This window comes from Cuculus canorus, chromosome 3, assembly GCF_017976375.1.
Source record: "Cuculus canorus isolate bCucCan1 chromosome 3, bCucCan1.pri, whole genome shotgun sequence".
Lineage (NCBI taxonomy): Eukaryota > Metazoa > Chordata > Aves > Cuculiformes > Cuculidae > Cuculus > Cuculus canorus.
The window spans coordinates 92,014,221-92,158,399 of NC_071403.1; the positions used below are offsets into that span (position 1 = coordinate 92,014,221).

Here is a 144,179-nt window from a genome sequence, read left to right on the forward strand (position 1 = left end):
AAGCAGAAGAATCACAATTTTCTAAACAAATCCTGTAATTACTCCAGCAGGAAATATGGATGCAATGATGACTCACACAGAAAGAGTCTGATTCACCTTTATTCTTTTATTTGGACATTTGCTACTTTTTATCCTTTTATGCAAACACATTCTGTGGCAAATTACTCTTGAAAAGATTTCAAAGGAATAGATCAAGATTCAGAGACAGACGCATACCAGTAAATAACCCAAGTTCATGCTGAAGCTGAGACTAGACTGTGATGAAGCTACTCCCACACAATGCCTGGCCAACTTAGGGGTGTGTCATTGTTTTTTTAGTGCCTTGACAGAGATAGTCACTGCTCTTGCACTTTCCTAAGCAGGTCTTTGCTTGGTATAAAACCTTCTCACTCTGCCCATTTGTCTCTGGAAATGCAGCTTACAGTTCCTGATCTCTGTGGTCATTTTTTGCTGAATGAGTTTCCTATACACTTATATTTTCTCTTAGGTTGAGCAGTGGTTGAACATCAAGAAATGTTTGAACACAGTTTTTCTTCTGCTGAGATCTACTTTACCTCAAAGGACCATTGAAGCTGTATTCTCTTGTCAGTTTGCCACTACCTGGCAGTAAATAAAAGGCCAAGCGGAAGTGAGAAACACAGCTAAAAACTTCTGCAAAAGGCATCTTCCTTCCTATTAGCTGATAGAGAGTGTGGGCACATGAGGCGCTGAGGTTTCTCGTTAGGACACTTGCACAGGTGGACCAGATCATACTACAAATATGTATTTTCTTATATCTGGAGAGAGTATTGTTAAGGCTGAAAACAGTTGAGATGATTAGCTATTTCTTTTCCTCAGATTTTTTCCTCAATAGCAAAATAGGAACATGAAAACCTGATATTTTTATCTTGTTTCTTAAGTACCAAAGAAAGAAGACGATGATTGTTTTCACTTGGGTGATTTTTTTGCTGTATGCTGGAGGCATGGGAGTGATGGCATTGCTCTGAAGAGAGCACATTCTCCATTGGAAAAAAAAAAAAAAAAAAAGCTACAAAGAGCACAACTTCATTCAATGCTCTGTTTTGATTATTCTGCAGACTCAAGTAGATGTCACCATATTAATTCGATACAGTTCATGGTTTCAAACATTCCTTTACAGTCAGGAACACTGGAAACTTGCTTTCATGTTTCCAATGAAAACTGATATACTAATCTAACTGTTTGACCCCAACAACCCAGAGTGTGAATGACTGAATTCTGCCCTCAAGCTGACCTATGAGTGCACAGCATTTCTGATTGAAGAGTATAAGGTAAATATACTTACCTGTTCTCTCAGAAGTCAAAGATATCTCAACAAAGTCTGATGAAACTTTGCAGATAAATTTATCTCTGGGCTGAATTCCAATATCAAAAAGCTCAGCCTGAAAACAATTTGAGAAAGTTATAAGCAACTGAAAAGGATAGCTTCCCCCCAGCTATAGCCACATAATATACCCATGCAATAAATACAGCACGAGAACCGAATCCAGCATTAAAGAATGCTATTGTCGGTATTGTTGAATAAGATAAAAATGACAGCAACACCTTGTAAAATATACACATTTAAGTGATAATAAGATCAATTTCCTTCTTAAGGAAAATTATCATACTCTTCAATTTTACAGATTTCAAATATAAACCCAGAAGTATTATATAGATGCTTTTATGTAGGCTCTAGTGGCAACACTTTACAAACTTACATGCTTTGTGTGAAGTCACCAGTAAAATGGCAAACCGAGCCCAATTATTCTAAGCTGAATGACTTTAAAGGCTGGTTTGTTCCCTGTTGAAATAGTTGTGCTGAAGTAAAGCTAAAGTAAGATGGCTCGGAATAAGACAAGTCAGTTCAACTCAGTTACATCCAGAGGTCATTTCTTGCATTCAGCAACACAAGTTTCAGAAGCAACCTGCTATGGCTGGGGTTACCCAGAAGTGAAACAGCCTCTGAAATTTCCTTTTTCCTTGCTGAGGGCCATACAGTAAGACTGCTAAGAATATAAGTAGTGAAGCTGTCCAAAAAGTGCAAACACACTTAGCAAATGAAGGGAGAGGCTTATGAATGCAGAAAAAAAAAATATTAACAAGGCAGTCCCATGCAAATTTTAAAAAGGTCTTAAAGTTTCTATGCACCACCTTAATCTATGCAGGCACAGAAATTGATAAAGCGTGAATTGATACATTTCTTTCTTGCTAGGGGTATTCCTATTTGCAGATGTGCAGATAAGGAGTTCCATATCTGCAACTTGTGACACGTATTTTTACATATATATATATATATTCATCAGCTTCCGAGTATACATTTCCCCCAGTATGAGTGAGAGTCACTGATTACTCCAACACTGCTTTCAAGATGGATGGAGGCTTGATCAGTGAGCTAATTGCTTGAATGAGTCTACAAGTGTATTGTAGAGGCTAAGACAAAATATTTTTACATTTTTTACATGGATACTCTACTACTGAGAGTGTGTTTCAGGTCCTGCTTTGTGCTCAGCCTGCAGAGCACCTGGTTTGTTACAGCAGTGCTTTAAGTGACTTGGCACCACAGAAACCCAGGGTTTTAAGGCTGGAGATCTCTTCCTCCCTCCTTGGTATATTCACTCAGATTTCAACTACCTGATAATCACCATCCTCTACCAAAAGCAGTGGATGAGCTTTTAATACTAAAATAAGAGACAAGGGACCAGGAGAGCAGTCAGGGGTGCTTAGCTACAGGAAAAGTTAATTAAGATTTTGTTAACAGCTCATTTAAATTACTTATCCTGAGTGATAATGATCTCAAAATGTATTGGTGACTCAATTATTCCTAGGTAGATTCCTACCTCTCCAGAGGTGCCCCTAGTTCAAGACAAAGAATGAGAAAGGGGAATAGCCCTTTGTGCTATGGAAGCAGAGCCAAGTCCAAAGCAGAAAGTACAACAAAAAACAGTCCAGTTTCCTGCGGCTTTATGTAGGGCCCATACTTTATGCTGACAGAAACCTTCTGTTGCGTTCCTCTTTCCTTCTCCACTTTCTGTGACCCAAGAATTGGCTGTATTTGACACTCGAGATCTGCAGTGATTCACCTCCTGTGCTATCCATCATATCTGGATATCAATGTGAAAAAAATAAAGCCAGCTCATATTTTTATTTACAGTCTTTTGGCTGTTTTGTAATAGAGTGTTTTATAGAAGAAGCAGAGGAAACAATATATTTCAGAATATCTCGGAGTCTAGCTTTCCCTCCCAAATGTCCACAAATTGATCCAGACCACCTCTTTGAGAACAGGTTACACACTGCAGAGGAATGCATAACTTGTCCATGAACTGCTGCATATTTTGTCCTTTGTATTTACATTTTTCCAAAGAAAAAAAAGCATTTTTTCCGGATAAAAATATTTCTGCTTTTGATGGATGAAATTAGTCTGCATATCCTTGGAGACTGCCAACAAGCTTACACTAGGAACTGGAATGAAGCCATCGATTTGTTTCAGATGAGTTCCATCAGATGGTAAAAATCCCCGACCATCACACAGTCCCATAATGCTGGTCTTTTAATTACTGAAGAATGAGTTGACCTATGGTGTGGTCAACTGGGTTCTCTGGGAACCTGATGTGCAGGGACACCTTGGCAGTCTTTGACTGGCATTACTATGGGTAGCAATTAGATTTATACAACTTTGGGCTTGAGAAAAAAAAAAAAGAACAACAGGCTATTCTGTGAGACCTGCATCTGGCATGCTCAGAGCTATTCAAGTGCAAGAGCTTCTGGCATCTTAAGCTGTAAATCTTATACACCTCAGCAGTGAATTTGGTTATTAAAATTTGGTTACAAACCAGTTGCAGGGACTGGACCTAGGTGAATTTTGTAGAAGTGGTTCAGCTTTGAACACTATTCAGAGCCTCAAACACTCAATTTTCAACGTTGGTAAAATCTGGACTCTCGTGTTAACAGTTTGGTTTGATCCATCTCTAATTATCTGGATGAAACAATATGTAAGAACGTCTTTCTGAGCCTCACAGTGTACTTCACCAAACAAAGAGAGGTTCAGGTCCCATTTTCCATTTGTATCTTCCTTGTTGTTCTTCTTTTGGTAAATGTTTTTGGTATGAGTTGCGTGGATCTTTTAATTAGGACCTACCTACGGGCAAACAGTGCCGAGACACAGAGATCACTGACCCTTCCTGCATTCGTGCCATCATCTTGGTTTGGCACTAAACCACTCAATTCAAGGGAAATATTTGTTTCTTGGACCACGATATGTTTGAAGAAAAGTCTATACCCTAGGGGTTCTGTATCAGATTCCAGCAGGTTACTTCATTAAATGAGCATAGCAAATTTGATTGGAAGTTCTCATCAGCTTTCGGTTCCATTTAATTTTATTTTTATACAGATGAAGAAATTACTGTTACACCCATACCTACTGACAAGCCAACTACATTACTTCACATCTACTTTATAACCACATATAATTACATAACCTCTTGGTTTATTTTCTTCCAGAACTCATGGCTCCTCATAGAATCTGTTCAGTCTGATCTAAGAGGCAGATTTTGGCTTAGACAACAGTTTTCAAGACATTTACATGGTTTGGGGTTTTTTCCTATATTGAATATTCCACATTTATTAACCACAATTTGATTCAAGCAGAGCAGCAAGGGCTTCACTGATACAGTCTGGAGAGGCTGTTTTAGAGAAAGGAGAATGCCAAGTCCAGCATCAAAATATTCTACATAAATCTCATCATCGTGGGGGAGCTTCTGTCATTTCAGCTCCATGCTATAAAATCCCACTTAGCACACTGTGTTCCCTCCACTTTGTTCCTCTTTAGTTAAAGGCACCACAACCACTTTCCTATCTAAAATTTCCAATCAGGCTATCTCCTCAAACCCTCCTGTTCTTCTCTAATTTCAGAAATATAGCGGACAGTATTGCAAAGTATTTTCACCTCACTGTGTGAGGGCTACCTTAGATAAGAATGGGGCTGGCAGCTTATATTAATGTCAAAGGACAAAGCTGGGTAGCTAAAAATAGTTAGAATGCAAATTACTGTCCGGCAGTTTTTGCAGGACCAGAGTTATAGGCTAATATAAACTCACTGAAATCAATTAAGGCAGATCACTGTAAGGCTGGAGCATAACTGCGGTGAAATGTCCACTAAGATTGTTATTAATGCTCATCCCAAATTGCATTCTTAAACATATATTCACAGACCACAGGATCTATTTGTTCAAATTTATCACAACACTAGACACTGGCGTAAACATTCTTTCATTCATGCCAAGAAATGCTATGCAGCCCTTAGATCCCAGAGAAGGCACCAGGAAGAGAACATGTTCACTCCTCCTTGTTATCAGTCCCTGGTCTGGAACTATTTTCTTATCTGATTTTATCATTTTTAAAAGTAATGATTCAATCCTGCGGCCCTTCCTCCCATCAGTTCTATTTAAGTGACTATAGAGCTGCAAAAGGTCTGATAAAGTAAACCTGCAATACCAGGCTCTTTAATTCTTATTTGCTTAGATAATGGAATTGTATATTGCAGAATGCATGGAGGGATACTTAAAACAAACCAGGGAATCCTATTTTCTGTCAAAAAATATATAGCATACATAGCAACCCACTTCCCTGTTGCTATATGACTGCTGCTGACAAACTGAAACAGCTGAGCACCAGTGTCTCTTGTGCTCTTTCAGCCAGTGACAGAAATAGTTCTTAGCTTGGACCACAACTGTTCATAGATTTACGGGGGTGCGCAGTAGTCTGTGGGGGTCTCGAGCCCAACCTCCAGTTCAGAGCAGGCATAGTGGGAGCAGCCTGACCGGAGGCTTGCCCAGTTGATTTTGAGCATCTCCAAGGATGTTGTGCCTTCTCTGGGCAACCTGTTCCAGGGCTTGGCAACCTTCACTGAACAAAATATTTTCCTTGCACAAAGCCAGAATTTGCTGCGTTCCAACGTGTGTCTGTTGACTCTCCTCCAATGCTCCATCACCCCATTGTAGACTATTTTGTATGGTGTACAAAACCAACAGTTTCACTGAGCTTTACTGGAGGACATGATGGCTTAGGACCATGTACTGTATGGGTCTCACGAATAGATCACATTCTCACCTCCTACAGCATATATAGAAATGAGAAAGAAACTACTCTGAGACCATCTCCCAGAGGAAAGCCACAAAAAGTGTTGCCTGCAGTAACAGGACTTGCCAGGGTATGGGTCTGGTGAGGGATCAGGCACAACTGGGCTGTGGGCTAACACCACTCCTGCCCAAAGCAGTACCTGCTCTGTACACACATGGCACAGCGCTGCTGCTCAGAGCAGTCAGCCAGAAGCCACATATCTATAAGCTAAGATATGTACTGCAGTGCCTGAGGGAAAAGCAATCTTCAGAGCAGACATGATCCATGCTCACCCTGAATGGCTGTTAAATCACCTCAGCCTGCACTGGACTGCATCAAGGTAACACGCACTAAAATCACACATTTATTTGGGTTTTGCAGGGATTAAGCTGAGCCAGAGCTGAGAATTGCCTACACCAGAACACCTACGCCATATGAAAGCAACACCAGCACATAATTGAAATAATTTATTTACCACTAGAGCACCACAGACATACAATGTGTTAAAATACAGAGTAATCGATCACCAAAGTACAACACAGCTTTCCTTTAAGTTCCTTTTTTTTTTTCTCCTTTAAACCACGCCAATCATACAATTGTATTGATGCTAAACACATAAAAAATGCTGTCCTATCCCACCCAGTTAAGTGCTAAGATTCCCACTCAGCCCCAGTCAACCCCTTGGGTCTGATCTTTCAAGGTGCTGAACACTTCCCACTGGTTCTCAGGGACATTGCTCAGTCAGTGGCAATTACCTCGTTGTGATAAAGCCTCTGGCACGAAGTCCTTCAGCTGTTGCAGACCCATCTAAACATCATTCGGAAGGGATTTACATCAGACCTGAGCAGTGCTTAGGACTCACATTACACCCCATTCTTATAGAGGGGAATTTCACCCATGAGTTCTGCACGTATAGGATCAGGCCTAACATCCTTGGTAATTAATGGGAAATACATGCCTACTAAACAAAAAAACAAACAAACAAATTGTAGGAGCTCTATAAAAGAGTATTTCAAATACTATCAGTGCATTTTGAGGAAAATAAAAAGAAAAAAAAAAAAAGGATTTGATCTTGGGGTCACAACTTAATAAGTTTTTATACTTAAATTTAGAGAAAAAATCCAAATACAACCCAAAACTTTCAGCTGCATCCAGCACATAGTGAGTGTGGTTGGACAAGTATGCTATCTCCTATTCCCCTTTTTCAAAGCTTCAAAAGCAGTTTTGAGCTGCATTTCCACAGCAGAGAATTGCAAAAATGTTAGTTTTTTAAAAAGTGTTCATCCTGTCTCCTTCCCTGACCAACAAAAATACAGTTCTTATACTGAACCTGATAAAACTAATTTTGCTGCCGTATACAATACAATCCAGAGTATTTACTACCCTGAGGAGTTTCACTGAGTTCAGTGCATCTTCTCACTGGAGTAGGTCTGGCTCAAGCAAGTGTTAGCAGGACAGGTTTTTCACTTGTTCATCTCAACTCACTAAATAAACCAGAAGTCTAACACACCTCCCCCTCTGTGCTGAGTCAACAGGTGAGATTAGATCGTCTGTGGGGTTACATTTCCACCTAGACAATAAGCACAGGCTCTACTAAAGTCCTGAGGAGCTATGTGTACAAGCTGCTGCGGTACTTCAGTTTTGCATCAGGTGTTCTGCTGAAGCCAAAGAAATTGCAGTTCTTAAAACTGAAGCTGACAACATCCAAGTTCAGGAGCGTCCTCCCGACATCGCTTGGGTCAATGCCAGAAAATGTCCTTGTCATCAAAGTAGTATGTTTCTAACACAGTTTTCCAGCTTTGCCATGCAAAACCATTCATCATATGAAGTGAACTGAACGCTCCTTCACGATTTTTTCACTAATGTAGGTTGGGGCTTTTTTAAAATTAAATACATGATGGGGAAATTAATTCTTTCTTTTTTTACTCCCTCTATAATAGTTAAACATGTAACAACAGTGAAATCCTAGGAACCGCATGTTCCTTTTTGCTTTTTTATTTTTCAAAATAAAACTCAATTGAAAGAAAATATTCGTAAACTCACAAAAATCAAGGGTCTGATCCTGCAAGTTCTTACACACACATCAATAGCCTAAAGGAGCCTGCCATGCCACTGAGAAATTTAAAGGCAAACCTCTGTTACCTGTAGCAGGATCAGTCTCATGGACTAACGGTGGGGACAAGCCCCCACAGCGTTCAAGACTGACACCTGACATCTGATCTCAAAGTGATCTCAGGCACGCCTCACTTGGGGCACTGCCATGGCAGATGCTTCCTACCAGCCTTCTGCATAGTGGTGAATGTCATTCTCTGCAAGGGTTTGCCTCAGCCAGGCTGGGACAACTCTTCTTGCAACAACTTGCTCCCTGCCCATCTGTTTAAATGTTTACAGCCCAAAGCACAAAAAGGTCTAGGAATCCAAACCACATTGCGATTCAAGCATTACAAACAGAGGTGACCGAGGGGGGAGGAGGCAGGGAGTTCATTTTGATTTATCCTTTTTATAAAACAGAAATACAAATGGAGTCAGGTAGCTTATGTCATAATGATGAACAATATACAAAGCACATGTATAGCAAATATGACAAAACATGTATTTGTAGTGCAAGTCAAAATATAGGGACTCTATTCATACTGGCCAGCTAGAGGGAAACACATGATTCTGAGTGATCAAAGAGCCCCAAATTCAAATTCAAACTCATGAGAGCTGACAGTATTACAGAGTACAAAAATATGGTGAAAATTTACATATTAAAGTACTTATTTTTTTTAATAGTTTACAAATAGAAATCTACAGATATGTTTCCAATTAAGCTGGCTTTTACTACCCACCTATTTTAATACTCTAGGTATGGTTACATATACCAAAAGAACAAAAAAAATCCCATAGCATAGCTATACAGCAACATATTAAGGTCTGAAGATTAGACCAGTACATGTTAAATATTTCACTGGTTTACTAAACTGACATTTTAAATCATTTACAGTAAAAAAAAAAAAAATCTTATAGACTTGTCTTTGAGACTGAAACAGAGTGTCCTTTATTAGTAAATTATTCAGTATTTAAAACAAGGGTTTGAGACCTTACAAGAAGCCTCTCTAGGCAGCTGGCATGAAAAATAAGGTATTTTAAAGGCAGAGTTTCTCAATAATGTAATAACTGATTTCTATTTTAATCAAACTAAACTAATCATTACTTTTCTGATTCTTTTGAGCTTGTCTTCCTTCAGGTTTTATATGTATTTCTGGCAGCTTATTTGGTCTCCACTTTGTCCACATTGGCTGTTTTTCTTTTTTCCAATGGCAATACAGAAATGTTCATTTGATAGTTTTCACACACAAATAAATAATGCACTGTTAACTCTACAACTAAGAGGAATGGGTAGGATGCCTATTGCATAACAATACAGAGAGATCAAGTAAGGCACCGGACAGTTACAGCAACTCCACTTCATGGGATTTTCCTGTTTCTTTCCTTTCACATAGTAACACTAACAAATTTCTTCCAGTGTTTATTTTTTAAAAGGCTTTTTTTTCCTTTAACTTTGCTTCTTGTCTATCTCACACTACGTTTAGGTGAAATGTAGGATAAAGGCCTTCAATGTTTTGCTTCAGATGCCAGTTTAAAAAAAAAAACAAAACAAACCAAACTTTCAAACAGTTCAGGCTAGTACCACTTTTCTTTTTTTCTTTTTTATTCTTTTAACACTGATGAACCTGGATTTTCAGTTTTCTTTCTTTCCTTCTCACTCTCTCTTTGTTTTTTTCCTTGTTTATTTTTTTTAATAGACACATGTCATGATGTTTCAGGGGTATCCTTTAGCTGCACTTGCAAGACTTTACAATCATGTTGGACAGCTGTTCAATTTTGGGTGTTTTGCCAATGTAGTAGAGGATGGTGAGGGGTTCCAAATCCTGGGACACGCAGCATGGAGAAGCAGAAGCTTCTGGATTTATGGTGTTATACAAGCTGAGTACCTAGAAGGAGAAAGGAAAAAAGGGAGATTAAGTCAGCTACCTCTGCCTTCCTGCCATTGCAGAGCAAATTCCTTTCTGCATCGCTTCCTCCCACAGCGCCTGAGAGAAAGCCCACTAAAAGCAGTATGAAGATTCCTGGATTTTAATATTTTTTATGCTTCTCCAGTTCAATCTCGTGACACGATCTGCCTGAGTTCCTTAAGGTTTTATCCACACAGTCTCGCATCTCAAAACAGATAGTTGCCTGTAGCCTGCCTTGAAAGCATAGCCCTTTAAATCAACGTGCGCCCTGTATTGATATGGAAAGAAGAAATGGAAAGGTTTTGATCTATGTGGTCAGATTGTCATTTGCTGTTACAGGATTTTGGCTTTACACGTGCACCAAAGGGAGAAAACAGTCTTTCAGTGCATGAACACTCTTCTGCCTTTCCTCCCTCGCTACATTTTACTAAGTCCATTAATGCCACCCTGCAAGCACCAGGACTCAAGCAGCAGCTACTCCTGTTGAGAATCAGCTGCGGTGAAGTTAGCAGCACTGATGTTTTATGTCACATTGGATTCATATGCATGGTTCTCTGCAAGGGAAGTATGTAGGGCTACCCACTGATGATGCATAGGTATTTCTGAGGATGCCATTAATGTGTTAGCCAAACACCAAGTGACCTTTTCCTAGAACTTCAACACAACATTTGCAGCTCAGAGACACAGACGATCTGTTCAGGACAGCAACACTAACTACTTTATTAAGCAACTTCTGACTCCTTGGGCAACTATCCAAACCACATATTTGTGACCATGACAGTTATTCTTCCTTTCCTTTAAAAACAAGTGCTGTTCCAAACTGTGTACACTACTACTCCATACCAGCATGGAAACACACTTACCTTATTTATATCTCTGCCTGCTGACATTGCTAATAGTACAACGCCACAGCCAGTGACAACTGTGAAGAATATCTATACCTGGGTCTGTAAGTTCAGGAAGAATACGCTATCATGGCTTTACAGAGCAAAGGCAAAGCAAGCTTCCCCCTGGATATGAATAATTCTCCTTGCTGGCTGATGTCTATCTGGTATATCTGGTATTTTAAGGGAGGCTTGAAAAAGGAGAGACATCATTCTCAGTATGGACCTGAGGGTGAAATTCTTACTTCATGACAACTGCGATGCAAATGCCTGCCTCTTGCATTTACTGTCTAGATATCCTTATTGACAGCTGAGAGAAATAAGTACTTCACAACAGACTACTACTCATCCTAAGGCAGTCGGCTATAATGCCACAACTAATCTCTAAAATAAAAAGTGCCATCTCAGATAACTATCAGTTCTTCGGCCCTCCAGACACAAGGTTCCTCCTTCACACATAAATTTTCAAAGTACCAAGAATAAATGAATCTTTTGGAAAGAAGCACATCTATCAGTACATTTTCATGAAATTCAGCATGGTAGTGTATCAGTATCAACGAAAAATGGCAGATCACAGAAGTAGGTGATAATTAGGTGGTATGACTCAGGCCTTTTGTTACTCTGATAGTGCCTCTCTCAGTGCCTTTGCTGACTGACCATGCCATCTCTCACTCATGCTCTATAATGAAAGGTCCCTTCCAGGCAGCCTCCCAAAGCTACATCACTCTCATACTCACCATGAGCATTTGATCCATCCATCCATCCATCTGTCATACTGAGGAACACATTAAAAAAAAATCTCTGGGCCAATACATTCCTACTCCTTCAACACTACTTTAAGACCATGTGCGAGTCCCTCTATAGGGCCACATTTCATCATCTTTAGTTATTGAGATAATTATTAGAAGCTTTAGGCATTGGTATTGATGTCGGCCCCAGAAACATATTTCACCCTGCAGTTATAAAATACAAGCTGAAAATTAGCAAGATCATTACTTACTCTGCTGTGCTGAGTATCTGAGCTCCATAAATATGGGCAGGCTCCTGCACAGAAATTAGCATGATATCCTTTAGGTTCATGAATCCATTTCCAGCCAAGATCCCTCTTGAAGTCAATATAAAGTGGACGCAGACAGCAATTATCCTGCACATTTCTGGGAAACAGAATACAGATGACACACTGGTTATAATAAAGACAAAACAGGGAATAAAAATAATCCATCTGCTTGCTCCCTGAATGATGCTTTACAGGGAGGAAGGTCTGAGTCCCAAAAATTCACAACCAAATCACATCACCAATAGATTATACTGTAACTGAAATTAGGTGCTTAGACATGGCAGGACCTGTTTATACAGACAAAGCTAACAGTTTCCCTGGAGGCCGAGTAAGTATTTTCTCCAGATCCTACTGAGTGGCATCTCTGAGTAGATAAGCAAAGTGGAAGAGATAATTTTGCTGTAATTATGGGGCTGATGGGTTTGGGAATCATCCCAAATGGAACTCAGCCTCTGCTTTCTAAGGCCACAGCCTTCCTCATCTGTCACTGTCTCTGCGGGATTGGAGACTGCTGGGCAGATAACTACTGCACACAGACCCCATGGGTCTGCAAATGAGGGTCTGTGTGCTGTGTAAATGCCAGCTGTGAAGAAATATGATAAGCAACTGCATTACACCTCATAGACAGGTACTACTATGTAAGTATACTAAATGTAGATGCATAATTACCTAAAACAATAGGCAGCATCTAGAGCACGCTTCTTCCGCCGACTGGGCTGTTGCGACTCAAGTCTGTAGGAGGGTAATAACATTAGCAGAAGATGTGGGGTCTTCCCACCGTATTTTTTCCTATTGGACTTTAAAGCTTTCACATCACCACTGGAATATGTGTAGTCATCAATACCTTTAAAAAATACATTTTGGTGATAAACATTGTGTTGTTTTTTCTTCACAAATTAAATAAACCATCTCTTTAAAAAAAAATCTCTCAGAAACTGAGGAATGACAGTGTCAGCTGAGCATGTATACTGAGGAAGTGGGGGCAAATTTCAACCCCAAATCCCTAAGATATTCACCGCTCTCATGTTATCTATTTTATCAAGCCTCCCCTTGCCCCTTTCACAGCCATTTATGTCATTTCAGTACATTTACTGGAACTGTTGAAATGAGTAACAGAAAAGATTGCTTCAGCCACTGCATCTGCATGCTTACTTTCAAATGCCCCAAGCAGTGACGCTTTTTTCACTTCTCTTAGGGCAGTATTCACATCTTTTAACGGTTATGAACATTTGAAAACCTTGTAAGACTATTAAAGCTGCTCTGGATACTTCACCTGCATTTCTACTCCTTGCTTCCATTTCATGAGTTTTCTCTATCACATTTATCTCTTTTGACATTTATAAGTTCTCTATCTCCCATTGCCAACATATCTGCTAATTTTTCCCAGAAAGTCAGTTATTCTAGTTCCTGCTTTTTCATGCCAAAGGCATTGATTAAAATATTTCTTATTTACGTGGCACTCAATGACCTCACATTTGGTATTTTCTCTTGAAACACTAACTCCCTTAATAGCTTTTTATCATAGCAATAGCACAGGCAAAAGACTTAGGACTCCTTTCCTAGGAGTCCAAACAGCTCATGTTATGCCTGTTTCTAAGATCCTTTTGAAAATTAACCTCCTGAACCAGATAATACCACCTAAAAAGATACACTTTTCTTTTTGTAACATTTGCAATTGCAGTGATCAAATATCATACCAACATTTTTTTAAATACACACAATGACGCTAGTCATATATACTACATGTATAGTATATATATTTTACTTACAGAAAAAATTATAAAGCAGTGAAACAATGGTTAAAGAAACTTAATACTTAACAAGGAATATAGCCAAATCCTTGGAAAACAAAGGAACCAAATAATGATACACTTTAATAAATGAGAATTGTATAAACAGAATTTGTGTTTGTTCTAATATAGCCATAGTCTTATATATACCGGTGGCTAATAACTATACCATAGTCAATTAAATAACATTATCCTTTTTGAAACACAAACTTGAATGGCTTAAAACCACAATGGAGCTTACGTGGCCTTGATACATTTACTCTGTATCACCTTGCCTGCTGTCCATAAGCACATATATATATAACTCTAACTACAAAGTTTATTTTTTAATGCCCATTTAATCTAATCTTTAAGTTTTTACCAAGCTGTCAGCATAAAAAGTACTTTGTGTAACTGATATACAAATATATTACAATAAATTCTACATGCCAGTGTGTGTGTGTATGTATATATTGATAATCAACGTTAACCAATATAGCTCTGTTGACCTCATCTGAGAATCAGACTTCCACTGCTGGAAGTAGAAACATATAGACAGGCACACCACTCCTGTTTCTTCACCCCACAATGTACTGGCAGCAAAACACTGTAGGACATTTATACAAGTCTGGCACCTATTGCTCAGCTCTTCCCAAAGCAAATGGTACCATTACTTAGAGTAATTCAAAATATTACTGATATGACCAGGAAAAAAATTAAAAAAGGAGCTGGAGCTATTTCATGTGCCTGAAGAGCTGGAAGTATGCGGGCAGGTACTTACAAAGACTGGGTCCCCCTTCACTCAGTGAGGACAAAGGACTGTGCTTCTGTAAGCAAAGCGGCCAACTGTTACCTTACCTGTACTTTGGAAATTTTCTGTGACTATTGTTTAACACTCATAAAATGTACCATGCTCACATGCAAGCAGTTTTCATGTGAGCCAAACATCATCCTAATTTGACCTTCCAGCAGTGGCCTTTTCTACTGAGCCTGAACCATTGCAGTGCTACAATGGACAGCAGTCAAAGGGTTTATTTTGAAAACATTCAGCAAGTTTTCTCATGACTATTAAACTATCGATGGTCTACTGTGCATCAGTCTTTCCCACATCCAAATTTGTATGTATATCTCATGGTGCAAATTGTAACACAGACACTTAAGGGCATCAGAGCTGCATGCTGGAATAAAGACAGCTTATTCATGCCATATAGTGCTGGAATAATTTGGCTGATACAGTTTTACCCTTGTGTCTTCAATACCATTTCCTATCATCTGAGAATCTAGATTCTCAAATGAGCAAGTTTTCAATCAGCTGAATGCTGATAAGTACCAATATATTTTTAGAAGTTTTTTTCTTTCATTACCTGCAAATCTTGCTTCAAGCTCCTCACTTTTATTTGGGATGATATAATTATTGGAAGGCACAAAGGTGCAGCACGGACAATGTAAGCTTATCTTAAATCCAAGGTTCCTGTCTGAAAAACATAGAAGTGGAGTTGAATTTTACACGTGGAACGACCCTGAAATACTGCTGAGTTAATGGAGGAGCAGCTGGGGCAGGACTGAAGGCAAAGGGCACTTGTTGTCACCTCTGTGATGGAGCCACTCATGTACAGCCTCAGTGACATCAAAAGACAACCATTCTCCTTCAGCTCTTGTTTTAACTACTTTGCTGTCAATGTAGCGCTGTCCTGGTGATGATAATTCTTTAGATTTTAGAACCTACAAGAAATAAAAAATATGATTGCCTACAAGTTAACATTTACCTGTTTTTTTACTAAAATGGGACATCAACATTACAAAAGAGCAGAAGGAACTATCACAGCTCAAACTTCGATGCAGCAGATGTATATTTAAGTATATTTTCAGAAAGAATTTTTTTAAGGTGTGCAGGGAGAGGAAGGCAATACAAAAACACCCTAATGAAATCAGCTTATGCTCCCAAGCAAAACATGCCATCACATAGTTCTTCCTAAGAGAAATCACGCAGAAAAACAACCCAAAAAATTTGTACTGCAACACAAGTGGTCAAGAGATCAGAATAACCTGAATATCAAAAAAAGGCTATTTTATCTTCTTCAGTAATACTTACACTGGTAGATAAGATGCTAAATTAAAGCCTGTAAAATATAGTCTGTCCACTGAAGATATACTGCTCACCCATAACTAATCTTTATGATATTGCCTTATTAATGCTTGCAGCTTTCCCTCTGACTTCAGGAAATGGATGTACATTAAACAGAAAAAATGTTATTGTCCATACAGGTAACCTGCAGGCATGTAGAGACAGCTAGATGCGAAACGTGGCCACACACGAATTTGTGCAAGAGGTGATGCTGCTTCCATCCAATCTCTAACGCCAGCTGTATTTGTATTTGTGTCAAAAGTTCCAGCAAAGCTTGCTACTGGACATGCAATAAAAAAATACCTGTACAAGAGGAACTCTAGACCCTCCCTTTCAAGACACAGCAGCACATGCCCAGAATTTCAAGTGCCCACAGTCTTCCTCTTATCTAAACAATTCAATGACCGCCTTCCCACACAAGCATAGCTTGCTACAATTTACCCTAACTCTAGGATGAAAACAACCAGACTTCTGGCTGCTAATAGGTTTCTGGTTTCCTGGTTATTACTATGCTGATAGTTTTGTGACTCAGGAAGCTGGAATACCATGCAACATTAAGACAACCCCAATCAATATACCACAACACAGCACCATTTTGCAACTTTTGGCAGGGCAGCAGTGTGACTTCATATATTGTTTTGGTTTCTTCCTCTATTTAACCATCCAAGTCCATTTCCAAATGAATAACTGACAACATCCCATTGTTTCCTCCTGTTTTCTCAGCCCAGACCAACCTGACATTTAGCAAACACTGCCGGAATAAAACTAAAGTGACACTGCATAATACATGTCAAGAAAAATGTTTCAAAAGAGGTATGAAATTATATCATGATAAAATCAGGCTTTTCATAATTAAACAGAAAAGTAGGCTTGAAAAGGCCACATTCTGTCCATTATGTAGAGTCTCCCTATTTATTTCAAGGGAGTGATGGACCTTTCTAAGGCCAACAGTGCAGTTTCCACAATAACATTTGTCTTATGTGAAGAACAGCAGCATGACTCTTTGCTTTCTTTCTGATCAACATATTTAGTAAAAAATGACACGAGAAAATGTTGGTCCAGGTCCAGAAAACTACCATGCACCCCTAGCAGGCGATGCTGAGTTCTCCAGTAGAAAGCGAGGGCACTCAAATATTCAACATTAGGATCCCTTTTTAGAATGCAACCTTCAAACAAAGTGTTTGAACAGCTGTTTACAGAGAGTCTGGCAGCAGCAAGGGGACTACCATTGCTCAGAAGTGTCAGAGGGATGAGAGAATCAGTAATCAATGCTGGGAAAGTCCCAGAGACGTATAACTTTGCCTTCCCTTTGGTCTTTATCAGGTCAACTCAAGTGTTTCTGAGGATGTAATGCAGCTGTCATTCTGCAAAGATGCACTGGGGTGGGGGTAGGGGAGAAGCAAATGGGATACAAGAACTTGGCTCATTTCTCTTCCTTTCTGCACACTCATGTCTTTCCAAAGACTGCATACTTCAGTTTTGGCAGTGATGTAAAGATCTAAAAGTGAGAAATGTGCCCAAAGCAATCTCCTGATATTAACTATAATTGGTCTTAGATGTGTTCTGAAGCCTCAGCTGTGCCTTGGTATCCAAAATAAAATGTCTTTATCCCAACCCTATTGCTACCGAAAGATAAACCTGAGGGTTGGCAATGTGTACCTGGCATGAAAGGCATTTGTAAAAGTAAAAGAAATCATCACTGCATGTATCCAATGGTACAAAGAACATCCATGATCAATGATGAACTGAATGACAAGAAAAGGTTGATTGAAAGGTAGGACAAGAAAAGGTTTCAAAACTGTAGGACACCGTGGGACATGATGGACACCAGATCAGAAGAGCTAGATATTAGCCATACCATCTCTCATATCTGAAACCTACAGCTTCTCTCCCTGTTGTTTATGCTGCATCAGGAGGAAAATTACAAAGAATGACCTAAAAAGTCACCAACGAAGTACGGCATGATTTTCACAACTGATATAATGGGCAGTAATGGTTCTTCAGTGAAAGGCTTTTAAGTGATAAGCACGTCTGATTCAATCTCCTTCTCGTAGGTGAAGTATCTTCATAGTATTAGGGTGATGTATAATCTCAACAACCGGCTTGTTTGTCAGCATAAACGATCTTCTAGTGCCACCATTTCCAGTTTTCCCTTTTTGTTTTGGTTACATCATTGATGTGTGGAAAGCTGATGGATGATAAAACCCTGTGGGCTGAATCCTCAGCCTACTTCCTCCCACAAAATAACCCGATGAAGGACTCTTCTTTTCCTACACTGCATGGTGTTTCCATCCACACTGAAGCCATTCCGCTCCACACGGTGGTAAACAAAGTGGCTTCTTTGTAGGAATCAATCAGAAATTTTTACAGCTACAATATGTTTTCAAATGAGTCTTCCAGATATTATAACAAGAGACAAGCATTTTAGGGTTTCTCTGCCACTTTCCCCCTTTGGTTTGCTTCTTTGCACTATAGTTCCAGTCTAACCTTCCTCATGAGGAACATAGCTTTTTCTTCCACCCTCAAGCCTACATTCCCATTGAAAAACTTCTCTCAGTACTTCCTACGCTTTCTTCCTCCTAGATCAACTAGTTCTGTTGCAAAAAGAAGAAAAGCCTTTTTGGGGCCTTGCAGCTTTTGTGCTTGAAAGCTTTTCTACTTCTTCCAACTATACTGATTGGTCTTAGAAGAAATATTACACCTCAACCTATAAACGTTGCCTTGCCTTGCCTATAAGCACTGTCTTACCTTTATACTTAGCCCATTGCAACCACATCAAACACAGTTATCAGAAATGTTAACTGCACAACTTGTATCTGCAGGACCTTAATGCAGGCCTTAAAAGTAGAAGGCCTTTGTGCATAAGAGTTTTCAGTGCACTAGAATTACTAACAGAAGACAAGAAAATTAAAAATGAGAGAAGGAAGATTAATTTAAACTTCCCCTTTAATCCTTTCTAATTTCCTTCTGGCACCTTGTCCAGATGCTCCCTTTTAAAGAGGCAGACAGATTTTGGTATGTCAATGGGTCATGACATGGATGGCTAGAGCTTTCGCAGTGGGGGAGTGCTGTACATCACCACCTGCATGTAGAGATGACAGGTTCAATCATTTGCATGAGTAGAAGACAGTTTCCACCCACACAACCTCATTCACTCACCAGTGACACATTTAAACACCTGCACGCACAAGTAGCTGACAATGCACAACTGCATGCATGCAGGTGTGAGCACGCACGTCTTCACATACACATGAGTGAAAGCTCAAAATCAAAAATCTCAAAAATCAGGTTGTGCAAAATCTCTGCAGGTTCTAAACATGGGAATGTTCTTCAAGACATATCTGTTTATTTGGTCTCACTTTCAAGAGAGTGATAATAAAATACTGCCTTTTCTAATAAGGTATTACATTACATGGGGAACAAATGCACATGGCCACATAATGTGGGGATGAGCTGAATAGGCAGAAGTCACGGGAGAGTAAACAGTTAAAACGCTTGTAAATCCCTTGTTGACAAAGTATCTTGCACATTTGAGCCCTGCCTTCTAGCTATCATTTTCCAAGGGCACTGCTAACCTTCCCCTCGTCCGATTTTCTTCTATTCTGACTCTTCTCATAAACACCTGGGGAATAAATTATCTTACAACTACCCATGATGGATCTCTAGATATCACATACATGCAGCTACTGCCAGCAGACTAAGGCAAAACAAACACATGAATATACGAATATTGCAGTTAATTGCAGGAAAGGGCTCATGAAGCAGACAGATGCAAACAAAGCATTGTTCTTGCTTGCACAGCTACACATGTTTAGGAAGCCGACTTGGGGTTCCCTGGGATGACAACACTCACATGCCAGCCTCATCAGGCCTGCCAGATTTCTGCTGTTTTATAAATCCTGTTGAAGCCTGCCCTTTTGCAAAGACATTCTGCTCAGACTTCAGGGAGAGACCCTATGCTCTGCTGGCAGGGATTTGTCCTCCACTTGTGTTAGAGGAAGCTGGACCACGATGCAGTCTTGGAAGCCTATCTCAAACCACCATGCATTCAGCAGTGAAAAGGTTTAGTTTTGTCACAAACTGGTTTCAGAAGAATGGACAAGAGAGTTTCCAGAAAACAATGATCTCTAAACCGCTTCCTCCACCTGCTATGCTTGTTTTTCAGATCAAATGGAGAGTATCAACTGATATATATTTTTTTTTAAGATTTAAGTATCAAGTAGCCAAAATCTTCATTAATGTACTGGAGAATGAAACTGTTTATTTCTATGCACGTGTTTATGCTCCCAAGTAACTAATATACAGTTTTGAGTATAAAAATAAAGACAAGGATTGTCTTAGCATGTATTTTATGAACTGTGAAGTGCAGTTTGAACACTATATAATTCATGGTAACAAACAAAGCAGAATGTTTGCATAACTAGCAGAAACATGGCTTCCTTAAAAAACACGGCATATCAGAGGCTGATACAAGCACAGCAGCAGCATTCACCATCAGTGTAATTATACTGCTCCAAAACCAAAAAACCTCTAAACCCCAAGATTCTGTTAATAGAAACATAACTATTTTGCTCAAATTTTCCTTTGCCTACTCTCTGTCTCATATATAAAGGCAGCTAAAGCAAGGAATAACTGAATGAACACGTTGGTGTATATATTCTAGACAATAACCACTGAGACTAGACGCCAGAACAGCCTGACTTCATGACTCATGACAAACATGAAAAGAAAAAAACTAACAGAAAGACACACTGGTTCTTACAAATAATGAGAGCTCCAGACCAACAACTTGCTTAGTGTATTTCAGATTTGATGGTCTGGACAATAACTACTTCTAGTCTCCTATAATTACTACAGTTATATGCAGAAGAATAAGGAAATTACAATTAAGTGCAATTTACAGTGGAACAGTTTTGGCTAATAAATTCATCACCTCCCCAGCAAGCAAACACACAAATAAAAAACTCAATGTGGTTCGGCAGTGATGATACACAGGCTGATGCATCAATGACATACATCTACCACAGCGAAGAAAACCCTAGGCACACATCAAAGGCCAAACAACAAGGGCATTTTATAGCTGGATTTGAGAATTACAGTCAACAACTGCTAGGAAATATTTCTGGCAACTTACAGTTTCTTAAAACAAGTTGATGAATTTTCAAAACATAATAATAAGATCAGGCTGAGAGAGTTGGGGTTGTTCACCCTGGAGAAGGCTCCTGGTAGAACCTATAGTGACCTTCCAGTACCTGAAGGGGCTACTAAGAAAGCTGGGGAAGGACTTTTGACAAAGGCATGTAGTGATAGGACTAGGGGGAATTGCTATAAATTGGAGAGGGGAAGATTCAGACTGGACATAAGGAGAAAATTCTTTGAAGTGAGAGTGGTGAGGCACTGGAACAGGTTGCTCAGGGAAGCCTGTAGATGCCCCATCTCTGGAAGTGTTCAAGGCCAGGTCGACTGGGGCCTTGAGCAGCTTGATGTAGTGGGAAGTGTTCTTGCCCATGGCAGGGGGTTTGAAATTATATAATCTTTAAGGTCCCTTCCAGCTCAAACCATTCTATGATTCTATGGCCACTTTAAAAATATCTATCCTTTCTGCTGCACTGCCCTGGAATTTGGGATGGTCACTGCTGTCAACCAACATGGGTTCTGCAGTTGCTGAATAGCAGTAAATATGGAATTACCTTGTGAAAAACTGCTATTAATGCGTTTTTCCTCTCCACTTGTTCTGGACTGTCTGATCTCCCTGACACCTACTTCCTTCCCTGCTCTGTCATGTCGGACTCCTGCGATGTTCTTCTGTATTACATCTTGGCAGGCTCAGTAATCTTTCTCTTACTTATCAGTCATTATCAATGGTTTCCACTGGAACTTCAAGGGACTTTTAAAATAATGGAAATAACTTGACATGTATTTGTAAGCTCAAAGTAAATAAGCCAAAACAATTAGATCCAGTGGTAAATGATATGCTAATGCTGGTTAACATCAGAGCAGAGATAAATTCAGATATGCACAACAACATGGCTGAAAACTGTCGTTTGGGATAACCTCTTCTGAACCTGCAGGGGACTCCAGCCTAACCTTCTGCAGTGGAATAACCAGATACACAAGGTCTGCATATGCAGCCACATGGTGGTTCCCAAGTTCTTACGTACTATTCACCCTACTAAAAGATTCACTTGCCTCCTGGTTGCAGATTTCAAAGGTCTCCTCAGACAGCTCTCAGGGACTTCATCTAGCACTCTCTGAAGCTTAAAGATAAAAAATGACCATGCTAATTCTCAATCTTTTCTCACTTCCTGGTTGAGTTTGAGGTCTTTGATCTTGCCTTGGACACGAAGATAAGCAAACCCTTAATTCTACTGCAAACCTTTCCAGTTTCTTACTCATTATATGTGGAAACATATGTTGTAAAGTGCATAGCCTTCATACAGTACCTTTTGCCAGATAGTTGGGAATTTACTGGCAAGTACAGTCTTAGCTTCTTATCACCACTAGTGCAAGAGACTGACTGTATTTTTTCAAAAATTATCAGTGAGAATTTTAAAGCTCTTCTTGCAGCCCCTTCTGCAAAAGAGTGATTCAGATTCTGCCTTCAGTCCTAAAGAGTTAAAAGGGCTTTACAGCCCCCCTGCTAACCAATGGAAGTCTTTCCATTACTTGCAAAGGTCTCTGAATCAGGCTCAAACCAAGGGCAAAATCTTTAGAGACTATTATATGAGATGCAGAGTTCCTGCCAAAATACAAAGGTATGGAGTACTTGCCAAAGTTTTAAAAAACCCCATAGCTCTCTGATCCATCTGCTCAGAACTTGCCAGACACGTTCTTCATGCAAACTTGCAAATAAAAATAACATATTGCACACATATCCCAACTCCTTTTATATCTCGACGGGCTACAGCTGCAGTAGAATTCTCTTTACAGTGTTGGCTGCTACTCACTTAAAGGTAAAAGAAGGTGAAGCGTGAGGAGGGTAAAGACACAAGCAACTAAAGGAGCTCAAAAATGAAGGCTAAGTCAAATATGTCATGGAGTAACTGTGAGTGCCTCATTGCATCAGCCTGTGGCGAGGGATGAGCTCTGGGGAGAGAATGGATCCTGAGAAGGGATCTCCTCTCCATTTGTTCCCCAAGCAGAGTCTTCCTCCTGCCACTGAAGATAGATGTGCAGTGCAAGTTTGGGATACAGCCCTGAGGCCTTCCAGTGTTATTTATGCTTCAGCAGGCAGGAAGACTCTGCAGTGTATAAGCAATAAATAAGAATGGAGGGTCTGGGGTCCTTCTGGAAGATTCTGAAATATTGAGTGCAATTTCCTGCTGTTTAAGAGATTTTAAGATATCTCCAAAGAAAGATTTTATATAAAATGAAGCAAAACAAAAAAATCCTGTAAACTTATCTACCATTTAGCTTTAACTTGCCAGAGGCACATCATGTTTTATTAAAATATCAACAAAGAAGAGCCAAAGTCAACAAAAACAGAGTGGGTTCTCCCATCGTCCATCCAAATCCCCTAGATTCTCTAGGGTACTCCTGTGTTCATCTCCCTTTTAAATGAAAGTCTCCCAAGCCCTTCCTCTTCCTCGGTTCTGTCTCTGACAGCCATCTCTTATGTTCACATGTGTTTTAGTGCAAGTTTTTTGGATGCAACTTTCTTTACTATTTGAACATTTGGACCAGTACTGCTGCTTCTAAGATGCTGTTTTCTTCTTCAAGTCACTTCTCTTTCTTCCCTTCCTCTTGCCTGCACTGTTCTCTGGAAGTCACAATTCTCCTTGCTGTTTTCTTTTCCGACCACCTCTAAGGCTTCCACTCATACCACCCCTGTCCTCCTCCATTTTCTTCCATCATCTGCTCTCCTTTGTGTCGGCTTCTCTCCAACAGAGTTTCACTTTGCTTCTCACACCTCCCCAAAACAGCAATGTTACTTTCCCCTTTCCATTGGTCTCTCTAACATAAGACCTGCAAGTGAACTTGATGTTCCTCAGCCCAGCAACTACCATGCTGCAGTGCTTAGTTAAAACTTGCTCGTGTCTCAGTGTAATGTAGGCTTGACTACCCCACCAGACTGCAGCTCAAAAAGCAGGAACCCAAATCCAGCAGCTGTTTTCTGACCCATGACCTGCATTCATATGCTACCCATAATGTACAGGCACTGCATATGACAACATATCTACTAGCTCAGCGCTCCACATTTCTACACACAGTAGTCTCAAGCTGGGAATACACACGCCAGTAGCTAACAGTGATATTATATACTTCAAGTCCTCTTTGATAACTGCTCTGTTCCTGGCAAGAGGTGGCTGTATCTGAGATAAGCTCTCAAACTGCAGTGAATATGACGCAGCGATAAACACTTCCTTTCACCCACACTCACAGATTATTTGCCAAAGATACTCTATATACGGTCTCCAGCATACTGACTTTTTTTCTTTTTTTGTAGGAGATACAGTATTTAGAACAAAAAAAGGGGATATCAGAACAAGGAGAAAACAGCAATTCAACTGAAAAATACTTCGATTCACTGCCTCTGGTCCTGAGCTGTTGCTGAGCGGGGCAGAGCAAGAAGAGGAGGTTGGTAGAGTAGAAAGTTACTAGGTCCACACTTTAAATTGAGTTTGGCACTTCAAAGAGTTATGCCATTTAACATAACCTTGTAACCTTTCAGATCACAAGAGTTTGGTTTCAGGACAGCAATACATAAACTGTGAGATCCAAATACACTACTTTAGATGTAGGTCACAGCAACGGAAGTCAATTAAAATCAAATGCCTCAGGTGATATCTGTAATACAGACATCCTGTGCCAGCTCACAGTCACAAATCCTGTTTCCTGGTGTTTTCTTCCACGATATTAAAGAAGACACTTTTTAGAAAGAAAAGAGAGCAAGGCCCCTCTGCTCCTGATTATATGGCTATCAGTCTGGAGTAGCTCTGCTGCAGTCAGTGTAAATTGCCTCAGATTTGCACTGTGGAGATTTGGCCCAAATCTATAGTAATTTTCTCTAAATGTATTCCCTAACTGAAAAACAAGACAAAACACTGTCTGAATTGGAAGTACTTGAACAACCGACTATGGTTTAAATTTAAATCTGACTCATAATGGGGTAATATGTTCCACAGCATCTTCCTCCTCATAAGTCCAACGGGGGTTTCCACTGTCTGGAGGGCAGATGATTCTTTCTAGACCCCAAGCAAGCCTCACAGTAGACCCTGGCATGGACCAGACACCCCCTGACATGGAAAGGCAAAGGTCTGCTCTGCTTGTGTTAACTTCACCACAATCTGATGTCACCCTCAGGCTTTTATCTGTCACTGTTCATTTGCTCCAATCCAGTGCTCTGGTATGTCCCATAGTATATTCCCTCCAACCACAGCCTCTCAGGTACCTACACCCATGGCAGCCTTGGATAATGTTGACAATAAAAAACAGTGCTTCAGTCGCATTTTTTGTGATGCTTTATGATGTGTTAACAAAACACAGCGCTGCTTCCATAGGAAGTAATTACTAATTGTTATTGTTTGACCGTCTGTGCATAATATAAACACCTTAAAAACAATACCACAATGCTCTCTGAATGACAGCTTTTCACCCTGTGAGGGTTTCCAGTCATGCAGCTTTGCGGTGGTGTCTATTTATTTTTTGGAATGCTTATTCATAAAAGATCCTTTTTTTTTGAAGGGTGCAGGGACTTTATTCATAAATACAGAAGCACCTTAATAAAAGAAAGATGTGATGAAGTCTTAAAAGCAGGCAAGAAAACTGATGAACAAAGACATTCCCATAACAACTGAGCTTTATCTGATCAAATTCCAATAAAGCCTGCATTTGGCATAAATCTTTAAAAACATAGCAAGGACCACTGGAGGATGCTAAAACTTGTTTATTTAATATTATTCCTCCTCCTTTCCCCAAAAGTACTTTATCCCTTAATATTTTCTGAAGTCTCAGAGCATGTTGAGACGCGCATCCAGTGAGTGCAGTGCAGTGCAAAGACAGGAGAAGCAGTGCAGGAGTGTGTTTGCTATATCTGAGGTCATGCCCCTTCCTTCCTTCCTTCCTTCCTGCCTTCCTGCCTTCCTTCCTTCCTGCCTTCCTGCCTTCCTTCCCTCCTGCCTTTCTTTCTTTCTCTCTGGCTTCCCACTCTCCAATGTGTTGAAAATCAGCAGCACCACCGAGAGATTAATCCTCACTTTTGGGCAGAAGAAACAATAGAAAAGATAGTGCCTTTAAAGAATTTAATTCTCTGTGGCTTCACTTAACCAGAGCCAAGAATAGACAGAAGCTTTTATACCAGCCTTATAGAAAAAACTTAATTCTTACTTCTCTGATTTTTATTATTTTTCTGCCCTAAGACTACTTAGTATGTGAACTGCATTTCCCATCTGTGCAGGAACACACATATGTGGCTAACTAATGCTTAAATACCAAGAAAAACATTCTGGGTGAACACAGACAATAAAGAAACTGTTCCTACTCTCGTGGATTACCACTTGCCCCCTGGTTTTGTTGATGCATCCAGGGCACCTCCATGAGAATTAATGTCCAGGTCTTACCACCCAGAAAAACACAGGGGCAGCACCCCCGACACACATATCCACAATCACTCGCTCCCAGTATAAATACGACGGGGTGCTCTCTGCTCTGACCATACCTGTGAGGTAGAGTCCTGCTTCTGCTCTACCAGAGGCTGAGAGCGAGCAGCCACAGCACTGGCCTGCCACACCAACAGCCCCAGACTGCCTTCCTTGAGTCAGAGCAAACAAGGGCTGCAGGAAAACACAAAGTCCTTTTCTGATGTGGTTTGGAAAAGTGAGCCAAGTATAGCCTGAGGAAAGCTTAGCCTAAAAGGTGCAGTCTTACACTTCTTTTTTTCATTTTAAGGGGTAGCTCTGTAAAGTCAGAGGACCACACAAAGAAAGAATCAGGAGGAGAAACAAAATATTTATATTCTGCATGCTTAATTTTTCCATTTACCCTGCACACCTGTCTAGTTGTTCCTAGAATAGTTCTTCAGGGTAACATTGTCCCTTCTGCACCAGTGGTGTATACATTACTACTACTAAACTGCCACTGGACTAAATCAGAGAGCTCTAGAAGAGCAGTTAGGAGACTTGTATGTCTTCAGAGGTTTCTACTTTCCCCGTGAACCACAAAAAGGAGATCTTTGACTCTTTCCAGAAGATGTCTGCCCTTTTTTTCCTGCTTGAGTGAGAAACATGAGGGGACACAGGAACAACCATTCCCTAAAAATATAGGTATGAGAGTAATTTCAAAAACTCTCTTTAAGAAGACATCCTCAACAAAGCAAAATGCTAGACAACCCAAAACTTGGTGGGAGGAAAAAATCCCCTAATAATTAAATGTTGCTTATGCAAGACAAAAACCTACATTGTTCCTTCTGGGCACAACAGCCCTGGCAAGCCCAGCACATATCTCACAAGACAGGAAGCAGTGCTTATGCAGTGAGGAGCAGCAGCAGCTGCATGTGCCAGCTCTACCAGCAATCTGCTCTGCGAGACTCTCTCTCCATGTGTGGCTTTGCATACTGGAAGCAAAGATACGTGAGAAAGTTTTCAGCCCTTACAGAAAGTATCTGCCTCTCCCACTTCCACGGAAAACAAGCATCTTCCTCATTCTCCTCTTGTACCTCCAGTGTTTGTCCCTTCCTCCACTGATAAACAGCCCAATCAGTTTTTCATTATGCAGCCCTGAAGCTCCTCTCTAGCATCACTCCGGCATCAATGCCTCTTACCCAAGCCTCCTCACCTTCAGCTCCTTAGATTGTCCTCTTTCTACGCTTTAAAATTAATATTCTAAGTTTTAGGTTGTTTTCTATAATACTGTCCTATATTACATCCTCCTCTTCAACCTCACTCCGCTCTTGCTTCTCCTGTTAAACACTACATGTTAGTCATGAACTCCCATCGACATTAGATGCAGCAGTATTTAGGGACTTAGATGCTCCTGCCGTAGAGCTGCTGGTAAGGAACCCATGCAGTTCAGATTGACCATCACAAAGCTAAGATAATACCTGCATACAAGGTTTTGGGGAGAGCTGCATACAAGACTGCAACAAGTAAACATGACCAAAACAAGGGAAAAACAACAGGCAGAAGAAGGGAAGGCTACATGAGCTTGTAAGAAGTAAAACAGAGAGAGGAACTAACAGGCGGCTTTTATCACCTTAGTAGGTGCTTTGATAGCAAAATGCTCAGAAGACAGCTTGTCTCTCCACAGGCAAAGGAGCAAAGTAACATGCCTAAAATATGCCTGGCACGAACACACATTCAAGAGCTCACTGTGTTTGGCTTGCCTGATACTTGGTGGAGAAACGACCTAATCCAACAATAACCTGCACTCATTACTCACCTAACACTTCACTGAGTATGCTCCACCCAGCCTAAAAGAGAAATTGCCTTAGTCACCAGCTATATATTTCCCTAAAAGACCCAAGTACCTGCCCTAGATGCAGGTATCACTCATATCCATGGGCACAAGCCTGCTGGAGTCAGGCTCTCTCAAATAAGCTCCAGCTGTTTCTCATCACAGGGCGAATTCCCAGCCTAGCAAAAGCCCTTTCTTCCCTACCTCCACTGAACCCTTTGTGCCCCACATTCCTCAAACACAGCAAGGCAATGAGCCGAGTTCAGACAACCGCAGCTGTACTCCTTTCAGGTGGCTGACTAACAGCACGCAAAAGTAGAACAGAAAGCCCAGAGATGTCATCAACTCCTTTTAGGATGTCTGAGAGAAGGGTCAAGCTAGAACATATAACTGTTTCAGTGGACTGGTGTGGCAGTGTCAGAGGGACATCGTATAAGTCTCTGTGATGGCTGTTGTATATAGATGACATCAGCAACTCTCGTTAAAGATTCCTACTAGCTTTCTCTTTTAACAAATGACACATTATTTATTCAACTTTTCTGCCAGGCTGTTCTTGGGCAGGAAGGCAGCCAGGTTGCAGTCGTGAAGCCAAGCACCTAGTGATCACCTGTGGACCTGAACCATGTTGAACTGGGAATCATGCTTCTCCTACATTTAAGCAATATCTAAACAGCCCACTGCACCTCTGTCTCATAAGGCTGGCTCATACTGTCACATGAGCAAGCATGTGAACCCAAATTCTCTCCTCTCAGCTCCGAGTTTGGCTTGCATTTGACCAGATCAGGAAGGAAAATGTGAATGCTGAAAGTGATAGAGAAAACTAACATTTGCATCCACTGGATCCTAACTGGACTCTACAGTGCTGCAAACTCTACACTCTACAGTGCTCAGGTACAGCTAATGAGAGTGCAAGATAAAAGCCAAAGAGGGGCTCAACACACCTTGTTTTAAAACATGTTATCCTATCTTGAAGAGTTTTCAGCAAAATGATTCCCGAGCTGCTGCAAACAACCGCGAGTTTTACTCAGTATAATACTGCTGGGAGTTGAGCCTCCTTTTTGTTGCTTTATTTTTCAGCAAAGTGAACTATACATGAAATATGCTCTAGAAAATATTTGCACAAATGTATAGACCCTATGCAAGTGATTTAATGGCCTCAGAGTCTTTAAAGATTAAATAATATCAATCTTATCAACACTCAGGAGTGAGAGAGTCATGGGGTCATTTTCTTTTTCACTCCTCGATCTCCAAATTGTCCACTCCCTCACCTCAATCCGTAGGCCACTATACAGAAGCCCAGCCCCAAACTGCTAAACTTTGAAACTCAATTATTAACAATGCCATTTATGCAAGGAAAAGTTTAAAGGCTTCTCCCAAATACAGGCCAGAGAGAGCAGTTTGACTTCTACCTAAACTATGCTACAGGCCAGGTGCTGGGAGACAGATATCCTAGGGATGATGTCTTGTTCTGTCACGTATCGTTATACGGTGAAACTTTGGAGTCCTGAGGCACAATTGCTAGAAAAAGTTTGCACATTTCAGCTTTATGTGATTTTGAATAACGTCCTTTCTAGGAGGTTACTCTGGAGGGATGAGACTCAACCGCTTCTTCCTGTGGTTTGTTTCATTTGCTAGGTGGATATAAGGTGGGTTTGCTGTGGAGAGATGGGGAGGTGACACGTGCAAGGTGCCACTGTACCTGATATAGCTCTATCCGCTGCTCTGAGACCCGCGCCTTCGAGTTCTGTAGGCGGAAGACCCTGAACTCGGCCTTCACCAAGTTGGAGGCGTTCTTCTCCATTGCTGAGACATCAAATCTGACGATTCGGAAGTAAAGGCTGTAATAGCTCGGTGGGATGGCATCTGCAAGAAGGCAGTGTGATTTTATTATTTTTTTAATGATAAAACACGTCGCTCCTTTGAACAGTGTAATACAAGATAGCCTCAGTAGGGGAAATATCTGTAGCATGATTCAGTTTGCAACGGCCAATTTAATATTATTAATAATTCAATAAGAGAAACCTACAACACAACCCCACGTGTTTGATTAAAGGAATACCATATTAATAGAGATTTACAACAATTTCCAACTCTATTTCAGGTCATGCATTTAAACCTCCCCTCTTTCAACATACTGGTGGAAAATCCCAGATGCTTATAAATTGGGAAAGAATCATAAGAGTTGGTATCTTGCAAACGCTTTCTGACTTGCACGAGTTCACAGCGATCTGCTAAGACAAGTAACAGCAACTCATCTGATCTGTACATTCTCTGAAGCCCATTTCCCCCTAGAATACGGAGCATAAATTAGCCAAGTTCAGATTTTGTTTTCTATTCAGTTATTAAAGGATTTCATTGGAACAAAATATTCATTCTGTTTATAGTGACAAGGGCAAGAAGAGAAGAGGAAGAAGGGAGGGAAAAGGCAAGCAGACAGTAGACATTATAAACAGAATTACATTAAATTTGACCACTTGGAAGCAGTAAAAGGCATAAAACTATCCATCCCCTCACTATATATCCAGGGAAAGCAGAAAAAAACCCAGAAAAACAGACTCAATTCTTCAATAACTGTGTTAAATATACCAGTGCAGGTTTCAAAACAACCTCTTTCTCCCTTCCAGCTGAGGCTGAGCAGCAGAGCACTTTTGCACAACCTGCATTCCCCTGAAGGGTTCAGCAACCACCTGAGGCTCTTCCAGCTCATCCTGGCATGAGAAGAAACTCATGCACAGTGCAGCACCCGGACCACCCTCCAGGAGAGAGACTATCTCTTCACCCCGCTGCCTGGCAAGACCCTCTTCAGCATTAGCACCAAACTCACAAAGGAGTCAAAACAACTCGAACGACCTGATAAAAGCCTCTGTTCAAGCCAAGGGAAAGGTTTCCTTTTCTCTTACAGTGCAAAACCTGAAGTGTATAAAGAAAAAGAAGATGGAGGAAAACTGCATTGGGAGGTGGGGGAGAGGGACAATTTTCAGCTGTGGAAGCCCAAGTCACAGGCCTTCTTGGGGCCACATCAGCATAATGATTACAAAACACCAAGTTTTCCCACTAGTCACGTAGCCTGGGATTTGCCATGCATTCTCAACGTTAGGGAGGGAGGCAGTCCAGCCTCCATGAAAAGAGCCAGGTCTGGTCCAAATCTTCAGCCAGGTGTCCTGCTCCACGGCCTCCTTCAGCTACCTAGACCATTAATCTAGGCATCTACCGATGGAAAAAGTACCTTCTTCTGGAAGATATCTAATCCTTGATAGCTACAATATATGCAAGTTATCATTTCTATGTGAAGAGATGGGAGAAGCCAAGCCAAGTACATTTACCTTTATTTCTAACTATGAATGATTAAAGGTACTCAGAGTAAATCCTTAAAAATACTCACTCATCTCAATAAGACATGTTAAGAACCTAAAGACTTTCTTCTAAGTATTCACTGGTTCTAGACTGGCCGCTATCACCAGAACTTCTAACCAATGCAGCAGCTCCTGGCTACATGAGGTAACACCACTCGCAGTTATACATTTAATAACTCAGTTGCTAGATTCTAAGCAACTAGAATTCTAAAAAACTAGATTTCTAAAAAATTCTAAGTTCAAACTGACTACAGAATAAATACCAAGTATGAGCCAGTCACAAGTGGAATAAAGCAAATTTATCCTGTCTTCACAATATTCACAAACATGCTTCCTCTACATAATTGCACCAAAATCTCTTTTTTAAATATTCAGAGGTGAAAATTCATGAAACTAATCCTAGCTATGATAAAATCTTTGACAATAAAGGAAGAATCTCGGCCTCAACTGTAGATGCATTACAGAAGACAGATGACGAGTTCTCAAAATGCTTTGAAAGCCTCTGAAAGAGCATTTCTCAAAAGAGGCCCTCAGTATAGTTGATGGGTGAATATGTATAAATACAAACAGGATGCCTCAGGCTTCCTTAAGATCTCTTTAATTAAAGAAATTAAAAAAAGTTTCTCAAATTTTTACATCTGCAGTAATCTGAAATAACCCCCAATGCATCATAATTGGTAGTCTTGCCTGGCAGGCTTATTGTTAAAAAACCTGCTGCAATCTAGTAGTGAGAACTCAAAGAAAAAGATATGCCAACTACCCCCACATCAGAAATGCTCCTCTCTCCCATAAACAACACATTAGTTCTGGTCTCTCTCAAAATACCAAATCAAGGTCTTCTGAGAACAGCCTAATCTAATTCCATTACGATCTTAATTTTGATACGTTTTGCAAATTCTTAGAAAAACTGCTTGGTTCAGAGACAATATCCTCATTTAAGAGAGAATTGCTGTCTTCAACTTATTTTTCTACGACAGGAAAGTCCCATACTTGTTTTTCAGCCAAATCTATAGGAAGATGATTTTGTATAATAGTATGTATACATAAGATTGATGCTACCAGGATGAGCTGTAAGTTGTCCTTCCCTTAATTTATTTAAGGCATCAATCTACTATTTTATTCTCCAATGAAAAGCCAAACTAGCAGCCAGCTATTTGCCCTGGCACAGACTAACTCTGTCCATCCTGACTTTATTTCAGATTGAGAAGTCCTATTTGACTGTGTGTTTGATTTACATTTAGCTTTTAACTCATTCTGAGAACGCTGTTGGTTTATATTTGTAGTCTTTCTTTTCTTTTTCTGTTTAGATACTGTATATTACAAAGCTGTGAGTATGTATGTAAACAGATTTTCCTAAGCCATCTCCACATTGACACTTTTTCATATATAAAGAAGACAGACAGAGAAGGAATACTCTTTCATTGTGCATTTTTTTTGTTTGCACATCTGCATTTGCATACACAGCAAATGAGCATTTACTTTCCAACCAATGAATGAATATGAATGAATTCTTACAGAATTTCCATTTCTCTTACAAACAGTTTTATATCTTGCAAAAACTCACATAAGCAATTTGATTGCATTATTCTATCATTCATGACAGTATCCATGGGAAGTCAATTCAGAAAAAGCATTACTCGTGGACAGCAAAAAAACCCCAGATTTTTTTACTAGCTGGAACTCTTCCACTGAATAAGAATGGCTGAGAGCAGAATTCGGATTTCTGTGAAAATTAATCAACATTAAGACTGATAGTTGAGACTTGCAACTCTCTTTACGGGAATGGAAAGAACCCCATGGAGTCTACAAGATTTTGAATTAGTCTTTAAGTGATCTCAGATGTCGCAATTTATCTCTCTTTCTGACTCCACCTTAACCTGACAGTTGTATCGATTCAGTCTCAGTTGGATACCTCTGGATTCCCCTCTGGTTTCAGCTCAATGACTCCAGTAGACTCCAGGATGACTCTGATCAAGTCAGTCTGGAAGCACAGTTACGCTGCTGCAGATTTGACTCCGTAAGTATTCTTGAACCATTATCATTAATGAGTGGAATTAAATCAATGTTTCCTGCAGCTAGCAAAACACTGTGTTTTTCTCTTCTGGAGAGAGGGAATAGTAAACACAATGAAAGATTATGTTTTTATCATATTTAAATTATTCGTTAATTCAATGCTCAAAGAACTGAAGACTTACAGCTGTAATAATCATAATCACAAACATCATAATACAGTTCAGACAAGTTGGAGAAAGTGAAGGAATTATGCCTTCTCCTCCACTTAACCTGCAGAACACTGAGCATCATAAGCATAGCTTTTTCATTCTTTTTGGTTTGTTTTGTTTGTTTTTTCCTTGAATGAGCTGAAACTTCATCAGCTGCTTTATGCAGGACAGTCCAAACTACCAGGTTAATATGCACTCTTATATGTGAATAAGTGCATAAGGACACTCTGGTTTCTGTGCTTTTTACTAACTTCATTCAACATGCAGCATCCTCTAAGCTCCTGTGCCAGCAACTAGGACAGAAAGCAGCCCTGCTCTGACAGAGCAGGAAAGCACTGATGGGAAGGGGTGCAGGAGACCTGTACCAGATTACTCAACAGTTTGCAGGATTGCTTCAGGTTGGAGCACTGTCAACAGGACAGATTGAACACACCCTCTGACCAACTGCCCAAAACAGCACATAGACACCCAGGCACGGGTCCTTGGAAGAGAGCCAGATGGAGCCAAGGTTCCTTAAATCAGAAGTGGGAATGGAAGGTGTTTGTCTCATGATGGAGGTATTCCCCAAGTCAGGAATCTCCTGCATAAAAGGATGACACTTCTGCCTTCCATAGTTGTGTTCGATGAACTAAACTCTGCATTTCTAAAGCTTTCCTCACAAGTACTGCGTGTACTGACATTTCAGGAGGAAAAAAAAAAAACCAACATGCTGTTTGTCACAGCTCTTCTGAGTTGGGGTTTCTTTCTGGCAAGGAAAAAAGACTTAAATTCAATAGTACCCAAACAAGGCTTTCTCCCCACCTCCCTAACCCCCGCCTCCCCCAACTTTCATTTCTGCTGTTGAAACAAAAAAAAAACCCCAATTATATGCACAGACCAACTTAGGAAATGTAAACAACTTTTCTTTTCTTGTTGGAAGAGGCCAGACACACCGACTTCACACATACGCCCACACTGGAAAGGCTGAGAGCTTCAATCTAATCCTTCCATCAATGGCTTGTAATAAATGCTCCAAAGATTTATTTTTATTCCCTTTTGTGTTTATTAAACTTTGGAGGGTTTCTTTTCCTTTTTCTTTTCTTTCTGGTACTTTGCCCATTCTTTATTATTGCAGCTACAAAACGTGGAGTGCCCTTTTCTTCTTGCCCTTTTTTTTCCCCTCTTCCTCGTCTTTCCAACTGCAGCAGATGAATGGCGAACTAGTAGGCTTTGAAGCAGGACATGCAAATATTTATAAGAGTAGCTTGATTGTTATTAAATGCAGTGGTTATGTTTTCCACACTCTGACAAGCTTCCCTAACCCCTCTAATTATCAGGACAATTTAGGCTGTTTAGATTTCAGCTCACTGATAGCAAATTCTATGGGTTTCTTTTTTTTGTAACAAGCAGCAGCCATCCTGCATTATGTGACACTGTTTTCCTTTGTGTGAATTTTACTCTCTGCTCAACATACAGGTCCCTGTCACGAGCCAGGCCAGGCTGCCTTTAAAGACATCCAGACTGCTGGAAGGACAGGCAGCTCATCAGCTATAAAGGCACATCATTCCAGCAGGATCTCACCCTTCCCATCAGACACACTCGGGTCACAAATCCTCCCCTCTTTTCCAGGGAAAGTCTCTCCAAGAAATTACAAATTTGTCTAATGCATCTGGGCTCCCAAACTCCGTTGATGATTACTCTGCTCACCTCTTCTGACCCTGACATGACTGCAGAATCCTGCTGGAAAATGCCCCTCTGCAATGAAAGGGAGAGAAGGCTACAGGTTGTATTTGGGAACTGGGATTGATCCTTAGAGGCAAATCAGTTGCACATCAGCTTTCCCTTAGCTCTGAAACTCTATTCTGCTGTGACACTGTTATGAGCCCACCCAAAAACTAATCAGTGCTCTTGGATAGAAACACTTCCGCGTCTCTCACATCACTTTCAGCCTCTTGTGGCAAGGCTTCAAAAGTCCGACAGTACAAAAGCAGCATAAGAAACTTACTCCAGTATTAAAGTTTTCATTTATACAACTACCAATGAGTTATTACCTTTATCTGCCATTAGCCATTTGAAATTGAGGAGGGACACTGCACTGAAAGTCAGAATAAAACTCTTGGGAACACAGTGGCTAAGGGTTTCAGCTGAGGTTCAATGGCTCTAGAGCAGCTTTTCTTGCAGAACAGGGTAGTGCAGCGTGATGTAAGACACGACGCATGAATTCTGTAATTACATCTGTGTTTTGTGAAGAACCCATGCCAGAAACTGTCAGCAAAGCATCTTCCACTGAACAATCCCTAGATACATAATTTATCCATGTCAAAGGGGAGCAGATGGTTCACAACTCCACTATCCCTGATACCTTCAATCTTCATATTTACTGTGCACAGAAATACTGACACTTAGCAAGACAGACAGAGAGACATGCACAAAGGAAGACAGAGGTTTCTTCATCAGACAGCCAGAAAAAGAACAGTATGGGCATCTAATTGCTGGATTTCCCCTTAGAACAACTGAGGACTGAAACCACTTCCCCCTTTTACCATCAACACTGACCCCTGGACCCGTCTCTGCAGTCACTTGGGGAAATGTCAATACCGCTTCACTAACACAAGGATTTTAGAGTTCTGACGTGATCCACTTTGGAGAATAAATAAAAACCTCCCTCCTATAAGGACTCTGGCTGCAGCTCTTTAAACACGACTTTCATTGGGGGTGCTGGTTGACAGCCGACTGAACATGAGCCAGCAGTGTGCCCAGGTGGCCAAGAAGGCCAACGGCATCTTGGCTTGTATCAGAAATGGGGTCACCAGCAGGTCCAGGGAGGTTATTCTCCCTCTGTACTCGGCACTGGTGAGACCGCACCTCAAATACTGTGTTCAGTTCTGGACCCCTCACCACAAGAAGGATGTTGAGGCTCTGGAGCGTGTCCAGAGAAGAGCAATGAAGCTGGTGAAGGGGCTGGAGAACAAGTCTTACGAGGAGCGGCTGAGAGAGCTGGGGTTGTTTAGCCTGGAGAAGAGGAGGCTGAGGGGAGACCTTATTACTCTCTACAACTACCTGAAAGGAGGTTGTGGAGAGGAGGGAGCTGGCCTCTTCTCCCAAGTGACAGGGGACAGGACAAGAGGGAATGGCCTGAAGCTCCGTCAGGGGAGGTTCAGGTTGGATATCAGAAAAAAATTCTTCACAGTAAGAGTCAGTGGGTACTGGAACAGGCTGCCCAGGGAGGTGGTGGAGTCGCCTTCCCTGGAGGTGTTTAAGGAACGGGTGGATGAAGTGCTTAGGGACATGGTTTAGGGAGTGTTAGGAATGGTTGGACTCGATGATCCAATGGGTCCTTTCCAACCTTGTGATTCTGTGATTCTGTGATTCACTAGTTACACTAACAGAAGCCAATCCTGAAGATGTTTTCTTATTTCAGTAACTTCTTCCTATATTAGCTAACTTTTTCTTTGTAACGTAGAAACCTACAGAGCTCCTGACACGCAACAGGGAATCCATATATGTAATTATTATGCCATAAGCTGGTTACGGAGATTCAAGAGCAGACTCTAGAGTGCTCAGAGCAAAGACACTTGACAGTGCTCACATGCCACAAATGCAGGGTTTATTTTTTTCTGCCTATGCTGCCTCTGTCAACCTATGCATGTCCAAAAAATATACACCACTGAAGGTCTAGGTGGACATGAGTTTGTAACAGAACAGGAACCAGATTTTGTGACATATTTCCCACTGTTGAACCACTTGCTATTCCTCTTTTAAAACACACTAAGATCTATAACAAGATTTAAGAGGTAAACAACCCCAGGATGTTCTCCAGATTGAAAAGTTAGGTACAGTGAGGCAAAGGAGGAATTTTCTGATGTTTATGAAAGTATATATGTCTAACCAAAAATCTGACAAGAGGCTTCTGGTTCTGCTGCTACTTTCTCATTGCTTCGCCAAGTCTGACTCAAAAGATTACTGGGCAAAGCTATGACCTCAACAGCACAGCAACCTGGTTGCCTGGTTTCCAGTTACCCATACAATTAATTCCTCCAAGGTACTCCTACTGCCCTGCAGTCTGACAGACTTCAACACTCTTACAAAACTGTCTGTTGATTTCTACAATAGTGAAAAATACCCTGCAGTTCTCCTTGGGCCAAAATGCAAGTGGCATAGTAAGGACACTAGGACAGCGTAATTAGCCAGTGGAGAATCAGAGTTACGTTAAGGTTTAGGTTAAGCTTTCACAAAGACAAGCAGTAAAATAAAACTCAAATCACTGGTGGTGTCCTAGCAAGGTTGCTCCATGGGATTCTTGGTACAAAATAGTTAAATCCTGGCTTGGTGGGTCATTTTAAAGATGGAAAGAGAGGGACATCTTGATACATGCTCCTTAATTTGTGTCACTTCATCTGCACTAGCACACTGGAGCTGGATATGAGTCCTACAGTGAAAATCAAACCCTTCCAAGAAAAGCTACCATTGCCTTTTTAAGGCTGTAACAATATAAGCCATTTTAGACTTACGTATTTTTTCGTAATTGTTCTCTCTGGGACAAATATTTATGGAAGCTTTCCACAGGGTGCAAGAGCGCTCAGTCCTTGTAGGTAGAATATCAGGCAGGAAAGGGAAAAGACCGGCATGGCTGAGTCCAGACCTGCTGGTTAAACTGAAAAAGAAGAAGGAACCGCACAGGCAGTGCAAGCAGGGACAGGTAACCTGGGATGTGTATAGAGACGCTGCCCGGTCGTGTAGGGATAAAGTCAGGAGAGCCAAGGCACAGCTGGAGCTGAACTTGGCAAGGTAAGTAAAGACCAACAAGAAGGGCTTTTACAGGTACATCAGTCAAAAGAGGAAGAACAAAGAGAGTGTATCCCCACTGATGACTGGAAATGGGGATCACGTATCAACAGATGAGAAAAAGGCTAAGGTACTCAACAACTTTTTTGCCTCAGTCTTCACCAATAACTGCTCTCATCACCCCTCCTGGTTCATGGGACAGCAAGATGGTGACAGGGGGTACAGCCCCCCCACAGCAGAGGAGGATCAGGTTCGCAAACATCTGAGGAACCTAAACATATATAAGTCCATGGGGCTCGATGAGATGCATCCCAGAGTCCTGAGGGAATTGGCAGATGTGGTTGCCAAGCTACTCTCCATGATATTTGAAAAGTCATGGCAATCAGGAGAAGTTCCTGGTGACTGGAAGAAGGGTAATGTTGTGCCCATTTTTAAAAGAGTAGAAAAGACGACTCTGAGAACTACCGACTTGTCAGCCTCACCTCTGTGCCTGGGAAGATGATGAAACAGATCCTCCTAGAAGCTATGCTAAAGCACATGGAGGGCAGGGAGATGATTAATGGCAACCAACACAGCTTCACCAGGAGCAAGTCCTGTCTGACCAACTTGGTGGCTTTCTATGAGGTAACTGCAGCAGTAGACACGGGTAAACCAATGGATGTGATCTATCTAGACTTCTGTAAAGCCTTTGACACAGTCCCACACAATATCCTTTTCTCTAAATTAGAGAGATATAGATTTGATGGGTGGACAGCAAGGTGGATAAGAAACTGGTTGGATGGTTTTATTCAGACTGTAGCGGTCAATGGCTCAAAGTCCAAATGAAGATCCATGACAAGTGCTGTCCCTCAGGGTCCGTACTGGGACCGGTGCTGTTTAATATCTTTATCAATGATATTGAAAGTGAGACTGAGTGCACCCTCAGCAAGTCTGCAGATGACACCAAGCTGAGTGGTGCAGTTGCCACACTGGAAAGATGGGATGTCATCCAGAGGGACCTGGACAGACTGGAGAAGTGGGCCTGCGAGAAACTCATGAGGTTCAACAAAGCCAAGTGTAAGGTCTTGCACCTGGGTCTGGGAAATCCCCGTTTTCAGTACACGATGGGGGATGACATGCTTGAGAGCTGCTCTGCAGTGAAGGACTTGGGGTGCTGGTCGATGAGAAGCTTGACATGGGCTGGCAGTGTGCGCTCACAGCCCAGAAGGCCAACTGTGTCCTGGGCTGCACCAAAAGAAGCGTGGCCAGCAGGTCAAGGGAGGTGATTCTGCCCCGCTATTCTTCTCTTGTGGGACCTCCTCTGGAATACTGTGTCCAGTTCTGGAATCTTCAACGTAAGAAGGATATGGAGCTGTTGGAACAGGTCCAGAGGAGGGCTACAAAGATGATCAGAGGACTGGTGCACCTCCCATACGAGGACAGGCTAAGAGAGTTGGGCTTGTTCAGCGTGGAGAAGAGAAGCGTCAGAGGAGATCTTATAGCGACCTTCCAGTACCTGAAGGGGCCTACAGGAAAGCTGGAGAGGGGCTACTCATAAAGGCTTGTGGGGATAGGATGAAGGGGAATGGGTATAAACTGGAGAGGGGCAGATTTAGGCTAGACATTAGGAAGAATTTCTTCACCATGAGAATGGTGAGACATTAGCACAGGTTGCCCAGAGAGGTTGTGGATGCCTCATCCCTGGAGGTGTTCAAGGCCAAGTTGGATGGGGCCTTGGGCAGCCTGATCTAGTGGGATGTCCCTGCCTGTGGCAGGAAGGTTGGAACTGGATGATCTTTAAGGTCCCTTCCAATCCAAACTATACTATGGTACTATGATACTATGTTACAAGTTCAATCGTATTTACGTGCTACAGTTAAAAATAATTTTGGATGCTCCTTAATTTGTTCTGAAGCCTACTGTAAAAAGAGCCATAACTTTCCTGTGCCACTGGACTATCTGATTTAACTGAATCTTATTAGCCAGAGAGCCCTCATTCAAATCCTTTTTCTCCACTGGACTTTATCTGCCACTCTTTCATAATTATTCTCATAAAGCTAACAGTCTTTGTAGGCTCAGTCTGAAACGTCGTTCAGCCTGAAAAATTCTATACGACTTATCCAAGCTGGAAGGACGGAGGACAACATATGTACTTTTGACAATTACCTGTGGCTTCTTTTTTTCTCTCCTACCTCTCCTACAGGTACAATATGAAGAAAAACTACTGGGCCAACATCCCATTGTTTGTCCACCTCCTTTGAGGTGCACCTCAAGGTCAAAACAGTCAAAAACAGTCTGGGCTATTACAAATCCTACAAATGAACCCATCTTGAAATAGGTTCACAGCTATTCCATGACCCAAAATGCCAAGAGGAGTCAAATTTAATACCAAAAACTGCAGAAGCACTCTGCTTTATCTGAGATGACAACCAAAACTGATAGAGTCCACCCGATCGTTCTGCAAGGAATGACACTGAGGCATTGCTACTTCACACACTGCTTCTGCAAAAGGAAAAATGAGTTAACATGGGTACAGGCTTACACAAAAAGACCTGGCTTCCTTTCCCAGACCCCAGACTGTGCCACTAATGCTAACGTACATGAATCAGAAAGAGATTAACCCCTTTTGTGCTTTTAGTCAGGCTCTAAAGAGTAGACCAGATTTTTAAGTGTAAGCACCCAGTATTTTGAGGTTTGTTTTTTTTTTAAATCTTTTCCAGAAGTTCCTAGAATTAAATCCTCCAACTGGATGTTTCTGGCCTGATTTTCAAAGAGCCTAACTATTTTTGTGATCTTCTGAAAATCAGGTTTGGGTTTTGGCACTGAAATGGATCTGGACCTCCCTTGGCCAGCTAGCCCCAGCCTTGGGTGTTGAGACATAACGTGAAACCTTGTCTCCTCCATGGCCCACTTTGCCTCAAAACCTAAAGCAAAAATTCTCTGTCAGTCTCTGAGCAGGAGTGTAGCCACATATATAGAAAATAATAAAGATTTTAAAAAATTACAAAATGTATCTGCAACAGAGGCCAAACCACTGGGCTACCTAGGAAAAAAAAATACCAAAAAAAAGCTGACAAGTCAGAAAAATCCCCTGCGCATCTTTCCTCTCCCTTCCTTTCCATATAGTATTTCATTTAACTCGTCCATACAGTAGCGGTCCACTGGTTCATGCTGGGTGTCAGTGTGATCAGCTCCTATGTTTTCCTTGACCTGACCATTAAAGAGCAAAGAACTCACCAAAGTGACATGATACCAGAGGACAACTAGCAAGAAGGAACCAGTCTGTTGGAAGAGACATTGTGCGATTAAAAAAAAGATGATGCTCATAGAATAACCTTTTTCAGAGTCAGGATGTAAGTGCTGTAGCGTAGTGTATTCCCAGACAGATGCAACTCTTAACTTCCTCTTTTTGCCTCCTCTGTCCCTCAACGCTGCTCATTTGCAAAGATTAGAAAATCTGAAGGCGTTTTGGGATTGGGAAATACTTAGGAGTAACACCAACCTCAGTGCGTAGTACATACAAACTACACAACTTATTTTGAAGGAAATCAGTTACCTGTGTAGGCTGTCCTGAACAAAAAAGAAACACCTGTGGAACATACAGGAATACACATAAAAATAAGGATTATAGACGGTGTGCGTGAGGTTACATCTTCAAATGCATGCTAAGATAAAACAGCACAGGGACTGCAAAATATTGTGTTATTACTATTTCATAGTCACAGGGCAGTCACAAGGCAATTACAAAACACAGTTCTGGTCCATTACAAACTTTCCTGTCCTAAGAGTGCGTTCTGTTGAATAAGACTGAATTCTTCTAAGAAAGTGCACTTTTCTTCTACAACTCTGAAGACGGTGAGAACTGCCCAGAAGACTGCTTCTGCTATAAAACAAAACTGTCTGAATATTAACTTATGGAAGAGTCAGACTGAGCACTGAGCCTCGAATCAATTGCCTGGATCCAAACCTCTGCAGCTGGAGGAGGATCAAAAACCACTTGAAATTGCTGAAACCTCTGGCTAAAATGAAAGGGGAAACAGTCCAGTCCCTTTCAGGAAAACAAAAACAAAACTCCAACCCAGGCAGACTTGGTGTGACCACTGCCAAATATTCCTATGTCTTAAATAGCAGTATGGACTCCCTCCCAGGGGATGGCCCCTCTTGGGACAAAGCAGCACACGTAGCACAACCCAAGGCCTGATTTTTCTCTCCCAGAAAGAAAGGCTATTTGCCTATTTGCAAAAGCTGGAGTAGCTGCAAACAGGAGAAAACTAGCACCTCACATGGCATGTATGGTGCTCAGTGGACACTTCATGCCCCTGTCTTTGAGACTGCTTGAAAATGACCTTCCTGGAGAAAAATTCCCTCATGTTAAGATTCTATTTGCCTTTAAAGCTTTCCAGGCTGTTAGCTTGTTTTCTCTCATCCATGCTGAAATGCACGGGCTGGGTAATCCCAGCAACCATAATGCATCATGAGAGCTACTTGCAGGTCTAAATTTTGAGCCATTGAGCAATGCTTAACTGGAGTAACTTAATTACTGAAGAGCATTCTGCAGAGCAGCAAATGCTGTTTTTTCCATTCTGGACCATCTTTCAGCAAATACAGACCTCCAGGCATTTTAGAAAGTCTGAAAGGCTTGACCTCAATTCTCCTCTCCTCAAGGTCCTATTTACATGTTGCCTGTCATGCAAGGAGCCAAGAGGCAATGTAAACACAAAACATACTGCTATCTTTGTTGCTCAAAACAGAAATTTTAATCTTGTGGCAGTTTAAAACATATGGGGGGATAAAGAAACAGCACAACAGCTTGTTCTCTCAAATATAACCCCCCTATTATCTCACCACCGCTTATGGAACACTACGTTTTAAATAGTGAGAGAGAAAAACACATCCTCAGATGTCTCCCTCATGGCTGGGTCAGATGCCATTGTAGCACATGCATTCCCAACAGGAGCTGACGGATTCTTTTCTGCAGGGAAGATGTGCAACAAGCTAACACAAAAGCTGCTGTGTCCATCAACAGGCATTACAACAAGTATTAGAGTTACCAAAGCCTTTCTGAAACCTGAGATTTTGGTCCCACTGAAGTCACCGAAGAAAACATTCCCATGGCTTTCAAAAAAGCACGGAATTTACCCCCACACTTGTAAGCAGTGAGAGGATTTTCAGCACAAGAAAACTGTCTCCAGCCTTTCTGCCTCCTCTTCTCTGTGGATTTCAGTTGCCAACAAAAGGTCTTTTAGCTTTCAGCAGTTATTTTGTGACTATTCAGGGAAGAACTCCTTTCAAATCCCCATCAGGATCCTTTGAATGAAATCCCAGGTTATCACGCATCACCACTGAAATCAAATATGTAAATAGATGTGTGTTGTGTTTGGAAGCTTCTCAGGTATGTACTTTGCTATTATGCTTACACTGGAATGTAAGAAAAATACTCCTAGTGTCTTTCATCTCTCTCCATGAAGGGCTGCTCCTCATTCAACTAGGAATCATAAGCAAGAAATGCAAGTACAATCTCCTACCTCTTCTAAGAAAAAAAAAAAGAGGGGGAAAAAAACCAGTCAAAAAGAAAAAATCTCACCAGGAAATACAAGCCAACCTTTTTCAGTGGGAAAGTGAGCCCTGACTTTCTGGCACTGTTCAGCTGAGTTTTTACAGCAGTAATGGCCTCAGTGACCTAAGATCAGATTAACCTTCCACCATCCAGAAGACTGACCAACAGTTTTCCTCATAACAAAGTCCTTATTTCTCTTTCATTTTCCAGCTCCTTCTGCTTGCATGTTACTGAAGTGATATCTTGCGAAACAATTTGTAAGAAGAGATGTCTCCATCAGCAGGATGAAGAGGCAGACATGATCACAAGGCCAGCTGCGTTACCTGTATATTGTATTGCTTTACATAGAGACATTGGGATGCTAACTGGAGCACGTAAAAAAACCCTAAGCAGTCATCATAGCTCCTGAACCCAAGTAACCTTGAATAACTTTTATCTAAGAAAATATCTTCCCTTCTCAATAGCAGATTAGGTGTAAGGTTGGGGGGGGGAGCGGGTGTGTGTGTGGGGGGGTGTGTGTGTGTGTGTGTGTCTGTGTGTGCGTGTGTGTCTGTGTGTTTGAGAAAGTCTGTTTTTTAAAAAAATTCTTCCTGGCACCTTTCTCATGAATTTCACTTGCAATGACAGCCCAACCAGCAGGATTCAGACTGGCTTCACAGTGTTATCTTGGTGCCAATTTACTAATGAGCTATATTTAAAAAAATATATTGTGCAGACATTTTTATTGAATCCATCAGAGTCGCCCAAAAAATTACTTCTGTTATAAATCTATTCTCCCCATCAGCATACAAGAGGAGCTTGGCAGGCCTGCACACAGCAGCGCATGCTCCGCATCTCTCCCTCCTCCCAGCTCCAGGGTTTCCACCAAAATTGAGGCAGCAGGTGGGACAGAGCCATCCTGCAGCCCAAGCGAGACCTGCCACCCATAGGCAGGGTGACTCTTCACCCAAGGCTGCTGTGCAAGTCAGGTGAAGAAAGCGCTGCCCCTCCAGCAACTACAAATGTGGAGAAAGCATACAGCCTGCAGAGTCAGGGCACTCACAAGAGTCACAGGACAGTGCTCCTGCAAGGACAACCTGGGTCAGGTCCTCCCAGACCTGGGAAGACCAGGGCTGTCTTTTTGGAATCCCAGAAGGCAGCTCCGGTGAGGAGGATCGAGATTAAGCCTCACCCTTGGACAGAAAGACAAATACATTTTCAGTGTTAGAAGGCAGGTTAGTACATCTTTAAGGCTAACCTCTCCATGAAAACAGACTTAATACTTCTTCTAAGGTAAGCTGCGTTTACTTGTCATATGTCTATATCTGTAAAATTAGGCAATCCACTAAACGTCAGTTCACTACGGCTTGCACTCTGATGGCAAACACACTCATCACAGGCTCTGACTTGTGCCTCTCAGTGCTGGACGACTTGATCTGTATTTTAAGCCCATGAATACACATCCACATTTTAATTTTCTATGTCGAAGGGCTTCTAACGCAAGTATTGTTACAAAATCCAAGAGGATAGCTGGAAATCCCTTGGATATATCCTAAGGATTATAAACTGCCATGGTGACGCAACGCTATATTAAAATCTACATTACAAAAAATGTACCACTGCAGAACAAAGCTGTGCTGGAGAGAAAAAAAAACCAAAAACTGGAAAACATTTTGAATTATTTAAAGAGCTACTAAGAAAACTTTCCCCAAATCCAATTTTCTCCAACAGTGTCACAACAACCACAAAGCCGTCATACATGACAAACTCAGTGGTGTTGAAATCAAGGAAATGGCAGCAAAAAGACATTCTCAGGCTATTTCACAAGTCAGTTTAAGCTGTTCATACTGCTGTGTTTATGTGTCTCTTTACCTTAGCACAGAATAATCCAAATATATTTTTCTTGTTTTCAAGTCAAATGTTTCATTTCCCCTCTCTCTATCTGCAGGGTGGTTCAACCGACTGGAAGTGAATGTATGTGACATAAGTGGTAAGATCAGTCTGACTATTTAGTAGAATAGCAGGGAAAGAAGCCTACCACTTCGCTTCAGAGGAAGAGCGTAGGCAACTGGCTTCACTTTAAACAGTCATGCTGAAGTCATCCTATGAGCTTTCCTCTGCAGCCATATGCTTAGAAGCTTTCCTGATTCAAAGCCCATAGCAGTGAGGGAGAATGAGGTGAATCCAGTCTTCATGAAGCTCCAAGCTCCTCAGACTAAGGAGAGCTCAAAGGACCAAATCCGTTATGCACTTCACACCTGCAATGTGAATTTTGTCACTGTTTTTCCAACCTACCCAAACCCTGCGTTTTGATGAGGCCTTCTCTGTGCAGGAACAATAACGGGTGATAGCTTTCATGACTGTGCTGTTAGTCACCTTCCAGTTCAAACTTCTAGTGAGGGAGATGGAAATGAGCGTCAGCTTCCTGTGAGCAGGCATAGATTTACCTTTTAGGCTGAGGTCATTCCATTCATCCAAAGCTGGTCAATAGACAGCCACCTGCTACCAATGTTCTCCAAGCCTCCTCAGCCTAGATTAAATTCCTGTCTAGACAGAGCCATCCAGTCTCACAAAATATTTTTATTCTTTTAAATAGGAAGACAGTACAGTTGTAACTGACAGAAGTTAGTTAATGTAGATCACTTGCACAGAGATCACATTAAATACTGCATCCCACAAAACTCAGTAGGGCAGCAGACTTTGGTCTGTCGTGAATTGGCTATACTGAATAAGAGTATACTATAAACCATGTCCTAAGTTACTTTTCCTGTTAACATTAACCTAGAAGGGGGAATGTCCTAATGCCATAGGTTTGGAGCACAAAGTACTGTCTATTACCTATGGCTGCAGACCACTTCACGAGGCAATGTACCTTTGAACAGCTGTCTTCTGAACAAACCATGAACTATTCCTTCCCTCTGCATACTTATACAGCCTCATGACCACAATTTTTAAGTGCACATCTGTCATTCATCGCAGTTGGTGGTAGCTCTTTTAATTTTGGTGCCTCATCCCACTTGGAGCTCTCCCATCATTTCATTCCTTTAAACCACTGAGCCATTTCCTCTCTTCAGTTAGTCCCTTAAAACTTTCTTTCCTCTTTAAGCTTACGATTATTCTTTCATTAGAGCATCTTGTAGTGCCCTCTAAGGAAAACTAAATGAAATAAATAAGAACAAACCAACACATTACGCTATCATGTTCTGTACAGTGGAATAATATACATCTTGTAAGAAATAGAGCCAATGCACAGACTGATAACGAAGGTAACACCATCAAGTTTTGCTCTCTTCTGGAAGAGAGTAGAATTAAATATACACTTATAAAATATATAAAATTAAATAGGCCTCTGCAAATGAAACTTGCCTGTGAAAATACTTCCCAGATGTGTGGCTTTAATTACTATATAAATAAATAGAAAACCAGATTAAGGGATTTACACAATTGTTATGCATCATATTTGGAATTGTAGCATTTTTGTCAGCTACAATAGCATGAAGGCATAATCCAGTAAGTCCAACTGAACTGGATCAAGCTTTTCCCTGATATTCGTGTTAGGTAGATAACAATCTGAAATCAATCCAGCAGCACTCACCTGGGACTGTAACATGCAAGATATTTGGATTTTATGATATGTTCAGATTAAAAATGCTTAGGCGCTCCAGTCATTCAGCTTTACTCATTTACCAGCTCTATTTGTAAACAAATTTTCAAGCACCTACTACAATCTCCTCTGAGGAGACAAACCCATTTGTGTACAAAAGCAAAGCGTGCATAGCAGCAAAAGTGTTAAAACTGCTTGTGCCCTTGTAAAAATCAATTCATGTTTGCAAACACAGAAGTCTAGGGCTTATCATCCACAGCTAGAGTAGATCTTTATATTTTTTCTTCCTTCCTTTTTCTATTATTCTTTTACTGCTACGCACATTGATTTTAGCCTGAACAAACTGCTCACAAGTGACCTTCTTTACACAATTTAATGTAAGTAAATTACCGAGGAAGAATTTAGCACACTGTACCAGCTCATTCAAGCTTTTCCTCCTTAGGCTTAAAATCTCTCTAACTCCTCTCTCCTTCACAGGCCTGCTCTTCATCTCCAGCTGGACTGCAACGCCGTAATCTTACACTTACAAGGTAACAAGCCTGGAATGTGAAGCATCTAGAGCTCAGCAGAGTCTCTCCTTGGCACCTCAACTCACATACTTTGTTGCCTAGTGCCAAACAGTATTCAGCTCACTTTAGTCAATTCAAATGAAGGTATGAAATCCCAGGATTGTAGAAACATCATTTACCAATCAAAACCATAGTTAAAAGAAATGCCTTCCTAAGAGAAGAAACAAATGCTACTTGACTTTTAAGAGGCCTCAAAAAGCACAGTGTCTCAAATAAACATTTCAATCTGCAATAAATGTTTATGGTTTTGCTATCAACCTTCATATATGAAAGACAAGAGAAAGAAAATAAAGATTGGTTTGTCGTGCTTTGCTGTCCTATGGAAGCCTTTCCTGTGACATTATCATCCACACAACAGCAAGGACCAACACGTGCAAACCACTGACATTTTATAAGAGGCTTTACAGAATAGCACCAAGAGGCAGCTCAAGTCTTTTCCTAGATGGAGGGTCTGGCACACATTTGACCACTGCCCTGCTCATACATACTTAACCCTATCACTGAATGAATTAGGGATGCCAAACCAAAGGCATCTGCCCAAACCTATCTTCCACAGCTATGAAGGCAGAAGGCGATCCATGTACATGGCCTTTTCCTTACATACAAAAGATACTGCTGATATCATAGACTAAGAACAGAGTCATAAAGGAATGATTAAGTTCAAATTCTCTTTACAGTCAAATATTATTGAATGGTACCACAAGCATGGCTTGGGAAAGAAAACAACTAAGCATTTCTCACCCGCTAACCTAGGTGAGGTCCATACAGGCTCAGTCTTGACAAATGCCTGCTTCCAAGTGTTCTCTGTTCAGAACTGCAAGACCACCCGAGGCTGGAAGAGCTCTTCTGAATTTAATGTTTGGTCCTATTAACTAAACTGCATAGATTAGATGCTTAATGTCCAGCTCGACAAGTTAGGAAGAGACAGGATTCTCAGCTTAAAAACTTCCCTCCCATGTGAACACAACAGCTGGCTATGCCTAGATACTAATGTGTATTTAGCTCTGAATGGTATAGCTGCCTACATTGTAAAGCCACCTTGAAGTGAGATGCACTGACTTGTTCAAAAAGCATTTATAGATCAGGATGCAGAAAAATGATACAACAGTGTGTAGAATTCAAAACACAGGTAAGAAATAAATCCCTCTTTCTCACCCTTCCACAGCAGTCAGTGGTCACAGAACCTTCTCAGAAGCACTGTAACTAAGAGTAAATGGATTTTCCTTACAAATTATTGCAAATTATTCCACCTAAATTGTTTACCTGGCTGATGCTGTAACACTGTTGAACAGTAGTGCCTGTGAAAGGAGCAAAGCAGACTCAACTAAGATGTCTCCATGACAAGTAGAAAGTAGAGGTATCCGTACTTTCTCCAAGAGGTGGTGTTAATAACAAAAGTCATCTTACTCAGTGACAGAAAGTTTACCTCAATTATGACTTTACTAATCTACGTATAAACTATATGGTGATCGCATACCTTGAGGCAGAATATTATGCCTTGCTAACCTATTCCTCAGAAGCATGAAAGACCACTCTCCTCCTCACATAGGAGAGGTGCATTTCTCTACTGAAGCTCAGGAAGGAGAACTACTCCATCATGAGCTTCCTGTAGGACAGCTGTAGTAAGGCTAAACATAATACAAAAAACCCCCAAACCTCCATACATTAAACCATCATCTGAAGGTTCCTTTTACCATTAAAAAAGGGTCATCTAAATGACTCCACAAGTAATGAGACCCTACCAGCAGGTGGAGATTGCCACACACGCAGGGGATAGTATCTTATATGGTCTGCCACAGCCACCATCAGGGAATGGCAAAAATATTCCCACCTTCTCCTGCTGTAAAGGAGAGATGGCCAAGGCAACAGATGGATCTCAGCTCAATATTAGACATTAGAGAAAGGTAGAATATTGCTAACTAATGGCTCCACTTCAGTCTCTCCTTGTTGATACCAGATCTGGAACTGAGTTGCCCTGAACTGAAATGCAGGTTATACATCTCAAAGTACAAACTAAAAACAAGAAAAGTCCCTTTCAATCTGAAAAGACATCTATACTCAGCATAGATATTTAAGCAAGAATCTCTGACTAGTGGCAGGATGTGGGAAGACCACTGCTTCTCAAACCCTGTTGCTCCATTTGAACATTTTTTAAACCAATACTAGAAATGTTCTAGATTCTGATGGCCAGTTCTATTCCAATAGTCTACTTTTTACTCAAAATAGCCTTTTAGTGCCTGGTCTAAATTGTGTTCTCCAACTTTTACTGGTCCAAGCACACCAGGAGTGATGAGATAATGCCCTTGTGAGCAAGTGAGAGCCTCCTCAGATTGCTCTAGAGCAGTGATACAATTAAAAAAAAATGAAAAATTATTCCCAAGAAGACTATAGGCTAACATGGTAAGATGTCCTAGACAGCTTTCCAAGTCTTAAAACCACCCTATTTCCAATAATGGTTAATGTAAATCTGGAAAGGTGTTGCCTTGTCTGGAGTAAAATCACCTACAAATTGAAAACAGATTAAGATTTTTGTTACAACATATGCACTTTTCATATTTTAATCTTCTAGTGTCTGGAATGGAAGAAGAGAGTTAGGGAATAAGGAGAACAAAGAATGGCACAGTTCACTGTCACGGCTGATGCTGCAGGTATGTACTGTACTCTCTTTCCACAATACCTAAGGTAATACAGGGCATTAATGACATTCTACTGTTAGTTTATAGTGTGGCCCCTCCTTGTGACAGGTGAACACATGAGGAAATGGCATCAGCTCATACCATAGTGGGCGCTCTATGTGTGTGCTATTCATAGCTGAGTGTTCAGGTTTACAAGGCTAGACTAGTTTTCCTGTACGCAAGAAATTAGCTAGATGGACCCAGCTGGATTTTCCAAAGCATAAGATAAATGTCTTTCTCTCAGACACTACAAATATCAATTGCTCTGAGTGTGGCCGCCTGCTTCAAATTCATCTCCAGAGGATTTGTTTTTAGATCTACATGACCAAGACTGAGTTTCTGATTCCTTTTTATTGCTGAATTTTATGACACACCAGCAGAGACATCATGATAACGAAACTGCGCTGCAGGACGGCTCTGCATCAGAGGTATTTCAGTGACAGAGGCATGGACACACAGCGAGATTGGAATGACAATGCCTAGACAATGGAATTACACTCAAGCTTAACCAAAGATGACATTTTCCCTGCTATTTTTAACGGCAATTTTTGCTAAATTAATTTCAACCCTTTACCTGCACCTGAAGTTTCACCTATTTTTTTTTTACAATTTCTACAGTAATTGCAAAAATAATATGGCTTCATATGGCAAGGAACTTACCTCCACAAAAAGAAACCAAAAACGTAAAAGAATATGTATTTCAGACTAAGAAGATGATATCCAACTAAATATTAGAAAAAGATGTTCTGAACATTTATGATTCAGAAGGATCCAAAACTAATGCAGACTCCAGACAGAGATCACATTCAATGAAAAAGCTCCACAAATTGCATCATACAACACCATGACTGCAACAATGAATATGGATAGCAATTACAGAGTCAATGTCTGCCTTTCTTAAAGATCAGAACTGACTATGAATGCATCAGTGGCTCCTTCGAATATCCTAGAATGATTCGAAAACACATCCGTTCAAAAGACCATGAAAACTACGGTGGCTCTCCACAGCAAGTTTTAAATTTTCTGCTCTATATGCATTATTAGTCATACTTCTTACCAGTGGGCCTCTGCAGGTGTTCAGCTAACTGTGCCTACAGAAGTTAGGCTCCGATATTTAATGCTTTGGTCATATGACACTGACATATGACCAAATTAGACAGGATGGTTAAGCTTCCCAAGAACCACATTCAGAGACATTACACTAGAAAGTAGGGGAACTGTTCAGAGAGTTTGTCGTTGCATTGGATGTTTTGTTTGAAGTACTGGTTACATACCCTAGAGGCAGAGTCCTTCTAAATGCTGATACAAAAAAACATGTGACAGGGAAATACAGTACATATGTACACAGAACACAGTATGCTTCAGAAGTACTCTGCCCTACCCAACCCAAGGCTGACCCACTGTAAAAAAGGAAAAGCTCCATGTTTCAGAGGTAGAACTTCAGAAATCACAACAAAGGAGTCTTCAAAATGTACACACAAATTACATCTATAATGAGAAGACAATGCCTTTTTCCTTGTTTTTATATATTGATACGTACATATCATAAAACTATAGGATTATATCTTGAAATGACAAGTATGGGACACCAACTAACCACACTACTGTCATGCTAAGTGAAAAAGGACAAATACACTTTCAAATGTACACAACAATGACAACAGGTTGTTTTACACACACACAAATTTTACTGGGACCTATAAGGTGTAAATCCATAGTAAGAAGTAATCACATACATTAAAATTACTGAGAAAATAATCCAATATACTGGTTCAATTGCAAGTATATTGCAAAACAAGGGTTGATAGTGCATGGCAGACAAATGTGTTCTCACTGCAACACTGCAGCAAAAATAATGTGCTCTCAGACTAAAAGTAAAGGAGAAAATAAGTCTTTTACTGCAGAAATTAACTAGGATCAAACACACACAATAAATCTTCCTTTCAGTGCTGGACATCGATTTTCACTAGGATAGTGTCAAAATGGAGAGAAGTCAGAGCTAAACAAGGAGATCTAACGGCTCCAGAGTCTGATAAAAGACAACAAAGAATGAATACGTATATGAAAAGTAATAGAATGGGTCAAAACTCAATCATGCAGAGACATCTGAAGCATGTCATCATCATCAGAAAGTGACAGCAATTCTTATGGCAGGAATATCATTACCTTGGAGTCACTACGAGAAGTCATGAAACTGCTACATTGCTTCTTAGGCAATCCTGACCTCAGAAAGATAAAAATTGGGAAGACAATTGAGCCAACCAGAAAAAGTAAAGTGAAGAACTAAAAAAACCACACCCACATACAAAAGAAAAAAAAATAGCATCTTTTTAGACTGTGATATCCACTGTAGTTTTCATATTTCACCTAACAGCAGCTGGCAGTTAAGTGTCTATTTTATACCAATAATCTGTGTGGTCTCTAAATGTAGTACAGAAGGCAACTTCCAAAAACTTGTACACTTGACCTTTAAACGCAAACTAAATGAAAAAAGACATACCAGCAATGGCAGGGAAACAGACCACTTGCTAAGCAGATCCTTTGTGACCTCATCTTCTACCCCTTGCCAATAGCTGAGCTCCTAACTCTACTGTCTACAAGGAAGGAGTACCAGTGACTTCACACACAGAAACACCAAGTTTGGGGGAGATTAAATATGGCACACCTACCTTCCAGACTTGCCAACTGCAAAGCTTTATTTTTTATAAGTGGCTTCAAACAGGAATTGAAATAAATACAACCCATGCACATTACAAGCTGGAATAAATCATGCCAGTTCTGCCTCCAGTGGACAGGACTGCTTGAACTTTCGGCAGCTAAGGATCCAATTCATGAACATATAGATCATTTTGAAAATAAGTTACCGAAGTGCTAATCTAACAACTAAGTCAACAGCACCTACTTATGATAAAACACACCTCCAGTTAAACTGTGACATCAGTCGCCTAAACCACTGCAAACACATAATGCCCCCTTCTCTCTCACCAGCTGCTCCAAGGGCGGAGAGGACACTTGGCTACAGCATGGGAGCCACTGAGCCTTTAAGCAAAAGGGAAGGGAGAGGAAAAGTTAAAAAATAGGAGCTCATGTGCAAAGTAACATAATCCATAGCATCAAATATAGGCCACTGGAGAAAATGATGTTCGGAAACCACTAATAATTGCAGCAGATGAAGCAGCACTGTCCCAGAGATGTGGGCCAGGTACTGTGTTGGCATGAAACTTGAGTAGTCCCTGTCCAAAGAAACAAAGCCCAAAGAACCTATGTTTCTCATAAATATCAGCAGTACGCTTTGGAATAGCAAACCTATTCAATGTTGTACATTCAGTCAGAAAGATGATATGGCTTTGTTTTCATTTCTTGAAAAGAGTATGAAAAAGTTACATTCTTAATTCATTTAGTTATTTCAAAATAAAGGCCTGAGAGAACATGCTTAGAAGTTACTTCTCCATTCTTTTTATAGCTTCCATTTTTTGAAAAGCCATAAAATTCTAATTCAATCTGAAAAAAGGAACATCAATAACAGTAGATGGAGGAGTCAGAGTTGAGGTCTGTCCTTCTCCTTTTATAGCCTCCTGTAGGCATCTGTGGAGACCCCTGGGTAAAAGATACTACAAAATGCTGAACATTACCTCTCACGTTGATTTTTAAAACAAAAAACGTATGATTGTGACACTGTTTGAATTTGACAAGTGACTTTCACACACAGCCAGAACTTAGTTTGCAGTTTGCAACCTATTTCCAGAAAAGGGACTACCAAGGTCTGCCTCACTTCTCCAAGCACACAACAAGCTACAAACCAATCCACTGACCAGCTGGTGAACAAGGACCACAGCACAATGTAAAAAAAATCCCAGACAAAGACTATGATTACAGGCAGAGACGGAGGCACAGGTACATTCAGTCTCTCTCCATTCTTCTACCCTTCTAATACAAGCAATGCAGGTCTAATGCACAGCCTTGGATGCAAAGGACCGTGGACACCTGCATATTTTTCAACACCTACCTAAACTTTTTTAAGAGATCTGCCACAAACGAATGCATTACTCCTTGTTTATTTTACTCTCTTATTGCTTCTAGCAGCAATTACACGAACACATAAGAAAAGATAGTTTTAAATATAGTATCAAGTATGTAGTACCAGAAGGTTGGAATAGAGCCACCTATACAATCTATTTAAAGAAAAGGGGTGGGAGAAATAAGAAGTAGTGAGGAATTAAAGACAGAACAAGAGCGGAAAAACATTAAAAGAAACTATTTATTAGCACCTGGAAGAAAACAAGGAGTTGAGTAACAGCTCACATGGACTTGTCAGAAGCAATTAGTGTCCAAACAACCTGAAGTGCCTTCAGGACTGGATAACAAGCTTTGCAAATAGACGAGAAACCACAGATGACATTTATCTTGACTTCAGGAAGTTTGGACACTGACACGCCCATTAGCAAATAAGAGAAATATGGTCTAGACAAAAAAATACAGTAAGTAGGCAGCAGGACTGGAAAAATGCACTGAGAAAGCAGTTATCAGTGGTTCCTAATCAAAACAGAAGCATCTACCCAACTAGGCACTGCAGAGCAATGAGACTACAGAGCTATTAAATACAGACTAAAAAGTAAATTTGGGTTGCTTGGCTAAAAGAGACTACTGAAGGTGTTACATAAAAACAGCCTTCATCTATGTAAACAGCTGCCACAAAAAGCAGGGGAACAATCCATTTTCCATGTCTATGATGGATAAATCATGAGTAATTCTGAGGCGCAGGAATGGAAGGTTTGTGCTAGGGATCGTGAAAACTTTTAGACAACAAGGATAATGAATCACCAGAATAGGTTGCACGGGGAGGCTGTGGTGGTCACTGGAATTCTTCAAGAACAGGTTACACAAATACCTATCTGGAATATCACCTCTACAGTCTACTACCTCTTCTAATGCCGGACCAACAGAGCAGCATCTTGAAGTCCCTCCATCTCCATGTTTCATTCATGATAATTGGCTGTCGGCAAACAGCTTCTGTTCCTGAACAAACTTTGGTGAATACATTTATTGATACCTATATGTGTCAGATATAATTTACACCAACTAATTCTGGAACATATGTCATCAGGTCAGGTACCAGAGGGTGTATATCAATACATGAACTCTGCTAACACCAATACATCTGCCTCCAGCCAGTCACAGCCATGCCCAGTATGTAGGAGCAAGGTAGTAACAGCTGGGAGCACAGTGTTGAAGCTGCCATGCACAGAAGGCTTCCACTGCAGCCAAAGTGAGCGACAGGCTTCTAAACCTCTTTATGTGGGAAAAATTTGATCACGGTAATTATTAGATATATAGACAGAGTAACTTAAAAATTTAACAGTGCTTCTTTACAGCATCCTCCTTTCTGGGTAATGCAGTTGGAAGTCTCCTGCAATTGGCTAATAAACCTTAACAGTTCCTTAAGTTAAACAGATAGCTTTCATGTTAAAGGAATTTAGAGCAGGATATTTGAAATGTACAACAATGCAAGTATATGGAGTAAACTCTCTGTGGTATTAATATCAGGTTCACGCTTAAAACAACACAGCGAATACTTATAACTGATACTCTATCCCCTGGTCTTGAATTCCTCAAACTAGGATGCTATATTATACCGTGCTTTCCTTCACTGGTAATTCGTTATCTTGGGACTGTTTGTGATATCACTTGAAAAGCTATATTCAGTGTGAAAAGTGATGGCAAAGTTTTAGTAAAACTATTATGATACGATTTTTTTTCTTAGTCTTTGGCATTATTTCATCCTAAACTTTGAACTAGCTGCTTTTGCCGATGTGCATTTCAAGTTTAAAGTGAAACAGTCCAATAGCTGAAGCCAAAAGTTTGACCTCCATTATAAATGTTGTAATCTTCTGGGAAAATATCCTCTTGACTCTAATTTCTCTTTTCAGACTCACCATGCTGCTGATGAGAAATAATAGTTATTGGAGCTGTAAGGCCAAGATTAATGTCTGGCCCTGTAAAAAAAACCCAAAACCAAACAACCTCAAAAACAAACAAAAAACCCACCAGCAACACTGAATGACAGATGAAGTTTCTCCATTTCTCATACATGCTGGGCTAGTACAGCCATAAGACGAACACTATCACATGAAGAAATATTGAAGCATCAAAGTCTCTGGTTTTGAGCACACACGCCTTTTGCAGTGTAACTGATTATACCACAGAGCATCATTATCTGACTTGTCAGTCTAGACAGGAAGGTCCATAAGGCTACTGCAAAGATCAACAGTGCCTCACACAACAGGGTCCTGATCTCTCACTGGGGCTTGAGCAACTACTTTAATACAAATATTGCAGCATTCTTCACTTTGCCTCAATTGGATAGTGTTGTTAGATGGATGCAGCATGTTACTATCAAGAAATATTTGGCCACACTTCTACTGGAGTGAAATGATCCCTGTAAATACATGGACAAATTGTGGTTGGCCCTTGGCTCCACACATCAGAAAACATCTCTGTCAGCAACTGCTGTACAGGGTGAAAGTTGGCTGATGCACTAGCAGGAACAGAATAGGAGCAAAGAAAAGGATGTCTGTTACAGGAGCTGTGGAGAGCCCTGACTCACTAAACGTGGGCAATAGCAGCCTCCCCAGCTGGACTGTTCCCACCCAAGGACACTTTACTTAGCACCTCTCAATAAGACAAAGGGAAAAAAAGGGAATATCCAGAGTGAACTTCTTGCTCTTTTTTAAATTTTTTTTCCAGCCCAGACGGTAGATTTTTTCCTTTGGTGACACCAATAAAAGTTTAAACTTCCTTGTCAAAAGACATCAAAAAATTACAAACAGCCAGAATAGCTGCCAATGCCCTTGAACTAAGAGTGCTCATGCCTAGCTTCTTAGCTGTGAGTACACAGAAATGGCACCACTGCTTCATAACGCTAAAGGCAAGATTGGTATTTTGGTATTTTACTTAGGGTTAACAAGGTCTCTAAGGCAGAAGGATCCCAGGCTGTCACAGACTTTCCAACCTTCAGGTGGAAACATGAATTCTTACCAGAAAGACTCTGTATGAGTAAATGTCTTTTGCACGTGGTGTATTTGCTCTTGGCAGTACTGGCCACTTTTAGCCAAGTCAGCCACTGGCAATTTTTGTGTCAAACCTGAGGATCATGAATTGCAACAATCCAAACTAGAAGTTTGTCAAGCTCATCTCCCCATATCCAAACTTTCCCAAAAGTGGATAAAACAAAGCTTCTTCCATATGTCAAACAAATTGTTTCTTCTACTTTGCAAAACTGCATGGGAGTATGATACAAGTCTAATCATGACACTGAGACTTCATACTGCTCTGAAGTTTCCCATCACTGCTGATGCAAGTGTAGCCATCAGCTCCTCAGTTACCTTTTGTCACCAGTGGTTCTGACAGTTGTGACCTTAGGTCAAGCCAGGAATCCCTTATTGTTTGCTGACTTCACTCAAGATTCATGGTGAAAGCTTAACTAGTACAGAGAAATACAGCACTTATGAAGGTGGCGTGAGAATCCATGGCATCCCCAGATATGTCTGAAATGCCTTAAGAAGAAAGTAAGAGAATACTGACAGATTTAGGCATGTCATGACTTGGAGGCAAATAACAGAAAGCCTTCTCCATGGGATTAATTTTAACACTGGGACCTCTTCAGAAATATGACTAAGATGATACCATTGAAGTGGATAGTACGCTTACAAACTTCTTCTTGAAGGCTTAGAAGTCTCTCACTCCTGTATTTTTGATAAAGGCCCCAAAGACAGATACCAAAGAATTAAGTTTAATTAGGTTTTATCAGGAAACCTGCAAAATTTCATTTCAAAGAATACTCCATGAAGTAAAGTATTTGCAGTGTTGCTGATAGCAACTTGCCTGCAGGTCCCCTGAAGCCAGAATGCAATGCTGAAGCATTCCTCCTGCCCAACACTTCACCTCGGTAACACAGCTCAGGTACTCTACAATGCCTGGGGCTCCAAAACCAAACCCAAAAATCCAAACATCCCCAGAACTTTGAAAAAGAGAAAAGAAAAGATATAGAAGTCAGAACATCACAGTGTGCATTCAACCCTAAGTATGCCAAAAATGACAGAATAGGATAAACTACAGACCTAGATCCTATTCTTTACAGAAGAATCATTATGTGGATGATTATACAAAATGGGGATTCACACAAGGTGATAGCAGTGGTGGTCAGGCACGTAGGAGCACCCATCTTCTCTTACTGAGTAATCAAAATCGCACATAGAAACTTGTGCTGGTTGCCCAGCACAGATTAGTATTTTATTGTTATTTATAAAATATATTTATATTAATTATATTTATATTGTTATTTATAAAAGCAAGTTTCTCTCTCCTGTTAAGTTTTTTTTTTTTTTCTTTAACAACTGGGCCTCTACTCAGCTATTCTAACTGGAAGATTTAAAAGTGGTCAGGAAATTTCAGGGCTGCCTGGAGGAGATGAAAGCAAGTCCCACGGCACAGGCTCTGTTCCTCTCGCCCCACCTCTGCCAGGAAGCGCTCCTGTTCTCCTGGCAAGCAGCATAGCTGGCTGCCTCCTCCTGCTCAGCCAAGGGTCCAGAGAACAGCCCTTCCAAACTATTCCCTGGCTGAAGGAGGAAATGAAAGCAAGTCATTTTCAAGAAAAGCAAGTTGGATTGTCCAACCCTTTCACTCTAGGGAGGGGGAAAAAAAAAAAAAGAAAGAAAAAAACGGAATTATACAAGAAGTAAAAGTGTAATGGAGAACGAAAAGCAAAAGAAAACTAGATTTCTTTTGTGTTGCAGAGAGGTCAATATTCACAGATTCAAAGCACAAGCAACACATCTTTAAATGATTAAGATAAAACCAGCGAGTAATAGATGAACGTTAGAGACAGAGGGAAGTGAGTTTTTAACCACATTAAAACCATGCAATCTTTCCTGCTTCAAAACAGTAATTACAATTAAAATAATTTACACTCTGCTGTAGTGTAAATTAGGAACAGAAAAGCACAGAGACTGTAAATCTCTCTTAGAGAAAACGAAGTAGCCAGTAGAAGTTAGTGCCGCTAGCTGCCTGCATGCAAGAAATGCACACCTGCTTGCCCATAGGGAGGTGCTCAGCTTTCAACTCCTTTCTCTACTTTTCACCTTGACTGGCCTAGGAAGCTCCCAGGCAGCTTGATTACGAACATCCCTAAAAAACTTCATGGACTGCATAGCAAATGTGGCTGCTCACTATGCTCAGATACTACTAAGGAGATGGACATGGAAGGATTAGGAGTTGCAGAACAGACAGTACAGCTAAGCTTGGAGAGGTTCACCTGCAGAGCTTTATGTACGACTAGCCCCAAATCACACTAGCAAATTGTGGCTATCAGAGAGAAGAATTATGCTGAATATTGAGTCATTTTCTTTTATACAGTAATTTGTCAAAACCAGATTGTATCCTGAAAATACTTGCTAGAGTTAGCTCCAGTTTAGTGTTAAGAAGATGGACTCAATTAGAGTATAAACTCTAATTATCTAAGATATTCCTAATTCCAAGGTCCTCTTACTAAGTCCCAGTTACTAGGATGAGTTATGATCCATTGTGACCTCTACACTATTTTTAACACGCGTGAAATGTCTTTATAGGTTAAGGGCTCAGACCTCTGGGTGGGGCAGAAACATCTCTACTAACTACATTGCAACATGGAGTCACCAACTAAGACAGAGACCTTGAGGTCTCCCATGTCTTGGGTTACTGAATGTGGAAAAGAAACCCCAAAACATTATTTGCTTTCCAAAGTTATGATTCTGGCAACAGAATTAATATCACAGCTGTGGTGTCTGCCCCCTTGCTTCTCTGAACAAAGAGTTGCCAACTGTATGAGCAACCCATCACCACCTACTTCCTCCTCTGTAGTTTGAAGCTGTGGATGGCACTGCTCCTGCCAGGACAAGGGCAATCAACTCCATCAGGCCACACCTTTACAACTGGTTCCTAATCAGTTGGCTTCTAGAAACTGCTTATTTCAGACGCCTCGTACTTCAACAATTAAGTACCTTCAAGGAGACAGATGTAGGCACCAGTTTACTTTGAAGGTCAAACTCGAGTGTTCTGGTTACCCAGATGTAACAGGAAAGATTCATAGCTTAGGTAGGAGTGATCACCTCATGTTCTGCACAAAAACAAGAAGTCCCAAAGAAACTGAACACGATCAGGTTTAGTATTATGAAGGAGACAGCCATACAAAGATGAACACAATTATCTGAATCAATATATACAGAACACACTGAAAAGGATAATACTCTTAGTTTGCCAGACAGGTAGAAATGACAGTTCCATAATCAACAAATAAGTCCACTCAGGTCAGAAAACTGTCTGTGACAGAAATGCATGCAATCATAAGAAGATCAAATTTAAGAATGCAACTATGGATTAAGTTGCATTTAAGTTGCATTAAGTTCATTATTAAAGAAAAGTAAAAGTAATAGCTGCTGAGAACTACTCTACATCAGAGAATAAGAACTGCAGAAAACAAATGAAAGTAAATGAATCAGACATGCATTTCCATGAGACACAAAATACAATGGTAGACAGGAAACCATTATTGAGCAACAAGCTTCTAACAAGGTCCCATAAGGCTCCTTTTACTGTACTCTACTATCTAATAGTAGAAGGAAGGAAACTAAACCATTACTAACCAACTGCAGATGAAATGGTGATATGGCTGTGACAAATAATGAGAAAATGCACCACAAATACAGTGGCCTGAATCTTGGATTATCAAGATGTAAATGGCACTAGAATCAGTTTGAAAATAAAATTCTAGGTCAGAGAAACTAGACCATACCTACAGAGAAGGGGACTCCATCCTGAGAGCCAGCAGCTCTGAAATGGACCAGGGGCTGGGGTGACCCTGGTGGGTAATTACCGAAGTACCAATTTTTACTTCTCCTTGCTGGGTAAAGTAGCCCATGCTGAGTTCCTGGCTGCCCCACAGCAGGGTCTTCCAACAGCCACGCCGGCTTGCTCTCCGCCAGATCAGGTCCTGTCTCTGTAATTTCTTTGTCCTGTGGGTGCCTATGCAATGCCCCCAGACTTGATAATGGGTCTTCAAAAATAACAAATGAAGGTTTAAACCAGATTCAAAAGCTAGAACTTGAAGCTAAACAACCTAAAGCATAAAGATGTTTCTTTCTAGTGAATGTAATTAATCACTGGAACAATTCACCATGAGTGGTGTGAACTCCCTTTCAAAAAAGAATTAATTCAGCAAAGCTCAATGGCCTGGAAAATGCAGGTAGGAAGACCAGAAGACCATCATGATGGCTTCCAGGTTTTATAATCTCTAAGTGTCTGTTCTACTATCACTCAAAGCCTCCTAGAGCAAAGTCACTCTCAGCCTTCCTAAAGTGCAGCGTGATATATCAATTAGTCATTAGCGATCAGTTTGAAGAGACCTGCAGTGTTACAACCTGAGAACATCCCATTCCCACTGAGATAAGTGTATTCTTCATACGTAAGGCAACATCCATGTTCCACCACAAACCCACTTGCAGGTCTGCCTGTCATTACATTAAGGCACTTTATACTCTGCGACATTAATATTGCCTCAGATTAAACAAGAACCAAGCCCTTTGATTTCATATCCTGCATGAAATGGCTTGAGATCAAAGCTCATCCCACAGGATATAGGAAGTACCTCAGAGATAAAATACAAACCAAGCTTTTTTTACCTTTCTGTTTTATAAGACACATGAACCCCCCAAAACCTGTGGTGGAAGGATGTTGATTCCTCCCAGACTTTGGAAAGTATATAGTAGTAATACAAATATGATACAAGACAACATCCAGGACATTTCTCATCAGCAAAGCAGATTTACCTGACATAGGCTCCATCTGAATGAAAGGCTGGGATTCTTTAAGGCTACAAAGGAACCACTCGTTTAGATGCTGCTTAAAACCACCGCCACCATGACTGTTCTGCTTGCCCAAACAATCACTGAACAGACTCCAGTTTCACCACCACCAGGAAAAATCTGGAGAGGCTTTACTGACTCAAATTAAATTGCTCCAACTTTTCATCTATGCAAAAATATACCTCAAAAGTTAACTCATTATTTCGTGAGCCACTTTGAGACATACCAAGTCAGAGAGGCTTTACATAAAACCACATGCACCTTCATGCTATAAGCACAGCTCCTGTTTCCAAACTGTTTGGCTTTCCAGCTTGTAAACTCAGCATATATCATGCAGCAAATTGACTTTCAGAAGTTGTTCTCCTGACTTCAGCTCTATTCAGAACTGACTTTTAAGATTTTTACTGACAATATAAAACCACCTTTTTAGCTTAGCCCTGACCTTTTTTTACAGTCCACTGCATAGGGATTTGCCACATTCTTATCCACAGCCTTTAGATTCTTCCTGGCTTTGGGTGCTGAGGTCTGGTGTTGCACGTGTTTGTGAGAAGCCTCTGGATGTGGACTGACGAGCTTCTAGAAAAAAGACTCGCTGTAAGGAGGATGATAGAGATATATTATAGTTTGTTTATTTGCCTACACCTTTGCCATCAGATGGTCATTTATTTTAGACAGGGGGAGGTGTGGGATATCTAAAAAGTACAGGACATGAACTCATGCCTCCTTTTCTGCACTATGCAATTCTTGCCATATTGCTGCCATATGCTGTTCCCAGATGACATCTCCCATCACATGCTTCTATCAATAAGCTACTAAGGTGTTTATTTTTAAAAGCTGGTTTTATTTTTTTTTTTGCAAAACCTCACACAGAATAACACCTCCAATGGCAACTCAATAAAAATGAAAGCATCACATACAATATGTCCCAATAGATTTTGAAGATGTAGCCATTCTCTGAAACAAAGAAATGACACTTAATACCTGATCTAAAGACTTTTGCAGTAAAAGGAAAGACTTCCAGTGTTTTCAGCAGGCTTTGGACCAGGTCCCTTAATCTGGGGAACACACCCTCAGAAAGCAGAAAACTAAAAAGGTTTGACTGTATCACATGTATAGCTGGCCTTGTAGCAAGTGTGCATGAGGCAGATTCCTTTCCAGACTCTACCTCAACAAATACACTTATAGCCAGAGAAAATGAAGTCCCCTAAAGAAGTGGATAAAGAATAGGACTCCAACTTGGAAGGAGGTAAATTCCTTCAGACACTTGATATTGTTGTAACTCAGTCTCTGACCACTTCTTTTTCTAGATCCTTTTGGGGCTCTTTTCTTCCCTAATGAGCAAGGGGAATGTGAAATTTCCAAATACATGGCTCATCGGGGAGAAGTGCAAGCTGGGATCAGGAAATCCAGATTCAAGGAGGGAAAGCAAGCTCAGACCCCCAACAACCTGTTCAGAGTCCATCCTAACTGGGATGAAGCTGCTTGCTTAGCTCTCTTCCTTTCCAAACTGTATATTCTGGCAGAGAGCCCCTCAATTCCTATCACACCATCAGATCAGAACAACAGATTTATTTTCAAGAAAGTTGGAACTTGTTCCTCACTCACAAACCTAAAGATGTATGTATGTCTGCTGCAATAGCCTGCCATTATATGCTAAGCAAACATGCAACAAGCACAACCAATGAAACATAGACATCTTTCAGCATACCTCAATGTTGAAATGTGGCTACTTCACTTCCAAAGCGTGCATCAGGAAAAATTTGAGTATAAAACAGCGATTGGCACAAGAAACATACAGCCCTCGCTCTGCCAGGGAGGCCCAGAGCCAAATACAACAGCCAAGAAAACTGGGCTGGATCTCTCAGAGATTGGGCGAGAATGAGAACACCAAGGATCTGTATGGATCCAAAACATCCCCAGGCAGTTTAAAATGTCCTATCATGCTGGAGAACACAATATATCACTATCTTTCCCTGAGGACAAACATCCCCTATACCAAACATCCCTTGTAGGCATTTGGATGAAGAAATGAACAGTCTTTCCATTGCCTGCAAAAGTCTTTGGATCAGGTATTAAGCGCCATTCCTTTGTTTCAGTGGACCTAATCCCTAGTAGCCATAAATTTTGCTTACTGGGTATTCATTAAGTGCTCTGTTTCAGTATAACCCAGTCAACTGGATCAATTCCTGCATCAATCCCTTGAAGCATGAAGTCCAGGAATTGTGATGCAAAAAGCAGAGCTGTCCCTCCATTGTCATATTCATAGGGGAACAAAGTCATCTCTCAGCTTTGCTAACCTAGACCACTCCTGGGACTAAGCAGAGGTGGGACAAGGAGCATCAGCCCAGGCTCTGGTGAATGCCAGACCCAACTACAATGTCCCTGCCAGCCACATCTGCATTGTTTCAACCCATCACTGCATGTGACAAGAGTAAATTTGCTGCATCATTTTTACACATCACTTAAAAGATGTGAAGTTCTGCAGGTGGTATTCTTCCCAGCATACATCTTGGCAGTCCTAAGGAAGATCTTATTGACCATTTGCCCAGAGGCCCCAAAGAAGCCATTTTATATATACTGGACAAAGCCCATTAAAATAAGCAATAACTACTCTGTTGAATTTGGAATATTGGATATCATCTGTAAACACAACTGTGGGCTCAGGATTAATAGGTATCACTGTACAGAAGCCTTCATTAAGCATGGGAGTGCTGAGCACTCTCTGACCACTTCCAAAAAGTAAGTGCTGCTAAGATCTATTAGGTTTTCAGCTTCCTTAGTACCAAGTCCACACACAGGTTTGGGGGGTTTGTGTGTTGTTTTTTTTTCCCCACCCTAAGGAATGAAACCCAGTATGTTCTGATTCCTATTTTTCAATCATCATTTTGGTAAAGATAAGTTACCATCATTATTTCAGCTGAGCGAGCTGCTCAATTGTAAATGCTATAGGTAAACAAAAATAAGAGAAGGAACTTCAACAGGCTTAGTTCGCCTTTTAAAATTCAAGGCAGTGGTTTAGAAGAGATGAAGCCAGGGAAAACACTGAATACTAACACCAGCCAAACAGGGAAAAATAACGAAGTTGTAAGCCTGAAAAACTTAAATGGAAAGAATGACAGATTTACTGCTACATTTGATGCACATAACCACTGATAGACTCTCCCCAGGAAGTGTTGAAATTACCATCACTGAAATGAATCCAGAAGCTAAAAATTAAATTATCTTTCCCAGAACATTCCAATTCAGGCTTTGGCAACAACAGATGTTTTAATGCTCTTAAATATATGCACGTGAGTGTGTGCACGCATGCACACACGCACACATACTTAAGTACAGTATCGGCTTTCACGCAAGACCTCCCTCTTAGTTTTCACGAAGTCAGACTGAACTTAGGGTCATTCTGCAAAGTCTTTTCTTCAAAGTCTCTGCTCAGACACCCAACTGTCAGAATAAGCAACCCATAGGGAGTCTTATAGCAGCTCCAAGTTATGAATGAATGATTACTTGTGAACTCGCCTGTCAAGACAGACACGGCACATGTCAGTGCAGTTTAGATGTGGTGGGAAGGAGCAAAACAAGCTAAGTGAAAGGTCAGCATCACAACATTTCCCTTTTTCTCCCCTCAGTTTCCCTAAAATGACGCCACAGCTTGTACTGAACTGCAATACAGTAAGCTTTTTCTTCACATAATAAAAGAAAAATGGGTGCAGAGGGAGAGAAGAACAGCAATATTTTGGTGCAAGAAAGCTACCACAGAGGGACAACTGCAAGACTGACAGAAAACAACGTATCTTTAGAAAGTTGGTCATACTTCAATCAAGACCACCCTATGGAAGTTGAAACACAAGGCATTGTTTTTCTTGTATTAAAATGTAGTACTACAAGGATCACAGATTAATTCATGTTGGGAGAAACATCTAGTCCAACCTCCAGCTCAAAGCAGGGTCAGCTATGAGGTCAACTTACCATTTATACTTTAAGCAGTTATTTATAATAACCCAAAGTCAGCATCACACTGTGCTAGGTCTTGTATAACAAAAACCAGAGGCTCCTGCCCTAAGCAGCTTCAGTGAGAAAAACCTCAGCTCTACAATGAAGATCCTGAAAATGTCAGTGAGCATCAAACATGAAATTAAAAGAAACCCTCACTCATTGTCCAAATTAAAACCTGATTGAGCGAGAGACATTCTGAAGTTCCTTTCCACACCCTCAGCCATAAATCTGTTGCAGGGATGCCTGTGAAGTCTAGCATCTCCTGGAAACCAAACATGGATGCCAGAGAACCCAAACAGCAATAAAAGATATATTTCAGTTGAGCCTGTCTTTCACGGTGAATGAGCAGTCCCTCTGCAGTGCTGCCTAAACTCATCCCACCTGACCTCCTCCGCAGGGAGCCAGGAGCTTTGCAAGCAGCATGCATGAACTGCTGTGCAGTTCCCTTAAGAAAACTTGGATGGTGTAGAGAATGCTGTGCTACCCAAAGAGGCAACTCCTCTACTCTGGACCAACTTGCAGAGCACCAAAAACATGTAAAAACCTGCTCACCAGACAGGTCTAACGAAGCCAGGTCTAGCACTTCATTTCTTCAGGGCTGATCCACTGCCATTTGAGCTAAGAGAACCACAGTACTGAACAGGCTCATGAGTCATTCATAAATTCAAAAACAACTAGTAACACTGAAAGGTGATAAAACGCAATCCTTCGCACCAAGGCTTTTTAAAGCTCCTCATTCTCTTGTCACAGACAGATCTTTGAGTTTCTTCTCTACACCTTGCAGCTGTATGTCTTGTACAGTTGTGTGGCCAGCTGCAAGCATTTAACAGCAGCAAAGACAGTAAGGACAAGCATGGGGAATCTGTTTTAAGAAGACATATAGCTGCTTCAGATAGACGACTACAGGTAGCCAAGAGACAGTGATGCTGGAGCTAAGCATCTACTAGTTCACATCACAGACTGAAAGGGAAAGAAGCAAGGGCCTGTAGTTGAAGGCAGTATATGAACTTTCCCTAAACAAATGACCAAAACAAACATTTTAGTCTAGACAAATTAGCAGAAACATAGTAACACAGTGTTACATTAAATAATACCTGTGCAGTGTATCATTCTCAAACTAGAAACTGACTGCTTTAAAAGGTGCAGCATGGGGTTTCACAACAGGAACCATTTCTGTGCCTTCGCTCATGATTTGTTTTGCCATCATATCCTGGGATTCCTCTCTTTATCTGTAATATAGGAGCAGCCGAGCACAGACACTGCAAAGTCAAAAGAAGCCAGCTGCCCAACAGGGTCAGCCTTCTTCAGGATCGTGGGAGTACTGAAAAGGCTCTTCTTTCCTCTCTCAAAAATCTTGTAAAGCATTTCCTTCTCATTGGGCTCCCATGCCCAAATGACAGATTCCAAAGCAGCGAGAGGAATTTGAACTGTCTGGCTTTGTTCATTCCTGCAAATGTGCCATAAACCAGGCCCCAATTAGGCATACAGAGAGTCTTAATGTTAATGAGTCTGTTCACACGTGCGAAGCTCTGCGCCTGTAACAGCACCATGCTGAAGAAGCTCACCAATGACAACAGCCAGGAGTTCTCATTCATCTTCCTGCTCACCTCCGATGCAGGCAGGAATTTCAAACTGACAGCAAAACGCTGGAATTGTAACTTCAAAGTTACACTAATGCCATCCTGATGATCACTACTGTTCTCACGCAGTGCACCAAGGATGAGTTATGCTAAAACCAACAGCTAATGAAGCTGATGTTTTCCTCACACAATCACCTACTCACACCCAGTCCTGCAATTAAGTGGAGCCAGCAAGGGTGGCATAAACTCTGGGCAGTGCCAGCAGATCCCAGCCAGGAGCAAGAGACGAGGGCACAATTCCAGATGGGTCTCTGGGACTCCAAAACATTACACAGACAACAGGCTAGGGGGTGGGGAGGGTCAGGGGCATTGATGCAGATCTAACCCTTTCGCTCACCAAACTAGAATGAGTGCCTCTTTGAAACAGATACCAGAAATAAACTCCAGGAGGGTTATGGAGAGGACTTGGGAATATAGCACCTTGCAGTGTTAAAGATGGGGGTCATAGGTTTTTTGCTTTTCTGCAGGCTTCATCCTCTAGAAAACATGCAGAGATCATGTACCATGCCAGACTGCCTTGTGGACCTCACCGTCTTCCAGCTTGGTGCCCTGCCTACAGCAAGTTGCTGGTGATTCAGAAGGCAGGCAGGAAACACACATGGTGAACCCCAACATCTGCTCCACCATATGAATGTGAGTGAAAGAAGAGAACTCTCCGATTTCAGCTGTCCTCGGTTAGTGCACTACAGCATGCTATTTTATTACCTCTATTAGTACGTAGAAGACTACTGTCCAGAAAATTACCCTGCCCCTTTTTAAAGCCATCTACAATTTCCTTGGGTTTTTCATCACCACCTAGGAAGACTGCAATAAGTGCTATTCATGAACAAGGAACTGTTCCTTCAATATCTCTCCTCAGGAAAGCCTTTGCATTGCTTCAGGTCTTCTTTGCAAACTAGAGAGTAAGCCTGGCAAATGTCTCCTATAAGAGGTGTTCCACACCATGACCGTAGGGCCAGCATAGCTAGAGGGTTTTAAAATAAGGCATTCCTCCTGAGAGCGTTTCCGTATCATTAACAACATAGGAAATCCTCAAAGATTAAGTTCTGTGTTCTGGTAAATGCAAACACACGTGAGCCACACAGCTGTAGCTGTTAACATCATGGTAATGATGCAGTCAGTGCCGGCAGATGTGGAGCACGGCTGCTCCTGCATGAGTAATTCTGTTACCCTTGAAGACAAGGAGCCCACATATGTATAATTGCTGGTAAATCAAGTCCTTGTTGATAAAGCAGAAGCATGTCATTGTGCCCAGACAGTTCATAATGTTGTCTTTCATGAGGCGAATATTTAGCAGAACGACAGTCTATGTAAGGCAACATTCCTGGTACAGAGCTCCTGAGAAGACTAATCGTACCCCACAGCACAGGCTGGAACTCATGGAGGCTCCTTTGTGCTAAAGAAGTTTAAAATGCAATACAAACCCAGAACGAAACCCAGAAGAACTGTGATTTCTTAGAATACTGAATACCTAGAGACATATTTCCAAGTATGCAGAAAACTTAAAAATTTACCTGCATTAGCCTTTGGCCATCAGCAGTGACTAGCTCACTGACTGTGATCAAAATTACTACAAATGAAGATGACAGAACTTGGCTCCAGACCCTGCATACACATGTTGCCTGGTTTTCTTAAGTATCCAAGGTATGCGGTAGTATTACAATTCGCAATAATTCCATAACTGTGCTGGCATAAAATTTCTGTTTATTATCAATGCAATGATGATTATCATTCAGCCCCAAACCAGCAATTAACTGAATTATGAGGCTCTAGATAATCAATGAAGAACTAATAAATAATAAACTCCTAACATGATCCATTTTTTCACAGAAACTGGTATCAAGCATCTACCCAGGTAATTCTACTTAAGTACACAACTTTCAAGAACTTTCCCATGTTGTGCTCAGTATCCATCAACCACATCCCTCTTTAAACCACTCCAAAAAACAACTTGGTTCCTGACTGACAACTAGTCTGAAGAGAGATTCAGACTTGCAGTACCAAATACATGGTGTCACAAGGACAACAAAGGCAGGCATGCTTTACAGACAAAAGCTTTTTGGTTTTCCAAATCTCTTTGTACTACTTTTTTCCACCACTACTTCTCACGTCTATTGGTTTTGGGTCCAGCAGTCCCTGGCTTGCTGAATTTCCACATATATTCTGATTAGATGCGTTTTTAACCTCAAGTGGACTGTCAAGCCAGATGCCAGATGCCCCCTTACTTCCTCAGTGCAAACTATCAGTAAACCTTAGGATAACTTTGCTTTGAGCCTTAAACTAACAGCGTGTGAAAAGATTAATATGAATAAATTCAAAACTAATCAGATCCCTTCCTTAAATGTTGACACAGTATTATTTATATCCCATAAATACCTTCTTGACTAAAATTCATCCCAGGAGATTGGCATCTTGCCAGTTCTATTCATATTTACTTGTATTTATGCAGTACAGTTGGCCAAGGATAATATTTAAGACAAAATACGCCTTAGGGTATATACAATATCTCTTATAGTTTTCCTTTTAAATCTCCTCATTGCTAAAAATATTTAGTCTGAACTTTACAAAATGCCCCACAAAGACCTATCAGCAATCTGTAGTAATATACTGCTGACTATGAGTATAATTAGAGCATATTTGTAATACTTGGGTTATAGTCAGTTACTGAACGCTAACAACTTGTGGTAAAAACTGAACCACTGATCTTTCCCATGCCTTCCTTCCAGCAGCTTTTGACCTCCAGTGCATTCACACTGATCCCTTTCTCTCTCCTGCCTCCCTCCTAGGCAGCAGAAACCATAGAGTTAAAAAAATTCACTCTGAGATGTCTATGAGAAAGTGCCCCCGGTCCCTAGAGCTGTGCTTTCAATTTCTTCCTTTAAAATATGGTGGAGCGATTTCTTCACTTCTGTCATTTTTGGAAAGGTTCGCTCCATCCAGCATAACTAGAGAGCAGTGGAAAAACAGTTAACCTACTTACTCTGATGTTAGCGACAGCCCGTGCACAGTAGTACTGGATTTGCTGCTAACTGGCCCTCTGATCCTAAACGTCTGATGCACTCTGTTGGTAGATACCTGCAATCTCCTCTGCTCTTCCAAAAAAACCTCTATCGATACTTCAGTATGAATCTGGCCTCTGACAACATTTTAAAAATAGACCCTCTTTTGTCAACACCATCCAAGTCACACACCACAGATATTTTAATTTTCTGGAAAGGATGCTTTGGACTATCAGTTCTCTGTGGTTTGTTCATGCGAGGAAAAAGTACAGACATGCTCAAGATGGATGCATTTTACAGCTGTCAGAGACTCTCTGTTACAGGGTCAACTCCACAAGCCAAGGCACTGCTATCGGTCTTCCCAACCTTTGCCCACAGGTGCTCATCTCTCTGCTCAGGGCGTGACCTGATGGGTCTCGAAACTAAGTGCTGACTTCCATCATAAACACCAGCAGAATACTACAGCGCGATTTCTGCTGCTATGTATTACACTGAACCTCTTTGCCCATACTCACTTGGCTCCAAATACACATTTTACAAAAAAAAAAAAAAAAAAAGTAGTATTTCTTCCCCAAGGGTAAAAAGGGTGGAGTGTATTTATCATGGCTATTATGGATGGTGCCATAATTACAATAATAAAAAGGCTCTGACTGCCAGGATGTCCTATACCTGATGCTGTCATTTAAGAATAAAGGAAGAAAGGGAGGCAGCTGCACCGAGCGTGGGGTTCAGATAGGTTGGCTGGCATCCTAGGACTATCATATGCAAGACAGAGCAAGCCCCAAAGCTACAACTTACTAAACTAAAAATAAATAAGGCGAAAATGCAATTAGAAACTCTAGGATAAAGTTACCAAGATGGCTGCATTACCTATTTAAGCAAGAAGCATCTGCTTTTCAGAAACCGACAGCAAGTATATAGGGCATCAAGTGGCTGGGGAGGGGAAGGGAGAGAAAAGCAAGCTACGCTAAAAGAGTAGGGACCAGGTTTTGCATATGCGAACGGTGAGGTTATTTTCTGCTTCTGGTATTTCACTTTCCTCGGTATGATGATGATCTAGAGTCTTTTAAGGGAGTGCGATGCTTTTTCTTTCTTTTTTTTTTTTTTTCTATACACTTAAAACCTCCCTACCAAAACAAAAAGGCACGTAGGTATGATTATTAATCATTCTAAGTGGATCTGGTCAGCACAGGGCATTTGTACCCCCCTCCTTTTTTTTTTTTTCTTTTTTTTTTTTTCTTGTGCAAAACGTGGCGTGGATCATCAGAAGGTTGTTAAAAACAGCAAAAAGCAGACGGGCTGAAACAAGTTCCAAGAACTGAGGTTACCCAGAAGGGAAAAACTTTTTCTGTACCTGAAATGAAAGCGCCTATGAACTGAAACGGGAGACAAGCTGAAGTGTGAAATGGAGGGAGGACGTCTATGCCTGTGTCCTCTCTGAGCCCCAACCTGAATAGCGGTCTGAGGGATGATGTTCTGGAGGGGTGCAGACAGAAGAGGAGCTGGTGATTTATTATTTTTTTGAAGACCGCCTCTTCTTTTCAGTCATGGAGAGAGGGAAACCTGCCCGATGCAGACACTCCAAGGGAAAAAAAACAGCAGTGGAAAGATATTGGCTCTTTTTGGAGGCTGCACACGGGGCTGCCGGGGGAGCTAAAACCAGTGCTGGGGAGGGAGTGGGATCCTGGGCGAGGGGAGCTTCGCCCAGGTACACGGCAGGGGAAAGCGAAGGCGCTTTTATGGATTCCTGAGTGGCTTCAAAAAGGATGTGAAACCTCGCGAGTCCAGGGGGACAGCTGATCCCCCTAATCCACCCACCCAGGCACACGTATACCTTGCCAACCAAACGAAACCCTAGAGCCCCCCACCTAAAAAGGTGCTGAAGATAAAAGCAAAACGAGCAGAGAAGGCAGGTTATGATGCATGGGGCTGGTATTTGAAGGCGCCGGGCTCTGCCAAGCCCTCGGGGGCAAAAATCACACACACATGCATAAACACAGAGGACTTACTTTCGGGGTAAAAAGGCTGCATGTCTATTTTGTAAACTTCTTTGGCATAATACTCCTCATCGCTCCTCTCCCTTTCACAAGTGGCGGCTCTGTGGTTGGCTTTCTCTTGCAGCAGGTCCCTGGTGCTGTTGTAGATGGAGATGACCTCCGGGGGCACCTCCTCGGGCTCGGGGTACTCGTCCGGGGGGCTCGTGAGCTTCAGTTTGCTCAATATCTGCCCCCGGATCGCCTCGATCCTCTTGCGCATGAACTGATCCATGTCGAGGGTGCTGCAGGTAGACAGGCTGAAAGCCACGGTGGCCAGATCCAGGGTGAGAAACACGCTCAGGAGATAGCAGTGCATTTTAAGTGTTTAAATACAGCGCCCCCCCAAAAAAGAGTGACTTTAACAATGAACAACAGCTGAAAAAAAAAAAAAATAATTACAAAATAAAAAGAGGATGTGTGCAAACAAAGGGAAGATCTGCAGGCAAAACAGAGTTAAAAAACTGGGCTGCCAGGGGCGACTTGGAGTCGAGAAGCGCACGGGAGGCGCCAGTAAAAAAAATATAATATTAAAAAGGGAAAAAGAAAAAATAAAAAAAGAAAAAAGAAAAATAAAAAAGGAAAAATAAAAAGGGGAAAAAAGAAAAAATTAAAAAATTAAAAAGGTAAAAAGGAAAAAGGGAAAAAAAAGAAAAAAGAAACAAATTGCTACAACTGGATAAAATCGGTGGTGGAAGGAGAAAGGCAGCAAAAAAAGAGGAGGAAAAAATCCCCACACAGATAAACAAACCTGCGAATCAAGTCAATGGCAGAGAGACCGTTCTCAGCGCGCTGGCGGAGCCGGTTGAAAAACAAGAAACCGAAGGCAGGGGGGCACAAAAAGCGGCTGCAGCCGCGGCGCTGTGGCGGCGGGGCAGCGGTGCCGGCGCGGAGCCCCGCCGCGCGCCCGGCGGGCAGCGGCACCGCCCCGCGCTCAGCCCCCGCGGCGCCGCGCACGTGTGCGCCCGGCTGCGCCCGGGCGGCGCCGATCCCGCCGCGTCCCGCAGGCTTCTGCGTGCGCCCCGCATGCACCGACACACGGCTCGCTCTCTTCCCCCCACAACCGCCCCCCCGCTGCCTGGGTTGTTTCTTTTTTTTTTTTTTTTTTTTTTTTTCCAGCTCCCTCCTCTTCCTTCCAAACACACAAAACGCCGCTCTTCCCCCCGCGCGGGGGCCGGCGCTCGGCGCTGGCTCCGCGTCTCCCGCGGCGGATCCTTCAGCGCTCCGCCCGGCGCCCCCCTCCCGCGGCTCTCCCTGCGAGGAGGGGACGGGTGCCAGCAGATAACATCACGGCCGCGCAGGGGAAGAGAGCAGATTTTATAAGGTCTCCCCGCCCCACGTGCTCGCCCTTCGCCGCGAAGTGACGTGGAGAGGGGGGCTCCGCCGCCGCCCGGCTATTTATATGCCGCGACGCGGAGCCGGAGAGGGATTTGCCGCAGCCCCGGGAGCGGGGACAAACGCCAAATCCCGCCGGGCTTCTCTTTTTCTGTCTTCTATTGGTATTTCTTTTTAAAAGGCAGGCTTTAACATTGCACCTCTTAGTGAAATAACGGAGCCAAATGAAGGTAGAACTATGCGCCTGTTGGAAATCGCTTGGATGCGTTTCTGTGAAGGGCTGCACGGGCAAGAGGGCAGGGAATTAAAACAAGAGGTGTTCTTTCTTCGCGCTGCCTCTTGCCTTGCTCCCAAGTTTCGCTTCCAAGCGGGCTTTGGGCAAATCTCACCGCTCTCTGCCGAGCAGCCGCGCGTTAATCGGTGCCGCTCGCCGGGCAGGGAGGGGATGAGAGCTGAGGATTTGCTCCTTCTCCGAGGCCTCCTCTCCTGTCAGAAGCGTGCATACATATCCTCATCTGCACTTGACAGAAACTCTCAAGCCCCTGAATGTTTAGGCAGCGCCTGTAATTCGACTTTTCCACTGCCTCTTTTGGCCACCGCAAACATCACAGGCTCCATCCGTGACTGCTCCGGCGAGTGTATGTGGGGAATGACCTGTGCTTTGAACTCAAGACAGCTGCCCTCCCTATTCCCTAGGGAAATTACAGTCTGCTAGGCATCCCTCAACTTTATACCATAAAGCTTTTCTTTCACAGTCCATTTATCACCCTTGTACTTCAACATTAACTCCATAAAGTGATCAAATAGCCTTTTTCTTTATTCTCACTCATTTCAGCACTGTATTTCCTTCTGAATTAAATCATCAAAGGCTTTATTTGCCAGGAGTTTCCTATCCCACCCTTCTAGGTGGGACAAGGTTGCTTCTAAAGAAACCCCTGCTTTGTCTCCAGAGATGCAAAAGCACATGGAAGAGGTACTTGAAGAGCCACAGGCATTCAGAAGCACAGCTAGGCCATTGTCCAGGGTATTATAGGTAACCACGCATAACAGAGGTGAGATGGGATTACTGGGATCTATCTGAAAGCACAATGAGAATCATGTGAGACATAAACAAGCCAAACACCACCAAAAACTTTCTCCAGCTGACCATGTTTCAGGAACCACGTTTAAACTCAAAAATGGCAGCCCCCAAATCAAAAGTGAGGTTTTTTCCCTTCCCAGCACAGAGCTGCTGCACGCTGCTTGCGTTGGCAGGACTCTGCTGTAGGGGAATCCTGCACCAGCGTGGCCAACTAACCTAGTGTGGGTACTAGAAAAGATGAGATTCTTCAAGACATGAAGGAGCTAAGAAAATATATTATTTACAGACACGTGGACACACACAGACTCTGAAAGTAAACTTACTCTTCATTCTTTAAAAGTATGTGGGTACGTACAGCACTGCAGACACAAGCAAGACTACAGCCTCTTGATGCAAGAGTACACGGTGCTTTCCACTTATATCTATGAATTTCTGCAAGGCCAGATTAAACATCTCTGCCACAACATCACACTTTCACTGCTGTACATGTCAACGTCCTGCTCCTTCTGACCTCAAAAACACAGCTGCAGTGTTAGGAATGGTACTGTTTCCAAAATTAGTCAAACAAACAAGCAAGCTCAACATGTAGACTCAGCTGGTTTCACTCCTGCAACACACCTGTACAAAACCAAGGGGGCAGTTCCTCAAGCTGTTCGACCTTGCAGCTCTGCTGCCGCTGCTAACCAGCTGAGGAATCAGCTGTTGCACAAGGCACTTCAACCACAAATACTTCTAAAGATAGAGATTATTAGATGGTTTCCTCCAAAACTACAGCTGAAACCATGGAGAAATTCCTTACACAGCATCTATGGCCTTGTAACACTTGGCTGTTGTAAATGCACTGCCCATCGCTTGCCTCTGGTGGGTTAGAACAGCCATGGGGACAGTGCCCCACACCTTCCTTCCCACCATCCCTCAGGAGACCACCACAGCTACAGCCCTGCCAGATCACAAAGTTTCAATTCTTTCAAGTTTTTTTCCAATTCCAACTTGGAGGAAAAAAAAAACCCAAAACAAAACACCCAAATTTTGCAGTTACTTTCACACAACCTGAAGCCTTAGAGATAGCTTACTGACGGCTATCAAAAGCCCGTGTGTCCCGTGCCTGGCTGCCCACACAGCTGCAGGTGCTGGAGGTCCAAGATCCAGAGGAGTCCTCCATGTAAGCTGACAGAGGATCAGCCAGGCTGATAGCAAACCAGTCCAACTAGATTCTGAAAGTTACTGAGATTCCTTCTGATCTGGCAATGTTTCCTTAGAGGTTTTCAGACAGACCAGGAAAAAATTAAAATAAATCTTGGGTTTGTTCTCATTCAAGACAATTCATTTGCTTCTTTTCTGACACTTTCAGTGTGACACAGTGTCAGGCTTTCCTGGGTGCACATCTCTGTCTTGCCTCACCACTGCAACAAAGCTCGGTGCCCTAAATCTTTCTGTTATTACCATGGTGGTGTTTTTGCCAGGCAGAACTTCCTGGAGCAGCAGAGATGGACTTTTCCTTTCTGAAAGCCCTGGCCACTTGAGCTAAATCCGCAGCAGATGCAGAAGGCCCATCACCGTGCCCGAGCTGTTCCAGTTCGCTCCAGGAAGGGACACCTACCTGCTAGCCAAATCATTCAAAATACATATTGATATTCATAAACACCAACTTTTCATTCAGTAAATGGAAAATAGCTGAAACATATACATCATGATGTACCTGATTTTATTTCTAAAATCTCTCCCTTGCACATTTAATTTTTTTTTTTTTCCCATAAAGTCCTGCAAACTAGATTCTGAACAGGTGCCATTTCAATCTTGCTAAAGTCAGCAACACACAAAAAAAGCAATCAAAAATTGTGAGAAACGACAGAGCCAAACTGTGCGCACACTACAAAGCTGTATAAAGGGTAATATCATCAAAATTCAATAACTGCATGCTTTTCTGTGCAAGTAATCCAGCTCCTACATTCTACCTTTAATTTTCAGGCATAATATATTGTCAAAATCATCCTAATTATGGCTTTGTATTTTGGCCTGAAACTATTTTTATTTTTTATTCATTCAAAATTCGTTTGTATTTAATGATTACCTGTTAGTTTCAAAAGCTGGCTGGGATTATCAGACACTAAAGTTTAAATCATCTCGCACTTACCTGTGCCTTTATGGAATACTTACCCAGTGGGGCTGCTGTCAGTGTAAGCTTTGTAAGTCAAAAATTGTGCATACAGGGAAAGAACAGAACTTATCTGTTTTGGAACTTTTAATTCAATACAATACTGTCTTTTTATATATTGATTTTTTTTAATAAACAGTAACTGTTTATTAGAAAAACAGAGACACCTGGAAAGTTACTTCACTAAATGTAAAGGTTTCATGTTTCCTATTAACTTAAAAATTATGTGGTCAGGATTTTACAATTTGTGGTTTCTTTTTAGATTGTTTTGGTTATACGCAAATGTGCTGTGCGAAATACAAAAGCAATAATCTTTCTAAAACTGCTGACGACCAGGTCATTAAGTAAGGTGGCTGGCCACATTTCATAAACTAAAGAACATTGTTGGAAGACGAATAACTTTTAAAAAAGTTAAGAGGTGACTTTTGTAAACTCTCACATGGATGACGAGTGTAGGATGATTGCACAATTAATTCTTTGTGGCACACACAGAAATCTACAGCCATAACTGCGGTTGTGTAGAATCTCACTTATTCTGATGCGGGGTGCGAGGGAAAAAGCTTTTGAATTCTCCTTTTTATAAAAATACACATATGAAGGTTCAACTCGTAGAGCTGAGGTGGCACCTAATAAAGGTGAGGCAAAGAGGAGATGACAAATAACGGAAAATTGTAATATATACCATAATAAAACCTTAGATTCTAGTGTTTATTATCCTTAGTGAAGCAGAAGTCCATACTTCTGTGCTGCACATTTCATTAGTGTGCGCAGTAATGCCTGGATGAATTTGAGAGCAAATCCTGCTGACCTTACTAATACAAGCACAGCCCCACTGCCCCTAGGATTGCATTTCACACATCCACAGCCCACTCCTGCAACGCTCATGTTCCAGAAGATAAAGGCTACTTTATAGAACATGCGGTTTGACATGCAAGGCTGCTATCCATATATACATACACATATGTAACTACTTGTCAACTTGCAAATGAAAGGTCTGTTTCTGATATGTATATAGAACCTATTTGTAGGAACAAGAACTTTTATTTTTTTTATAGATTTTACATATAGGAATGAATACGTATCATATATAGTAGGAATCAGAAATTTATTTTTATATCTACTACATATATTTATAGATATAGACATACTTTTATCTTTTTTATAAATATAGTTTTTAAACACACACACACATACATGCAAATAAACAAAACAATAAAAGTTCTCATTCCTACAAATAGGTTCAATAACTTAAGTGAAAACAATCACAAGAGAGTACTCAATGGGATGTGGACCAAAAGAGCCATTCAGGTGTCACCTCTGCGATCTTTTGAAATGGCACCACCTCCACTATTAAGTGAGAATGCAGTATTACAGCAAGCTGTAACGTTCACACGGCAGTGTATAGTGTGTGTGTTTAAAACCATTCCTTAAAGATATCTAGAATGCAATTACAGCAGAAAAAAAAAAAAAAAGAACCGAAGACAGGATCCTGATCCCAAGACACCTGAAGCCAGAATGACTTTGAAGGAAAGCGGAATGTTCAGGAGGGCTAAGACACTATACCTGTCCATTAGAATAACTTCCCCCTCAAAGAAAAAAGTCTTATGGATAAGAGGGGGGAAAAGGAACAGAAAGGAACGTGACCAGCAGTCTGTATTTCAGTGCTAGGGTTATTATTCACATCTTGGATTTGGCAAGGCAGCAAATAGTTTCCCTGTAACAAAATTGCCCTCTCTCTTCAAAAAGCACAGATAGACATTAGAGAGTCTAGGGAAGCAAGGCAACGATCAATGGTCTAAACCGCCTATCCTAAAAATATATGTGTTTTCTGTAGAGGCTGCACAGACGAGTACTGCATTCCAAACAGTTTCTGCTTCCAACAGCCAGTTCCCATCTTTAAAGTTAAGATTGAAGTCTTGATAAAAATGTTGTGAATGCCAGAGTAGTTCCCCTATGGACACACCTCTCAAGAGTTTGATCCCCTCACGTGCTCTTCCAAATCTGCTCGTCAGCCCTGAGGATGCCACACTAATCTGTTCTCTGCATCATTGAGGTTTTAGTCTATGTGCCACCCAAAAAAGGGCCTTCCTTAATCCTAAGCACCTGTGGTTTTAATCACCACAGGAAATCCTGTTTCCACTAAAGTCAGTAAGACTTAAATATCAGCAGAGGAGTATTATCAGATTGACTTACTAAAAATAAAAATATTTTTTAAAAAAGGAGAAATACACGTGTGGTGGTTTATATACCAGAGGGTCTTGATATCTACTTATAGCAAGCATGACAAAGTAAAGACACTAAAGTCATCCTTTTAATCTCAGAGTTTGAACTCCTGACCTGCATCTCTTTCTCAGTATTACAGCTGTTGCCTTCTATTTCTGAACTGCCCAGTGCTGATTCGGGTTATACCTCAGTAAGTAACACACAAACTATATGTAGAAATATTGTATTCCTAAGAGCATCTACAGGAGTTTATTCAACAAATGAAAATTATGTAACTCGAGTTAGAATAAGCACCCAGATTTCACTGCAGATGATTTAAAAAGATTACAATACAGAGCAAGATTAATTTGCAGGAACTTCAAAAACAGACCAACCATTAATGCAATATTTTAAGTTATGTCCTGCAGGTACAAAACCCAAATGGCTTTGGTACCATCTTTTTCACAAGCTGCTGGTACAGTGTGCACAGAAGAAAAGCTCCAATAAGCTAATACGGCTTGATAAATCATGTTTTTCCTAATGGCTCTCTTGAGTGGCAGATCAAACTACACCCTTCCAGTGAGATGGTCTGAGCTTGGTGACTCAATCTAGAAATAAGACAGAAAAATCCATTGGAGTTCAGCTGGGAGTCATCTCCCTGTAGGAGAAATTTATGTAAAGCCCACATATTTATATTATCCTGAAGGCTGCTCTGTACAAAGGTACTTAACACTAGAAGAACTGGTGTGTTTAGCTTGTCCATGCAGTCTAAACACTGCTCAGCACATGACTGGGAATACAAGGAGAAATTTTACACTTGGGCATAATTTAATCTTTTTTGTTTCTGTGTTGGTGATAATTTTGAGCCAGATCTAGAACAAGCCACTGGCTTGGGTCTAGTCTGCACTTGGGAAGCTGAGGAGCAGCACTTGCACATCCCTCAGCCTGGTGCCCTATCTGACTGTGTGCCTCACCAGGAAGTTTGTGCAACACCCCTTTTTAAAAGGGAGCCTTTAACAGCACAGGTGACCTCTTAGCTTAGGTAGTTTGCATTATGAATGTGTTCAGTGAAGTGATGTTCTAGCTGGAAGCGTATTTACACTTGGGTCAAATACATTGTTTTGGCAGAGTAATGAGCCCTTAAATCGAGGATCTGGCCTGAAAAACAAATCTTCATAGACTTTTTCTGTTGTGAAATGCAGGCTGCATATTTAACCATTTCTAAACTATGCATCGTTTCCAATAAGCATTGTAACCAGCGCATCTTTTAAGTGAACTATTTCTATTACTTATTTAGCTACTTCTAAGAACACTTATGTCCCCAAGAAATCCTAGTGGTGTCAAACCTCAATGCAAGTCTGATCCTAGTTAGCAGTTCATAATTAACATCACGTATATTGAAAACAGAATTAAGAAACACTAAGAAAATGTTGCAAAATATGGCTTGGAAAGTTCACTCACTGGCATGAGAGTGGGCTATTGGAACGATCAAGGCACTATGACGAAATAATGCTTTTCATAAGTATTCCAAAACTTACCTTCCATAGTCTCTTGGAAGCCATTTATGCTCATCAGGTCATATCTGAAGGCTTGATGGAAGCGTCCTAGTTCATTTTATGATTTGATATCCAACAGATTAAACAGAGGGATTTAAACAGTAGGAAATAATTTCAAAGGATGAAGCATTACACAAACAGAAGCATTTTTGGTGTTGAAGCTATTCAGTTTGACTGGAGTTCTATTTCAACATTTCCCTTAAGACAGAAAAGCAATTAAAAAGATGTATTTGAAAACAAAATGTTTTGTCTAAGAAATATCAGCCATCCCTATCAGTCTGAAAAAGAACATTTAAGGAAAAGCCCTTATCTGCTAGATCATCTACAGAGGGGAAACCTTGAGGTTTACATACTGACAAGAGGTTAAAAGCCACTGCTTTGGAATAACAGTAAATGAAATCAAGTCTTCTACCATGTGTTAACCAAGAACTTGTCCGGTCTCCAGTGTCTTGTCACTGAGGTCCTACAGTCTAAGTTTAATATCTTATTTAGCACTAGGATCCTATCTGTTTAACAAGATCCCAAGAGTCTTCACTACTTCAGGCCTTCTCCTGGCTCTCTTATTCCTTACCTCAGCAAGTATTGAAGAAATCATTGAGCAATTTGCAGGGGCTGGAAGTGAACAACATTGATGACTGCTCTGTGTGGATATTAACTATGCCAGGACTCATTTCATAAGAATGAGGATTTTGTCATTTTAAGTTGTGCAGTGTGTTGCGTGCCAGATGACTTCTGCCTTCCTCCCTGGAGACAGCTACTGAGCCAGCTCTGAACAGATGCAGCTTTACAGACCACCTTCTTCTGGAATCATCAGATAGTCAAAACACTTTTATGACCTCCAAACAATTCATTTCTCTTTCAAAAAAAATACACAAGAAAGCCCTATCTCCACTAGTAAGCAGTAGGGGCCCCAGGCAGCAGCTTCCAACTCTTTTATTCTGCTTAACTTGTGAACCCAGGAGAACATGCCTCACAGCTGCAGAAGTGGGAGCTCTTCCCTCCGTGTTTTAGCAGGGAAGAAAGATGCTGTGGAGCAGTAGCATCAGGCACAACAAGGATATTCCACCACTGCTCCCTACATGTTTCCCTAACAGCAGGCTGACGAAAAGCAGTGAGAAAGTGGTCTTTTTTTATCTTTTTTTCATAGGCCAACTTATGATTCTCTTGCTGAAGAGAAGTCAGCACAATTAACATGAAGAGAAATTAGACCAGAGGTTGAGAGACATGGGAAGAGCTGAACCCTGTGCCTTCTATAAAGAAAAAAAAAAAAAAGGAAAACACAACTTCGTTTCTTTGCATGCAATCCATAGAATATTAAAGTCTACATACCCTGTAGTTGGCTTGAAGCCTAACAAAACTGGAACCACCCCATCCTTATTGCCTTTATATAGATAGGTACAGAAATATACAAAGTTGAGATGATTCATGCTCTCTGGAATGAAGGGCAGTGGCAGAGCTTTGCTTAAGCAGAGATATTCATGGGAGCAGGCAAAACAGACTGAGCACTCTGATGGCTGGGAAAAGCCACTGAAAATTGTTCTTGGTGTTATTGAAAAGAACATTACCGAAAAAAAGGTGTAGGGCAGCCGATTCCACAGCTGAGAGAGATGACTGGAAGGTGTATGGGCCAAGCAGGGCTTAGCTCTTCTTTTGCATTGCTAGTCAATTAAAACAAAACTTGTGAAATGTATTGTTCACCAGAGGCCTAAAATTAAAATATACCACGCATAGCTGCCATTAAGAGTCTTGAGCTAATTTCTCTTTTGGAGGAAATTACGAATTTAAGTTATTCTAGGAGTTTCTCTGCATATGGCACTACCAACGGACAAGGCAAAAGCAAGATATAGTATCAAAATTTAAAAAACCTATCCAATATACATAAAAACCCGAGTATTATGCTTCTTAAAAGGCAAAAAAATACTCTCAACTTATAGGCAAAAAGTACTGCGATGTGCTCTAAGTGAAATGGAAACTCAAAATATTTTTAGCAATATTGATATATTCCACATTTTTCTTAAATACACAACTGACACTTCAGTGCCTTGATCAAAACATTACTTCAAAAAAGCACAAGTAAAACACTCACTTATTACAGAATTATTCTGAAAGTTTTCTGAAAATTTTAATGATCCTCTCAGTATGTCACAGTTCATAAGAAAAACTAGATTATTTTCCAAAAGTTCTATCTCAGAGACTGGTGATATCAAACTAAGGAATGACTGTAGATTTAAGAGTGCTGATGTAATTTTTCCACACAAAGTAACTGAACTCTGCAGAAAGAAAGCAATGTCAGATTAGATCATTATGCTGCTACAAAGAATCAAAATTCATTACAGTATGTTTTAGTATTGCACTAATGAGATGCCAACCCTCGCTGAACAGCTATACAGATGTCTAATCCTCAGAAGCTGGGATAACCCTATGTCAAACTTCTGCGGTTTTGCCACTTGGTATTTTGGGTGTATGTGTTCATTTGTGATAATAAATATCAGGCCACAAACTAATGTCTTCTCAGATATCTAATATGTTTAACACTCATAACAGCTTGAAAATCTAAACATTTCTGCTGTTAGCTTTGAGTTCTCCTCAAAGAATTATGCTACAATCTATACCAGATGAATAGGCTAAGGATAACAGAACCATTTCCAGTTGTTGGGATGGGTTTCTCTGCCATTTTGTATGTATACTTTTCATCCTGCAGTATACACAAAGTTCAACTTCTTTCCGCTCCTCAATACCTTTGTTAGTAAAATCTAAATCCACTGTCCTACCACACATTTCAGTGCTGACAACTGAAGATTTGAAAATGCCCCTAATCATATCAATCTAGTGTATAAGCAAGTACAAAGAAAGGTTTGTACATATGACATCTGTAGAATAAGACTGAATAGTAGTATGTATTTTTAGTATCAATTAATCGGCCCCAAGGCATTTTCTTCACACAGCAAACAGGAAAACATGATAGCAAAGTTAAACAAATGGCACAGCATCAGCCAGCCAGTCTGAAACACTGAAGGCAGCAGAATTCAGCCCCAGACTCTCATTTAGAGTACCTTAAGCACAATTCAGTTCCTTCTGTATGCATATGCTTATACACACTGTGTTGATGGTATTTATGTTAGCTTCTGCACCTTTGAAAACAAACAATAAGGAGAAATTGCTGCAGCATAAACAAAGCCAGTAGTGTTATGCTGACATATGTTTTCCAAAATCTGGTATTGGTACATTACACACCTAAGAGGAAGCACTTTTGTTTGACCCTTTACAGAGCTGAGGAATTAACATTATAGCTGACTAAACCCACAGGATGTATCTCAGAGGTCCAGCTCCAGAAAAGGGAGCCAGAACTGCAAATAAAGTGACACTGAATACTATTTTATGCAGTATTGCTAAAAAAGCCCTGCCCCCTCCAAGAGAAACAATAGCAAGGATTGTCCTTTCCTCTCCTACCAGTCTCTTAGCTTATACAACTTCAGACTTGCAATGGAAAAACATACATATATAAATATAAAAGCCAATCAGTAGGGTCAAGTCTCTCTTTTTACAATTATGTTTCCAGAGTTGTCTCCAATCAAACTAACGCTCCAAGACCAGAACTATCACATTCATGGTTACTTTTCTTTATTATCTACAAAACCTTTCCTGGCCAAAGTAGTAAAGACTCTGTAGGAGTTCGATAACTTTACAAGGTGATGGCATTTTTGTGTTTATTAGAAGCCATTTCTATTGCGAATTGCTAACAACTTTTCAAAGTGCAACACTGATTTGGAAAGGCAGGCACACTAATACATCAATTGCCATGACTAATGTATAAACTTTTAATGACCTTGGCAAAATCTTTCTTTCATTGGGCAGGTGCCACTATTTTGACTGTACAAAATGTTTTGGAAATATGTTGAAAATTAAACATGTTTTGGAAAATATTTCAGGATTTCAGTATAGCAAATGAAGCTATATTAAATAAAAGTTTGACATGGAGGAGAAAACACTCCAAAGTTGTGCAAGTTTGGTTTTTGTTTTTTCATTTTTTTTTTTAAAAAAAAGGAGATATCCAAGTGTTGTACATTCACAGAATGCTGCCTTTTTATCCAAACAAAGTTAAGAAGATAAAACATTATCTTGAATCATTTTCATTCAGTCGCTGTCATCTTCTTGTTTGAGATGACCTCCTTGTTCAATATTGCCCTCTCCATCACTTTCCTTGTCCCAGTCTTTCATAGATGCTCCCATCATGAAGTCATCACGCAGTATATTCCATCCTGGCCCCTCCTCAGACTTCACTTCACCCTGAATGGTTGACAGAAGAACAAGAGGGAACAGAGGAAGATGAGATGAATGTGAAAGGAAGTAAAAGATAGAAGCTCTCCATGCAATCAAAATAACACCTCTCACATTCTTACAATTTGCATAACAAGACCTACCAAGGGCTAGCTTTTTATGCATAGAAATATGCAGGACAATCCTAAGTGACTTGATGCTAATACGCAAACTTGTTTTAATCTGTCAATAAAAGAAGTATGGAAACATAACAATTATTCCTCATGGATGAAATAGTCAACCCTAGGTATGGCTTCCTTTATTAAAATCTTTCTTGGCAATCAGAATGGATCCATGATATCATTTATTAACCCCCAGGTGCTGCTTCATTAGAACACTTCTTGGCACATTTCTAAAACACAAATATGGATTTAATAAAGGCTTAACCCCCCCACTCAATTTAATATTTAACATATTCTGTGATACATGAACCAAATCCCCTTTATGTGGAATATTACCTCACTACCTGGGCTTGTCATATGGTGCAAAGCTGCCTCTAAAAGAAACAAAGTTGATCTACACTCAGCAAGTCAACAACACCTTACTCCAAATTTCCTACCTCTTGAAAGCAGATAAACTGAGGCCACATTACACGGTCTGGTGAATAATAAAGAAAAGTGACAGGAGCGTAGTTTCAGGTTAGCACTGAAAACAGTGCTTGGTTGCAGTTCTTTTAAGTGGCAGATGATATTTGGGCAGAGCAACAGCCCCATCCTGTGGCAACAGCTTTAAAGAACAGCTTGAAGCTATTACATTCTCACTGAAGGGAAACACTAAAAAATGTTCAACGTACTGAACAAGGATTTTGGTGGTTTAAGCCTTAGTAGCAAAATACTTATGATGAACAACGTGGCTCAGTGTCCAGCAGGCAAGCAAAAAAACTTGTCCTCTCAAAGTGGAACCAGGGCCATTGAAAACAACAATTTACATTTGCAGGGTCTTTGAAACAAAGTTAACACAGGCATCTCAAGTGTGCTTCCTCCACTCCTCTGCTCAAAAGGGTAGACCTCAACTGACTCACCCTAGTTTAAGTAGTAGAGGTATGATTGCTGTAGACATTTGTTCCTGCCTCTTCTTTTCATGCATCTATGAACATGCAATATACAGAACCACAGCATATTTAAGTTGATGCCTGTGCTATCTTTGGGAGAGCGCAGAATACAGAATTTAACAGCAGAAGAAATGAGGAATAGAAATGCAGGTCCATCACTGTAAATCTAATACATCATATCACACCAAAAGAAATTATTTGAGTGCCAAAAGTCTGCCAAATGATACATACTTTAAATAGGTAATGAAAGCAGAAGTGCTAGATGTGACTTCTCTTGCAGTTCTCTTTGAAAGACTCTTCTCACAAAAATGGAGTAACAAGCCTTAACATATTCCTTCCCAAAAGGAATCTCCCAGGGCCCAGTTCAAAAAAAGAGAAACTACAGCTGTTCCTCAAGATGTTTGCACTTTTGTTTTGGTTTGTTTTTTTGTCTTCACAGCTGCTCTCATTAATGCCTACTCCCATCCCAACAATCCTCCTTTTCCCCAGGGTGGTGCCTTCTAACCACTTTCCACTCTTGCAGCAATTCACTTCAAATGTTATACTCTGTAAACCCTGAAATCATCTCAGACAGAGTAATCAATTACCTGGAATTACAGAGTTACGGATAAGATAGGTCCCTAGGCAGACCTTAATATGTTCATATAACTTGTATTAGTGCAAACACAGCTATGCTGTTCTGGGATGCAAGGAGAGGGTAGAGTTTGGGGTTTTTTTTCCCCCTTTTAAACTGTATTTAAGTTATTTTATCTGTTTACCTTTGCACAGTAGGCAAAGGTCGAAAAGATTACAAAAGAAAGCTTGGTGAGTTCTGTATTCTCAGACCTTTTATAAATCACTGTTTGAACATGCCACAGAATAAAATTTGAAATAACTAAGTGGAAAAATCCCATCTTCCTTACAAAAAAAAGTGATTTTTTTTTTCTCTCAGTAATAATAAAACCAACAAAGATTCCATTTCCCCCCCCCTAGATACACAGAATGGGGATTTGAGGGGTTGTTTTTTTTTTTTTTTTAAACAGGACAGAAGCACTAAATTATTGTCAGCAATGACAGTGAAAGGCTCAGTGTTTGAAAAGCCCAATGCTCAAATTCATCACAAGCTACTATTCAGCAGCCATTAGCCCTTCTTTCTGGCTATGTCAAGTGAACAACGGGACAAAAGCAGGACCTCAACAAAAGAGAGATGCTGATCCTCCATACCATTACCCACAATGTAAGACACCACAAAGGTTTGAATAGTTTTACAAGGCCTAAGGAGAAAGACAAGAAGTAGCATGTCAGTGCCTCAAAGATTACCACTAAATGCTTGAAAGCAAATATTTAATCAATTTTAAGCATGCTCCCAAGTGAAGAAAACCCTGTGTTTAGTGTCTTCATTCCTAAATCATCTACTGCATTATTTTCCCTTCAGAATGAAAACTCCCCAAATCTATTCTATCACAAAACATTCCTGGAGTCTTAGGAAAATACACAGCAAGACCATTTGTATCATTAACAGTTAGTTCAACTGTAACATCACTTTCCAATTTTCTTTATATAAGAATGTTAATACAACTGGGTTTTCAATTCCATAACCTGGTTTCATCTAAATAAAACAAAACTGATTCCTGGTGCATGGAAAATAAACCACCTTTTGTCCTATACAACTGCTTCTAAACTTCCAGTCAGCTGTTTATCTACATCTCCCACATTTCACTACAACACTGATGTCCCCTTGGAACATCCCCAAATGAAAACAAAGCAGGTTATATAAACATTAGTGTATAATGCTACATAACGTGGATCGTTTGGTAAGGTAAGTAGTGAAAAATTCTGGTTGCTTTTTTTCTTCTCCTTCTTTATGCATACATTTGAACGGGGTTGTTCTTTGCCTGAAGGTGTGGGAACCTATTTCAAAGGGTCTGAGAGGCAGAAGTGAGGAAAAGAGTGATCTCAAGAGTCAGTGGTACAAGACGATACACTTGTTATCGTGACCTGAAGTAAGACAGACCAAAATGCAGTGTTCTTACTCTAGCGCAGGCACTTATTTGCAGGAACAGACCAACAGCCCAGTTGACAAGAGACCATATAAATAATGATTCTGGTTGGAAGACACACTCTCTAAAAGCTGCACCAGGACAAGGTGAACTGGAATTCTTAGCCAAGTCCTAATAAAACCACCCATTCAACAACAAAGCTTAGGTCTGTCACCTAGAACAAACAGCCATCCCTTGCAGGATCTGGGCTGAAATTGCCTCCTGGATGCTTCTGAAGGAACTGGTCTATGGAAGCCCCATAGCATCACCAGCAGTTATACAATCAAGACATAGTAGAGATCTCCCTGTTTTAGTTCATTTCCTTACCACTGCAAAACTCTGGAAGTACATAATTTACTCTTGGTAAATTACATTATAGTATCTTCAACCGAGAACTACCAAATTCAACAGTGGAGTTATGGCAGACTGCACTGCCACCCTCAGGTGGGAGATAACCCTCTCTACTCCTGAAGTCAGAAGCAGCAGCAGGATACTTGTAACTGCACGTATCTCCTTCAGTCTGCCAATGAGTGCCTAGCACAGAGCCTGCTTCCTTTGAAAGCTTAAGGGAATCTGTCTAAGTCACAGGACATGGTCATTTTCACCTGTTGCTTTACTGGAACAGCAACAGCCTAAACTCAGAGCAGGAAAGTTTGCCAGAGCTTTCGAGAAACCTAAGCATAAGCAGACCAGAGTCCCATAATGCTTATTAGTAAGTAACAACATTTAAAGATGTGCCTGTAAGTCAGAGCACACAGATTAAAGACAGCATTTAATGCTGCTTTCCATCAGCTTGCTTCACTTGAACAGACACCAGTTTCTGCATCTGCAAAACAGCAAACATAACAACATCACTGCAGAGATCCCCCCATAGCTTGTACCCAGAAGACAGTAACTGCAGGGTATTACAAATGAACATTTTACAGACCTAGAAATTACAATCAGCACATTGGGCTCCCACGCCTTTGCTCAGTGTACAAGATGAAATGCCAGATCTCTTTACTATCATATACAATAAACGTTTATTTGTACCTGTCAGGGAAGGAATTTCTAACATAAATATCTCTCAAGCAACAACTTTAAGTCCCAAGAAAACAATTCTAATGTGTCTAATTAATTTGAACTGCCTCCCCAGGTTCCTCCACGTTGCTCAATACAAACGTCTCAGAACCTGAAATGCGGGGAGGCTTCTCTCACTGTGAAGTTGTTAAAAAGTGTGACTGCCAAACTGCATTCTCACATACATCTGACAATTACCTTTCCGTGACAGTTTGTATTTTGGTCTGTGTTCACATTTGGGCCCCTCATTACAAGAAAGATATTGAGGTCCTGGAGCATGTCCAGAGAAGGGCGATGAAGGTGGTGAAGGGGTTGGAGAACAAATCTTATGGCTGAAGGAACTGGGGTTGTTTAGCCTGGAGAAGGCTAAGGGGAGACCTTATCACTGCCTACAACTACCTGAAAGGAGGTTGTAGACAGGTGGGTGTTGGTCTCTTCATCCAAGTAACAGGTGATGGGACGAGAGGGAATGGCTTCAAGTTGCACCAGGGCAAGTTCAGATTGGACATCAGGAAAAACTTCACTGAAAGGGTTATCATGCACTGGCACAGGCTGCCCAGGGAGGAGACCGAGTCCCCATCCCTGGAGGTATTTAAAAGACGGGCAGATGAAGTGCTCAGGGATATGACTTAGTAGTGGACAGGTACGATTGGACTTGATGATCTCAAAGGTCTTTACCAACCTAGGGATTCTATGAACAACTGCAGCTATTCAGTTCCTCATCCCCAAGCAAATCCGTTTAAAAATGTAGCTCCAAAACATGCAGCACAAGCATACACTGGGGCATGATAAATCACCATTTAACAACAAAAAACCAAAACAAATACCCCCCCCCCCCCAAAATAGAAACAACTGAAAGACACTCAGAAGAGAGGAAAGAACATAGAAAACAAAGAACATCAGCATAACATTACTCCTAAATTTTCTTCCAGGAATATCCAAGCTCACAGGCTAAGAAAATAAGCTTCCTCTAGGCTGGAGAGAAACAAAGAAAAGTGCAGCTGAAATACCTAAACTAGCAATATAAGAAGTAATGTAATGATTAACCAGAAAACAATATTTGGGTTTAATCATCAGTGCTGCTTGTAACTTAAATATGAATTACAGTGAGCACTTGACTATAAGAAAGGTTCCTACGGTACGCCTGATCCAAAACAGACAAAACCCCACAGATCTGGAAAATAAGAATACATTCTGTACCTGCTACTACCTTGAACTTCTGAGCTGAAGCATCACAGCAACTCATTTTGACTTTCAGTAGCATTTTAGATCTTGCAGAACATGCAAGCTGTACAAATTTTATTTTCCTGCAGCATAATTTTGCACAACCATTTATTCCTTAAGGTGAGAGTCATTCGATACTTATTTACATCCTCTCTCTGAATGAGAAATTAGAGGGACTGAACTAAATTGCCTTGGTGTATTTGATGTGATGCTATACTGTGGATATCAGCAGAAGCATGGAGATTAACTCAGGGCACAAGATCTTTTCCACGCACCATAAATCTGCACTGGCATTTCCAGTAAACAAACCCAAGAATGAATTTTTTTTACAGTGTGTTTTTAAACCTGCTGTTCCTGTTCAAACTCCTCTGCAAGTAATACACTGGAGTTATTACTACAAGCACAACAAATACTGATTTTCCTTTTGAGCACAGCCAGAAGACCACCCAGAGCTTAATGACCTGCACGAGGAATCTCCCCATCCTCACATCCTCCTCTAGTGTTTACTGCAACTGGGGATGCATGAATGAGAAGGAATGCTTTGGGTTGGCACGCAGAAGCTGAAACATGCCCCAATCTTAGTGGGGTCAGAACTGAATTACAGAAATTCTAAAAACAAGCATTCATCTGGACTTAAGCAAAGAAAAATCATTAGCATTGTTATTGAACGCTCAGTTGCAAAGAAGAATCATAGAGTTTGAGAGATTTCCTCAGCCTCAGTTCAGCAGAATCCTAATAAATCAGTGTTTCTATCAGAAAAAGTAAAGATATTTTAAGAATTCAAGTGTAACACAGGGCACTTCTGCACACAGGATGCTCTGGAACTCCTCAGAGTATGCTACGCTCCAGCTCTGATAGCAATTGCCTCACAAATCCTTCTGCTGCACAAGTATTTTACCACATGCTGCTGCAAGATGATATCTGACCATAAAGACATCAAGATTCTCTTTACATATTTTAGTAAGATGATGAACAGCATGGGCACGCTACACTTCAGAGCTACCTGAAGAAAATAAAAACTCGTCAAATAAAAACTAACCTGAAAATAAGCCTCACCTAATGAAACAATCTGATAAATAAATTATACACAGGTTTGAACCGTTACCTTTACCCACAGAATATATATATGTATATTCTCTAAGGCTGAATATATATTCTGAGAATATATATATATATATTCTCATAGAATATATTCTGTAATTTTTAACTCATGTTATGTTAAATACCAGACAAAATGACAATGTCCTGTCTTTTCAAGTATCAGGCCATAACATTCCACTGACAAAGAAAAAAAAGTCTCAAAATAAGCATTTTTAAGTAGGTAGCAAATAAAAATTATCTCAAAGTAGACAGCAAATTATTACAGAAAAGATACCCAGAAAGAGAGAAATAACACATTCCCTGTATTATGTTATCACACAACACACAAGAATAGAAAGTTTCCAGGCAGGACGTTTTTTCAGTATGCTCATTTTCAGTCATGTTTGCTTTTATCTCCCCTAAAACCAAAACTGCTTCATTATGCTCATCTATGTACTTTTATCTTCACATCTGCAATGCCTGTTTATCAGGATTTTTACCACAGATACTGAAATTACTACCTACCATATACTGCGCACTACTACCCAAGTATTCACTTGTTACAGATAAAGAAAGAGTAGGAGTAAGTCTCCACACAGCTTTCACATTTCATCTGCTCAAACGACAGGAGCCTTAGAACAAAGGCTGCACAGCATTTAGATCAATTAATTCTTGACATGAAGATCCAATCAGTACCGTGATTAAAGACAACATATGATTGAGGGTTTTGTATCTAAAACAACATAGCTTATACTTTCCTTGCTCATCAGAAAAAAATTTGTATAGTAAAATTATGGTATTCAAAGTAGTTGAACCACAAACTCTTTGTTTATAAGACACGTAAGGTTTAACATAGCTGCAATGTTTTAGTGGGAATCTTGTTTTTAACTTGGAAACAGATGCTGTCCATCAGAAAGGACAACTTCTCATGCTAGCTAATTTTGAGCCTCAGGTAATCAGATTCTGCAAAATATTGTCCATTTTGTATCAAATACATCAGCTAGTATTAGCTAGAACAAACTTCCATGGACTCCTTCTGACCAGCTACCATGGATATTCCTTAGAGAGAAAATAATCAACCAAGAATTTTTCCATATGGATGGGATTCAAAATAAAGGAAGAGGGAATTTTTTTAGATACTTCAAATTTCAAGCCTGAAAGAAATACCACACAGCTTCTCACAAGTGATAAAAAAAGTCTTCAATCTGTCAGCTGGTCTTGCATTTCTTAATGCATATTAGTTGCAGTAATAAAAACATGATGGAGTTTAGGGATCAGCCTAAACACTACCTGGATCCACAACATCCTTGTTAGTTAGTTGCAGAGTTCCAAACCATCAAGCTCTATCTGGAAAACAGGCAGCTACAGCAAGAGTGCCTAGTAAAAAGCATCCACTCAAGACTAGGACCTCAAAAGTCAAGTCCTAATGTCTTTCAACAGTCTACTTTAGACAAACATTTTCGAGTCTCAACAGATTTTTCTCATATGTCACCCATTTATGCAAGACACTTATACATGGTCTCAGCTGGGTATCTACAATTTTCTGCAGGTGTTTATAAAAGCTTGCCCGTTGGCATGGTAAGGAAACATGCAGGCTCACAGCTGTTTGGAGTGTCTTCCGATTCTTTGTAGAATAAATTAGCAGCTTGCAGATTTTTGAATAGCCTGAATGTGACTCAGATTAGTTCCTACAAATGATGCTGAAATCATCCACTGTTTTTCATTATGATTCAGCAAGAGGCCTAACAGAGTGAGTCCCAAAAGGTTGTCTCAAACAACGAAGGCTACAGTAATGACCAAGTCCTTCACTTCCAGCACTAAAGAAATCATCTCAGAGTAGCTGATGAAGAAGTGGGGCTAATAAAGCCTCTTCTTCCTGACTCAGTATTTCCACTTACATTTGCATCCTGACATAAGTACAGGGATCCAAAAAACTGAGGCAGGAGAGGGAGGGGGAAAAAAACCCAACAAACCACAAAGAACTAGTTTTTGTGTATTTTTATTGCTAAATATGAAATACTGAAGTTTTTATGACTACTAAGCAGCATGTCTGGCTAAAACTTCCTCCCCTCATTGCCCCTACTTTTACTTAAAGGCTTTTGCAACGTATCCTAAACACTTCCAAATCCAAGTTTCTTTGACTTTATATTCCCGTAATTTCCTTCATAGCATCGTGGGTGAGTGGCAAACTCATTAAGAAACAGACTATACCCCTCAACCGCTTTCTAAAAGCGGTTTAAACCTGAGCAGGGAATACGTTAACAGCCCGCAATCCCAATTTCTTATCTTAGCCATCTGGCTACCCTTTCTCTGCACTTCTGTATTTCCACCTCCTTCTATGCTTCTGTATAGGCTTTCCCAACGCCTGCAGATGGGGAAGAAATGACACAGACCACATGCAGAACACCGTCCAGGGTTCAGCAACAAGCCATAAAGAGGTCAGATCTTTACAAGACAGCTTTAGTATCATTTGTAATAGTAATGGATTTAAAAAAGTAAGTATATTTTCTAACCTTTCAGCAACCCTCTAAGCACTGGAAGCAGTTTGACCCAACACTCCTGAAATCCATGAAGATAAACAGACATGTAGGTGCCTACAGAAGCCATTCATAATACACATCTGCTAATTCAACCCTCTGGAAATCACAACATTTTATACCGTACTAAAACTTCAAAGTAAGGTGTGGTGGGTTGACCTCGGCTGGACACCAAGTGCCTAGCAAGCCACTCCCCTCATCAGCAAGACAGGGAAGGGAGAAAATAAGATAGAAAAAACTTTGTGGGTGAAGATAAAGGCAGTTTTATAAATCAAAAGCAAAGGCCATGCGTGGAAGCAAAAGACGACGTAATCTCTGCTTCTCATCAGCACGTGACATCTAGCCACTTCCTGGGAATGAGGGCCTTAGTACACATAGCTGTTGCTCTGGAAGACATAACAACAAATGCCTCCCTTCTCCTCCTTTCTCCTAGCTTTAATTGTTGAGCAGACACCATATATTCCAGAATATCCTTTTAGTCAGTTTGGGTCAATTTCCTCTCAGTCAGACTCAATAAATAAGGGAATAACTGTTCAATATAATTTCCAATAGAAAATGCTTAGATGAGTGAAACTGGTTTAGATAAACAAGCTCCACAAAATCTTTCTTATCTCTAGAGAACATTTTTTACAAAACTTTATTAAATGTTTAGATGCTTTTTCCTCTAGGTATGTTGCCCTGCCTAGAAGAGTTGCAAACAAAGCCAACAGTGGAGAACTGCTTTTGTAAGGTGTCCAACTCAATCTACCAGATAAAAGTCAAATAGGATTTGATTTCCTGCGCTTTGTATACTTGCAGAAGATCGAAAGAAGATGTATACCATGACATGGGTTTTTCAAATATGGTTGTTTTAGACATAGTTTTACTGAGAAAAAGCCTTGCAACATCATCTGGGAAAACACACCACCTTCACAGTATCCCATGCACTAATAATCAAATATAAGGCAAGCTAGTCTCAAATACAACAGATGTAACTGTCTGAACATTGCCTGACATTTCAATTACAATTCCCTGTTTACATTCACTTACAAAATTTGCCAAACTTAAACTGCTTCAGGCTGAAGGCTTTTGTGATGTTTCAAATAAAATCACTTCAGCCGTTTTTGCAGAAAGATGAACTTAAAACATTTTGTCTACAGCTCTAAGGAGGAAAGACAGACATTTCCTACAGGCATCCACTAAAATGTTGCATCATTCATTCTTTTTGAACTTAAAAATCACTTAAGGATGCATTTTGAAGTTGGGAACTGTCTTTTGCTATCTCCATGGACATCTTCCCAGACCTACCCAAGTTATAAACATCTGGAGGACTGCTCTCCCCAAACCTGTGTTCATCACCTCAGTAGATACGATAGGCATTTACTATCCAAATTCTCTTAAAATATTTGTCTTCACGGATCACATATTATCTGCATCTTAGGAGACAACATTAAACTGGACCATGGATGACTCATGATAGCAAACAGGGAACTAATCTTTCTGCACAAGCAGCTGTCAGGGCTCCTCTCGCATTAGGCACTAGGAGCCTGGGCTGCGTGCTTGGCCTTCAAGTGCAGGGAAAAGAACCTGTCATGAATATAAAACATGAAGAAGATAAAAACAGGCTGATGGAAAAAGAGTGCAAAAATCTTGATATTTTTCCCTCCCAGACTTCTGATCAAGTATCTGAAAAAGAGAGCAGAAAGAGAAATCCAAGGATAAAAACACAGGAAAAAAAGTGAACCTAGTGAAATACAGACATCACATGGCCCTTAATCCTCTTATCTGGAGTTGAATTCAGTGCCAAGTTCTTGACATCTATCAATCAAACACACATTAAAATATTGACAGAGGCCTACATTCCCATGTCAGCATAGATGTGCATTACCAGCTATGGGAAGAGATAGGAAACTGACCTTGTACCTCTTAAACCAAACCCTGCTGATAACCCAAACTGGCTAAGTCCATATATCTTCCTCTAAACAGATTTAAAGTAAAAATGTCACCATCAAACAACTTCTAATACTTCACAACAACTGTACCTTAAAGAACATAAGGGATTTAGAATACAGTAAACTAGTAGAAGATTGCACTGCGTTTATCCCCAAGGACGAAAGAATACAGCACAAATTAGGTAGTCAGACACCTTTTGGTACAAAATCAAAAAAACCCTACATTAAAAACTTGAGCTCCAAACATATACGAGGTGACCTTCAAGAAAATGTAAACACATTTGGGAAGAACAGATACAAATGCATGATTTACAAAGGAATCAAAATTAAAAGTTTCTGTGCATTTGATGGGAAGGCATTTATTAAAATTGGAAGAACACATCTACTCTGGCTGCAGCTGAACCAAATTAATACTTGGCTGCTCTCTCAAAACCTGCTGGAAAACATGCATGCCTGGTTACTCCTTCAATTAGTTCTGTAAGACCAGCACACAACAGCTGTAGTAATAAACTTCTGCTATTCTGCAATGCCATTATCACCTATGAAAAAAAGTTTCCCTTTAAGATTAAAAGAGGTGTTGATACACCTTACCAATTTCCAAAGTTGTCTAATGCTTTCATTCATACTTCAGAAATAAACTATTTCCTGCAGCTGGTTGAAGCAATTGTTCAGACTACAGTCCCTCCAGACAGGTAAACGGATGAAAATAATGTTTCCCGTGCTGCTCTCCTCCCTCCTTTCTGCACTATGAAAACTGGGGAAAAAAACAGAACAGATCAATAGCCAATACTTACACAGCTGAAAGAAAAAGAAGGCAGTTGCTCTCACAGGCTTTAGGCAGATCTAACTTTTAAGCTGGAAAGCACATTTGTATCTCCCATTCAACTTGAAAAAAGAAAGCCTGCATACCACTTCTTGTATCCTAGCAAGAACAGCAGTCAAAGTCAGAAGAGCTGCACTCCTGCCCTTGAACAATCCTCAAACCACTGCTTAAAACTGAATTATTTATGAATATTAAAAGTCTTATGAACAAATGAAAAAAATCTATAGCAAACCTGACTCTAATCACTGTGTTTAAATTACATACTAACCAGTAGGAGCATTCATTAAATACACTTCAGGCCAGAAGAACTTTTCTGGAAAAGCATTTTATTTCAAGTCCAGTAATAGCTGGTGTGAAATAGCACTTGTATTCTTCTCTGCTCATCTTCTTTCCCATCAACAAATTGTTTTAGAATAGGTACTATTTTGAGACCAATACACCAATTTTTTCCAGATGCCATTAAAACTCAGCATGCAAATTGTACCTCCAAGTCACGTAGTCAGCACAGTTTACAGAAAAATTACCTTGCAGAATTTGGACTATGGTTACGTAAGTAGACCAGGAAATCCTGCTCTCAATTCCACCATTGAAATGCTCTGCAACATATCTGGTGTAGAAAAACTTCTGAGTTGAAGTAAACATAGCTGATTCAGAAAACCATGCTACAAAGGTCTAATTCAAAATTAAAGGTTGATGAGTGCAGGTTATGCTTGTCACAATTTATAACTTTCATGCCAGTTACTTGTACATCACTAGAAAATGTTTTACCGCCAGGTAAAGCTTTACACTGGGTAGCATCAATGACAAGAAGAAAGTCAAGTCAAGCTTCTAGTAATGAATGACCCTGTTGTAACGGACATGCAGCAACAGACAAGAGCCTAGGCTGCTCTGGGAACATTAACTCTGAACATCTTTGTTTTCTTACAATTAAAACGTCAAGTGCTGGTGTAATTAACTACATCAGCCAACATGTCCGCGCAACTTTAAAACATCTGAAATGTCATTCAACCCCAGAAGCAAAGCTACTTCCCTAATCACGACCCTACAAGCACTAAGAAATTTCTAAAGCACCTATCTCTAGATTTGTTCTTTAGAGATAAAGATGACTCCAGCCTCTAGGGCTGGAAAGACAGCATCTCCGATATGTACCTTTTTTCAGTCTGTAGTTTAACGTTTTGTGTAGTTATCTTATAAGTGGGAAGCTGTCAGATACAACCGACACATACTGAAATTAAAATCTAGTCTGTACGGATAGTATTGAACAAGACTGAAAGCTCTCCTCTCTCTCAATAACTGCTTCCCAAAAAACCCATCCCAAAACTAAAAAAACCCACCCAAACAACAAACAAGAGGGTTTTTTTTAAAGAAAGAAAATTATTATATTTTTTTCCACATTGCAAGGCTTTCAGATAAGTTGATCAGGCAAGGGAAATTAGATTATCTTATCCAAAGGCAAGCATCATGTACAGTACCTTGGGTAAAAACAGGGAGAAATATTACACAAGTCAGCTGGCTCGGCAAGGATTAAGAAATACCTTGATAAACAGTTAATGATATGAAAGCCAAAGCTTGAGGCTCCAGCTCAGAAAAGTAATTACTCCCATCTGGGCACAAAAAAAAAAAAACACAAACAAAAAAACCAAAAAAAACCCCATCAAAACCAAAAAAAGAGCTAGTTTCACATGGCACAGGAAAATTCTCACAACCTTACAGTGTTTCTTTCATAGCCACCTTGGACGGTTATATACCAAGTACAATATTTAGGCTGATGGCTAGAAGTATACAAGACCATAAACAATGTTCTCACAGTGCACGTTACCTGTTCTTCTCATCAATGCATGAAAGTGATAGAAGGGAGAACAAACTTTTTCAAGCACTTGTGCTGTCATGAAATCCCACTGCTACAGATAGGCCTTTATAGAGAACTTCTTTTTTTGTTACACATTCATATAGCTGACTAAAGTCAACCACAAAAGAGATCTATAAGGAGTTTCAACACCCCCGACATTTCAAAGAAGCCACCCTATCTTCAAAAATACAGCAGCAAATTTTGCATTCTAAAACCACTGTAGAATAAGAAAGAGTATTTGCCCATTCTCAGAAATACAGTCGTCTCCTTTCATAGCACAAGGTTTGAGTCAAGAAAGGTTTGCTTTCACTGGGGAAACTTTATTCGGCTATTTTTCCTGCTGACTGCTTGTTTTATATGGGTGGGGCAGTGCTTTTATCGTTCCGGACTGCATTTTAATTGATGGCAGAGTGCCTGGAGTTTGGGATTGGCATCTCTTCCATTGTTTTTGTTGAGATAAATAAATATATTTCCCTTTTTTGAAAAATGAAATACAGCCCATACTCTCAATTACTAAAAACAAAGCAGGCTGCTACAAAAAAATCCACAAAACAAAAGCCTTCAGATGGCACAAACAACCTACCAAACTCCTCCTACAAGGAATTCACCACCCAAAAGCCTCATCCCTGCTTACTATCCTCTGAAAAATCCTCAAAGACCAAGAAGCAGAGATAAGACAGTGGAGGCCAGCAGTACAGTTCAGTGGCTAAGTTTGTGTAATTCTGAGGAGGAGACTGAACATCAGAATTTGGCCTTAACCCCAAGCATCAACAAGTACAAAGATGGGAGCTTGCTAAACAGGTAAGGTATGTCCTCAAGAGACAAAAAAAAAGGCTGATTAAGAACAGCTTGAAAAGGAGTTTTATTAAACAGTTTGGTTCAGTACTAAATGGAGAGTCACTGAAGCAAATGTAACAAGAGAGGGAAGCAAGGAGTGGTCTATCCAGGCAATCACGGCTATTCAAAAAAACCAACTAAAAAACCCAACACCTCTCGCAAAACAAAAAAACCTCAGCCCAACAAGTACAGCTTTATATTAATGAAAAACTCCAAAATCTGAAGATTTTGTCCACAAGCAATATGAAAGCTGCACCTATATCAATACTCAAAAGGAGCGCTAACTCACCAGCATCTAAAAGCATCTCCAGTGCAATATGCTATTGCTGATGCTGCCAAAATAAGATTTTTTTAATGTGCAGAAACAATTGCAATCTATGTTTTCTGAACTACTAATTAGAAAATTGCCCTGCTACAATGTGACACAAAGGAAAAAGGTCCTAGTTTTTCCTCAGCTATTGATTCAATGCCTACCACAATAGTAGTCGGCACTGCTACCACCCCGACGTTCTGGTATTCCAGAAGCAAGGAGGGAAGAGAACCACACACACGCACACCCCCTACCCAAACAAGCAAGCTGGAATTATTTAAGAAGAAATAAAGTGTCAGCACCAAGCTAAATTGTTCTCATTATCTAAAGAATTTTAAAAATACTTTAACATTACACTTGCATGAAAATTGTATGAGCTCTTCATGCCAGGCAGTGTTTCAGCATGCTCCCCAAGTGCACACAAACAAAAAACATATGACAAAACTGTTGTCTCCCAACCGATTAAAGTATTTCTTCCTGGCACAGTAAAGCACTTAGTTAACTGCTGTGAGTCAGGGCCAACAGAAGTATTCCACCCACTACCAAGCACAAAGTTCAAACCTGAACACAAATATGCTTAAAAAACGTGCAGCTTCTGAAATACGAGAAAGAGTATGTCTGAACAACTTGTTTTCAACCCTGAGCTACTCGGTGAGCTGAAAGAACCAGTGAAGAGTTGGACAAGTCAAACTACGCTTGTCTCTCTGGAGCATGTTTGGAAAAACTTCAATGTGTTAAAATACTTCTTTCCAAAACATTATAACAGCAATAAAACCACATCAGCCTAGCACCCACACAGAACTAGGCAAAGAAAAGCCTACACATAACTTTCAATATGCCTCTGATTTTTCTGCTTTTGCATTCACTTGTATGGCAAAGCCCTTCAGGTTCAGGTATCATAATCATCCAGAGCAAGTGAGTTTGAAATGCCCAAAACTGTGGGTACACACCAGCAGTACAGTGTAATGTAACATGAATAGCCTTTGTGCCTTTAACAATTCTAAAGAGCTGATTACTACTACTGGCCAAATTCCAAATCTCAACCCACTAAAATCAAGCAGTTTGTTTCATGGTTGGTGCAAAATCCAAGATAAAGCATTTATTTATATTTTTTTATAAACTCACAGCTAAACCAAGCACAAAAGGTTTTATATCTTATCAGAACTCCCAGTGTTTTGATACTCAAAAGACAAAGAAAACAGACTAAGAATTTCTTGTTCCTTTCCTAAGTAGTCTCAAAAAACCCCAGGCACTTGGATCACAGTTGTTCTGAAGAGCAGACACATTAATGGACAGTAATTATACTATGAAGGTATCTTGCATGCATTTTTTTCTCCCAGATGAAGCCTACCTGATTACTTTTTGTGGCCTCTCCAGCAGCATTCTTGCTTCCTTTAGCACCATCCATGTTTCTTAAAACACTGATGAAATCTTTCTTTGAAACAGATGACAGCAGTTTACTACGCTGCCTGTCAGAGCTCCCACCTTTCTTCACCTTCTCATCAATGTTCTTTTGGTGAGTCCTGACAGCATTAAATAATTGTACAACACCCCTGGGATGGGGAAAAAAAAAATCAACAACAAAAATAAGGTTTTAACTCAAGTTCCCTTTATAGAAATGAACTCTTACCAAGGCAACTAATCAGTACAAATGCTGACTTCTAGCTCCCCAAAATGGTTACTGAGGACCTCAATTCAGGTAGGAAGTAATATTTAGTTCAATGTAAGAGACCTTCAATTTTCACTCTTTCTTCACACTTATTACTAAGAACAAGTAACAAAAAATAACTATTCAAACCCCAAAGTAAACATGGTAACATGGCACTGAGATCAGTGCAAGAGCAAAAGCAAGTTACTCGTCCTGCAATGGGTTATTAAATTCTTTAGGCAAGATCTTAAGAGCAGCTGAAGTAGGGGGACAAGGCAGAAAATGAGGAAGGAGACAGCACATCAAGGTATTCAGCTACTTCTATGACACCAAACTACAGCAAGTGAACTTAATAGCCAGGGATCTGGTGAAACTTCTACGGAGAAGGAAAAAAAGAGCAGCAGAAACAACTGTTCTGCATTTTGAAAACATTAAATTAACAAAATGAGGGGATCCAGTAAAGCACTTCTTTTAAGCAAACATTACATTCCCATCTAAACTTTTCCTTTTTCTTAAAGCCTCTGAAATCTTTTGCTGAACTTGATACTGTACAACATAGACTTGTACATAAATCACTTGGCTCCTGCTAGTCACTTCTTAAGAGTTCAATCTGATTGGAAACAGATTACCTGCACAGGCCTTTTTTACCCTTTTCCTCCTCTTTGTGATATACATATATTTAAGGAAATTATTCAGAAAAACTCTTACCTCGTGGCAATTCTCTGAAGATTTCTTTCACTGTCTCGGTCTTTGACAACATCTGGCTTCACTCGGCACATCATTTCCCACTCCCGCTTTTTATCGAGCTGCATTTATAAATATTGTTATGTGAAACAACATGGAATATTTGAGAACACAGCATGCGTTGGTAAGAGTTGCAGCAGGAAGAAAAAAAAAAATAAACCAACAAAGCTTAGTTTGGTTTGAGGGTAAGGAAAGCTCCAGTATGGGGCTGAGCAACAGGTCTGAGGTAAGTCTCTTACACTGACATACCAGGGACCACAGTCAAATCTCTGTGTCACTAGCCTTCTGCAACAATAACCAGAGAAGCGTTGCACCACAGTGATGTCTCTGGTTCAAGAGAAGCAAGAGTTGTCTAGGAAAATTCAAATGCTTTCACACCGATTGCTGTGGACAAGGAAATTATTCCAAGACAGCTTTCACCTCCAAGACTTCACAAGCAGATCAAAGGGAAATTTACACATAAAAAATTCTTGAGTCTATGAAGACAAGCATATCACACTTTGAGCCTTGGGAATTTAACTTCCCCCACTGAATTAGTCACAGTACAATTTTATCACTGACAGTGACACGGCACAGACTACACTGGGCAGAACTCAAACACCGGGAAGAGCACCAAGTACCCACTGGAGCACAACTACTGTGTACAACATGGATTTATGGTTTTGGTTTTTTTTTTAAGGCACACTGTTTCAAAAGCAAACTGATACGCTTTACTATTACCATGGTCCGCAACCCCATTAGCTTTATTTCTACTACAATAAAACACTGTTTTTCCCCAGCTTTTGCTTCAACAGTAAGGTAATAAAATGCTTTTTTCCTCTTTTGACAGTGCTCTAGGCCTGGTGATGTTGCATTGAGTCTCTTTGAAGCAAGAAGCCTTTCACAGAATTTCAGTGTCCTTAGCTTTATAATTCCATGCAGACTATTACGAATTTGTGAGATTATGATTGTATTTTGGCCTTAGAACTAGAGAATTGCCCTAGCCTAGCCTCCATCAATGAGAGATTAATAGAAAGCTAACTGTTGTCAAGTTTTTCTAAGGGTAAATAAGTCAGTTTGGGGACTTGCAGCCCAACTTTGCTTTGCAGTACTCCCACATATTTTCTGGATGAGAACAGGTATTTAGGACAACTATAACTGAGCAGATGCCATACTGAAACTATCTGTACTTCAAAGGCAGGACGTGGCCTAACCACAGCATGTCCCAGGCCATCAGATGGATAACCTGGTTATTCCATTGAAACAGAACTGGTAAGAAAAAACATTAGACTATTAATGTATTGTTAGCCTGAAGGTAAATCAATCACAGACTGAAATTAAAAGTTCCACTAAAGACATGTAAACAAATGACTTAATAGCCAATACAGTTCCATTTTCTTCATACCAGTTTCAGAACCAAAACCAATTTAGAGCACCAACACCATAACAGAAAACACCTACCAGGAGAATCATCGAGGGGAGCAAACGATGATTCACAACCACACCAATGATTACTGCAATCTCTACCTAGAGGCCTTTGATTTTGGAAGTCACGGCAGAATTTCAGTGAAAGCATTTTTCTCCTCTTACTCCCTCTCACTTTCAGTGAGATGGAACTATTTCAACTTGTATTGCCAACAAAGGGAATTTTAACCCAAAGTTAACAACAGCAATTAGAAAACTAATTTTAAAACAGCTGCCTTCACTCTCTCAACCACAAAACCACCTTAAGGTGACAGACTGGAACAGTCTTGCTACCAAAGATCAGCTTGTTTGATGGCCCAGAAAAAGCAGTATGGGAAAAAGCCCTACAGCATGACTGTCTAGAAAGGAAAAATGAAACTACTTGAGAGTAGAGATTCCAAACCCGAGACAGTCTCAGCATACACTCCCAAATCCCTTCTGAGGGAATCTTCTGAGGGAATCCCCATCTGACCATCATTGCATAAAGAAATGCTGCCTCTTTTTCTCACCTTCATCCTCTTCTCCAGCCTTTCCTGTTTTTCCTTTTCTCTCTCCTTCTCCAGTTTTCTATTCTTTGCCAAGATGGTGGACTTATTTTGTGGAATCTTTTTGTTGAGCACTTTTGCCATGGCATCTGCCCAGCCTGCACTTGGGCCGGCTTTGGAGATTTTTGCTTCCTCAACCACATTGCCAACGTCTGCCATTTCATCTTCATCATCACCATCCAGGGCTTCGCCTCCTGAAGAGTAGCTGTCTTCTGGAAGTCCTGAGCTTAACTCAGATTCTAGGGGTAAAAAAAAGGAACAAAAAAAGTGTGTCAGTATTTCTGTTTCTAGTAAGGATCCAGCATTAACTTAATCTGCTCCACATGTAAGTGTTATTCAAGTCCAGATCCATGTACTGCTTGCTGTTACAATTAATTCCTCAAGCAGGCATACAGGACCATAATGAATTTATTAGAAAATACACAGAGCAAGTGCTTGCTCATCTCAGTGATGATTTAAAGTGATTTAAGAGGTTGGGTAAAAGGCAGCCTTGGTTATTTATTATTAGACTAACAAACATTTTTGTGTTCAGAGTGGCAAGTTTTGGGAAAAAAATTATATTTTCCAGTTAAAAAACTGTAATTTATACGCGCATATACACATATGCATGTATGTGCACAGCTACATATAAACGGCAACAGTGACATCTAGTGTTTAAATGCAAACAGTCATGTGGATTATATTGCAGGTAGGGAGGCATTTTTCATCTGAAAGCAAAACCTGCTCAAGGAAAGTAATGCCCATAAAAATATAATCATCTAAGCACAATGAACACAAAGGGGAAATTGCTTTGCAAGACAGCTGTCAGGTAGCTCAAAAGAAAGCAGAGGCACTGAGCTCTTCTAGTACACGTAGCTGCTCAAGTTCTTGATGTACAAATGAAACACTCCTAAATTCAAGTCTCCTTACCCTAGCTCCTTCAAAACAAACAAGGAATACAAGGAATTAAACTCAAAATACTGAAGTTCAGTCTCCAGTAATATCAAGACAGGAAAGAACAGCCAACTAGATGTCGTATCAAACACATGAAGAATCTACCACTTTCCTCATTAAGACTGTTCAGTAGGTCAAACAGCAAAAATTAAGTCTTTATTGGTACAGATGATTAACTAGAATAGAACAGCCTGCAAGCTTAAGGTGTGCTAAAATATATTACTTCAGTAGACCCACTTCATCACATAATCAAGAGCAGAGCACATAAGTGCCCTGACACTATTAACTACCATTCCACTGCTATTTTGCCACCCAGAAGTTTTAAATTAATTATCCTTTATACAACTTTCAAGGCCATGAATGAAGCACTGTCCAGAAGGAAGCCAGTTTGGGACATCTCTCCAGTCCCACTAGCAAGCAGGCAATTCCCCAGACTCTGATACCAGCTGACTGGCTTTCATCCATTTACCAATCTCATGCTACTTTTTAAGAAGAGTATCTTAAAATCACAAGTGAGCCAAGTGCTTTACTTTGCAAGCACTACTATGTCCCATGAACTACCTCAATCAACGAAATCATTAAAAGAAGTCAAGAATACTTCATAAGACGTTTCTTCAAAAACACGCAATTATTGATATTCCTTTATAATCGATTATCTATTTAATTACTTAACACAAACATACACTCTGTTGCCCAACCTACTACTCTACCTTCTCCACATGCCTTTTTGAACTCGCAACAAAATCCCAAAATAGCAGCAAAATATTGGTGTTAAACAATTTAAAACAAAGCCTTTATGGCCCAGGCATGTTTAGAGACTCAGAAAGCATTTAGTTATCATGGAAAGAAGCAAGATTATATGCTTACATCACAAATGTGGAAGAGAAATACTTACTGAATACTTGCTCATTACCTGTACCAGCATAATTTTTACTACCAAGATGAACAGTGTTGTGTCACGCTCCACACAGCACAAATCATAGGATTTTTCTCAACAGTCCTCACTACAAATTGCAAATTTCAAAGTGGCAAATCTGTTTAACTCATTCAGAATCTACTAACGGCATCCTTTTTATGATATCTGCATGTCTCCACACTCAAATTTCCCAATTTAATAAAAATTCAAACCATTCCATGTAAAGAAGTAGGTGATCACCAGATCCTGGTTCCTACATGTAAAACAAGCTTACAGGTTTTCACCTGTAAGCTTTGTCCATTCCAGAATATCGCTATTTAGTTTCTAAACAAAAAAATAATCCCTACTTGTGACTTTCTATACATACAAAGGCAAACAGCTACCAAAAGTCCAAACCTGAATTCCACACATTGCTTAGCTTGCAGTCAGCCATAAAAAAAACCAAAACAAACCAGATCCAAGTTTTAAGAAGGAAAACTGCAAAAGCATGAATTAATCTCCTCTACACAATACTTTCTGCCAGCAAAACAGAACAATGCCAGCTATATACCAACATTTTGCTTTCAACAATTACACCAAGATGAACAAAGATTCAACAACCAGCCACGACTTATTCTTTAATACATCAGAGGATGTGATGCTCCCCGGAGCTCCGCTAGCTCAATTACAGACACCCTGCAGGAGGGGATAACCCAGAGACACACGGAAGCCAAGGGTATGAGACCTCATCTGGAGTATTGTGTCCAGTTCTGTAATCCTCAACATAAAAAGGATACGGAATTGTTGGAACGGGTCCAGAGGAGGGTTACAAGGATGATCAGAGGGCTGGAGCACCTCCCATATGAGGACAGGCTGAGAAAGCTGGGCTTGTGCAGTCTGGAGAAGAGAAGGTTCTAAGCAGATTTTATAGCGACCTTCCTGTACCTGAAAGGGGCTACAAGAAAGCTGGAGAAGGACTGTTCGCAAAAGTTTGTAGTGATAGGACTAGGGGCAATAGGTATACACTAGAGAGGGGCAGATTTAGGCTAGACATAAGGAAGAATTTCTTCACCATGAAGGTGGTGAGGCACTGGCCCCGGCTGCCCAGGGAAGCTGTGGATGCCTCATCCCTGGAGGTGCTCAAGGCCAGGTTGGATGGGACCTTGGTAGCCTGGTCTGGCGGGGGGGGTTGGAACCGGATGGTGTTTAAGGCCCCTTCCAGCCGTAACTAATTTATGATCTGGGTGCGCCCAGGGCAGGGCGCATGCACAGCGGGAAAGCCGCCCACCGGGATGCGACTTCAGCAGGCGGCTGGGCCCGGGCGTTAGCTCCTACCACCCCGCGCCAGCCGGCTCCAACCCTCGGCCCGGGCTCCGGAGGTGGAGAATAAATGGCTCGGCACCCCCGCCGGGCTCGGACTGGGCGGAAAGGAGCGGCCGCCAGGGAGAGGAACCCCGACCCCTCCCTGCTCCCGCTGGGGAAGCGGCACCCGTTACCGCTGTCTGCCTCCTCGTCCCCCGCAGCCCCGCGCCCACGTGAGCCCGTCGCGGCGCCCTCCATCTTCCCCATGGTCCGTTCGGTGTCGCCTTCCGGCCCGGCCCCCGCGCCACGGCCCCGCGTTCCGCTCCGAGCGTTCCGAGCAGGCGGGCGGGGTGCACGGTGGCACAGGGAGGGGTCACTGTAACAGAAAGTGGAATAGTTTTGATTTAAGCTAAAGGAGAGTTAAGTTTCATCTAAGTAATTGTACTTTTTTGTAAAGTTAGACAGAATGTGCCTTTGTTAGCATGTTTTCTTTCATTGTCTTTCCAGGGACTCTTCGGAGCTGATAACGCCGTGTGTGCAGTGTGACCTGTGCTGAGCAGGTGTCTCTGCTGCTGCAGTCACCTCTGTTTGCAGCCTTTCCCCACCTCAAAGGCAAGGGCAGGCAGAGACAGAGACAGAGCTCCAAATTAGCAAGAGCTTTTGCTGTTGTGAAGTTCCTAATAACATTAAAATGAGTTCTTGAAAGGAACAGAGCATGCATGAGATTTCTGGGAAAGTTTATCCATGTGCATATGAGTGGGAAATACATCCTGTCCCAGCTCGTCTCGCTGCACACGATGGATGGAGATTGCTCTCTTATATTGTCCAGCCCTGAGAAAGGGTGCTGGCTTTCCAAAACTCCAAAAATGAGTCTTAGAGAGTTAATTTGCTGGCATTTTTGATTTCAATAGGAACCTCAAGGGATCTGCCTGGGGTGTTCTTGTGGAATAAGCAATAGAAATAATAATAATAAAAAAAAGTAAATTAAATGGAGAGGTCTGCCCGGGCTTCTCCTCTCCCTCAGGCCCTGGGAGGTGGCCAAGAAGTCCAATGGCATCTTGATTTGTATCAGAGACGGCGTGGCCAGCAGGACCAGGGAAATGATTGTGCCTTTGTACTCAGCACTGCTGAGGCCGCACCTTGAATCCTGTGTTCAGTTTTGGGCCCCTCAGTACTAGAAAGATGTTGAGGTCCTGGAGCATGTTCAGAGAAGGGCAACAAAGCTGGTGAAGGGGCTGGAGAACAAGTCTTACCAGGAGCAGCTGAGGGAACTGTTTAGCCTTGAGAAGAGGAGGCTGAGGGGACACCTTATCGCTGCCTACAACTACCTGAAAGGAGGTTGTAGCAAGGCAGGTGTTTATGTCTTCTCTAAGGTAACAAGGGACGGAATGAGAGGAATTGTCTTCAAGTTGTGCCAGGGGAGGTTCAGATAAGATATCAGGAAAAATTTCTTCACCCGAAGGTTTATGAGGCACTGGCACAGGCACGTTCAGCATCTCTGGAGGTATTTAGAAGACAGGTAGACAAGTTGGTCACAGGTATGGTTTAGTAGTGGACAGATACGGTTGGATTCAATGATCTCAAAAGTCTTTTCCAGCCAAACATTTCTATGAATATCATCTACAAACATCCTAATAGCTGCCCAGAGATCCAGACACTTGATACCTTCCATAAACATCCTGGCCTGTTTAGGGATGTAGATGCTTCGTCTTAAGAAAAGTATGTATGCTGTAGTTAATCAACTCAAGGTTGAAAACGTGTAATGAAACAAGGAAAAGTATGTCAGATAGGGAGAATTGGTGATTATTAAGAATTACCTGAAGGACATCATTATCCTACAGAAGTGTATGGAAAGGAAATAAGCAGTTGTGTGTTCAAGTAGAATTGTGTAACCTAATGAATGTGTGTTAGGTAGATGTAACATTTGTATTAGCTAGGTGGGATTTTGAGCATTGGCCTTTGAGATCTTTAGTACGTGTGCTAGTTTTGTGGAAGATCTTCTACTTAGCACCCTGTGCAGATTAAAAGCAATGTCTCCTCTCTAAATAAAATACTTTGTTTGGGAATTTTCTTTTTTTTTATTGATCTCAGGTAACACTTCCAGCAGCAAGCAGAGCCCAGTGAGACTCTGAGGTCCTCATCTCCTCCAGGGGCCTTCAGAGACACCTTCTTGGGATCACCAACTGTGTGACGCTGATACGTGGTCTCATATTTCTGTAAGCTGAGAAAGACCATCTAAGCCAAAGCACAGAGAATACCTCTGCAGGAGCTCAAACTGCCAAAGCCTGGGCTGGTTATTCTCTGCTAGTTATTCTCTTCTACCTTTGAGAGCCACAGTGAACGTGGGAACCATGTGTTCATGTAATATTTGCAGTAGATCGCATGGTGGGAAGAAGGATTTGAAGTCATACTTTTACAGTGCTTGTATCCCTAAGAAAGTATTCAGAGAGGCAAAGGGAGGACATTTTTTAACATGGGGAGGAATGAAAAACTGAAATTATATTTAGTTGGCTTTCCACTCAAATTTAACAAAAAAAAAAAGAACATTCACAGCACTTTCTTAAACAGTTACCATTTTTGCACTGATGCCAGGTACAATTTTGAATACATTTTTTCTACACTAGAGACGTTTGCTGAGAATACTCCTGAGAGAGTGCTCTCAATCTTTAAGGTTACTCTGCAGTAGTAAATATCTGTATATGGGGTGAGTTCAATGCTCCTTGGACATCAAAAGGCATGTGGGCCTGAGGCAGATGGGTAGGTCATGAACCCCTTGTAAACAATTCTGCTTTTCTTCTCTGTGTCTAAAAGGACATATTCCACCACAGGTCTCCTCTGGGATGTGCTGGGATGTTAACCTCCACATGGCAACTACTATATCCACCCAAACTATGCTGATATAATACTTAGAGTGAATAGTTTAAGTCCTAGATCACTGACTATCCTTTACATCTTTTACAAATTTTTCACATTAAGAGTTAAGTGTGATAAATTTTTTTTTTCAGATTTCTGCTCCGTTGATGTACTGAAGTCCTTTCAGCTTAGTGGCAGGGTTTGTGAACTGGGTGTTCAGAAAAGCAGACTGTCCAACATGTGTAGAAAAAAATAAAATCCCTCTTACCTTATGTTATGTTAACTGTTACCAAGTTTTTGTTGCTTCAAAGCCAGTAAATAGACACAAGAATTTTAAGGCCAGACTGTAACTGTACCCATCATCCAATTACTGATGAATCTTAAAAAGTACATCTTAATAAAAGCACCAGCTAGGACACAAGAACTGTAAAACAATCAAATTTTCTCAGGCAACTTCTTACTTAAAAGCACTTAAAGCTAGGCAAACAAAAGTTCATTAACAAATATGCTGGTAGGCAGCAGTTTCAGGATTCTTTGGAGCCCTAAATGTGCAGTACAAGTAACCTGGTAGTCTGAAAAGTATTCTATGAGGTACGAGTATAGCTAGTAATGTATTTGAGAAGATGTGCCCAGAAACACGTGCTTTCTTAGGTCGTAATCATTATGCATGATTGTATGGATGAAACACTGTAGTGCTCTGGACCTTTACTGACATCTTAGAGGGTCTGTATTCATAAACATGTATTAAAATAAGGAACAGTGGCTCATATTGAAAATGAGGTGCAAGACAATGCTATGCCTAGATATTAATGATGTGAGAGTAGTAGTCATTTGAAGATGACTGTTGTTTTTTAAGGCTCAGTTATCATATGATGCTGCATCAGAAAAAACTACTACAGGAGTAGAATGTTACATGTAAAGTATTTTGCAGGTTTTAAAATGCTATTTAATTTCTGCATCCTGTATTTTTGTAAATAAACACTTCATTTGTTGTTGCTACTCTGCACCATCAGTGACCTGTGTCTTTGTACTTCTGTTGTTCCATGGTTTTTAACTAGTGATGCAGGCGGCAACCAAGATACCAAATTCCTTTTGCTAACTCAATATCGGGTGAAAAATTCAGAAGCTGGAGAAAGGTCTGGAAAGAGTGACAGAAATTATTACAAGGCTGGGGAAACTGTTTCACAAGGAAAGATTATAAAGGCTAAATAAGTACTTATTGGTTAAGTGCCAACCAAGGACAAAGAGTATTGGAGTTATTGTTTCTGTCATAAGCTGTCCTGCAGAGCAGAGCTATGTGGAAAGAATTTCAGTCTAATTCATTGTCACAAGCAAAGAGAAACTCTGTGCTTAAAAATTTGGGCCCTGCTATGATCTGCAGGGTAAGAAGGAAACCATAAACATCTCCATGATGTTTAATGAAGAGGCCCAAGCTCTACAAGAGACATAATCCCTAATGTTTTACACTGTAGGGCTTCAATCCTAGAGGTTCTGCCAATAATAAGCAGTAACCATTTAGTCAAGTCTGCTATGTGATGATAAAGGCACTTACTATTTGCTTGGCAGGATTCATCTTTGAATCACCTTGTGTCAGAAGGGACACTGCTAGGAGAACATTTTTAAACTGCGCAAGCAAAAAGCTCTTCCAGTATGGCAATTAGGTTTTCTGCTACACACACCTTATTGAATGTGTCTTACTCTTGTTAGCGTATTTGTGTTGGATGTACCTCAAAATCTTCAGATTAAGTCCTGTAATGGGTTCTGATAAATGACGGGTCTGAACCTCCTTCCCTCAGACTGAATTAACAAGTCACGTCTCTGATGGCATACTTCTCTCTACAAGCATTATCTCAAAGCATTTGTTGCCAAAACTCGTTTTGAATTACTCTCATTGTCTTCCATCACTCTGGCCTGAATATTTTTATGTATTGAAATTGTGGTCTGAGGAATGCTGGAGATACAACCAGCCTACAAAATCTTTCCAATCAAGACAAAGCAGCAGTTACCTCTCAGTTTATCATTGTCAGCAGCATCTGAAGACCAGCAGAGGCACAAACTGGCATTCCGCATATACAGGTCTGTAGTAAAGCCATGGCTAAAGAGATAATGCATGAAACTTTGATCTGTGGATGCAGCAAAGCCAATGTCTGAAAAAAAGCTGTAGAAGAAGGATGGCACAAGGATTTGAAATTCTAACATTTTTGTCTAATTTTTTAAATGTTTTAATTTTTTTTGTCTTAAAGCTTAAATATCAACACCATTGGGATACAGCGCATGTGAAGTGGTTGCTGTATATTCCTCATTACAAAAATATGAGCAGCAAAATGAAGACAAAATGTCCCTTTGGTTCCTCTTTGGGGTGGTGAAGCTCCTTTCTCTCCTGGTCTGTTAGAGTTACAATGAATGTGTAGATCCCAGCAATGCGCTAAGTAAAGTGACCAACATCTGCCACATGCCTGATGTCAGTTTGTCTCCAGGAAAGAAGTTTGCATGATGCATTTCAAAACAAATACTCAGACACATGCCCAGATATGCAGGGGGTTTATGTAAAAGAAAACAAGGTCAGGGCAACATACCTTATATTTAAACAAGGTAAAAAAGTTGTCCTTAGTTCCTGTGCGAAAGTGCTCCACAGACTTGTCTCATTCTGTGCAAATGTACTCTTGCCTGGGCAGACATAAATATACTTACTCTAAAACATACAGTCATGCTGTAGTTATCAGCTGTGATCTTCATCGCAGAGTGTAGTCTCTCAGATATCCTGGGTGCAGGTCACTGTAAGCCATAAAGATAGGACTCCAGTTTTGACTTGATTAGGTAAGTGTGGAAGTAAATGCAGAGAACGTCTGCCTCCAGTGGCCTTTGGATCAAAATCTTTATGCTTAAATTTCAAAAGAATAGAAATGAAAAAAAAAACTTGTGATAATTTCTAATACAATCCCTTGTTCTGTGCTAGAAATTATTATTGGCATCCATGAGAACTGAGCGTTGTATCATCCCTCATATGTTTCTATGGCATTATCCTCAGCTTCCCAAATACTAAGGCTTTATTATCCCAACTGAACAGCTTGGTATTTCTGGTCTGTCCTACTGTGTTTTCTTTTCCAGCTTTCCCCTATGGCTGCTACCGCTGTCTTCCTCTTCACTTTGGGAACAAATTGCCTTGACTCACGCATACTCCCTGAACAATTGCCCTTTCGATTCCAAGGAAGGCTGAATCCCAAGCCAATATAATGAAATGCAGAATTTTTACCACTTTTGTAGGTCATATTCACAGCCTGATTCCTGCACTAAAAGAGATCAATAACACCAGATAGAAGATGAGCATGATAAAGCTCTCCAATGCCCCAAGATTTAAACATGTTTGTTCTCATTTCCTTTCTTTGGTTTAGCTGCTGCCATGTTTTCCCCTCCAGCTCTGCAGGGTATTTTCAGATGAAGAAAGAAGTGTACTTCATTAGTGAATCACAGAATACTGTTCTGTAATAACTACTGCCTAATATCGTATTCAATAAACTCATATAACTTGACATTTAATAAATCATATTAAAATACTACCTGGTCCTCTGCAAATGTTTTGCTTCATGGAAGTTCTAGTCCATCTCCCAGCAAGGTCAGGTGGAAACTTCCTATTTCTTTCCGTCAGTATTAATTTGGCCCCTGAGTCTCACAACCACCAGTGAAGTAAATCTTTCTGGTTTTAGGAGAGAGATATAGTGTTGTAAGTACAGCATTTTGAAATCTTTATGTCTGTATTTGTGAACATAAATGCATATTTTCAGACTTAGCTGGATACTTGTGTAACTATTAGTTACCTAACCAATGAAAAACATAGAAAAGCCAAGAACTGGTTTTTACATTATAAAAAAAAAAAAAAAAAAAAAAAGGGCAGTTCTGAGTGATGGAGTCATGGACTGAAAAATGATGCTAAAAAGAAATTGGGAAATCTTGCTGATTGAGTGCAGCAGGTTATCACATTGTGTATGCATGGGGTAATACTGGGTGATCTTAAATCTGTGTTTTCCTAATTGTAGGTGCTTAAGTTTGCAACTGTCTATATTATTTGACACGATTTATTCTGCATGTAGCTATTGATTATTATAGCTTTCAACTAATACCATGGTGCCATTTGAAATACAGCTTCCTGGTTTAAGAGATATGTAGGTTTATATGTAGGTTTATATTGAGGAGTAATTATTATTTTCTCCCACATCAATATGAGAAAATAGGAGATAAAAAGCCTTAATGTACCTAGTAGCTAACTGTTAAATTCCTCTCTGTTTCTTCTTCACTAATTCCATTCATTCAGTCGGTCAGGCTCGATAACCATTCTTATTCCTGTATTTGATAGGAATGAATTATTGCAGTGATGTAATTGAGTTCAAAACATGAGCTAATAACTGGAATTTTAGAAATTTGTGTTAGATTTTCTCCATTTTATCAATATTTCACAGGAGTTAGCTGGAGTTACAATGAGCAAATGAGAAAAAGAGCTTATGCCCAAAAATGTGGGTTTATGTCCTGAATAGATTTCAAATGTTTGTGGAATTGTCAAGGACAGCAGGTAGGAGAACAAAACAGTGAATGAATATTTTACCCAAATCTTTAAGGATTCAGAGATTTCTTTTTTCATTTAAATTATTCTCAGCCATATTCATCACGTCTTATAATTTTAGAGAACTGTCAGAGGTAGGTGGAAAAGAGAAGTAGAACAAACTCATAAATATGAAAAAGCAGAAAAGCTTATAAAGTTGTCTCCTATGCTCTGGAGGTCACAGAAAAGACTGGCTTGAGCCTGTCTACAGTAGGAGATGATCCCAATGTTTATTACCCAAATCAGAGGAAAAGTGACAGTGTAGTTACTTAGCTTGTCTATACCAAGGGTTGGTCGTGCAGGGAAATTTCCTGCCAGTTCTGGCAATAGGAATGTCTCACCAGATATAAGGCAATAAACTCCAGAGAAAGATAATTCTCTAAGGTGATTAATTAAAAGAGGAGTCACTTATACTATGGAATAGTCTCAGGGAAGTTTATTTACAGTTTTTATTTAAAAGGTTTACATATTTTTTTACCTATTTTTTAGATTATACCTAATTATTATCTGAAATTGCAAAATCTTCCTGAATCTACTTTGCTAATAATTATGACAGTGTTCACAACACTGAAGCCTCAATGCAGTGATTACACATGAGCCATAGAAGTCATTACAAAATAGAGATGCAGAAGGGTTAGCCAAGAACAGTATTGTAGCTACAAAGCAAAATTTGTGTTGAAATAATTGAGGAAGATGAGATAAAACCCTTGTATGGCAGCGTAAGAGCTAAAGAAAGACTTTGTGCTCAACTAGCTGAAAAGTTTCATAATATATTTTATTTAACTATGAGACAGGGAAGTTCTGGTTTTTTTAGCTGAACTTGACCTTTACTGTCAAACTTGTTTGCACAAGATCAGCAACTGCTTCTGTTTTTACACTTCATTTAAGACTATATTGTGATACACCTGCTGTCAATAGCACCTGATTGCATAAGTTAAAAAAAAAAAACCAACAACCTGACCTCAAAAAGCTTCTAAAACCCTGTTCAATGAGACTTTTTTATATCTGTCAACTCTTAGCACATGAAATCTCTCCATGAGATTTGCGAGCTTGAAACATGTGCTTAGTAAGCATGTGTGTAGTTACTTTGATGAGGACTGAATACATAAGGTTGTGGGCATGTGAACTGTAACTGGGATGTGCTACTTGCACCCGAGTGCTGATGAAAAACCACAATTCTTATATCAACAAATCTTCTGTAAAATTATTAATTTTCTTCTCCTGACATCTGAAGCACAATAGGATTGGTTTACAAGTGGACTTTTTGGTTTACAACTGGTGTTCTATCATACTCTTAGATTTTCGAGTAACAGTAGTTTTTAAGAACCTGAACTTTGCTAGTAGTAAGATCACAGGAATGCTTTAAACATAGGAAACTAAATTGCATTCAGATGTATTGCTGCAAAGTAATGTATTTCTAAAAATCAATTTGTCTTCCTTCACGCCTTCCTCACAGTGGAAATCATCTACAAATCAGTGAATCCAGCTAATTCTCCTTCAGCTGAATGAGAATTTGGGTAACAACTGTAGTTAAAACTCATTTAAGCAAGGTGAGATCTAGTGAGGTTCTTACCATGCCTGGCATGTATTCAGAGGAACCTAGACTCTCCAGTGAGGAGTATGTTCCATATGCCTAAGGACAGAGAAGGGAAACAGAGGGAAGCAGCAGCTCCATCAAGCAAGCTGTGCATGCTCTTCAGATGAGTGTTGGAGACGTTCCTCATCCACTCTGTCTTCACTAAGTTTTCTTCTCTCCTTGTTCTTGTAACACCTTCCTAGGTAACATTGGGACTATTTTTCAAAGTGTTTTAGGAGTCTTTCCTCTTTTATAAAAGGTAAGTGGATAAATTCCTGCTTCCCCTGAAATCGGTAACAAATCTTCCAATCTTCCACTGTGTTCAGAGAAAGCAGAACTTCATACTGTTTTTATTCCCTGTGCAAAGCCATAACTCCTAATCATTGTCAAGTTCATTTTCTTGCCTATAAACCTCTAGTGATACACTTACCTTGATGATGAAATTATTCACAGACAAACCTGTTATGGCTAAATTACTTTTTCAGCTCTCATCTGAATGCTAGTGTTAACTAAACTTGAATCACCTTTTTTTTTTTCTTTTCCAGCCTCAACATAAGTGATTATTGCAATTGAACTCCCTGAATCCACTTTCCTGTAAGCAATTTTCCTGTAAATGAAATTACTGACTGTAACAAGAGGCTTGGCTGAACCTGTGTAGCTATTTGTCATATTTCAGAGTGAACTCTGCTTAGGACTCCTTTGGTTTTCTTGGGTCCATCTTTTTAGGATAGGCTTTGCTACAATCAGCCACTTTGGACATAACCAGCTAACCCAGCAATGAAAGTGTCTCTACGCAGCAGCCACCAGAAAAAACACACTGATATAGTAAGAACACTTGACTCCTATAAAAACTTCAGCTTCAAAGTTACGTGGCCTTTTTGGTCATTTGTCTAAGGTTTCATTAGAGCCTCATCACCACATTATTTAGTAAATGTTTGAGGAAAAATAACATTATAGGCCTTCATCTGAATCTATAGAGGTGCTGGATTACTTGTTTTGGTGTTGCTTTCTTTTGTTGCAGTGAATTTGGATTTTTGGAAGGGATCTAAGGAAATTATTGAAAGATTGCAAAGTCAGAGAAATAAGCTTTACTTTTTAGAAAGCATATAGTTCTGTAGTTGTTCTTGGTTTTGTTTTGAGAGTGAGTCCTATTGAGTAAATCAGGTTTATAAGGGCATTCAGCCTCCTACCTGAGTGAGCTTCCCCATGCTGGCAGGCTCTTCACTTGCTCCACAGGGATGTGGCTGCTGACGGTGTCAGCAGGGAAAACAATATTCAGAAAAAAACCACCATTAGCTAGCCTGGGGCTTATGAAGAGCCAGACTAGAGACTATATGATTAATCTGTATCAATCAACAGGCAAGTTGCTGCATTTACTATGGAGAATAATTTTTCAGATGATATATCCTCATTTCTATGTTTAAATATCTCATTACTGCCCCTAAAAAATAAGAGGGAAAATGGGGAAAGATTAGAAGTCTAGCAGAGGGAAATATGCTGATATTTTTTGTTGTCGTTGTGGTTTTGTTTGAGTGTTTTGGATTTGGGATTTTGGTTTAGTTTTGTTTAACACTTTTGGTTTTGGATAATCTTTAATCTGTGAACTTTATTTTTCAGGTGTGAAGTTTCACAATTGTGGGAAGAATCCAAGTAGGATGTATGTGTGCATTACAACTGAAAAGCAGGCCCAAGTTTATTAGTACCATTGATAGCAATAAAAGAAACATAACCATGTTTGTCTGAGAAGATGAATATGGTTCCCAGATACATGTGTGAGTTTCTAATGAAATTCTATGGAAGCTCTTTGTGCCTTTAGAAGAAAATGTTTCTGCTTATCCTTAATAGAAATCCATTGCGTGTGGCTGTGTAATGGAATCTCTCATTTTTTATTTGCATCTGTTAGCTTTTTATTGCAAATAGGGCTCTAAATCTTACTTTAGAAATGAGTATTGCACTATATGTCAGTGCATGTGCAAAGGAAGCCATTAATAACGTTCGTTATGAAAACCTGATCATAAGTGTTTTTAGTCCATTAGCCATTCAGCTTTATTTATGTCCTCTTTCAGGAAGAATTTGAAGCCAGAATTCAAAACATGAAGTTTGGAAAAAGAGCCACACATGAGGTCATAAAATGCTGTCATATTCAGGATGCTAGAATATTCTTTTCTTTCTTCAAAGTTTTCAATAACCATTAGAAAGAGGAATGAGTATTCATCATCTGCTGCTTTGCCATCATTAAATTACAGTGCTTTTAGGAAAGAAAACTCTGGTGAACCAAACCAAAATAATATGCTAATTTCACAAAATTGGAAGGTACCATACTTCCTTAATCTGTTTGAACATACTGCAAGTAGCAGCTCTTACAGAGTCTCAGTCCCTTCCCCTTGAGGCTTACATGTCATAACTTTATGCTTGAGTATTTGTCCTGCTTGCCAAAATGTGTAATTCTCCAATCCCTTTTAGGATAGAAAGCTTTTAAAATAAAATACTGAAGAATATGCAGTCACTTCCCATCTTCATGGACTTACTCCAACTGACCTGCGTTTGTTTCAGGTATTACTGAAAAAAATCAGGCCTTAGCTCCAAAGTGTCCTTTGGTCCTGTTTTGCAAAAGAAACCCTCAGGGGTAAAAATTTGCAATAAAACATCTTCATGTTACAAGCTGGGTGAAAGCATAATCATATTAAATGAAAAGACTTTTTCTCTCTCAAATAGCAACTTGATTTCTCTCCCATTTTTTTCTGTCTCTAAGTTACTGTGGGATTTGCATGATTTACAAATATAAACCTGCTTGTAGTTACTATTTTATCTGAAATTAAATTAACCTCATCCAGCTGAGCTTGGGGGAAAAAGGAGTTTCTTATTACTTCCTTGGAATATAGTTACTGTCAGCTTCTGTGATTTCTTGTGTATGTTTACTGTTTTAATGTATCCCTGAAGCTGCGACTTGATCCTGTTGCATTTAGAAGTCATGAGTTTGGGATTTGAAATGCCAGCAGAGGGGCTGCTTTCAATGCATCACCACCACCATAGGTAGCGGTGGCTGTGGCAGCCACTTTTAAGAGCTGCTGTTGTTCGTATTTCACAAAAAACGCAGGAAAAAAGGCTGTGTGAAAAATAGAACAGTATAAAAAAGAAATGGTCTCTGCTAATCTGTCTTCATCTTTGGTTAACATATTAAGAGGCAAGTCAATTGTCCATGATACAAATTATTTCATGATATATAAGTAGACCTTTTTTTTCCCCATGTGATTTACATAAAAATGTGATGGTTAGCCTGATGTAATAATTTGGCATTCAGTGTTTTTCGATCGTCTAATGCTGAAAGGCTGAAGTGTTTTTTTGCATGAAGGATAGGTTGCTAACTTCTGAATTAATTTTTGTAGAAAACAATATGGATGCAATGTTTTTAAAGCTTAATTTAGATTCAAATTAATGTGAAGACAAGCTCCTTGAGTCACCTAGTCTTTCTCTGTGGAATCATTTCTAATTGAATGTTAGGATCAAAGTTTAAGTTTATAAGAAAGAAAAACAAGTGCAGATAAATAGTTATTATCTGACATCCTTATGAAAATTCATGACCTGCTGCTTTATCAGAGACCTTTTAAGAATTCTAATTGTGAAGTATGCATAACTATTAAATGGCTAGAGCGCTTCAGTCTCTTGATAAGAAGCGAGTTAAATAATTGTCCTGTTTAACTTGTGCTTGTTAACCTTTAAGGTCAACTAGTTTGAACATACGTTTAATGAAATCCTGGAGCCAGAATTTATGATACTGCTGCTGAATGTTAAATTGGACAATTTACATAAGCAGGACATTAACCTTCTGAGCACTAAATAGCATTTTAGCACTTAGCCGCTGGGGACAATAAGGGACATGTTCTATATATTTGTGATTAGCTTGCCTGGAAACTCTCATGATGACCAATTGGCCTACCAAGTTTAGCAGCATAATTAAATGAATGGACTCAGCCTAAGTAAATTATCAGTGCTGTGTACAGTATATCATTATAGTCCTAAGGAAAAAAAAGATATGAATAATTTAATCTTACATTACTAATTTATCAGTGCTAAGTGACTGTGAGGAGGCTCTTTGTAATTCGTTGTTTTAAATTTGATATTTGATTTACTGCTGGTGTGATTAAACTTGAACCCATTCATTTCTTTATCAGAAATTTATGGTAACAGTAGACTTTTCTCTTAGTGTAATGGATGTTTTTTTCATTTTCTTCTGCTTTGACGATAATAGCAAATACAAAGTATTACATATTGCCAAACTTGTAATTAAGCAATTTGTCATAACAAGGCATGTGTGTCATCTTTTGGCTGGCAGATCTCGTAGCAGATAAAGGGAGCAGACCTGAAATTGTCAGTGCTCTGAGCCGGACAAGCAGAGTAATAGCAGCAATTGCTGCTTTTCTCCCTGCACTGAAAGATGGAGCATGAGATCCTTGCTCTGCCCACCCAGCTGTTCTCTTGGGGCAAGTCAAGGCCATATGTTGCAAGCAAGCAATGTGGGTTTTCAGGGGTAGGTGCTGTATTTGATAGGACAATCACAATTTATTCTGGGATGGTACTTCTTGTCTGTCTTCCATTAAGTGCTGCACAAGCATGAATAACGACATGTCTTGAAGGACAAATTAGGTCCTGAGCCATTTCCCTAGGAGGATGCCAAAGAGGCAGACAGTTGCTTTTGTTCAGGTGCTTGCATTAGCTGTGAGATGCCTTCACATGGATGTAACCTATGGTCATGGCTCTGCAGGTGATCAGACCCACAACTGCAGGCAGGAGCCAACTGGTAGGCAGGTGCCTTCTGTCCAAGCCCTTCATCTCCAGCTTAGCTCAAAACCTTCACCTGAGAGGTTAATCTCGGTCAACAGATGTAGGAATGGGACTTGTGTTTGGGGAACTTGAGCCAAATAGGAGAGGATGGAGCTGACTGCCATTCCTGTAGAATGGGAAAGTGCAGTTTTTGCAGATATCACTACCCAAAGGCAATGCCAGTGGTAAAGTATTTGTGCGACAGTCTTATTAAAAAACAACAATGACTTAGGAGTTTCCTCACTGAACAAAAGAACTAGGACAGTGATGGACATATAGAAAATTATTAACGCACGGATGTTTCAACACAGACAGAAAACAGCCTCAAGATTAAGCTCTGGAATTGTACAATTGTACACTGTGAGGAAGATGTGATAACATTGCTGTCCTTCACTTATGGGATGGAGCAAGGAAGGCTGCTGAGCTCCACTCTGTGCCCTGGGGACTTTGCTGAGGGTGCTGGAGAGGCTGAGCATTACCACAAGCTCAAGCTATGTGCGTGTTGGTGGGAAAGCACTTAAAATTGGTAATTTTTCTAGGATTCCAGTATCCTAGTTCAAGTTTTGCACTGACCAGTTTCTTCACTGGAAAAATAAAGGATAACAATACTAAGTATGAATTTAGTTATTCTGTTGATGTGTCAGAGGAGCATAAATTCAATCCACTAGTGAATTTGCTTCTAGGTGACTATGATGTACTCACAGCACCTGGGTAGCTTAGGCTTTTGTGGTCATTCAGCTACACTCACTTCCCTAGTATCATCTTTTGTGCCTGAGAAAGTCATGATATGTGAGAAAGATATAGTATAATTTGTCCTATAGATGTTCCTAAGAGAGATGCTGCCTCACTGAGGAAGAGAAGTGGTTCAGGTTTTGGATGCTCTGAATTTGCCTTGTATCATCCATAACTAAATGCACTCAACGTATTAACTTTCCCTCCTTTTTCTGCAATGCATGGAATGAACATGAAAAAAGCTGCTTTTCATTAGATGTAAGACCAGACTGGTTCCTTAAATCCTACTCATTCTGAGTATTTTTGGTGGAAGGGAAAATGGAGAAAACCTCTGAACTCTGGTCTTTGAAAGAGAACCTTTCCTTAGGCATGTAGTTCTGGTTTTGATGAATGGACATGTATTCATGGGCAGGAAAAATATTTCAAGATTCCTGCCTGTTACCCCTCGAAACTGGCAGATATTATTCTTAAGAACCCAATCCCTACTTGGATGTTTCTCTTGAATTTGCAAGTACTCCTTGATTCAAACATAGTGGGAAGCTTGTGACTGGTTAGGAAACGTCACTGCTTTTAAAAAACTTAACCAACCCCTGTGTTCTCAGCAGGCTAGGCAAGTTAATCCTTTTGCTGGTTTAGATGCTAAGGCTCTTAGCCATTTCCTGGCTAGCTGATGCATGCCAGCATTTTCAGACTTGATTACTGATTATACAACTGTTAGAAACTATTAATAATAAAATAACTTAAAGCCATCTATAGACTTATTTATATGCCTCATCATATCATCCTGAGGATTACTCAAGGTGTCATCTGGAACCTGTAGACATTTGGTAGAAGTAAGAACCAATTAAGAAAGGAATGACAGGCTTTCAGAAGTGTGTTTGTGTGGAAAAAAAAAGCACTCTTTCAATTGTTGATTTTTCCATATAAACAAACTTGGATAACCCAAGTTCAGGGCCTTGTGGCAGAGAAGTTCATGTACTGTTGGGCAAGTCACTGAGTTTGAGTGTGTCAGCTTCTGAGCTCAAGTCCTACTACATACAAAATATAGATAAGTGTTACCCCTTCTTCAAATTATTCTGTGAGCATCGATACACCAGCACTGTGAGCTACTCTGGCACTGCGGTAATGAAAGCCATACAAATAATTACCCTTTCCAGTAAACAGTAGAACTTGATGGAAAAAAGTTAACTTTTGTGAGGAAGAGGTTTCAGCCTGCTGCATAATAAATAAACTTGCATCTGAGGAAAAAATGGGAAAGAGAAAAATTCACGCACCAGTCCTTTTTAGCCCCAGAGACTTACACTGTTAAAAAAGATACATTATCGGCACAGCATGCATCTATTTTTGTGCTTCTTTTTTGTGGCATCAGTGCTTTCAATCAGCCATCACTGGGATTGCAAGGTGCAAGGGTCTTCAGAGGCAGTTTTAAATGAGCTCTTCTATGTATGACAATCACCTTTCCCCTCCCCTGTTCCTCCTTCTGGATATTTATCATTTGAGACATTTCTTTATACATTTTCATAACAGTTTTACAAAGGCAGTCAAAGTTCTTGGCTTCCTATTACTTACTGTTAAGGAGAGCACAGCCCAGGCAAAGCATCAATACTGCAGCTACAGAGAGAGAAAAGTTGCAGGAAGAATGAGAATGAAGAGCTGGCAGAGAAGGAGAGAGAAGTTTGAAGAAAGCCCCTACTAGCACCTTACCTTCAGTATTTTTATTCTCATGGGAAGTTGTTCGTAACAGGTGCAAAGGCAACAGAAGTGGTGAGTTCAGGTAGTATAACCAGTACACATTGTAGCCCGTAAAGCAGCAGCAGACTAGGAGAAATCCAAATGGGAAAAGATGGATCTTTTAAAAGACCCAGTGGATGTCTATCACTTAACCTCATCAGATTTTACTTATGGCAATTTACACCTCTTTTGTTTGTCTTCTTTTCACATTGTTCAAATTCAATGTAATCAGACAGCTGTGTTGTTTTGGGGTATGATTCACTGAATTTAGGCTTTCAATTTTTCTCCTTCAATAAGCGTACAATATCTCCTGCTCCCCCTCAGTCTGAAACCACAGGCTCATTTTAGGATATTTGTCTTGTTTCCATTACATTGGAAAACTTGTGTTCTGATTCAGTATTCTTTTTCCTCCCATCTGTCGGGGAATGTCTTAATTCTTCTGAAACGGACAGTTCCTCTTAGGGAAGTAAACTCATGCAGAATCACAGGCATTGCACCAGGTGGTTCTGAGGAGGAATTTAACTTTTCCAGTTTTAAAAATACAGTAGATATATCAGTTCAGTACATCAGGCAAAAGACTTTTTATCACACCTTTAAAATTGCCTGCACTAATTTACACCTACAGGAAGCTGCACATTTATTACTGGCATTGCTTTGTCTTCACTTTCATATGCATTTTAGCTTCCTTGTTTAATGATAACGTCAGTTCCTTAAATATCCCTCAACTTCTATTTAGGCATGTTAATGGCAGTATATATGCAGAAACTGGTATACATAGAGTTGTTTTCTGTTACTGGAAGTTATGGAGTCTCTCTGCATTCTTCTGTCTTCCTTTTACATTTTTGCTCAGTAAAAGGTTGTATATACTATTGCCATTCAACAGCTATACAAAATTACATATTTTAAACAAGCTTAAAAAAAATATAGGCTTAAAGAACTCCTGAAATGAAATCATCAATGTCGCTCTCTGGCAGGCTGTTAGAAGAAATTTAAAAATTCTTTCAAACTGGCTGTAGCTGTAAGACATCTTCCCACAAAACAGCTGTTATCTTTTAAGGAATAGGAAGATATTTCTCTGGTGTTTTTTTCCATACAGACATTCATAAATATAATCCCTTCTGTTCCTTCGGTAAGTCAATCATGCTAACAGGTACCAGTTATTCAGTGACTGCCTTGGGCTAAATAGAGCAAGTGACAAAACCACTTTTAGGTTGTCATGTGTTAATGTAAAATGCCCCCAGACCCCAATGCTTATTCATCTTCATCTAGTTGACTAATGCTTTTCCCATATTGTTACATGTTGGTAAATTAAAGAAGCCTTCCAGACAGTTCTGTCAACAGTTTACTGAAATGTACCTCATTAGTGAGGTTGAGCTGTCACATGAGTGTAATTTAATCCTATTGAATTATCACTCAAAAATGTTTGAATACCAGGCCTTTATACAGTGAGAAAGAAGGTTTTCTAGGAATACTGTCACATTGTAAATTGATTAGATGTGAAGCATGCAAAAGAAACACCCCAGAGTTTTTTTCATACTTGCAGTAAGATTTGCGACAGCTCTTTCACTGCAGACTGTATTATAGAGAACTGCATAGAGACAGATGCATTTCTTTTAAGCAATTGTTTTTCATATCCATAACAAAGACAGGAGGCTAAGGGCCGTGGTTAAGATGGAGCATATTTTTTCCACCCAAACAGAAAGGAGAGAGAAGGGGGGAAAAAAAACTAGTAAGGAACTGAAAGCACAAGGATGGATTTCAATTAATAGTGTAGTATATCATACGCCTTTAGTGCTCCTTTTATAGAATAGCAGGCATTTTCAGATCTTCGGAATCAGTTCTGTGTTGTTTGAGCAATGCATGTATGTTCTAATCCATTAAATCTAGGATCTATTTCTGTGCATGTCTGTGTGGGTGCCTGGAGCCTTTAAGCACACTCTTCTCCTACTGAAGTCACAGAAGTGGGTCCCATCTGCAGACTGAGAGTGATATGCTTGGGAAAGCTCAATAATGGCATTTGTCTGAAAAATTCTGTTTATTGAAATACAGCAATTCCTTGACTATCCATTTTAATAATGCTTTTGTTAGAATAGGTTTGGGAGGACTTGGGAAAGAATTTTGAACCAGAACAAGAGACAAGGGTAAAATCTGCCCAGTGATGGATTTCCTGGAGGATCATGGTTCAGAGGGCAGTTACATTTTCTACACCTTACATATATGCTCATAACACCAGGTGATTAGATTAATAGGAGAAACTGCAAAGCAAATCATGGATAATTCATGATACAGAACAGGAATAGTCTCTAAATCTTATGCAACAGGGTAATGGTTTCTCATTCACCTTAGCAATCACTCCCAAGCAAAGGGGTGGCATGATGGATGAAGTGTGGTGTCTGCTTCTGTATTTGTCCACCATTGACAAAGAGGGAGGGGAAACATAGCAATGTCCTAGCAGCTCACCTCAATGGAGGATGTCCCACAAGACTTCTGCCATAGTGCAGGAGAGCTCACCTATGTGCAGTCCTCTCCCCACTGAAGGTCACCAGGGAGTCTCTGTGGAGCGTGTCCTCCGTGCTTGGGGCCAGCCCTACCTAGTTTCCTCTCCTGGTAACTCTGCTGGCTTTACATATTTAATGAGATTTTATGGTTTTAGGCATTATAAATTATATTCACTTTCTCAGACCTCGAAGACCTTCCTCCACCTACCCTCCCTTACCTGTCAAGTTTCACTGGGTATGCTTTAAATTCTGGAGAGGAGCATACTGACTTTGCATAACATAAATGAAAGAGCCAAAAAGCATTATGTTTTAATACAAATTACATGAAGCCCCCAAGATTCTGCCCTTGAGGGGAGACAGGAAAGCAGCGTGTGGAGAAACAACAGCATTTGAGTGCAGGGAATAACATTTAATGTGCTTCTCATAATGAAAGGAAAACTTCTGTACTTTGCAGTAGCAACCGTTAGGCAAAGCTGAATTTTATTATAAAACTAAGAATCCTTGCTGTACTCCTACACAGGATAAGTTGTACGTGCTTGCAAGAAGTTTGTATATTAAAAAAACAAAAAAAAACCCAAAAAACCCAAAACCCCAAAACAAAAACAATGCAGCAATTTCTTTTTTCAACTTCTACACCTGTAATGTATTCCTCAGTGGAGCAAACACTCCCTTTCAGTAGGCATATCAAACTTTTCTTCTGCAACAGAGGCTGCTACAGGCAAAGCATTTTCAGTGATGAAAATGCAGTGTTTCATCTTGTATATGTGTCTGAACACAGCAGCTGAGCTCAACAGATTACTACAGAGAATGTGTAACCTGTATGGAAAGGTTTCCTTTTCAGAGTTACTATGTTGGAGACAAAGGGATACTAAGACTGGTGAATGGGGTTATCAGCAGAAAACTAATCGCTGCCTTGTTGCTCCTAGGACATTATTACCACAAAGGCAGTCAACTTTACATCACTCCTTACAAGGCAATTTTCTGATCAAAGTATATCTAGATTTTAAAAACTTCCTTGCAAGTAAGCACTTCTTTACTTTTCTGAATGCTAAACCAGGAACAAAACAAAAGGATCGTGTACAATTCTTGGCAGAAACTGATGTATAAGCTAAAAAAGGATATATTACTCTGTTGTCTCAGATCATGGTTACTGCTTGGGTTCAGGAACAAATTGTACAGATAATTCTTTATGAATTTGTACATGGAATAGTAGGAAAAGTCTCATGAAGTTAAATGTGGATCTTTGTGAACCATGAATAAGAAGTATGCAACTGCTCTAACTAGCTTTCAGTAGGAGCTCTGCCCAGTTTGAAGAAAAAAAGTAATTTTAGGGTTAAATGGAGTAATTCTAAGATATCAGACTTGAACCTGAAGTTCAGGTTCATGAAATGGAAGGTTTTGGGTTTTTTTTCAGGTGGCTTTGGGAAAACAAGAGATTTAGGGCTGCCGTTCATTTGTTGGGTTTTGTTTCTCTTTTTTTTTGGGTGATATTTATCCCATGTGCATGAAAGTTAAAAGCTGAACGGTGTGATGCTTTCTTGGTTTTGTTTTAACAAAATCAAGATTCCATTTACCTCAAGAAATTTGGCATCAAATTTTTCTGTGCAAGCATGTCATCTTCCTTTTTTAACGTATCTCTGTTTCTAGCACCGTGCTATTGATGGTCTTTCTCTTACAAAGGGATTGCCAGTTCTCAATCATGGGATGAGCTTATAAAATTACATTAAATAAAATTACTTACAGGGCTTTTTTTTTTTTTTTTTGTTTGGTGGAGTTTTTTTAAATATCAATTAGAAATGTGGGTTTGGCTATCTGAAATTCCTAGAGCTTCTGAGTGCAGTGTGCTTTGTTTCCAGCTCCACCTCATAGTTGCTACTCCTTTGAAGGTAGCTTGGAGCTTAAGTATAAGGTGTTGGTCCAAATCGCATTGCTTGTGTTATCCAATATCTTCTGTAGCATGTGATGATGCTGGAAAACTAGAAGTCTTGTTATGTGATTACCCTTTAATTTGTACAAAGTTGGACTATTGCCTTTTCTCAGCAAATTAAAACTGGATTTCATCTTTCTCCTGGAGGGGTGCTGGAGAGGTGTTTTTATGTTTCAATTCCTATTCCTGTTTCATTTCCCATTCTCCTATTCCTGTTGCATAATTTGATGACATCAAAAGGCTCACTGCTGTTGAAAGGGACGATCCTGTCCCAGTCACAGTTTGCTCCCTTAGCCTGGCAATGGATCTTTTCAGAGCCCAAGCTTTCTCCTTACCAAGTTAGATGTTTATTGGTGTGATGAGCTGACTCCATAAGGTATTGGGGAGTGTAGGATCACATGCCTAGACAAAAGGGAAAAGCTTTATTTCATTGCAACAAGTGACTGGCTTGCCTTAGCCATTAATACAGCAACCTTAATACAATACCTTTAGCACCCAGATGGAGTTAACTATAATTGGTATATTTGAATAAATTGGGTGAAAATGAGCATCTTTGCAGGTTGTCAGAGTTTTCCTGTTGTTTTTCCTGGAGTCAGGCTTTTATTCAAATATCTGTTTGGTGGTGTTACTAGAGAACAGTTTCTGACCTGTGTTCATGTTAGTTACTCCTGATGGACACAGTAAGAGGTGGAAAAGGGTTACCAGTTTGTATTTGGGTATAGATTTATTTGTTGGCCATATAATTCAGCACACTAGGAAGCACTGTAGAATTCAAGGAGTGAAAAATAGGCATACTTTCCAAACAGGAGTAAAAAAAGAGAGGGCGTTGCCTGAACATTCTTCGTTCAGTGGTTCACCTGCAGTTAGATGCATATTAAAATAATACACTGCAATATCATCCCATGATATTAAGATCATAGCTTTTACCTCTGTGAAAAAGCAGAAGCTGAACAGCTGGGCACAGAAGTGTAACGGAAGAAAAGGAATAGTCATTATTCACAAAGCAAAATGAGAATATGAAAGCTGATATGCATAGGATTTTTTTTCAGAGGGTGGGCATGCTCCCAGTGCAGGCACATGCATGACTGGGAAAAGACATTTGCATTTTAAGACAGCTTTGCTGCTTGTTTTATTCCTCTGCTTCCAAGTAACAATAGTTTGCAGAATTAGATGGTTTGAAAGGGAAGATTTAACTTCCAAGAAAAAAAAAAACAAAACAGAAAAAAGCCACTGGAAACAATGTTGGAAGGCATGCTTAAAACAGATGCTTCTGAAAAATGAAATCTAGAAAGTCTGATTTTTATTTCTTTTCTCTTGTTCTGATGTGCTTGCAGGTCTACTACTTAGGAAAATCCTTGACCTGTATCCTTTCCTTTCATCTTTCTTTCTGACTTCATGTTGAAATCTGTATAATGCTTAAAGATTGAGAGATTTTTTTCCCCCACCCCTCACAAAGGAACAATGCAGAGGCAGCATTGTGAGTGTCATCACTCTGGTGATAAACCATCTCTTCAAGCAACCTGTCCTCTAAGTACGAGAAGAAATAACCTCCAAAACCTTCAGGTTGTGGCACATGCTTCTGTTTCCCTGTGGCTAAATGGCATTTTAATAAAATAGAGGCATACTGCTGTGGTAGTCTTTTACATAGTCTTGATTTGGCTTCGTAAGAACTATCCAAGAATGGATAACCTTATCTTTTTCTCTTGATGTGTCTACTACAATTTTTTCTAGGAACATTTCTGTGGTGGTCCTGTCTGGCAAAGCTTTTGTCTAGGCTGCAAAATGTAAATAAAATGTACATGACTATTTTGAGCTATCAGGGCAGTACTTCTGGGTTAGGTGCTACAAGCATCAAATGAGGTGCGAAGCACCTCTTGTCCTTTTAGCTAAGTCATATAATGAAGCATGAAGAAGTCTTGATTAATTGAAATGAGGTGTGGCCTAAAAAAGAACGGAAAGAAAGTACGCTAGGAATGTCCACACACCAGTATAATACTGTATGAAGCCTGTTACAGTAACACTCAACAATTGGCAGCAGCCAATCTGCCTGGTCTTCCTACAGGGATGTACTAGTCCCCGAAAAGCATCATTCCTGTACAACGGTGCTGGTTTCATTACCTAACTTGTTTTGTCCCAGTCTAACTTACTTATTTCCACATTATGTTGTACAGATGTACCCAGTAAAAAAAAACCTATTTGATGTTTACTACCAGCCTGTCAGGAGAGCAGCAGCAGGCTGCTTCCCAAAGGCAGATGAGGCAGTAGCCAAGACTAACAACGAGAGAAGCACAGGCAGGGGTTTCTCAGCCTCACAGTGCCTAAACAAGAGGAGCAGACTGGGTCCAGGAACAGCAAACCCGTAATTACAAAGTCCAAGGACAAGTTATGCCAGTATACCATCATGGTAAAAAGACAGGTGTACTGTGCTTGAGAGGCTGGTCAGGGCAATTAGCCTTTTGGCAACTCAGGGCACTGACACAACCATCTGGCCCTGACTTTCTATATGTATGGTTCCTTGTGTCAAATGTGAGGTGTAAAATTGTGTGGATATCAGCTGCGGGAAGGCCACTGCTGCACACTTTACCACTGCGTGCCTACCCTGGCACAGGAGACATGGGAAGAACAGAGAAAAGTAGATCTCTACTCCCTGTGGTGTGCTCATCTGAGACTTAAAGCAGAGTAACTTCTAGGTTGCCTTAATTTACATCTGGACAGGGACTAAGGCAGTTTGAAAATTAAAAAGGCATAACTACAGTCCTGATGGCCTCCTCCTTTTATTTTATCAAATAGATCTTGACAAAGGAAAAGAATCTGTCCAACCTGCCTGTAAAAGGAGTGCTTAAGAAGGCTCTGTCTTTTACTTTGTCATGAGCGGTTTGTGTAGATGCTGAGGAAAGGCTTTTCTTTCTAGCAGGGTCTGAATCGATGAAGAATCCTTCAAACACTTGGGACCAAATCTATATAGTTTAAAAGACAGCACTCCAGTTCTTCATTAGTTTTGCTCTTGCTTTTTCTCCATCATTTTTACACTCGTGAAAAGTGCTAGGTTGACAGACTTGGAGATGAACTTCCCTCTTTATCCAGTGGTCCTGGCAATGTACTTTTTCCCTAAGGGACGACTTTTAAGGGACTGGATGGTAGGTTGATTCCAACATTATGCGTCTCTGCCAGTAACTAACTGCTTGTGAGGAGATGACCTAGGTCTGGCTGTGAAGGTTATGGAATTTTGGTGGGCCAAACACCTGGCTACAAGTTGAGCTTTTAAGAATTACTTTAATCTGTAGGTAGGTTACTTATTTGGTTTCAGTATAGAGAGAAATTTATATGCATACAGACATAAAATATATATATTCTTAAATGCCATGTACTTGCTTTGCCTTATAGTACTATTTGCTCTGTGGGCACAGCCCATGGAATTATCGTCTTTACAGCAATTTTGCAGTCATGACACTGTTATTACCATGCAAGAATGGGAAAAATACTATCTTTTTTGTGTCAGTTGTCATTAAATTGCTAACATTTTTATACCAAATAAAAAGTGGAGACTGTCAGCCACTTCACACTTTTTTATCATTGCTAGGTGAACATGAGGGTTTTTTTTACAGATACTGAACTGTGAAAAATGATTTTTTTAAAAGGATAAACAATTTCTGTGTAAAGTACAGTACATTAATCCTACTGCAGTTTAATGTAACTATACTTGAATTTGATCATTTCTTTGAGTCCTGAAATCAGTTGGTTCCTGGTTACTTTTCAATGACATTTAACAGTTAGACTTAAAAATACAGAAGAATGCATTATAAGTTTTACCCAAAATGATTATGGCAGTCATTTGAATAAAATACAGATTTTGCAAGCTGTAAAGCATATCATTATACTATATACTGGTCTAACTAAGGTTTGGTTCACAAACTACAGTGCTCTAACCAAGTCATTAAATCTATCTAAAAGGGCCTCATTTGAGAAGCAATAAAATTTTTAATCATTTTATTATTAAAAGAGTGTTTAATATGTAGCTAATTAAATGCCAAAGGCAGGTTATCTGAGTTTAACCTTCAAAAAGAAAATGATGTATCAAAGTCTGCCTCTGGCATCATGGGATAGAAATGTCATCCTCATAATCATTGCGTGACAACTAGCTGGTGGCCTTTTCTAGAGCTATAGTTAAATTACCTGATTAAATTAATAGCCATTTAGATGTTTTAGGAACTGCACAGATCTATACTAAATGAAAATTAGGTCCATTACATTTTCTGAGTGGGCTAGATAGACCCTAAAATAAAACACGTATGCCATTGTCCACATTACTTAGATTAAGCAATTAAAAGCCCTTTCTTAAAAGCTACTAATTTTCCATAATGTGCCAAGAACTAGGTTTACACTAATGATCAGAGACTGAGTTTTTCTCTGCTTTCCCCCACCTTTCTTGTTTATTTTACTATTAAAAAATCCCAGGGACTTGTGTGTGTGTGTGTTAAACATATCTCAAATGTGCAAATGTATTTGTGTGTTATGCTGCACTGACTTTTCTTAAAGTCTGACCTCTTGGGAGAGCAATAAGGGAGGACATTAAATGTTCGAAGTCCCACAAAATCACAATGGTCTTCTGTATTTAAGTGTAAGTACTTCAACATTGGGCTTTGTCCCCAAGAGAGGAGGAGACCTTGTCTGGCACAGCTGGGTGAAATAACAGTTGAAGAGCACAATGCATGTGCTTGCTGTGTGCAGGCAGAGTGCTTTCAACTATAGTAGAGTGACTCCAGAAAGGATATTTCTCTTATATGAATATTTTGCTTGGAGAGTGGGGGTGTGGGAAAGGAAGTGCATTCATTCTGGATAAGGTCTAGGTGATTATTTGCAGATGGCTTGATTTGTGTGCAGTGTTCAGTAGGAAGCAATTTTCTTGTCTCATTGCAGTGCAAGCTTGGTTTAGGGGAATAGTAACTAAAGCAGGTAGTGGGAACTCCTACAGACAGAACCAAGCTCTGCCGTAACACCAATAAATTGTTGTACCTGTGCTTCTGCATCCTTGAAAGTGCTAAGAAGCCTTAGTATCCTCAGGATATGTCATCCAGAAGTCACATGTACAAATGCGTACTCATCTGTAAAACATGCGTGCCTATTTATACTCCAATGGGAAGACTGCAATGAGGCTTATGAATTCATCTCTGAACTGTTTGGGACCAATCTATACAGTTGCTTGGTTGTTTGATCCTTTTTCCCCAAACTAATAATGTTTGTTGTCTATCAGATTTCCATGTCCCTCTCACAGTCAGGCAGGTACCAACCACATCTGTGGCACTGGTCTGCTCTGACATCTCTGGCAAGTCTGCTTATCTGTCTGTGTCTCTGTTTCTACTCTTGGCATCTTTTTCTTGCCTATTTAAGCAACACATTCTTCATGCCATAGACTGGTTCTGCAGTGTACTGTTTAGCACTGCAATGCTGCAGTCTCAGGTGGATCCCACCAACCCAGTGCAAGGAGTTCCACAAATATGAAATTCTATATTATGTACCCTGTGTCACTATTTTATAAATCTGCCTTTCTTAAAGTTGAAAGTAGTGTGCTTATATGAATTTTGACCTTCCCAATAGGCCTTAACTTCCATATTCAGATCTGTAGATACATGACACCTAATACTGTATGATCTACCGCTGTATGGCTCATATGTGTTCACCATGAGATTTTCCAAGTAAATAGGGTTGTCAAACTGCTTAATGCAGTTAGAAATGTGTTACATTTTTTACTTAGATATGCATTTTATTGGTGCTTATGCTTTAGTCCAGATGTCAATACTTTCTATGGCCTTCATCCAGCAAAACACTCCATAGATGCAGGTGTTTACATACATTAAATCCCATTGAGTCTAGCAGGACTATATGCATACATTTGAATTCGTATGTAGATGTTCTTAAAGACTTTTCTGAGTGGCATTATATATTTTGCTATCAATAATAATCTTTTCAAAACCAGACTCTCACTGAGTAGAGCTGTCTGTTTAATAGATCAAGTCAGTACATTCTGTAAGTGAAAAGTATTCATCATCCTGATTAGATTAGAAAAAAATAGTTTATACATCAGGCTTTGAAGTGATGCGGTTTTAACTGGATTTGTAAATCTTAAGGTGAAGAATAATTTTTTTAAAAAAACACAAACTTTTTCCTATTTTATATTTAACTCCAGCAATGTTTTCAGAGTTAGTAAAATGAAACATGAGACAATCTCGTGAAACAGAAGAAGCATGATTTAGCATTTCATTTTTCTGTAATAATTATAAAGGCAATAACACAATATTTATAACCATTCTTGCAATTTTAAATTATACTTCCATTTTTGTTTGTGGAATTTTCATTTTTTAATTCTGCTATGTGAGCAACTGGTTTTACCAGTGATGTGTCAATAATACAAACACAGGATCCTATAGAAATGTTTTAACTTTGTGACAAATTACATGCATCAGGTTGCTAGATACTCATGAGGTAATATTAACAGTAGTGCTAAATACCAGAAGCAAGTGTATGTAACATTTATGCATGAATGAATTTTAGGGATTTTCTGGATAATACACTGCTTTCTTATCAGTGGCATGTCTACTCACCGTTGGAGGGCAAGGGCACCAAAATGTGAAGAAGGGGACTCTCATTGGTAGGCTGAATCATATTAGGACTCTATGCAGTTAAAAATACCTCTTTAGAGGTACCCTCAGAATATACAGAAAATATCATTTTGTATCTATCCTCAGAAAACAAAATCAAACAAAAAACAGCCCCCACCCCCAATCCAATACTTTTCCTTAAGAAAATCTGGTTTGCCATACAAGCATTATGGATTTGAAGGCTACTGGAACTATCATTCAAAAAATGGGAGTGGTTACTGGTAGAGAAAGGCATAGGGTGAGGAACAAACCTGGGCTGAGAACAGGTCTGCAGAAGAAAGAGTGAATGTTTTCTTTGAAATACTTTGTCTTCAATTGTCATCCCTTATTTCAGTATGTTTTGCACCAAAGGTTTGTTGCTGTTACTGAATTTCTTTCTTTTGTATAAGTGAGAGTATTGGTGCATGTTTTACAATAATATGACCCCTAACCCTTGGGTTGTCTTTGGGAGCCCTTGGAGTGTGGTTCTGATAGGGATGATTAGAAAGCATCCAAAGAAAGGGTGAGCTCCACCAAAGAAATTGAGCTGCTGAGCTCCTTAGAGTTCCTGAGCTCCTCCCAGCATGTCTCCTGAGTGTTTGGCTCCAAGCAAGGATGTGCATCCTTCTTCAGTACTTGCAGCGTGACCCCTTGTCTCTCAGTACCACTGTGTTTTTATGTCAGCTAACACAAATATAAAAATTAACACATTGAAGAGGATATTAAATAACATCTGATACTTTAACAGGCCTTCCCATTTCATGAGTATCCCTATGTTCTTTGCAGTATTTCCCTGTTAAACAAGCAAAGGATGCATTTTCTCAACGCTGCGAGGAGACAAAAGGGCCATGCAGCCATGCCCAGTTCCATGGTCCAGCATCCTGGGCATGAGTGTGAAGAAAAGTCTGCCTGAAACAGATGGGATAGGCATTTGGACAATGATTTTATGTGCGTAACACATAATTTACATAGCTGGGATTTGGCAGAGGCTCTGACGAGTCTGATTTGAAGTGGGGTCCATCTAGGTTTTTAGGTCTTAGAGAAGATGGAGCTGCTGGATAAGGTAGAAATTTTGAGAAAGCCTCTATTTTGAGCTTTAAAAGCCCAGTATGTAGACATTATCCTTGTATTGAATAGTGGATATTCTATTCTATTCTATATCTATAGCTAATATATCTGCTAATAGATATATTAGCATCAGCATGAACTGCTTGCATAAATGTTGCTCTGTGGCATGTAGGGAGATGAGAACCACTGAGTTTCTCTGATGCTGCCACAGGAGGCATACCTTGAAATGCCAACAGCAAGCTGTTTCCCTAAAAGGAAATTAGATAAGTTTGCATGATGAAGAGCTAACTGAAACTATTGTAAAATAACAATTCTTTACTTACACAGTGTCTTTCATCTTGAGAGCCCAACATGTTTGGGGAGTATTGGACCACTAATCATAACAGAATTTAAATATTACCCATGTTTTAGTACATTGCCCATTATTCCTAATGCATGAAATAAGGCATAGAAACAAATGAACTTCTTTATTAAAATTTTGAGTAATTTATAACCCAAACTATTTGATGGAGATTCAGACAGTACAGGCTAAACAAATTAAGTGAAGACAATGACCTTGCTCAGAGCTCTTCACCACCCACATGACTGATTTTTTTTCATGAAACAACTGTATTTCTTAGAAATATCCAGAAAAAGAATGAGAAATACAAAGTAGTGATGAAGATAGAGCAGTGCTTTTCCTGTTAAGCGACCTATGGGAGAAAAAAATTCTGAGGAATATCAAAGACAGACTACATCTGAAGAAAATACCAATGGAAAAATTTTTAGCCATGCCAGTCCTTCAGAAATACATACTTTAGGTGATTTTTCTCTAATAGTAGATGGCTGACATTTTCCATATGCTGTATTACTTAAAAAAACCTTAAATCTTCCCTTAAAGTTCCCACCTTACAGGGGCAAGGTTTCATCATACCAAAATTATACCTATGGCAGCATACTGGAATTTAGATATCTTTGGTGAAGTATCCTTTTAAGAACAGCTGAATCTCTGTTCAAGACTCTCATCTTCAAGTGAAGCATAGACTATTTCCAAGTCAGCCTTTAGCAAAGAGTTCACATATCATTTGCAAGAATCCTGCATGACTTTCCCTTTAGCACTCCAGTGCACAGTGATTTTGTGGGGAAGAAACATGTAGGAAGGTAAGCACAGTTTCAGCCTGCATAAAACTAGATCTTAGGGTTTTTCTGGGGCAGTTCCCTCTGCTGTCAATAGCAGTTGAGCTTAAGGATGATAGTGATAATTTATTTAAAGTTTTTCAAAATTTTCTCTTCAGGTAAGAATCATATCCTTTATTATTATTATCCGGGAGACCTTATTACTCTCTACAACTACCTGAAAGGAGGTTGTGGAGAGGAGGGAGCTGGCCTCTTCTCCCAAGTGACAGGGGACAGGACTAGAGGGAATGGCCTGAAGCTCCGTCAGGGGAGGTTCAGGTTGGATATCAGAAAAAAATTCTTCACAGTAAGAGTCATTGGGTACTGGAACAGGCTGCCCAGGGAGGTGGTCGAGTCGCCTTCCCTGGAGGTGTTTAAGGAACGGGTGGATGAAGTACTTAGGGACATGGTTTAGGGAGTGTTAGGAACGGTTGGACTCGATGATCCAATGGGTCCTTTCCAACCTTGTGTGATTCTGTGATTCTGTGATTCTGTGTGATATCCTTGCGCTATATTAAGTCTCGTCATACTGAGTGAACCATCCCGCTGGCTTGGTTGGAGCTACTCAGTATGAGATAAGATGACAGAACTGAGCAGCAAATCATTCTGGCTAGGAAAATGCACTTTAAGCTGTAAAATATTAACAGTAAACATGATTGTGTTTTTACTGCTAAATTATGTTTTCAATAACAGGATATTTCATTTGATAAGCAATGCAAGCTGTCATGACTTATGAGTTAAATACTATGAAAAAAAAGGTCATGGAAAGAGAACAGTGGCAGACCTGTTAAAAAAACAATTTCTGAAGAAAAATGAAAACACAGAGGGTGCAATTTAATGCTTAGGATAGGATTGGAGGTCACTTACTATCAGCAGGTTACTGAAAATGCTGAAATAAAAATGTAAGTGATTTTTAAGTGTAGTTGCAGTGATTCTATGAGAGCATCTCGTTTTCAAAGCCAATTCATTGTTGAGACAGACTTGCCTTTTCAATGCTAGTGCTAGTCCAAACTTCTAGATGTGCCTATTTTTCCCTCTGTTATGAGAGGAAATCAAAAAGAATAATCACATACACAGCTTAGATATTTGTATGTTTTTGTTTCTTCCATCTATGCATTGAATTAGGGATCTACAGTATTACAGCAGAGATCTGAATTTCTCTGTGGCAGAAGAACAGGTCTTCTACATCCTGAAGACTGAATGAATCCCTTTAAGTTTATGAGAAGGGATGAGTGTGGTTACAGGTGTGGTCCTTGGCAAATTCATACACTCGTGAGAGCATGGGAGCTTCTGAGAGGGTGATGAGCTGGGAACTGCATGTGGTAGGAGCAGTTCCCATATTGGAGACTTCCAAAATGCAGATCTATTTTACTAACTGATGCAGCTTTTTGATGAGCTGGCATTGCACATTAGAGGCAAATACCTCTATAGAGGCATACAGGAACAGAACACCCAGAGATGCTACTGAAAGGTGGGCTGTGCCATCTGGCCTCTGGTTACTGGAGTTTTTCTTAAGAATGCTGGAAATGGGCAGTTTCTTTCACTGTTTCACAGTCATAAGCACGCTGCTTTCCCAATAATCCTGTGAGGTAGAGTTATTCGGCACAAGGAAGGGGTGACAAGTCTGCTGTGCCCAAGAATGCCCAAGAATTTCAGTATTTACTAAAATGTCCAAACGTCTTGATTTCTTTTTGCCCTGGCTTGTGGGAAAGCTGATGTAACAAATGTTCCATTTTTATTTGCTGAATCAAAATAGGTAGTGCAAAAATATGGTCACGGTCTTAAGTATTTCTAGCTTTTCTAGTGTTTACAGTATTTGTTTTTTGGGGTGAGCCCAGTAAAAGTGTTGACCTACCACTGAAGACCAACACCGGATTCAAGTGAAACGTGCCTCAAATAACTGGCTTTGCGTTTGGGTCTACTCTAACAGGAACTACAGCTAGTCCAGTGTTTTCCAAACTTCCATAAAGGGCTTATTTGGGTGGGGTTTTTTTTTGGCAGAAAGTTTAATGTCCATTTTCAGAAGGCAGTGTCAATGTCTGGAAAATTTTGATATGTAGGATAAGTTACCTATCTTTTTGCTGATGCAGAATTGTGTTTGTTTTAATCTGGTTTTGGTTTTCCTTGTTTTGTTTTCATTTGAACTTGTGTCTTTTTTAAACATGACATTTTCTGCCTGCCTGCCTGCACTACTCCTTTGAATATTATCTGGGAGATACAAATGTTCATTACTTATCACCATTTTTGAATAGTATATTTATCATTTTTATTATTTATGTTTCTCACTTGCAATGTTGATGCAAATGTATTAAATACTGTTAAGACCTGTGTGCTTTAGCATCTGTGGAATATCATCACACCTCCAAGGCTAAGCCTGCAGCTAAAGTGTTTGAGAATTTATGTGGCCATTCTTTTTCTCTCTCTGTGGCATTGGGGGGGGATGTGGGGAAGCAATAATGAAATGCATAACCTACATCCACAGAAAATATAACTGGCCTATTTATGATTATGATTCACAGTTCAGTCACTAGAAATATACTGTTCTGCCGGTTTATACCTTTAACGGTTATTTGTTCATGGCAACCCCTGCACACATTTTCCTGCAAGTCTTTTGGATTTCAAGAGAGAGTGTGTCCTTCAAACAAGTTATTTCTTTGAGGGATCTTCCTGTAAGTGGGTTCCGCTGTGTATTGACTACTCATAATATTTTCTGTTATCATCTTGTCAGGGTTCAATTCATTACTCCATTCATTATTCAATTTGTTGGGCCATGAGCATCTGAATAATTGAAAACTGCAGAAGTATTATAAATTATAGTGTCTCCGTGAAATCCTAGTTTTAGGGTTTATGGCTTGACTTTAAGAAATCATTCTCTGTTGAATGTTGGCATATGAGGTCTCATCTTTAAAGCAGAGTCATATCAGTGAGGTGGTTTTTAATACCTCTATTGCTGCACACTTAAGAACTCAAGTTGCTTAACTGTATTAAATTATGGCTTTTGTTAACAGTTTACCTGTTTTTTTAATTAATATTACCACCTCAGTGATGTGGACTATGAAAAGATAAAAAAAAATGATTTATTTTTAGATTAATAAGCAATTTACAGCTGTTAATTAGAAGTACTTTTTTTTTCACCAAATAGAGCTAATATAGCTCCCCTCTATTAAAGACAAACTATTTTTTGTGATCTTTTGCATGTCAAAGATGTTGCTGTACAGAAATACAAGCTGACATTTAGCTGTTGTTTTAACTAAGAGCAGTATGTCTTACTCAAATATGTTTTTTAAATTTTATTTTTAGCTCCTGTGTTTTGATTTGGAGTACTATTATATTTCTGCTCTGGATAAATTATATTAAATGGCATCATATTTATTTTAAAAGAACAGCTATTTAGTTTCTAAATACACAAATACCTCATAGACTACATTCTTCTCTTGATTATGTTGCTAAAAGACCAACAGAATTGTACCAGGGCAGTCTGTATTTCTTGCTTCTAACTTTTAAACATTGTGAGTCTTTAGTTTATAGGCCAAATATGGGAAGATATACCAGAAGCAGTGAATCTGCTTTCTGTGTGGGTCTGAGATTAAGGTTACAAAATAATCTATTCCTATGTTGATTGTTGGTAGCTTCATATGGTTCTTCACTAATGACTCTTAGGATCATCTAATTTTGCTTTTATAATATAGGAAAATTTATAGTCATGCTGTTGGCAAGCTACAAAATAGCAAGTTTAATGTGGTGAAAATATCTGCTCTATCAACACATATATTAGCATGTCAACCATACTCTTTGGTTTGGCCACAACCTTTAGCTGAAGGGAAGAGGAAGACATTTTCCTGAGCTCACTGTCAGCTCCCCGAGCTTGAGTCAGCAACCCAGACCTGGGTTTGCAGCACCCTTTGAGGTATGTCGGTTGTCCTGCACTCCTCTGGCTGTTGGTCAGCAGTGTGTGAGGCTCTTTAGATTCTGAGGGGTATCGATTCTCTCTGTGCAGATGCCTCAGGTACCTTACAGTCCAGCCCCTGGCCAAAATTTGAAGGCATTTGGCCATGCCATCTACATACCTTTTGCAGCATGCCCTGTACCCTGCTCTTCCTTTCACCACTTCGACTATTTGTTGTGCTCTGGGTCTTCTGTGCTTCTCTTTGCTTGAGGGTTTCTTACAGAGGAAACAGCTACTTAGAACTGGCTGCAATTTCCCATCAAAAAATTAACTGAATAACTGGCCCAAAAGAAGCAAAAATGGAATTTCTTAACAATTTGTAGAATCTGACTCTAGCCACAAAAGCAAAACTAAAAGCCCTACTTCTTAGTCTTCTCAGAATGATGCAGTGGCAGAAAAAGGCCCTACATGGCCCTGGCTGCTGCGGGTACTCGGCTCATTTGTCCAAGAGCTCTGAGTGGTGTTCGCAGGGACGGCTCTGTGGGAAGTTTAGCTGTGCCAGCACAGGCACGTGTTGTCTTCACAGGTGATGCTGCGCTGCAGCTGCAGGGAGACTGGACAAACCAAGAGGCGCACGGTCCCTCCTGGAAGAGGGGAAGTCATCTGGGATCTCAGTGAGGTCTGGAAGAGCCTGATTTGAGGTCCAAATCCAGGCAAGCATTTGCCTTGCTCATAATTTCAGTACCGCTTTTCTTTGCATTGCTTGCACAAATTATCTTTCGGGTCTGGGCCTTTCTACTAGGCAGGAATGAGGAATTTTATTCCCTAAGAAAAGGACTGGAAAATATGGTGACTATGTCCTTATTTCATACAGGCATCTAATGCTGCTTCTCCATTATAGAGAAAGTAAACATCAGGGGAATTCATCCCCTTTGTGAGTTAAAAATTACAAGTAATCCCACTCTTACTCAAAACTTGCATAAGCTATTTGCTATACTGAGGCAAAGCATCTGCATTATGGAAGAGCTGAAAGCACCATCTTGGTGTTACTGTGACAGTGCCAAGTTGTCTTAACATGGTTGTTGGCAATCCTGTGGACACGTGCACATCAGTTCGACCACAGTACTGCCAAGGCCAGCTGGAGTTTTGCTCACAGCTTTTTAAACTCTGAGATTCACTCCTGTATTCTCTTGTAAATCATTATGAGAGTGAGAACCCAGAAGTGTCTTCAAAACTAGTCGGTAACAAGATGTTAAAGGCTAGCATAGAGAGATGATGCTTGTGTTTTGTTGTGGGCAGGTGCAAAAAGGTATACTGGGTAAAAGAATAATGGTGACACCACGGGGGAAGCTCACCATGATCTGTGCTGTGTTCATGCACAACTAAATACCCCAAAACAAGTGTAGCTATTCAGCAGAGCTCTGCACATTTCTTTCAGTGAAAGTGAAACCAAGAGGGAGTCTTACACCTTCTAGATAGGTGAATTTCTGTAGTAGAAGAAAGGGCAAATTTGTTTCTACATGCATCCACCACCCTTATGGTCATCTTTCTGCATGGATATGCAGTTGATAGGTCCAGCAGATCACAGGGAATATTATCAATTTTATTGATTTGGGATGAATACTAGAAAAAAAAGCAAGAACCTGATGAGGGACAAGAAGACACATGGCATCTGTCTGTGTCAGCCCCAGCTTCAGCTACCCCCATCATTCCTGCATTACTCTGGGACAGTGGCACAGCACAGGAGAAGTATTACAGCATAACTATAATACCAGAGACCGGTTCCCGATTTTATGCTTTATATTGAACACCTGTAAAGAGGGAAAGAAGAGTGATGTTGGGAGTGCTGAGAAGGAGCATTTGGGCGTATGCCATAGCAGTAGGAGAGGGATCGGTAGCCCTGTACAGAGAAGAGATGCCACTAGGGCCCCTGGCATGAGATCCATAGGATCCTAGTGGGTTGACCTCTTCTGGGAGGGAAGGCAAAGCTGCTCAAAGTCACTGGAAGGCAGTGGCTGTTGTGGGGGTAGGGTCTGGCCCCTTGGGACTCAAGCGAGGTGCTTAGGGAACAAACTCCTTTTGCATACTGGAAAAGGGGTGGAGAAATAAAGGAGTTAGGAGTTGTGGAGGTGCAGGTAGGTGCTGCAGTGAGGAGCAAAGAAGTGTCAATGCATCATGGAGCTGGGGAGTACAGGCAGCATTGAAACTGGAGAGTACTGGGAGAGGGATG

The 144,179-nt window shown here is 40.3% G+C and overlaps 2 protein-coding genes across 5 annotated transcripts; both read right to left on the reverse strand.

The window, feature by feature from the left end:
• Nucleotides 1–6,560: 6,560 nt before the first annotated feature.
• TGFB2 (transforming growth factor beta 2) lies at nt 6,561–74,369 on the reverse strand. 2 transcript variants are annotated; one of them, XM_054063447.1, is made up of 8 exons: nt 74,350–74,369; nt 73,575–73,976; nt 30,037–30,200; nt 15,412–15,544; nt 15,187–15,297; nt 12,723–12,897; nt 11,997–12,150; nt 6,561–10,091 (listed from the first exon to the last, which is right to left on the reverse strand). In XM_054063447.1, the coding sequence occupies exons 2-8, from the start codon at nt 73,915–73,917 to the stop codon at nt 9,933–9,935; spliced, it is 1,239 nt and encodes a 412-aa protein (XP_053919422.1). In that variant the 5' UTR covers nt 73,918–73,976; nt 74,350–74,369; the 3' UTR covers nt 6,561–9,932. The 2 variants fall into 2 exon arrangements, with proteins under 2 accessions (XP_053919422.1, XP_009565484.1); XM_009567189.2 differs by lacking the exon at nt 74,350–74,369 and having other exon boundaries at nt 73,575–74,131.
• Nucleotides 74,370–75,875: 1,506 nt separating this feature from the next.
• On the reverse strand, nt 75,876–108,769 carry RRP15 (ribosomal RNA processing 15 homolog). 3 transcript variants are annotated; one of them, XR_008449224.1, is made up of 6 exons: nt 108,668–108,769; nt 105,308–105,582; nt 103,320–103,417; nt 102,315–102,516; nt 81,910–86,214; nt 75,876–80,979 (listed from the first exon to the last, which is right to left on the reverse strand). XR_008449224.1 is itself a non-coding variant. In XM_054063224.1 (5 exons), the coding sequence occupies exons 1-5, from the start codon at nt 108,738–108,740 to the stop codon at nt 86,062–86,064; spliced, it is 801 nt and encodes a 266-aa protein (XP_053919199.1). In that variant the 5' UTR covers nt 108,741–108,769; the 3' UTR covers nt 81,608–86,061. The 3 variants fall into 3 exon arrangements, 2 of the variants coding, with proteins under 2 accessions (XP_053919199.1, XP_053919200.1); XM_054063224.1 differs by lacking the exon at nt 75,876–80,979 and having other exon boundaries at nt 81,608–86,214; XM_054063225.1 differs by lacking the exons at nt 75,876–80,979; nt 81,910–86,214 and adding an exon at nt 97,763–97,898.
• Nucleotides 108,770–144,179: the final 35,410 nt, after the last annotated feature.

Excerpts from the sequence above, each read along its gene's own strand:
- RRP15 (XM_054063224.1), bottom strand. The coding sequence starts at position 108,740 with ATGGGGAAGATGGAGGGCGCCGCGACGGGCTCACGTGGGCGCGGGGCT. Across the intron at positions 103,418-105,307 it reads GGCTGGAGAAGAGGATGAAG|CTCGATAAAAAGCGGGAGTG; the intron begins GTGAGAAAAAGA and ends TTATAAATGCAG. Across the intron at positions 86,215-102,314 it reads AGGCCACAAAAAGTAATCAG|GGTGAAGTGAAGTCTGAGGA; the intron begins GTAGGCTTCATC and ends TCAACCATTCAG.
- TGFB2 (XM_054063447.1), bottom strand. The coding sequence starts at position 73,917 with ATGCACTGCTATCTCCTGAGCGTGTTTCTCACCCTGGATCTGGCCACC. Across the intron at positions 12,151-12,722 it reads GATGCTGCCTATTGTTTTAG|AAATGTGCAGGATAATTGCT; the intron begins GTAATTATGCAT and ends TCTGTTTCCCAG. Across the intron at positions 10,092-11,996 it reads CAGATACTCAGCACAGCAGA|GTACTCAGCTTGTATAACAC; the intron begins GTAAGTAATGAT and ends TTCTCCTTCTAG.